At 39.8% G+C, this 144,179-nt stretch overlaps 2 protein-coding genes across 2 annotated transcripts in view; one reads left to right on the top strand and one right to left on the bottom strand.

Annotated features, from left to right (window-relative positions):
* Positions 1-27,940, bottom strand: part of tcirg1b (T cell immune regulator 1, ATPase H+ transporting V0 subunit a3b) — a 38,140-nt gene extending 10,200 nt beyond the window's left edge. The window contains exons 1-16 of the mRNA XM_079892866.1: positions 27,762-27,940; positions 19,576-19,695; positions 19,031-19,109; positions 17,366-17,502; positions 15,533-15,628; positions 15,269-15,457; positions 13,833-13,915; positions 12,021-12,114; positions 9,208-9,420; positions 3,707-3,857; positions 3,026-3,165; positions 2,429-2,586; positions 2,205-2,295; positions 1,968-2,086; positions 1,029-1,242; positions 621-734 (exon numbers count right to left, since the gene is read on the bottom strand). Coding sequence (XP_079748992.1) covers positions 621-734; positions 1,029-1,242; positions 1,968-2,086; positions 2,205-2,295; positions 2,429-2,586; positions 3,026-3,165; positions 3,707-3,857; positions 9,208-9,420; positions 12,021-12,114; positions 13,833-13,915; positions 15,269-15,457; positions 15,533-15,628; positions 17,366-17,502; positions 19,031-19,109; positions 19,576-19,692 — 1,995 coding nt within the window. The 5' untranslated portion in view covers positions 19,693-19,695; positions 27,762-27,940. The remainder of the gene's footprint in view (positions 1-620; positions 735-1,028; positions 1,243-1,967; positions 2,087-2,204; positions 2,296-2,428; positions 2,587-3,025; positions 3,166-3,706; positions 3,858-9,207; positions 9,421-12,020; positions 12,115-13,832; positions 13,916-15,268; positions 15,458-15,532; positions 15,629-17,365; positions 17,503-19,030; positions 19,110-19,575; positions 19,696-27,761) is intronic.
* Positions 27,941-30,588: 2,648 nt separating this feature from the next.
* Positions 30,589-92,638, top strand: LOC307171184 (NACHT, LRR and PYD domains-containing protein 3-like). The gene is made up of 21 exons (XM_079892665.1): positions 30,589-30,727; positions 42,176-42,312; positions 48,250-48,354; positions 49,015-49,119; positions 49,486-49,570; positions 49,864-50,059; positions 50,154-51,984; positions 54,944-55,114; positions 79,073-79,246; positions 79,336-79,509; positions 83,409-83,582; positions 84,847-85,020; positions 85,577-85,750; positions 85,840-86,013; positions 86,103-86,276; positions 88,794-88,967; positions 89,057-89,230; positions 89,969-90,142; positions 90,232-90,405; positions 90,909-91,070; positions 91,951-92,638. The coding sequence occupies exons 2-21, from the start codon at positions 42,257-42,259 to the stop codon at positions 91,964-91,966; spliced, it is 4,641 nt and encodes a 1,546-aa protein (XP_079748791.1). The 5' UTR covers positions 30,589-30,727; positions 42,176-42,256; the 3' UTR covers positions 91,967-92,638.
* Positions 92,639-144,179: the final 51,541 nt, after the last annotated feature.

Raw genomic sequence — 144,179 nt, 5'->3', positions numbered from 1 at the left:
ATTATGGTTTGAGTCGAATTATGATAATGTGTTTTGTTAATAATAGTTTGGTGTGGTTATGTTATATTTGTTTATATTTAGATTTTTTTTTGCTTTAATATTGCTTTGGTTTTGCTTTTCTACGAGTGCAACATGGAGGTGTGCGTTACTGAACCCGCCCACCAGCAATCAGGTGACTGCAGCACCTGTTTTATGGGTTCAATCTAACATGGAGCTCAGTATTGGAAAGTGTTTGTCGTGGCTAGCGAGGTGCAGCCGTATATTTTCTTTGACCGCTCATTTATCCCGTAACAAGCTTTGGATTATTTACTGAAAGCTCCATCACCCTCCCTGCTGTACGGTAGGACAATAAAACCACTGGAAATGTAGGTACAATTATTCACATGACATGCAATAAAAAACTTCAATGGAATGAAACGGACTCGAGGAGTAATGTTTGAGCGCGTCAGCGACTGGCTGCAACATTAAGAAAAATTACAACACTCACTCACTCACTCACTCACTGTACACACACTCTCACACCGTCTCTCTCACACACACACAACCAAATAAACTAAAGACAAACAAACTATATATAGGAGGGTTCCAGCCCAAACAGTGTATTCAGAATGAGCGCTCACTGAAGGCTGAGTCCTCTTCATCCGGTGTGTGATGTACTCTTGCGTCGGCTTCCCCAGGAGCAGCACAGGAACAGACAACACAGCCACCACCACCAGAACCTTCTGCACCACCATCTACACACACACACACAGACACACACACAGACACACACACAGACACACACACACCCGATCAGTTTATGAATAATATTCAAAGATGTTCAAACAGAAAACTGGCAACTAGTTTATTGAAGTTCTGCATTTTCGCCACTCGAACAAGACGTAAAGATCCTGACATATCCAGTCCTCACTTCTGTTTGAAAATACACTGTTCAGAATTACAGATGTAAACCGATTATCTAAAAACCATAAAGCGGAGCACATTTTATTCTGAGAGTCTGGTTGTGTGATTTCCCAGCAAGCACACACCTGTCCTGTGTAGAGCGGTTGGTTGTCCTTGTTCTCAGTGAACAGGAACATGTCTATGAAGTGGATGAGGATGCTAGGGGCAGAGTCAGAGTTCACCGGGCCGAACACCACCCACTTATAGACCACCATGAAGATCAGGTATCCAAACAGACACAGCAAGAAACACAACTCCGGGATCAGCACCAGAAACACGCTGCCGATGTCCCGGAAGTGTCTGGAGAAACAGAGGATTCATATCCAGATACATGACTTATGCTTCAAACAGTAACAAAAGGATATTTCCGTGCTGTTTTTCAGTAGGACATGTTAGAACCAAGTTCATTCCCAATCAGACTTTATCCAAAAAATATTGAACCTGATCATTGCAAGTGTGATAATTCTTTGAACAGAAATCAAATAAAATGCATCCTTTGCCAAGGGGAATGGCATGGATGACTTCAAAACCACATGGCAGCAGTACAAGTTTTTGGACTATTACAGTGCGTTTAAAACCTGTACCACCAGTGCTGTGATTGGGAAGTAAAATGAAATCTAAAACTATTAAAAATGGTTTTCTGTACCTGAAATAAGGCTGAAATAAAATAAATATTAGATGAAATTCTTAAAAACATAAATAAAATAAAATAAGTTAAAGTATTACAATTACTGAAACAAAACTAAAATAAAAATAAAGCTAATCAGAAATACGAATAAAAAAAAACTAAAAGAAAACTGAAAATATAAAAATAAAAGCTGATTCAAAAACCTTAATAAATACTATAATAGTATATAAATAATATTAAAATGACCTTCTGTGGAACACACAAGATTCAACATTGCAGTCCAACACAGTGGATCCATTGACGTTGGTGGTATACAAATAAATATTGTCGTATAGGTTTGGAACGACAGGAAGGCACTTATTTGGCATGTTTCACACAAACACTCAAGCATACTCACATGAAGTTGAAGAGGGACAAACACACACCGAAGGTCATATGGATGACTCCGATGATGACGGACATCTTCATCTTATAGCTGTTGAGGAATGTCAGGTGATTGTTGGCCAGACCCCAAATCTGAGGGAGAGTTACAGTTATCATGATTTCACACACTGCCACAGTGAAGAGTGTTCCTCTGTATTACAGCAGAACAGGGGACGGCAGTGTCATTCACACACTCATTCGTTTGACTTACGGGATCAATTCCAAAAGGATAAGGCCCGGTGAAAACGCCTGTGATGTTGGGATCCAGCACCAGATACTGGTTAGTTCTGAAAGTCTCCTCACTACACACAGAGATCGAGACATGCAACATGTTTACCATCTGACTGAGCACAGGTCAGTGTGTGTGTGTCTGTGTGTCTGTGTGTGTGTGTGCGCGTGTGTATGCGTGTGTGCGTGCGTGTGTGTGTGTCGTACGTCCAGTTGTAGTGCTCTGCATTGGGCCGGACGTGCCACCCCGAGGAGAAGGTGTTGAGGCCTCTGCTGAAACACTCGTTGTAAATGGCTCCGGTGTAGATGGAGAACAGACCCATCAGCAGAATGAGGTATCGGCCACCAAACATCATACGCCAGATCTGACACACACACACGAATAAAACACAACTAGAATTGGACACTTCCTAAAGAAGCTTCTGCTTGTGAGAAACATGGCCTCATTCTGGGTTTTTAAGATTCTGATTCTGAATATTTGACATGGTTTCATAGTCGTATTACAGCACCAGCTACACTCTCTCACTCTCTCTCTGCTCAGATAATGAGTAGGAACACTGCAGTGTGTATTTTAATTAAATAATGATATAGTCAGTTGTGGTGTGATCATCAAGCAGCTCGTGATACAAACTCCATTTCTATACTCACTGTTTAACGTGCGTTTGGGACACAATTATTTTCAAACTTGCATAATTTTTCCATGTGGTAGAATTACTTTTTTTTTTGTGGAGAAGTTTCAGTGTTGTGAAATTCAGAAATTCCAGTATTGTGAAAACGTGTGTGCATGATGCGTCATATTTTTACTTCATTGGTATTTTTCCTCATTTTTGGATCCTTCTCCTCCAGAACCATCCAGAGACCCGCCAGTGCCATCAGCAGCCCGTGACCCACGTCCCCGAACATCACCGCAAACAGGAAGGGGAACGTGATGATGGTGTAGATGGCTGCACACACACAACAGGCAGAGGAGTGAGACAGGGGTGTGTGTGAGTGAGTGAGTGAGTGAGTGAGTGTGTGAGTGTGAGAGTGAGTGAGTGAGTGAGTGTGTATGTGCGAGTGAGTGAGTGTGTATGTGCGAGTGAGTGAGTGAGTGAGTGAGTGAGTGAGTGAGTGTGTGTGAGTGAGTGAGTGTGTGTGAGTGAGTCAGTGAGTGAGTGAGTGAGTCAGTGAGTGAGTGAGTGAGTGAGTGAGTGAGTGAGTGAGTGAGTGAGTGAGTGTGTGTGTGAGTCAGTGAGTGAGTGAGTGAGTGAGTGAGTGAGTGAGTGTGTGTGTGTGTGTGTGTGTGTGTGTGTGTGTGTGTGTGTGTGTGTGTGTGTGTGTGTGTGTGTGTGAGTGTGAGAGTGAGTGAGTGAGTGAGTGTGTATGTGCGAGTGAGTGAGTGAGTCTGTGAGAGAGTGAGTGTGTGAGTGAGTGTGTATGTGCGAGTGAGTGAGTGAGTGAGTGTGTGTGTGTCAGTGTGTGAGTGTGTGAGAGAGTGTGTGTTACCTGGGTTCACCTCCCTGTAACTCGCCACTCCATACGCATCGACGATGTTCTGGAATCCTGCGGTGAAGGCGTTGGTGGGGAAGAGAGTCGGGGGGGAAGAGGTGGCCGGCAAGCGGTTGTAGAACGAGTCCACACTGCTGCCACTTTTCCTCTGAGAGAGAGAGAGAGATGAACGATTAAAAGCCATGCAGTACTGCACACATCAGGGTTCACACTGCTTCAGAAAATCTCCAGGACATTTCAAATCTCATGATGATGGGAATAAAAGACAAGGATCACAGATTCACAGCCTACAGTAATACATTCCTCTCTCCAGAAGTCAAAGAACATGCAATCTATGGCTATGACTTCACTATAAAATCAGAAATACACCAAATACACACACACAGGCTTCTGAAGTTAAACTCTTTACGTTATCATAATGAACATGTTATAACGACTGCCTAGGCCCTTCTCGTTAAGCTTCCCCCTTCCCTCTTCTGCAGTCTCCAAACAAATAAAGGCATTATAAAAGAATTGTCTGCAAGAAGCATCTGTCCCAAACAGACTAAACAACATATAAATGTCTGTCCAACACATCTACTGCATTAAGCTCCAATGAACTTGAACTTTTTAGTGTAGTTGCTTCAAACTCTCTTGCATATTTTCCTAACTTTGTTCTAGAGCTGCAACTCCTCACTATTCTCTGAGACACTTTTCGATATGATTTTGATAGTAAGGTGACGTCATGCTTTCCCTCTGCCCTGACTGCCACTTACCATCTCTTTTTACATCTCTCCTTGTTCTAATTTTGTGTCTGGTCATTGCACCTCATTGTCATTTCTTTTTTGGGAAAGCACACATTCTATATTTATTTTAAATTATGTTATATATTCGTATTATATTAATAAACTATTTAATAAAATTATACCAAAAATCACAAGAAATAATCTAGTGTATTAACAAAAAAACCCAACAAACAGTATATCACAATTGTATAAATAATGCAACAAGTTTAATGTTTTAAAATAAATACAATTTAAAAGAGAAAGAGAAAGGAAAGATGCTTTAAAATTTAAACTATGACCACCAGTAGGTGGCAGCAAATAACAGAGTAAGGAGTAATGAGTGAGTCAGTGAGTCTCTCTTTCAAACGATTAATTCAAAACGCTTATTCATTTAGGAAAATGGTTCTTCATGAATGGGTCTTTGACTCACTTTCTCAAGCGATTCGTTCAAAAACGCAGATTCATTCGGCAAAGAAACGCCACTGTACAGTTGAAGACTAAAATTTCATAATTTAATATCGTTTTCAGTATTATTATTACTTTTATTTTTATCCATAATCATTTGTAATCATTGTATTTTGTGAATCATACTGTTCTTGAATGCATGTGTGTCGAGAGACATTGGGACAAGCTAGACTGCATGAACAAGGGTGAGAGAGTGTGTGCGGGACGAGTTAGAGACACGAAATGTGTGTGCAGTGTATGAAGTTTCACCAAAGCATAGCGATGGGATATACATCCCATGTTAAATAGAAACCATATGTTCCTCTGGTAATGTAGTTTTTCTGGTCAGTAGCGTATAAAACCGAACCTCTTTGTCCAGAGGAGCTTAGATGATGGAATGAAGACCTTTGTCTGGTCCATTGTCACTCTCTCCTATGTCTTGATATTAGATGCAGCAGCTAGAGAAGCAGCTCTACTTTCTCTTACTCCTGTTACCTCGGCACAGGAAAACAGGAAAGATAATCCTGAGCTCCATCTTCTGTCATATCAAACGGAGACAGATGAAGAGAAAGAACAGTGTATAAAAGCGGGAGCGAACGAAGATGATCAAGGTATTTGGAGAATTCCAACAGGACAAGTGGTGATGCCTATCGGAACATGAAGAGAGCTAATGCAGCTGTATCATGGAGAAGTGCATGCTGGAGCTAAAGCACTGAAAGCTCAAATCAGCGAGACGTGGTGGTGGCCACGGAGGATGAGAGACGTTGATGATTACTGTAGGAGATGCTTGATCTGCATGAAAGCAAATGTGGGAAAACCTGTAAAGGTGCGAATGTCACATGCACCCAGACCAACAGGTCCATGGACACATCTCCAAATCAATTTCACAGGACCTTTATCACCCAGTGGAGGGTACCAATACATCCTCGTAATCATGGCATTCCCTACGAGAACTTGCACTGCTGAAGCGGCGGCACGAGCAATGGTGGAAGAAGTTCTTCCTCGCTGGGGTCTTCCATACGAACTTGATTCTGACAATGGAACTCACTTCACTGGAAAACTGATGAAGGAAGCAATGAAACTGATGGGGATTAAACAGAAATTCCACATCCCGTATCGTCCACAAAGTTCAGGAATGGTAAGGAGGATGAACCGATCGTTGAAAACAGCTCTTACGGGAAAAATTCTGCAGACTGGCCAAGGTTGGCATAAGTTATTACCTGCTATTCTGTGGAACTTGAGAGAGCGACTCCAAACAGAGTAACAGGACTAACTCCTTTTGACTGGAAGAGCATTGGCTCTCCCTCCTGACACTCCGCCACCTGCGGGAACAGGAGGAGATTCCACTTTCTTCCAAGAGAAGTTACGACGCTATCTCACAATGCTGGACAAAGCTACTAAAGACAATATAAAAGAAAGTGTGAGAAGCTCAACAGCAATGGGATGAAAAACACACCACTACTGATATCCACACATTCCCGAGTTTGTTATGGTCAAACGTATTGCTAGGAAAGGTTTAGAGCCTAGATGGGAGGGACCATATGAGATACTCTTAACAACTGATACAAGTGTTTGCCTTAAAGGGAAGGGGTAGGAACAGATAGATGGTATCATTGGTCACAAGTTAAACCTTGCTTAGTGAATGAACAAAATTATGACGGCTTATGGCCTGAGATTGAGCACTGTTCATCCGTTAACTTTAAAGATTGGGAAAAGGAGTGATGATTAATTATTTGCTTCCATTTCAGGAATCAATCCCATTGACATTGATTAGAGATGATTGTAAATTATTCTCAATACGAGACATGAAGAGTTCAGATGCAAAATCCTCTAAGTGCCATCTGAAATTTTCCTCTAGAATGATCATTTTTATCAAGCTCGTATATTTAAGTTCAACGATTTCACTTAAATGGCAATGCAAATGACCTATTAATTGTCATTTAAGTGAAATTACTGAACTTAAATATACGAGCTTGATAAAAATGATCATTCTAGAGGAAAATTTCAGATGGCACTTAGAGGCTTTTGCATCTGAACTCTTCATATATTGATAAAACCGAGAATGGGAGATACGGTGTGAAATAAGAGATTTTATACACACTATACTACTTACAAAACACAACTTCACAAACAATTAACACCTGCTTACTGATTTACAACCCCAAGGGATAGGATCCTTTAACATCAACGTTTATTTTAGTTTGTTATTTTGGCCAGGAACTGGAGGAGTTAAACATCGTGCTCCGGCACTTAAATCCAGGCACTCGAGAAGAGTTATGAGTTTTTCCTTTTCTTAAGATGAATGGGATTCATTTCAAATGCATAGACATAGACGTTAAATGACACATAGTATGCGGGGACATAACATGGGTTTGTTAGGACAATTTCTGTTTTCTTTCATTTTTCATGCGTTTTCCAGGACTGGATAATTGGTCATTAATATTCCAGGATTTCCAGGACACGTGGGTATCCTGACACATGTGCCATGAGTGTGTCTGTAGTGCGTGTGTGTGTGTGTGTGTGTGTGTGTGTGCTCACCCCTCCCTCCCTCAGGGCGCTCTGCAGGGCGGTTAGGCCATCCTTAAAAATATTCTTGTTTGCCGTAACCCGGCCGACCCAGTCAATTTAGGTCCGACCCAATTATTTATTTTTTTTCCCTTTTAGTCCGACCGACTTGCCGATTGTAAACTTGCGTTAAGACCGACCGATTTTTTTTTTACTCTTCAAACAACTAATACAAATGCAATAAAATGATATTAATTGTATTTTATTGTGAATAAATAGGCCTACATAGGCTACGCTCTTTCTTTTAAATAAAAACCCGTGGTGTCATCTATGATTATAAGGGCTGTGTAGGCTGTAGGCCTATGCGAAATGAAAGCGAAATCGCGACACTCAGATCCACGAAAAATATGTTTTAGTAGGCTAATTCTATGAATTACACTGCGCAAACCAAAAGTAGGCTATTATACCCACCGGATGAAGAGGGATCGGCTCTCCACAGAACATAATTTATAGCCTATTCATTTTATTTTATTTTTCGTGTTCGCATTTATGAGGAAGAAACAATGTTACGGACGTGACCGCTCTGAAAGCGGCAATTAAAACTTCACAGAGATCTCAAACAGGCATTTAAAACACCAAATATTAAGAATAGGCATATTAAGCAAAATAAAATTCGATGATTGATCGAAAATTGTATCTCTCCCCCCACATGCTCACCGGCAACGCTCCGACAGTAAATTTCTCTGTAGGCTACTGTCTAGGCCTGTGTTGTCATTAAAAAACGATTTAGTTTCATATTCATGTTTAAATAAAATAATATTTATTTTTTAAATTTCATGTTGATTATATGAAAAGTGAATAGCATGAATAAGATAAGATGATCCCGAAAATATCGGAAGACAAATGGAGTGGGCAGACATGATTTTAACCACTTCATTAAGTTTGTTTTTGTAGAAAGTCTGTCTTTAAAGTGAATTTCGTTTTGTATTAATTGTATCTTAATTTTGATCAATGTTTCATCAACCAATTTCCTGTATTTAATAAGAGGTAGGCTAAATAAGGCAATATAAATTCAGGACACGGAGTCGCCGGCGCGTGAACTGGAGCTGGTCTCTTAAATGAACCGAAACTCAGCGTATAAGCTACTTGCCTCACAGACCTGAGACATATATATAGGCCTATATATAAAAAAGCATGAAATGTACACTTTTAAACAAAACAATTCAAAACGAAAGAAAACAGACTGCTCTCTGCTTATGTAATGAAATGTGCATTTCTCTCTGGCGCGTTCACTAGGCTACTGCGAAGATCGCGTCAGCATCGTCAACTTCATCTTTGACACAGAAAACACTTGTTTATTAATAAACAATTGAAATGTCTCCTTGATATATTTGACATACTAATAATCATCACTTTTCCCAATTCTGACAGCTTAGGCGCGTTATTGGCAGCGCTCCCGTTACATGAATAGGCCTATAATATTACCGCTATAATATTATTCTTTGGTGTTCAGTTTATACAGGTTTTCTAATTGTTATTTAATATATATATATATACTTGGCACGAAGTTCTGGAAAACTGTCAGTGAAGTCCCGATATGCAAATTTGACCAAAATTGTACTTTTTTTTTTTACATCGAATCTCGAAAAAAAAAATATAGACCGACCAACCGACCTTTTTTTTTTTTTTTTTGCTGTTACGGCAAACCAAGATATTTTTAAGGATGGCCTTAGCTGGCTGACGGGACGTGTGTGTGTGTGTGTGTGTGTGTGTGTGTGTGCTCACCCCTCCCTCCCTCAGGGCGCTCTGCAGGGCGGTTAGCTGGCTGACGGGACACCAGGCCTCTGCGATCAGACACTTGTCGGTGACGGAGGGACTGCAGAGGTTCAGCACCGTCTGCACAGCCTTGCACTTCTGCACCTGAACCATCCACTCGGGCAGCCGGACCAGCGCTCGGGCCAGCAGCTGCTGCAGGTACTGCTCCGTCTCACCCATCACCTACACACACACACACACACACACACACACGAATCTTCAGCTGCTGCAGGTACTGCTCCGTCTCACCCATCACCTACTCGCACACACATCAGCAAACACACGCTTCATGCTTCTTTATGGTGAACGTGATTTCACCAAGTACCACATGTTCCTGGATCTACATCTTTGTTGATCCTGGAACAACTTTCCAAATCAACCAATCAGATTTAAGGGGCAAGTTTACAGTTTATGTCAAGTTTAGGCTTAGAACCAGGATGAGGTGCTTCAACATCGGTGTTATTCATCTATCATAGCCCTCTGATTTTAGAGAAAATGTATGGGTAGGGTTAGGTTTAGAGGTAGGGATAGGGGTAAGGACTAAATTTTGGGGCAGGAATGTTATTCCAGAATGAACAAAATATGTTGATCCAGGAACATATCTTACTTGGCAAAATCACAGTGACCGCTTCACTATGGATTCGGACAAATTGATCTACAGAGCGACTGTACCTCAGTGTAGAGGTTATGCATGTGACGTCACCGTCGGCCGGAGTTGTGCGGTTACACACACTGAGCGGCAGAAACACTGATTGGCAGTAATAAGCTGCATTTAGGGGTGAAATCATACCCTACAGTTGCAATCGAAATTATTCAACCCTCATTGCAAATCAGGTTTATTGGCAAAATGTACAGACTTTCAGCTGTTTGCAATGAACAAATCAAACAACAGTAATTGAAATAGCTTAACACAACAAATGTTTTAAGTGGTTTCCCCAAATTCAACTGAAAAAGCTACTTTTATGACTTCTGCAGTCTCAAAATTATTTAACCCTTTGATGGCAAGCATCTTTAGTACTGAGTAGAACAGCCTTTTGCTGCTATGACCTGCTGCAGACGAGATGTATAACCAGACACCAGCTTCTCATTCCCCATTCCTCATGAGCAACGGCCTCCAGTTCACGAATGTTCTTGGGTTTGCGTGATGCAACCGCCACCTTCAAATCCCACCAGTGTGATCAAATCGTATTGAGAATAATCTATGGGGTTCAAGTCAGGTGACTGTGATGACCACTGTAGACTCTTCCAGGAATTCTTCTGAACCCAAGCCTGGGTGGGATTTGAGGTATGCTTGGGATCATTGTCCTGTTGGAAGGTCCAATGACGCGCGAGCTTCAGCTTCCTCACTGACGACATGACGTGTTCTCCTAGGATTTCCTGATACTTCAATGAATCCATCTCTCCTTCCACACGCTGCAGGTTTCCAGTGCCGGAGGATGTAAATCAGCCGCAGAGCATCACTGATCCACCATGCTGAACTGTAGACAGAGTCTTTACAGCATATGCTCCATTCTTCTAGATCCAGCTTTACTGCTGAGCCAGAGGGCCGACAAGTTCCAGTTTTGTTTCATCGCTCCACAGAACAGAATCCCAAAAATTCTATGGCTTATTTATACGATTTAGAGCAAACTGGAGCCAGCTGTGCAGCTGAAACCTCATTGCCTGTGGCCAGCAAGTCTTGCTGCAGGTCTTCTTCCTTCTCAGAAATCTGGTTGCAGCCGTAGATAGCTGCCTCTATCTGCCCGGTCCAGGTGGTGTAACCACTGTTCCTTTAACTTTGAACTCGCAAACTATGCTTACAACGGTGTCTCTAGGAACATTTAGTGCCTTCGCTATCTTTTTGTATCCTGTTCCTTGTTTGTGAAGGGCGATGAAATCCTCTCTTAACTTTTTGGACCATACTTTTGACTTAGCCATATTTCTAACTTGCAGTCAAACGTGACACTCAACAAACCTAGCCAGTTCAGATATTTAATGTGTTCTAGCTCAAGCACACCTGGTGCAGGTAATGAAGCCCTTGATTAGTGTCATCAGCTATGCTTGAGGCAACACCCGTTCTGCAGATTTGTGCTGTTGTGAGGGAGTCCATTCAGGGGGTTGAATAATTCTGAGACTGCTGAAGTCATTAAAAGTTTTATATTCAGTTAAATTTGGTGAAACCACTTGAAACATTTGTTGTGTTGAGCTATTTCAATTACTTTTGTTTGATCTGTTCATTGCAAACAGCTGAAAGTGAATTTTGCCAATAAAGCTGATTTGCAATGGGGTTTGAATAATTTAGATATTGTATTGACAACTCATCAATTAAATATTTACCATCGTATATTCTGCATAATTGGATGTTTTTAAATAAACACTGACAAAAAACTATACAGGTTTTAGGGCTGGACGTTATGATGATATATATAACGTTGATATTAGTGACCACATGGATTTATTGTGGTCTTATTTAGTGACCTATATTGTATTTATATAAAGTGTTCACAGGCAAATTTGCTTTATGTATTTCCCCGGCGTCGAAATCGGGCACATAAATGTCAGGAAACACAATTCCTGCTGCATGTCAATATCCATCTATATTGAGTCCAACCTTCAGTTTAAACTGATAATGGTTTGTTTTACTGGTGTTTTCTCAGTTTCCCCTGTTAACTCCAGTCACTCAGCAGCTCTTCTGCCACTCAGTCCGGATGAGGGAGTGTGTTCCCACGGGAAAGTGACATCAGTGCATACACTCTATGTGTGTATAACTGCCAGAAGTGAGGAGTGTGAGGGATCATACTCACGGATCGGATGTCCTCGATTCTCCCTCGCAGCCCATTGAGGGTCTCCTCCCGCTCGGCCTGGTTCTCCGGGTAGGGGAACGTTTGTGTGTGGAAGCTGAAGTACGTGGAACACAAGACACATTCATTTCTGTACGACAAAACAGTCCAGAGCCCAGATGTTCAAAACGTTTCATCTGGATGAGAATTACATAGAACTGGAAATCCCGTGTTTTGCTATCCAGGATTAGCTAATCCATCTTACTTTTGTGCTGATTTTTCAAAGCAAAATCGGACTGGATCACCCTCATCCAGATGTTGTATTTGAGGAGAATTTAACAACAAACAAAACATCCCCTTCATTTTTAATTTCGCTTTTGTGTTCTCTTGTAAACGTTTTGCGTTTTCCTGTGAAAATTTGCATTTGCTAGCAAATACTTAAAAGTTTTGAAAGTGAATGCAAAGTTTTTTCGAGGGAACCTCAAAGCATTCAAATGAATTTTTCTTCCCATCTCATAACTCATCATATGTCCTTTAGGGTTTCCATAGCCCGTCATGTGACCCACAACAAAAACAATCAAATAAACATTCAATAAGGGATGCAGTTGTTAGATACTATGTCTGATGATTGTGTCAATGTTGTTTATATATGGTGATTTAAAAAAACGACAAAAAAAAAACACTTAAATTAAATATATTATTTTTGTTTGATATTGACAGCTGTTTATTTTATGGCACCAAAATGTCTCTTTTTTTATTTTACTGTACTGAGAGGCTTAATATGAAGCCTAAAGTCTACCTCTACTTTATACTCTAATTTTTGTTCCTGAAATCTCCCAGTCTTACAAACACAAAGTGACGATCTGATCAAGATCAAAACCAAGACTGAATTTGTGATCTAATCCGATTTCTGAATGCTTTTTTTTTTTAACAACCCATTTTCAAGATTTGATCCAACCCGATCAGAACTTCTGAACAACTGCGCCCGGTTTAATTTAACTGTGTTGACTGTGAACGTGCAGGCTTTAAACCTTTGGTGAATCTCTTTTACGGAATGAACATAAAACTTTAAATGAACATAAAAAATGTGTTAAACATTAACGTCTTAAATTAACTTCCCTAATAAATAAACTAAATAATAAAGTTGATAACACACAAAAATGCTGAAATTGAATATTATTGCAGTATTTACTTAATACATATATTACAATATTTGTAGCACTTTATTTTACAGTCCTGTTACAATGTTACAATGTAAATACTATGCCCTTATTATAGTTATTGCAATAACTGGGTACTAACCTAGCCATGAAATTACATTATATTAACCAGTACTTTCTTAGGTAAATACACTAAGTGCACATACTGTAAAATAAAGTGCAACCACAACATTTATTCAAAATTCATTAAAACTATGGGGGGATAAAAATAAAAATTGTCCATTTCTAATCTATCAAGTGGCATATTTGTAAGCTCTCAAAACTTGACTGATGTGCTAAAAAAGGCAAAATACTCATTTCCCACAAGGTTCATAACTCTTCAGTGTTTTGTCCAGTTGCTGATGACTGGATTAGGAAGATTAGGACTAAACATGCTTTTTCTGAGATCACTTCATGAGACACTCAAAGAGAACATGCAGCGCTTCAGCACTGAACCAGAAAAAACTATACCGACTATAGAAATTAGTATGATCTTTTAAGATCTTATTAATGTTTAATATGACTTTACCAAGATCCAATAAATCTGGAAATCAGACTCTTTAAATTCTATGGTATATGTCCATGTTTTCCAGGACCTTTGACCTTTGTCTAAAACCCCCGTCTCCCGATCACCTACCAATCACAGATCTTCTTCACCTTCTGCCCGATCTGGTCTCCCCAGAACGAGATTAAAAACACGGTCCACTGCACATCCTCGCCCTGGGAAAAACAATCACATTTCTCGTCAACTCTCACAAGAAAATAAAGTTGTACTGTATTAAAAATACTTAAAACAATCTCTTAACATTATTTAATGCAGTTGTAATTTTTCAGTGTAAATTATTTAATTTGACTGGTAACAGCCCTATAGTGTCTTATTATTCTTATTAAATTTAATGATCAAATTTAAAATTATATATGGATATATTTAAAACGACTAGTTAAGTGAAAAAATGAATTTTATAAAGGTTAAAATATTATAAACATTCAGATTTAAATATGTCAAAACTGACTGAACTCTGATGAGGATATTGCTTCAGAATAAATTATATTTGCAACACACATAAAAAAACTGACAAATGAATGACAGATTTACGTGTCAGAAGGACAAGCACAGGAAAAGGCTTATTGTCGAGCCCTGATGTTCATATAATGTATTAAACCTGAAAAGTGACCCTGGATCACGTCACCAGTCTCGAGTCGCACGGGTATATCTGTGGCAATAGCCATCAATACAGTGTATGGGTCAAAATTATGGATTTTTCTTTTATGCCTAAAAATCATTAGGATTTATATGTAAATTTCCTACTGTAAATATATAAAACATGTATTTCAGTGAGTGAATGCAGCACAATCGCCAACATAAATGAACAACTTTAAAGGAGATTTTCTCAATGTTTCGATTTTTTTGCACCCTCAGATTCCAGATTTTCAATAGTTGTATCTCTGCCAAATAGTGTCCTATCCTAACAAACCATACATCAATGGACAGATTATTTATTCAGTTCGGTTTTGTGGTCCAGGGTCACATATAATCTCACATATTATACACTTATACTGTGTATGGACATATACATTCTCACTTAAATAAAAATAAATATATTATCTTTGTTTGATATTGACAGCCGTTTATTTTAATGGGACCAAAATATCTATTTTTTACTTTACTGTACTGAAAGGCTAAACATGAAGCCTGAAGTCTGCCTCTATTAATAGCAAAATAAAAATATAAACGTGTCTATATATTACAAGATACTGCTGTTTTTTTATACCAGTTTTAAAGTCATCACATTTTTGTTCCTGAAATCCACCAATCTGCTGGAATCAGGAAAATCCAATCAAGATACCAATCTTACGAACACAAACTGACGATCTGATCCCGATCAAAACCAAGATTGTATTTTGTGATCTGATATCAGAATGCTTTTTTCTTTTGAACAACCCATTTTCAAGATTTGATCCAACCTGATCAGAACTTCAGAACAACTGCGCCCGGTTTACTTTAACTGTGCTGACTGTGAATGGGTCATGCAAGATGAACCTAATAATATGCATTAATGATTGAGGGCTCACAGAATCGGGATGCTCCAGTTTTTCCTCCATCTCATGGAAGTCCACGATGATGTACCCTCGACACGCGCGCCACAGCAGCCTCTCGAAGGCCGGCACTTTCCACGGGTGGACCACACCGGCCACGAAGCTGAGCCGGACGTCCTGCCTGTTCTCCGCCAGAGCCACGGGCTCGAACGACACCAGCGGGGCCTGACACACACACACACACACACTCATGAGGAACTGAGCACACGAGGGAGTGTGTGAGAGAAGAGCAGAACGCACCTGTGATGCTGTGAGCGAGTGAGTCTGCTTGAGGACGCCTCGGTACTGACACAGCTGAGTGAACTGAGAGCGCAGACTGTCCCTGTTCCTGGACACCTGCACACAACAACACGACAACTGATGCAACACTTCATCAACACACTTTAGCGGTGTGCTGGATTCAAGAGGGGAATACAGTCAAATTATTCAGACACCAGATATCATTTGTGACATTTTTTTCACTAGTGTGATCAGGACACTATAGTTCATTTCTGTAAGTGAGGAGAGCAAAATAAAGTAAACTGTGACATATTATACCCAATAACTCTTCATACAGTGACTACCAGTAAAATTGGGACCAAAAATGATTCTGACACTTTGAGCTGATGCTGTTTTGCTGAAGTGTGTTTTCTGTAATAACTAATGCTCTTTTTACACACAGACTGAACACAATGAAGCATTGCTTGGTGATTGGTTGAGCTAAACTGGTATTATCTAATTGTGTAGTTAAATTTAACAGCTGACAGATATTCAACATAATTCATGTGTGAGACAGTCTAACAGAAGGACGGACAAAACCAGTCAAATATCAACTGATCTGAGAACTCTGAGTTCTGCTCATATTTTACTACCATTCTCTACTATAGTGAATAAACTGTGATAATGTGAGAAATGTTGAAGATGTCTGAATACATTTTGGTTTGACTGTATGTAGTAGTAGTCATGACACAGTGAAAATGAAACTAAACACTGATACAGGAAGCACTGCAATAATATTTACAGTTCAAGATTAAAGATTAAATGTTAAAATTATTATTTATTATTTTTATTATTATTATTTAATTATTATTATTTAATAATTATTATAATTATTATAAGTTATTTTAATATTTATTTAATAAAAAAATATATTTTCAAGTCCTCCTGTGGTGAAAATCCAGCTTTTAATGTTGTTTATGTGTCTATGTGGTGTTTTTAATATGCTTTAAGACAAACCATGTGTAAGTTCATAAGTCGACACCATTGCTGAGTATTTCCTCCTTAAAACTGCAGTGAACCAAAGACAGTCTCAAACACACACTTTGAAATCGCTGGTGTTTCTGACGTCACAAACTACCTTGTAACCAATCAGATCAACGTGTGATCGTCAACCAGTGGATCTCTGAGCTGAGTGAGTGAGTGGAGGCGGGGCTCATTTGTATAAGGCATGAAGACATTCTTTAAGAAAAAACGTTTAAATATGTAATTTTGGTGATCAAAGATGAGTTTTAAGAGATAAAATTACTGATGACAAGGGGACTTAAAATTAATTAAAAATTAACTCTGCATGTCAGCAAAGTTTCAAAGATTCAGATAAATGAAGTTATTGTCTCCTTAAAGAAAGAAGTGCTTCTGCGATGGCCTGAAACGAGTCGTCAGTAGGGGATGCACAGACTAGTTGACTTTAATGCTCCGCCATGACGCTTTAAGCTTGACGTCGACGTTGACTTCCATCACATAAATGACTTTAAAAAGTCTGAAGTCGTCAGTAATTCCAGTCTCACTTCAGGCTAAACCCATGTAGGTTTGTCCCTCATTTGTGTAATGCCAGACTATGGTCTTCAATGGCTGAACAGCTGGAAGAGTTTGGTTTGTGATGTTCATCTTATGTTTTAACGGACACGCGTACACAGCACCATTGCATATGAAGTGTGAAGTTCATTTGGGACAGGGTCCATGAAAGTGTTTTTGATGCATGTAAGCATATTGTAGCAGACCCCAAAACAAAATTAGGAGGCTTTAAAACAGCATAATAAGAGGCATGTTTTCATGTTGCTGTTAAACACAGGCAGACATTAAACACAGAGTCCAGACCTCCCTGAGCTCTCGGGCCAAGCGCTCGCTGTCCTCCTCGATGGTGAGCAGCTCTCGGGGCTGAGGGGCCGGCGGGATCGGGATCGGGGCCTGCAGCGTCTGAGACAGGCTGCGCACAATCTCCTGCTCCAGAAACACTACAACAGAGAAACAGACCTTTAATAAGCTCTAACTCAACATGAAACTGCAGACACAACCCATTTAACTTCTGCAATAGGACATGAAACTGCACTGAACTCTGTGTAGAGCATCACTACTAGCTGAAACAGCGCTAGTTTATCAGCTCAGAGCAATACTAGACAAGCGTGAGCTCAGAACAGGTTTACTCGCGGTCCAATCTCGATCACACGACACGTTACTACAGCGATGGGAGATCCAGTGAGAAAGTGTTTGAACTCGCTGCAGTATTAATAACATTAATGCACAGTGAGATCTAGTGGGAAACATTCAAATTCAGCGCAGAATTCTGTCATAAACCATCAGATCAGAGCTGACGTGGAAACCAGGAGAAACACTGTGCCATGAAAGAACCAAAAGCTAAAGTAATGAAAGTTAAAGAAGGTTTTTCAATCCACAAATCACCAGCATTCACCATGGATTTAATGTAGTAACGCTAACTGTAACCATGGTATTGTGGCTGAAATCGTTTTTTTGTTTTTACATCTTTCATCTCAGGGTTCGTAGTTTAACCTTTTGAGAGTGATATTAAAGAACTTTTTACGTCACACTTTTTCTAGAACTTCAAAGCTCTAAATTTTATCCAATTTTAATGTTATTTTTAATGTGATGATTTGTAAAAGTTTAAAGCTGTAGGAAAACTAAACTAAAACTAACAGTGTGGCAAACAAGCACTTTTTAAAATAAAAAGACCACTTTAACCAGTAGATGGCAGAAGAGGAGCACTTATTAACCATTTACACTCCCTAAAATATAGAAAAAAGTAGGAAGTCAAAGTCTCATGAAAACTAAACACTTTTCCTCATATCGTGACTGAATTACACAGAAAACAATTTAAGAGCTTTCCTTTTGTAATCACTGAAGCTGGAGATCAGATCAGTGTGATACTAGAGGAACAATGGTACATTTAATTACATTTAATTACATGTACATTTAATTAGTACATTTGGCTAATTTCGCTGGTACTTGTTACTAAGTGACAATAAAGGCTACTACTACTACTACTACTTAAGAGTAGAAGATTTACATTTTCCATACAAAAATCAGGTTTTTGCATGTTACTGTTGTTAATAAAAGTTACTTTTATCTGCATTTCAATTCAAGCTCAGTGCATTACAATAAACAAACATGTACTATTATTAGTAACTGCACTTATTTATGCAAAACAATAATAATTTTATGATTCAGTTAACTGTTTTATTAAATTAACTTTAATTTTTACAAAACTTTTCCTCCAGCGCTACCAAATGAGGTGCTGGCGCCTCCATCTGTAGACGTAGTGGCATATTCAGTTATTGGGTACACTGGTTTACAGCCGTGTGGCCTGAGAGACACCACTGATAACAGATTGCTCATAGGCAGAAGCAGCATTAGAGGAAAGGTTTCCAGAAACAGACAGCGTTCTCTGTGCACTGATGACTCTTGACCAATAGACGCAGATCACGCTCTACGGTTGACAGAATGAAGATAGCTGAGTGACAGACTCACCAAAGGTTTTCTCCAGCTCCTCGCATCTCCTCACTTCATTCACAAACTTCCTCTGGAACGCGTTGACATTTGGATTCAGCTGAGATCAAGATTACAAACATCATCAAGCCAGTGTAATGTAAAGACAGTTTATAAGACATGACAATGAAGCACAGGCTTTCTTAAAGGGCTCATATGATGCTTTTTAATGTTTTTTCTCCTTAAATCTGTTTGTGCATGTAAACGATGTGCAAAGTTACAAAGCTATTGTATCTAACAGAGAACACTGATCCAGACCTGACTAAAACGCATCGGTCCAGGTCCAAATGTTACTTCCTAACATAATACCGCCCATGTACAAATTTAGTAGAAATCAGAGCATTTCAGACAGACTGGGAATAGAGGTGCTGCAAAAATGTACAGTATGTGAAATATAACGTGTTATTTGAGCATTAAACATGTTAACATGTTCTATCACACCCAATAAACAAGATAATGCACTTTTAAAATAGCATCATACAACCCCTTTAGGAACGACAGAGAAAAGCGAGCAGAAATGCCCTCACGTCTCTGAACTCCACTATTCCCAGCTCTCCCAGTTCACTGACGCAGTTGTAGGCGGATCCAGACTGGAGGAAGAGCTGCACCAGACAGACCTCTTCACTGCGAAACAGAGAGCCCATGACCTGCAACACAAGCACACATCTGGACACATCAGCTGAGACACACATCTGGACACATCAGCTGAGACACACATCTGGACACGTCAGCTGAGACACACATCTGGACTCGTCAGCTGAGACACAAGCACACATCTGGACACATCAGCTGAGACACACATCTGGACACGTCAGTTGGACACATCAGCTGAGACACAAGCACACATCTGGACACATCAGCTGAAGCACACATCTGGACACGTCAGCTGAGACACACATCTGGACACGTCAGCTGAAGCACACATCTGGACACGTCAGCTGAGACACACATCTGGACACGTCAGCTGAGACACACATCTGGACTCGTCAGCTGAGACACACATCTGGACTCGTCAGCTGAGACACAAGCACACATCTGGACACATCAGCTGAAACACACATCTGGACACGTCAGCTGAGACAAACACACATCTGGACACGTCAGCTGAAGCACAAGCACACATCTGGACACGTCAGCTGAAGCACAAGCACACATCTGGACACGTCAGCTGAAGCACAAGCACACATCTGGACACGTCAGCTGAGACACAAGCACACATCTGGACACGTCACAAGCACACATCTGAACACATCAGCTGAAACACACATCTGGACTTATCAACTGAGACACAAGCACACATCTGGACTTATCAGCTGAGACACAAGCACACATCTGGACACATCAGCTGAGACACAAGCACACATCTGGACACATCAGCTGAGACACAAGCACACATCTGGACACATCAGCTGAAACAAACACACATCTGGACACATCAGCTGAAACACGCACACATCTGGACACATCAGCTGAGACACGCACACATCTGGACACATCAGCTGAAACACATCTGGACACATCAGCTGAGACACAAGCACACATCTGGACACATCAGCTGAAACACGCACACATCTGGACACATCAGCTGAGACACGCACACATCTGGACACATCAACTGAAGCACAAGCACACATCTGGACACGTCAGCTGAGACACAAGCACACATCTGGACACGTCAGCTGAGACACAAGCACACATCTGGACACATCAGCTGAAACACACATCTGGACATCAGCTGAGACACAAGCACACATCTGGACACATCAGCTGAGACACGCACACATCTGGACACATCAGCTGAGACACACATCTGGACACATCAGCTGAGACACACATCTGGACACATCAGCTGAGACACGCACACATCTGGACACATCAGCTGAGACACGCACACATCTGGACACATCAACTGAAGCACAAGCACACATCTGGACACATCAGCTGAGACACACATCTGGACACATCAGCTGAGACACACATCTGGACACATCAGCTGAGACACACATCTGGACACATCAGCTGAGACACATCAGCTGAGACACACATCTGGACACATCAGCTGAGACACACATCTGGACACATCAGCTGAGACACACATCTGGACACGTCAGCTGAAACACGCACACATCTGGACACATCAGCTGAGACACGCACACATCTGGACACATCAACTGAAGCACAAGCACACATCTGGACACATCAACTGAAGCACAAGCACACATCTGGACACATCAACTGAAGCACAAGCACACATCTGGACACATCAGCTGAAACGCACACATCTGGACACATCAGCTGAAGCACAAGCACACATCTGGACATCAGCTGAAACACATCTGGACACATCAGCTGAGACACACATCTGGACACATCAGCTGAGACACACATCTGGACACATCAGCTGAGACACAAGCAGACATCTGGACACATCAGCTGAGACAAGCACACATCTGGACACATCAGCTGAGACACAAGCACACATCTGGACACATCAGCTAAGACACACATCTGGACACATCAGCTGAAGCACAAGCACACATCTGGACACATCAGCTAAGACACACATCTGGACACATCAGCTGAAGCACAAGCACACATCTGGACACATCAGCTAAGACACACATCTGGACACATCAGCTGAAGCACAAGCACACATCTGGACACATCAGCTAAGACACACATCTGGACACATCAGCTGAAGCACAAGCACACATCTGGACACATCAGCTAAGACACACATCTGGACACATCAGCTGAAGCACAAGCACATATCTGGACACATCAGCTGAGACACACATCTGGACACATCAGCTGAAGCACAAGCACACATCTGGACACATCAGCTGAAGCACAAGCACACATCTGGACACATCAGCTGAAGCACAAGCACACATCTGGACACATCAGCTGAGACACACATCTGGACACATCAGCTGAAGCACAAGCACACATCTGGACACATCAGCTGAAGCACAACCACACATCTGGACACATTAGCTGAAGCACAAGCACACATCTGGACACATCAGCTGAAGCACAAGCAAACATCTGGACACATCAGCTGAAGCACAAGCACACATCTGGACACATCAGCTGAAGCACAAGCACACATCTGGACACATCAGCTGAAGCACATCTGGACACGTCAGCTGAGACACGCACACATCTGGACACATCAGCTGAAGCACAAGCACACATCTGGACACATCAGCTGAGACACAAGCACACATCTGGACACATCAGCTGAGACAAGCACACATCTGGACACAGGGATGGAAATGAACTTTTTTGTCCGCCTGCCACTGTGGCGGGTGGATTTCAAAATCTACCAGCCACTCAACGTTTTTACCAGCCACTTTCTTGTTTTTAACCGACAATGTGTAACTGCATGTGAAGGGCTGCTTTTCCCTGTGCTATCTTTTTTACCTGGATGTGGCATTTGGATGATTCGTGGTCTTTTATGGCTTCCAATTTTAGCTTTTTAGTCCCAACAATGAAACTATTAGTTCTCTTATTAGCATCTTCTGAAGCGTGTTGACGACATACTGAACAGAACATTGTCAGACTTGTCTCGTTGTAAACTAACCAATCGTGGGACTCCCCATTATCTGCTTTTCTCCATTGTTCTTTAAAAAAAACGTTTTTTGACCTTCGCCTCTTTGTCCACTGTCTCCTGAGATGTTTTCTCTGCAGACCTCTTAACACCTACAATGTAACGCCACATTTTTTTGAAGGTGTGCCTCCTCTAAAAGTGTCCGGGTGAAACAGCATGCTACTTTTATTTACCCGCCACGGTGGCTGGTAGGTGAAGCGAGTTTACCAGCCACAACACAAAATCACCCGCATTAGGCTGGTGGCTGGTGCTAATTTCCATCCCACACATCAGCTGAGACACACATCTGGACACATCAGCTGAGACACAAGCACACATCTGGACACATCAGCTGAGACACACATCTGGACACATCAGCTGAGACACATCAGCTGAGACACACATCTGGACACATCAGCTGAGACACACATCTGGACACATCAGCTGAGACACACATCTGGACACAACAGCTGAGACACACATCTGGACACATCAGCTGAAGCACAAGCACACATCTGGACACATCAGCTGAAACACACATCTGGACACATCAGCTGAAGCACAAGCACACATCTGGACACAGACATCAGCTGAAGCACACATCTGGACACATCAGCTGAGACACAAGCACACATCTGGACACATCAGCTGAAGCACAAGCACACATCTGGACACATCAGCTGAAACACACATCTGGACACATCAGCTGAAGCACAAGCACACATCTGGACACAGACATCAGCTGAAGCACACATCTGGACACATCAGCTGAGACACAAGCACACATCTGGACACATCAGCTGAAGCACAAGCACACATCTGGACACATCAGCTGAAGCACACATCTGGACTAGGGATGGCGAAAACTAAACATTTTCTTGACCGACCACCGAGCCTCATTAGCCGGTTGAAACCGGTTAACCAATTAGTTTAAAATATAGGGCTGTGCGCATGAGCAATAGTCACATCGCCGGAACATGCGATGTGAAGGGTAGTAGTAGCACCCATGGTGTATTAAGAGAATGATATTTCGTACTAAAAAGAAAGTCAAAATCAGCTATTTGGGACTATTTCGTCTACAAAAAGGAGGATGTTGACTGGAGTGTTATAAAGTTGTGGATGGTTGTCTTTTTTAAAAAGTCTTTTGTCTTTTATTTTTCGTGTTCGCATTTATGAGGAAAAAACAATTTTACGTGACAGTTCTCCATTACGGACGCGACCGCTCAAAGCGGCACTAAAAGACTGCTTTAAAACTTTCACAGAGACCTCAAACAGAAAGCACAAAGCCTTTCTTTAAAACGAATTTCGTTTTGTATTAATTGTATCTTAATTTTAATCAGCGTTTCATTATCCAATTTTCTCGAATTAATAAAAAAAAAGTAAATATAGCAGATAGATATCACGACACGGAGGCGCCAGCGCCTGAACTGGAGCTAACATTAAGCTATCATCCATAAACCGAAACTCAACGTATAAGGTAGCTTACTCGTCTCACACACCTAAAAAAAAATAGAAATATATCTATTATCTACAGAAATCTCTACTTTTAAACAGAACCATTCAAAACAAAATAAAACGATTTAATCCGTGAAATGTGTATTTCTCTCCGGCGCGTTCACTAACTGCGAAGATCGCGAGTCAGATTTCATCTTTGCAGCCGACACATTATTAATATCATGGAATGGTAATTATTGACTTTAGCCTGGATTGATCATGACTCGCAATATATATCGTTGGGAAAAAACTATCGAAATGTAGGCTAATTTTTTCCCAATATCTAATATTTTCCCAATATCGTACAATATCGTGCCTGCAATTTCGCAACTCTGTCGCATCTCTCTGCCGCTCTGCCTCCCGCTTTGGCTACCTTTCTCACCCGAAGAGGCTTGCGGGTGTCGCGTTTTAAGGTGATCATAGTTGATGTGTTACTACTGTATTTAAGCACTGTATCACACAAGTTGCAACTTACATCTGTGTCATTCTTTTTGGTGAAATGGTCCCACACACTTCTTTACACGCTTCATCCTGTCGTCTGCCCTGGCTCTAACCTCGAGTGTTTTAGCCTGTAGCCTTTACTTTTCGCAAACCCTGTGAGCGCGCGAACCCAAACGCTGTGACCTCGCGCCAAATGTTTTTATTGGTTTATTAAATACAAACAGGTGAGTTATGAAAAATTGAGTGTGAGGGATTTGTTCACTTCACACAAAAACATCTTGGAATGAGATGGCTAACTGTAGTAGAGTAAAGTCCACTGTCTATAATAGCCTAATTTAGAGATAATTTTTTTTTTTTTTTTAACCGACTACCGACAACTTTGACCGGTCAAAGTTGATACGGTCAACCATCGGTCAAATGGTCATCGGTTAACATCCCTAATCTGGACACATCAGCTGAAGCACAAGCACACATCTGGACACATCAGCTGAAGCACACATCTGGACACATCAGCTGAGACACAAGCACACATCTGGACACGTCAGCTGAAGCACAAGCACACATCTGGACACGTCACACAAGCACACATCTGAACACATCAGCTGAGACACAAGCACACATCTGGACTTATCAGCTGAGACACAAGCACACATCTGGACACGTCACACAAGCACACATCTGAACACATCAGCTGAGACACAAGCACACATCTGGACTTATCAGCTGAGACACAAGCACACATCTGGACACATCAGCTGAAACACAAGCACACATCTGGACACGTCACACAAGCACACATCTGAACACATCAGCTGAGACACAAGCACACATCTGGACACGTCAGCTGAAGCACAAGCACACATCTGGACACGTCACACAAGCACACATCTGAACACATCAGCTAAGACACAAGCACACATCTGGACTTATCAGCTGAGACACAAGCACACATCTGGACACGTCACACAAGCACACATCTGAACACATCAGCTGAGACACAAGCACACATCTGGACTTATCAGCTGAGACACAAGCACACATCTGGACACATCAGCTGAAACACAAGCACACATCTGGACACGTCACACAAGCACACATCTGAACACATCAGCTGAGACACAAGCACACATCTGGACACATCAGCTGAGACACAAGCACACATCTGGACACATCAGCTGAGACACAAGCACACATCTGGACACATCAGCTGAGACACAAGCACACATCTGGACACATCAGCTGAAACACATCTGGACACATCAGCTGAGACACAAGCACACATCTGGACACATCAGCTGAAACACACATCTGGACACATCAGCTGAGACACACATCTGGACACGTCAGCTGAGACACAAGCACACATCTGGACACATCAGCTGAGACACAAGCACACATCTGGACACATCAGCTGAGACACAAGCACACATCTGGACACATCAGCTGAAACACATCTGGACACATCAGCTGAGACACAAGCACACATCTGGACACATCAGCTGAAACACACATCTGGACACATCAGCTGAGACACACATCTGGACACGTCAGCTGAGACGAGCACACATCTGGACACATCAGCTGAAACACATCTGGACACATCAGCTGAAGCACAAGCACACATCTGGACACATCAGCTGAAGCACACATCTGGACACATCAGCTGAAGCACAAGCACACATCTGGACACATCAGCTGAAGCACACATCTGGACACATCAGCTGAGACACAAGCACACATCTGGACACATCAGCTGAGACACAAGCACACATCTGGACACATCAGCTGAGACACAAGCACACATCTGGACACATCAGCTGAGACACATCTGGACACATCAGCTGAGACACATCTGGACACATCAGCTGAGACACATCTGGACACATCAGCTGAGACACATCTGGACACATCAGCTGAAGCACAAGCACACATCTGGACACATCAGCTGAAACACACATCTGGACACATCAGCTGAGACACACATCTGGACACATCAGCTGAAACACACATCTGGACACATCAGTGCTTCCTCTTCTGCTCTGACTCAGTGAGCGTGTGATAAGTGTGTGTTCCTCTTTCAGGGATTTTTACTGTTTCACAATGACACCTTTAGTAAAGCAGAGGGGTTACAAACCAAAGCCTTCGGAAAGATCAGAAAACTTCCAGAATACATTGGAATTTTTGTAATCTCGACTATAATCTTTATTGTAAAACAGCCAGATGATGATTTCAAGCAGCGTCATGCAGCGAGAGATGCTACACTTCCTCTAAAACTATTTTAAACATCACATTTTGGTATAATTATTGTTATATACGCTCTTAAAAATAGAGGTGGTTTTCTCATTTTCTTGGTTCCCCAAAGAAGCTTCCAGTGATCAGCTCTTAAAAGAAACCCTATTCTTATTAAGGGGATAAACAAACATTTTCCACTTTAAAGAAGCTTTACTGCAATGCAAAGATTATATGGATGATAAAGTTTCTCAATGGAACACACACACGCGCACACACACACACACACACTATGGTCACACAACAGGACTATTTAAGTGAATGCAAAATTGTGAAAAACTTTAAGGAAAGGTAACCTGTTGCAGCACGTAAAGTATCCACTTCCCCTTATACCTTCATGTACTTTTTCCATCTATAATCTTGATGTTAACTGGAAAAAGGTGGTATTCGTCAACTACTCAACTTGTACATTTGGGCCACACTTACGGCCTCCACACCGTTCATATATTCATATTTCATAAATACCTGGTTGCTGTTTGCTATTAGAGGTGACATATGGATCATGTGATCTCCTTCTGATCACGTGCATCATCACAGGTTTTGACAGAAAATACAAATCAGGGCTACAGTTCCTCTTTCTGGAGGAATTCTGCTGCATTACACGAGGAACTATTTTAACGAGGACCGGTTTTAAAACCCCTCAGTTTATACTGGTCATTTATATTGGATCGGAGTTACTTTACAGTCTATTCATTCCACAATAAAGTTTCATTTTCGTTTTCCTGAAAGTATGAAACTTCGTGAAAAGCAGTTTTCATCAGATGTGATTGATCAAGATAAAACCAAAGCTTAGATGACTTTGAAAGACTCGAAACTGTCGATTATTCACAGAATCTGTATCAAACAATGTCACGAGCACAGAAACACCAGTGTAAACAGTGTGATCTGCAGACTTACCGGAGGATAAAACACCGACACAGGAGCGACGACACCAACAAAGACTGGCTTTTATCCCTGGGCGATGAAGCTCTTGTAACGGAGCGCACAGTGTGTCTTCATGAAGGAATAAGCTAAAGTTATAACAGCTGTACTGAGAGTGAATCACACTCACCAACTTCCCGTTTCTGCAGACGGTCACGTTACTGAAGCTCATCACGTGACTTCACGAGCTCATCCAGCGGCTTTTATTAGTCAGAGGTTGTTATTCATTTATGCTATTTTCATTTATATTTTGTATGTATTAACATTTGTATTGTGTCTTACCTGTATGTAAAAATGTTGTGGTTTTTTTTTGCGAAATAAAATGAGAAGTTTGTATTCCTCTAGAGGGCGCTGTGCGGTTCATTAAGCTCAAATCTGCATTCAAACCCGTACAAATATCTCGACGTCTTTCTTTTTCTCTTTTTTTTTTTTTGTCTTTGTTTTATGTATAATCTTTGAATGTTTTATTATTATTATTTTTTAAATCTCTACATAAGTCCGTATTCACAAACGACTGTGGTTAGTGTGTCCGAGTAGCCGCCAGTATCACGTGACCAGTGACCACTCTGCGCCTCATCATCAGTCTGGACAGTTTGACACTGAAACACACTTTATCTTATAAACCCGTTTCTTCTTCTTGGTAAGTTTGTGAGTGAACATTCTCCAGTCTGTAATTTATTCCTGTGATCAAAGCATCATTACTCCAGTCTTCAGTGTCACATGATCCTTCAGAATCATTCTGAGATCATTTTTTATTATTATCACCAATGTTGAAAACTGCTTTTGCTGATTAATATATATATATATAGGCTATGTCATTTATCCCGACTGCCATCACCATTGTTAACAACACCTTGTCAAATTTAACTTATGTTCTTTGGTGGTTATGTTCATTGTTGTTGTTTCTTTGTTGTTGTTGATTGTTATGCTGTTACTGCTGGCTGCAATCTAAATTGCCCCTCTGGGATAATAAAGTTACCTTGAACCTTGATATATATATATTATTGTTTTTGTTTTTTTTGCAGTTTTGACACTGCCATTCAAAAGTTTGGGTTAAGTGAGAAATAAATATAAAAGAAAGACAAAAAAGAAAGAAATTAATATTTTAATTCAGCAAAGGCTAAATACATGCTGGAAATAAATGCATTAAATAAATTGTTGTAATATGCAAATTACACATGCGTAGCATACCATAGCCTATTGTTTAGGCTACATGATAGGCCTATATGTCAGATTCTTAGTATGGGTTTTACATATAAAAATGAAATGTAAAATGTGTTTTTTTATATAAATATTAAAATATATATAAATGTAATTTATGAAAAATATGGTGTGCACATGTATTTTGAATATACATACATATATATACGGTATGTCACTTATTGTCAGGTGAGGTATAGATGTCAGGAGGACTCAAGTATTCAGAGGTTAATGGACTATTTATTAGACTTTATTTAACACAAACAAAAACTCCCTGTTCCTCACAAACAGAAACACAGTCGGATTATAGCAACACATTACAGCAAGTCTCAGCAACTCCTTCAGGAAACATCCTCAACAAACCAGCAGAGCCACTTCTAGACATCTGGAGGCAAAATGTATGTTGGAGTTAGATGAATGCTTTGACTTGTGTTTCATTTTTGGTGACCTAGTTTTCCCCGGTTTGTCTAATTAGCCATATATGTTTGAACCAAATTATTTTTTTGTGATAGCACACAATTACACACATTACTGGAGACATTGTTTTTCCTGGCGCATCCTTTCACAGTTCTCCCTCACAGACACTCTCAGCACTGAATTTACTATATTGACAAGATATTTACTGTAATGACAAGATTAAAACTTGTAAAAATAAATCATGTCCTCATCCACATCCGTTTTCTGAGCAGTTTCCAGAGGCTTCTACAAGTCAAGTCACATTTATTTATAGCGCTTTTTACAATACAGATTGTTTCAAAGCAGCTTTACAGAGATAACTGGAAAATGCAACAAACTTCTACACATTGATTCATAAATCGAATCAAGTGTGACCAACCAACACTAGAAAATAATGCTTCCCCACCAAGTTTTCGAAATACTCCCCAAGTCACGCAAACCTTGAACCGGCATGAAAGGCTCTCCAAACTCTGTCCAGCAGGAGGCGCTAATGCACCAAAGCTGGTTTACCAAACACCAGTAAACCATAGAACAACAACACAGGTGTAATCTCGTTTATAGCCTATAATGTCCCAGAACGCTGCTTTTGATGTTAAATAATAAAAGTCTTCAGATGAAAAAAGCAGACAATGACGCAGAATCTCTTTTACTACAGACTGAACTATTATAGGCCTACTGAAGATTGAATCGTACCACGTGACACACATCAGTCATATGGATCGCACAGGTGAGTCTCAACAGCGATCTCAAACTGAAAGTGTTTAAAGACTTCTGGATTCTGTTCCTGTAGGACAAGAGCGTCTGAACTACTGCAAGTAAGCTTTAATACTTCCACCATTACTGTAATCTGGGGAATATGAGCGGATTTCATACGAAAGTTTCACATGAGTTAGTGTGATGATTATGTTAAAGTATAACATTTATATAAAATTATACCTGTTGCAAAACAAGAACAAACGACCAAAAGAAGCCAGGAATTACTAAAACAAACCATTTTATGCACATCAATTTTGTAGAAATGAACAATGCTTTTTCTAAAAATGTTTTTTTCTTTTCTTTTCTAGTTTTAGGATGTCGTTTTGTATTAATGCGCAATCGAAAATGTTTTTTGGACAATCCAGTCTTTCCAGTTAGTGGGTGTCTGAGATCTTTGGTGACACTGGGTGGAGCTTACATGAATATTCATGATTTTCCTGTTTCATGTTAAAGCTCCACTGAAAATATTAGCGCGCGCTCCTCGGCTTACACAAACAGTTTCCAGTCACGTTATTTCAGCGTCGAACTAAGTTAAGCATTTTTATTTATTTTATACTGTTCATGTATTCTCAATAGTTTGTACATCTGAGTGAATATGATTTATGATTGATTACAGCCACTGATTTGCCAGGGGTTTATCGTTAGGATAGGCTTGGAGTAAATGAGCCAACATCAGCCATGTTTGTCTGTTTTAATTATATAGGCTACTATATAATAATAATAAAGTTAGTAGCATAATAAAGTTTCAGTTGTAATTATTTTGTCATGAATGCATGTAAACATTTTTACGCAAAACACACTGTGCTGAGCTCCATATGGTTAGAAACATGTTGAGATGGTGAAATTACCATACACAAAAGAAATATATTTGAAATATATTTTCAGAATATATTTTGAAATATATTTTACATTACATGTTATAAATGTAAATATATTTCACACTTAACATCATATATTTTTGTTATATTTCAGAATATATTTCAAAATGATAAATATAAGTGAACAACAATGCACATATATTTCAATGTATTTGGAATATATGCCACATATATTTTTGACACTTTAAAATATATTTCAATTTATTTATTATTTTTTTTCTGCATGGGTAGCACACTGCAGTACTTTCACAACGTTTCAGTCCTACTCTACAAGCTTACCACAACAATTATAATGTTAAAGGAATTACAAGTGGCTAAAATGATCAACACATTATTGCACATTTAGCCTTCTGTCATTATAGGGTCATTCTATGGAAATGTCCATTGTTCTGTCCCTGTAGCCTTTACAGAAATATTACACTTAAAAACACTTTAGGGTTACAATTTCTTTACATTTTAAAATAAAACAATATGTTATTTGAACAATTTGAACATCAATGTGGCAATATTTGATTTTTATTAATTATGTAGAATTCCAAGCACCACAGAAGTGCTCGTCCCCACAGCCATGTACAGAGGGAAAATGCTTTATTTTGAGGACAATAACAGGTTTTTACACCATTTAAAATACAATAATTTATACATAACTATCAAATATATTATGTAAATGATATATATAAAAAAGCAGAATAAATATTATAAAATGTATAATGAAAGCAGTGGTCCCCTGGAGTTGTGTCAGTTAGCAGAAATCTTCTCATTTATCTCATGATTTCATATGAAGCTTTTAGTTGAACTCACTGGTATGACTTACTTTATTGTTATGTAATTGTAAAAAAAAAACTAGAATACAAATGGATTAAACTAATTAATTTAGACCATGATTGACAACATGTGGTTTGATACCTTGCAGCAGCCATTTTGTCAAATGAAAATTGTCACTGGTTTACTGTCGCTGGTGTCACCTTTCTTATGGGTAACACCAGTAACACCAGTGACTCCCATTTATAGATAAAGTTCAAAGCTATTCATTTATATTATATGCCAAATGTAAAAATTTAGTCTCATCTACTCAGGGCCGTAGCTAGAGGATTCGGGGGCCCCTGAAAAAATATTCATGTGGGCCCCTACCACCAATATCATATACTGTAAATAGATGAGCATGGAGGCCCAAATATCAGAAGATGGTGATGTTGTTTTGATTGTGATGTTGATGTTGATTTTAAAAGTTAAATGTTTATATAAAAATTACAACTAATAAAAACTGAGAAAAAGCAAGAAATTGTTGAATAATAATAAAACCAATTTAAAAAAAGTAAAATAAATGCAAAATAATGTTTTTTTCCCCATCAGTCTGTTATAATTCATAAATCAAAAAGTAAACATTTAGAAATGGACAAGAATGCAGTCAAATTTAAAAAATAAAATCATTTATTGTCTTATTTTTTAATAAAGATAATATGGAACTGGAAATATTATTAAATAAATCTATGTATTCATCCAAGTGCAATGTGTTGTATTCATGTTTTCTTGATGTAATACTTCATCAGCCGGCAGGTCAGCTGCATAATGCAATGCGTCCTGACTCGTGTACATTTTTTAACTCTTATGTTAAAGGACAAGTTCGGTATTTTACACTTAAAGCCCTGTTTACAGATCGTTTCTGATGAAATAGAACAGTTAAAGGAGAACTCCGGTCAATTTTAACATTGAGCTAATTTTTTTGTACATTTGGAGTGCTGTCAATACAGAGAACAACGACAAAAATCGGTGTTGCCTACACCGAGTTATTCTATTTTTAAAATTTGCACCCTGTTGACTTCAATGGGGCAAGTACTAAACCTGCTTTTAGCCTCTTAACATCCTTGATGTGTCATTACAAGTGCACAGAAAATGTGAGTGATTCCTTCTGAGTGAACACGAGTGAGTCTGACTGCAGTAGATGTGAAAGAAATGTATAAAAATGATGTTATTTAAGCCAGCGCAAATACCTTTATTTTCTTCCTGTTTTCGGGTGAAGTCCAAAGTAGTCGATTACCGAGTTCACGCGCATAGGTTTAGTACCTATAATCACGCACGTGAACTCGGCAATCGACTACTTTGGACTTCACCCGAAAACAGGAAGAAAATACAGGTATTTGCGCTGGCTTAAATAACATCATTTTTATACATATCTTTCACATCTACTGCAGTCAGATCCACTCGTGTTCACTCAGAAGGAATCACTCACATTTTCTGTGCACTTGTAATGACACATCAAGGATGTTAAGAGGCTAAAAGCAGGTTTAGTACTTGCCCCATTGAAGTCAACAGGGTGCAAATTTTAAAAATAGAATAACTCGGTGTAGGCAACACCGATTTTTGTCGTTGTTCTCTGTATTGACAGCACTCCAAATGTACAAAAAAATTAGCTCAATGTTAAAATTGACCGGAGTTCTCCTTTAAGATTAAAATTTGGACCCGAGAATTTTAGGTTTCTTTCGCTTCTCCCCCCCACCTACACAATGGTTGCATATGTGCACTGGAACAATCCTTCATAAAACGCATTAAACTTTCGTTTACAAAGACGTGAAACTCACCGAGTGGTCAGGGGTGTCCACTGATATGCTCACACAAAAATCGCTGCAAAAGATGCTTTCCAACAGGTTTTATCGTAGTTTTTGTCTCCTCCATTGACTTGTATTGGATGTGCTGTGAGGTACGGTATTACTCCGCGCGGAAACTGAAATGGGGTTGTTTTCTTCTTCTTCTTCTTCTTCTTCTTCTTCTTGTTTTTTTTTTTACGGCGGATCGCAAACAATGAAATGCCAGTGGTTTGCTTGCAAAGGTGCATTATCGCCACCAACTGGGCTGGAGTGTCTATTATTCAAGCTCTCAACGGAAGAATGTTCGGGTGTAAGGCGTTTGGAAAAATATGTCCACAGTTTTACAACGAATGGTAAAACACCTGTTGGAAAGCATCTTTTGCAGCGATTTTTGTGTGAGCATATCAGTGAACACCCCTGACCACTCGGTGAGTTTCACGTCTTTGTAAACGAAAGGTTAATGCGTTTTAGAAAGGATTGTTCCAGTGCACCTATACACCCATTCTGTAGGTGGGGGGGAAAGCGAAAGAAACCTAAGCAGGGCTTTAAGTGTAAAATACCGAACTTGTCCTTTAAAAAGAGAAATTTTGACCACATAATCATTCGGTCGGTTGTGGTGCGCAGCGATAATGAGGAGTGACAGTACCGGGCCGGCAGGCGCCGCTTTAGTCGACGGTAGTTTTCTTATTCCCAGCGAAATAACAATGCAACCTGTCTTTAAGAACGTCTTTATCGACTGGGATACAACAACTCTCCTGGCCTCCCTCTCCTTCTGTTCATGGCGTTTCTGGTACCCTGATTTATGTTTTCTTTTCCACGAAATTTTCAGTCAGTCAGTCTCCTGCTCTTCCACCAAGTTCATCGTTAACTTCAGGCACTGCCGCCTCAACTGTGATTGGTTCAGTTCACGAGCTGGGGTGGGACTTACAATTTCATTGGGTCCATCTGATGTTTGTCACAAGCGGGTAATCCATCGACCGGAAGTTGAAGCCGGCCGCGTGCCGCCATCTTGTAGCAGAACTTCACTTGCGTTAGCATTCCAGTGACTCCCATTCATTTTGGCGTCACTTTGACAGCGAATAACTTTACATCTGAGGCGTTTAAAGACTCCATTTGTCCATTATTTATTTCTAAAGAAACACGACAATGTATAAAGGGCTCCATTACCTTCTATGTTACATTATGACCCCGTAGAAGCAGTTTTTGTAAAAATAGGCTAACGATTGCGTCATAACCACGCGACTCTCTGTCGCACAGTAGAGAGATTACCGTACAGACAGGAGGAGAAGCTCGCGGGCAATCGGGGGGACGTCAAGGGCGTTACATTTTAAAATAAATACTATACAAAATAATTCATCAGAATCCTGCTCACTCACTCCAAAGAACTCTTTGCTCAAGCTCGCCGTCTCTGCAAGATTAACGTTGGTAGTTTGCATGCACAGCTACTAGAAGATTTACATCTGTCAGACAGGTTGCTCACGTCATCAAGCTTAGTTTGATTCGGTTTGAGTCTGCGCGTCAGGAGCGGAAGTGCTAAAAAAACGCTAAAAATGGCCTTCACTTGTCTCAATTGAGTTCCAATGAGATGGCTCTGTCCACTTCTTATATTGTCTATGGTTTGTCACTGACTGAATAACTTTAGATCGGACTAAACCATTTTTAGGGAGGTAAGAGAAGCAGATATTTGGAAAAAATATTTAACCAAATTGCATGTTTTTGTGGTTTTCATTTAAATCTCAGGCATGCAACTAATATAAATATTATAATTATTCATACAACAGGGGCCTATATAGTATAACTGCTGGTTTTTGTGGGGCCCCCTGGGCACTGGGCAGTGGGGGCCCCTATAATTGTCACCACCTTTCACCCCACTAGCGACGGCCCTGCATCTACTTAATTATAGTTGAAGAATAATGATATTTGGTCTTATACATGTCATTGGTGATTCATTGTGTCACTGGTGTTACTGTTTTATTTTCTGTCACATTAAATACAATGTCACATGTGACCGTAATAATTTTACATCCATTTAATTCTGCTACACTCACAGTTAAGATTAAAGGATTGCATCATTACTTGATTTTAACTGGTTTTCAAATATCTTCATTGTTATAGCAAATAGATGGCTGCGCAAACGAACTAACCTCATTCAAGCACACTTTTAAAAAACCTGATTAAAATAAATAAAACATAATCTCCTTATTTGTTGCATTATTATTATTTTCTGTAACTCTGACATGTGCTGAAAAAAAGACATAATATTTCATAAAAACCTTTAATATTGCCAAAGAAGTAACGTAACACCAGTGACAAAAAATGGTACATGCGGTCTTTAAATAAATGCACAAAAAATATAAAAAATCATTAAGCTGTCATTAATGCACATTCATAAAGTCAAGGGGAATTTAAAAATGTGGTGTAAGTTAAAATTTTAGAAAAATAAATAAATTTGAAAACATCTTGCCATACCAAAAGTGGACGTACGTACAGCACTGCCTAATGATGCGGAAATGAACAAAAACAAATTAAAGGGTTAGTTCACCCAAAAATGAAAGTTCTGTCAGTAATCACTCTCTCTCATGTTGTTTAACCCCGTAAGACTTTCGTTCATCTTTGGCGCATGCGTCGTGGCTCTCGAGAACTTTGAGAGTCTCGAGAGTTTTGGGTGAACTAACCCTTTAAAGCGAACAATTAATTCCTTGCACCTAACATGCCTGACATCGTACTTGCGAGTTCACACATCTCTTTAACATTAAATTTGGTGATCTCCGACTGGCAGAGTCGAACATCATTAGTGCCGACATGAATAATGATCTTAGAGAATTTACGATTAGCATTAGCCAGCACTTTTAAATTTGCTTTGATGTAGGCGCTCTGGCTCCCGGCAAACATGTGACTATGGTGGTTGGTGTCTCTATTTTCACGTGTGATCGCCAATAACTAGGGCACAATCAACAGAACTCTCAGTGGGTGTTTCACTGAGCGGGTAGAATCTATTTAATGTTGTAATCGGAACAGAAGAGCGGTGTTTTGTCCCGCGACTACAGCGTCTCACCGTCACCCATTTGCCCTTCTACGCGGCTTTTGCCTAATCTACAACTGTTTACTTTTTCATAGCAGTTTATAATGTTTTTAATAGTAGCCTATATTTTGTGTGCAGTCGTCATCGAATGACAGGCATACACTTCAGTTAAAGGCACAATATGTAAGATTTTTGGATTAAAATTTCCCAAAACCACCAAACAGTGTTGTATATTTTGTTGATTACATTGTCCCAATTGTTTCCAGCAATGTTTAAATCCACAGAAGTCAGATATTTTAACCAGTGTAATGGCCCGTGTCATTGAGTCGTCTGTCAATGACGTCATATCCTCGTTACCCTCGTTTTCCGCTTTTACTTCCATAGAAACACCAAAGCCACTTTAATATATGATGTGCTTTATTAGAGAGGTGAACAGCTGTTTGGATACCTTTATTGATAGAGAAAAACGAATCATTGTTATACTGTATATTATATAACATTATAACATAACACCCTCACGCTTCATTGGCGAGGCGTATGCGGCAGAGAGCCAGGCTGGTGGTGCTTTACACTCAATAGCTGTGTTGCAAGCTTACCAGGCTGACCTGCTAGGAGACTTGGATCAGGGGAAAGGATTGTCTTCTGAAGTGGTTGCTGAGTTATTCCGCACCACAGACCCTGCGCTCGCGCTATCAAACAAACAGCCGCTGCTGTTGGCCGTTCAAGAGCAGCGATGGTGCTTACGGAGAGGCATCTGTGGATGAACCTGGCTGACATCAGGGAGAAAGAGAAAAACCTTCTCCTTGATGCTCCGGTCTTGCTCCAGAACTTTACAGCACATCCGACAGTGGTCGGGAAGTTTAGAGAAGGGAGCATTCAGAAAATTTTAACAAAAGTGGCATTTCTGGAGGTTATAACCTTGAATAATCTAGGCTCCCAGAATTATGCTTAAGTTCCCCTAAGGGAGATTAGGTTAATTGAAACTAGGTCGGTCAGTTTGCAGATATCCCTCCGTTTCACGTTCCTGTATATTGGGTCGTGAGCAGGGTTTGCTCCCCTTCGGTAGGGTATAACTTTTCATAATCAGAATATGAGCTGGCTCTCCCCTGATATCCTTGGGATGGCAGTATGGCGAATGAGTGTTAGGCAGTATCGAACATATCACATATCTCAAAACGAAGCTGTGTTAGGTCCATCAGTTAACCCTCCGCTTGGTTTGTCCCCCTCCTCAGCTAAAGTTGGGTTTTTAAGTAGGGAGGTCACTCCCCTTAATAGACGCTCCTTAGACTGAATGCAAAATACAAAGATGATGACAGGGAACCAGACGGATAGGGAACCAGGGTTACATCCATAACTTGAGACTATTCTGGCTGGGTTCAACTGAACATACAGTATATTTAAAGTTCCTTTTAAATTGCTTTTGGTGCAATAAACAATCATAAGTAGTTTATTTTTCTTACAAGACACATTACAGAAACAAAGTATTTTTAAAAATCCTTTAAATGCATGTTGTTTAAATCTGATCAAATGTCATTACAAATCGAAGTGAATAATTCTGAAGTAGCAAAAAAAAACAATAAAAAAAAAAAAACCTATGAATCATGAATCGAATTGAAGTCTGACCAACACTGCATATTAATGCTGGCCCACCAAGTTTACAAAATGACAGCTCAGGCACGTGTAACCCCTCTCACCCGGGTCCTTCACACCCCGCTCCGTGCGGGTCTCGAACCCGGGTCTCCGGCATGAGAGTCAGGCGCTCTAACAAGGAGGCTAAAGACTGCAGCCTCTAGCATCTGTCGCTAGAGCGCCTATTGAGATCAGAGGAGTGAGGTTTACTTGCACAGCAACTACTAGCTGGCCTCCGTTACACTCACCCCCCTAAACCTCACTCCCATCCGGGTCACGGCACCAATGTAACCCCTCTCACCCGGGTCCTTCACACCCCGCTCCGTGCGGGTCTCGAACCCGGGTCTCCGGCATGAGAGTCAGGCGTTCTAACAAGGAGGCTAAAGACTGCAGCCTCTAGCATCTGTCGCTAGAGCGCCTATTGAGATCAGAGGAGTGAGGTTTACTTGCACAGCAACTACTAGCTGGCCTCCATTACACACGCAATCCTAGACACAGACCTGTTGTGGATATTCCAAATGTTTTTGTATTTTGGTTTGTCAAAAAAAAAAAAAAAAGGTACAAAAATGAGGAATGAAATTAGAATTTTTCAGTTCACTCTGCATACTGAGTACATCACATTTACTGAAAGAACATTATTGTGGGATCAATTTAAATTATTAAAATAGATTGTGAACATAAAGTAATGATCAAATTAAAAATAACTATAAGAAGGTCATATATTAAAATAAATTAGTGTATAAAATTACACTTCTTCTCAGTGTTTTAATCCCTGTATATAAATATCAAATCAAATGACTTTGTCACGACACCATAAACACAAGTGTACAGGTGGGAAATTCTTTTGTGCAAACTCTGCAGCATGACAGGTGACAGGTACAGAATATATACACAACACATGTACAGTATTAACAATATACACAAATTACAATATACACTGTATACATAAGAGACAAGTACAGGTAGTGAACAATATATAATTTGGATAGTTTTCTTTTAGAAAGACAAAAGGTTCATGGTGGAGAAAAAACTTTTTCTTTACCTTGACATGTTTCGACTGCAACCTGCAGTCTTCCTCAGAAGCGTCATCTGACAGCTGTGACGTGTCGTTTATCAGCTGTTATTTCCTGGGCGTGGCCACGCCCTGCCCCCCCTCCGCTCGATGTTCTCTGGAGGATGGTGTTCCATGTGTGTGAGAGCATGTAGGCTCCCTCGTCCCGGTTGATGGTGTCTTTGGCCCGCTTCCTGATTTCAATCGCCTCCTTTATCCATCTTCTGTATCTGTTTGGTTCTGATCTGATGATGTGTCCGTTGTCCCAGTCCATAATGTGGTTATTTCGTTTGCAATGATCTGATATGGCTGATTTTAGTTGTTCCTGTTGCGCTTTTTCCTTTTGAGTTCTTGTGAGTCGTCCTGTTGTTTCTTTTTCACATTCTTTCTGATGTTCTTTCTTTCTTGTGTTGAATGACCTGCCTGTTTCTCCTACGTATGTTTTATTGCATGATTTGCATGGTATCTCGTATATGACGTTACATTTTTTGTCTTGCTCTATTTTGTCCTTGGGGTGTACCAGTAACTGCCTTAACTTTGTGTATGGTTTTACTACTGTGTTTATGTTGTATTTTCTCATTGCCCGCTGTAATGGTTCTGTTATGCCTCTGATATATGGTAGGGTTACTATGTCCTTGTTTCCGGTTTCTGATTTCGGTTTGGGTTTTGTTTTTGGTCTGGTTTGCTTGTTTGTGACTTGTTCTTTTCCTTTATTTATGGCCCATGTCGGATATTGGCAGCGTGCAAGTGCGTGTCTGATGTGTTTTTCCTCTTTCTGTCTGTCTCTTTCCTCCGCGATGAAACTGGTCCGTTCATAAAGTGTTCTCACTACTGATAATTTATGCGCCGTGGGATGTTCAGATGTCCAGAGTAAATATTGGTCAGTGTGTGTTGGTTTCCTGTAGACTGTTATTTTGATGCTGTCATCGTCTCTGTGGTGGATCTTTAAATCTAAAAAAGCTATGGTTCTGTTGCATTCTTCCTCATGCGTGAATTTTATGTTTCCAGTGGGGTCAATACTGTTTAGGTGGTCCGTGAGTTCCTGTGTATGTCCGTTTTTTATTTTTTCCAGTATATCGTCTACATAACGTTTCCAGAGGGTGGGTCTGCAATGAGACGGTGCTGTGACTATGGCTTTGAGGGGTTTTATGATTTCAACTAATGCTTTTGATAGGTTGTAAGTAACCGAGCCGATACTGTCTACTATTGGGCGTAGTGGGATGTCCTTTTTGTGTATTTTTGGTGTTCCATAGATTTGGAAACCAAAGCCATAGTCACAGCACCGTCTCATTGCAGACCCACCCTCTGGAAACGTTATGTAGACGATATACTGGAAAAAATAAAAAACGGACATACACAGGAACTCACGGACCACATAAACAGTATTGACCCCACTGGAAACATAAAATTCACGCATGAGGAAGAATGCAACAGAACCATAGCTTTTTTAGATTTAAAGATCCACCACAGAGACGATGACAGCATCAAAATAACAGTCTACAGGAAACCAACACACACTGACCAATATTTACTCTGGACATCTGAACATCCTACGGCGCATAAATTATCAGTAGTGAGAACACTTTATGAACGGACCAGTTTCATCACGGAGGAAAGAGACAGACAGAAAGAGGAAAAACACATCAGACACGCACTTGCACGCTGCCAATATCCGACATGGGCCATAAATAAAGGAAAAGAACAAGTCACAAACAAGCAAACCAGACCAAAAACAAAACCCAAACCGAAATCAGAAACCGGAAACAAGGACATAGTAACCCTACCATATATCAGAGGCATAACAGAACCATTACAGCGGGCAATGAGAAAATACAACATAAACACAGTAGTAAAACCATACACAAAGTTAAGGCAGTTACTGGTACACCCCAAGGACAAAATAGAGCAAGACAAAAAATGTAACGTCATATACGAGATACCATGCAAATCATGCAATAAAACATACGTAGGAGAAACAGGCAGGTCATTCAACACAAGAAAGAAAGAACATCAGAAAGAATGTGAAAAAGAAACAACAGGACGACTCACAAGAACTCAAAAGGAAAAAGCGCAACAGGAACAACTAAAATCAGCCATATCAGATCATTGCAAACGAAATAACCACATTATGGACTGGGACAACGGACACATCATCAGATCAGAACCAAACAGATACAGAAGATGGATAAAGGAGGCGATTGAAATCAGGAAGCGGGCCAAAGACACCATCAACCGGGACGAGGGAGCCTACATGCTCTCACACACATGGAACACCATCCTCCAGAGAACATCGAGCGGAGGGGGGGCAGGGCGTGGCCACGCCCAGGAAATAACAGCTGATAAACGACACGTCACAGCTGTCAGATGACGCTTCTGAGGAAGACTGCAGGTTGCAGTCGAAACATGTCAAGGTAAAGAAAAAGTTTTTTCTCCACCATGAACCTTTTGTCTTTCTAAAAGAAAACTATCCAAATTATATCATTAAGAAGACAATATGAAAATTTTTGAACTATGAACGATATATAGTACATTATTATACTATACACAGAGCACGATATGAAAAACACAATAATAAACAGTTCACAGGAGTGTTATGTTGCGGTGAGCAGTGCAGTATGGGATGCATTAGAGTAAATGTCAGGGTGAAGAATAATGTTGACTCAGAGTCCAGTGTAACTGATAAAGTGCAGTGCATGAGGACTGTGTATCGTTTGTTGGCTTAACATTTTCTTTAGTTCTAAATTTTCATCATTATGTGTTTATCCTTCTGAACTATCATGATGTTAATCTCAGTGCCTCATTGTCATGTCCAGGTCATGCTGAGCCTCTGAGTGTCTTCACCAACACACAGACACCAGTGCTGAGCTGTTTCCAGTGGCAGTTTATCTGCAGTAATGTCAGAGGAGCGAGGAAAGCACTTTCTCTCTAAGAGTCTCTCAGAGAAACAGAGGTAAGACTGCGACTGTTTTCACAGGATCATTTTAAACACTACTGGAGTTTCAGGTTTGTCCTGTAAAGAACAAAGTCTGATCAACAAGGAGTGTTTGCTCTCACCATTGCCATGTCAAATACTGTGCAAAACAATTAAGAACTTCCTATAAATGTTTTTAGATTGTCTCAGGTTAAAAATGACTTGAAACTGGTTTCATATTTAATTTACAGGAACATTTAGCACAGTTAAGTAAGGGTTAATGCCCGACGAGGTGTCCATTATCAGGTTTTAATGGACGACGGCGAGGCGTGAACCGTCCGACGCGCAGCGGAGGTCCATTAATACCTGATAATGGACACCTCGAAGGGCATTAACCCGCTTATACCATGGTCACTTACGAAAGAAAGAAATATTTAATCAATTAATAATACTTTAATGTGTTTTAGAGTAAAAATCGTGAGGGTTTTTATTTATTAAGTCGAGCGCACTATTTAATATCTCCCGTATACAGGCGTTGCCAAGCAACGTGGCCACAGCGACCCGACCGCAGCAGTTGATCAGTGAGTTTGAGCCAGCGCAATCATTTAGAACTGTCATCAGGCAAATTGACGGGAAGCCTTTCCTAGGTGTACATTATCACTTTTTAACGGACACCCTGCAGCCAATCAGAATCGAGTATTCACCCAGACCATGGTATAAATATGTTTAATGTACCATATATGTAAAGTCCTGTACAAACCCAGATTAAAGTGCACTGCATTACGGTTTAAAGGTTAGGGCTGAATGATTTTGGAAAATAATCTAATTGTGTTTGTTTGTTTTTAACAATATTGCGATTGTGATTTAATATGCAATTATTTTTTAAGCTCTTTATCTTCTGCATTATTCAACAAAGAAAATAAATCATTGCATAGTAGGGGTGGGAATCTTTAAGCACCTCACGATCAGACTCCAAAATGATTCTTGATCTGCTTTTTTATTATTAATTTATTTTATTAATAAAACTTATAATTCCATATGTAACTAATTCTAAAAAGATTAAGTACTTATTACGTAATTTTTTTAATTAAACAATTGCATGTTAAGAATTTTAATTAAATAAACTAATATAGCTTCAAAACATAAAGGCTAGAAAATAACAAAGAGGAACAAAAAACATATTACAAGCAATAAACAAAGAGTGCTTTTGGTATTTGAGAGTAGGCTATCTGCATGTTTTTCATTCAAGAACTGTGAGTGAGTTTTCTCTCTCAGCTTTACTGTTGTTGGATTATTACTGATGACATCATAGACAGCAGGAGTACGGTGTACATTTTAGGACATCCTCAGACCTCAACCATATGAAGACAAGGCATCATGCATCAGACTAAAAGGCTTCAGTCATTGGACAAAATGGCATCGCACCTCAGACTGAAAAGCTTCAGGTCTCAGGAGAAATGATGTCAGGTCTCAGGTCTCGTACAATTAGGCATCAGACGAAACAGCCTCAGACTAAAAGGCTTCAGCCATAAAGGCATCGGGCGAAATGGACTCGGTGGAGTTTGGAGGTTCGCATTGCCCCGCCCCATGTGACGTCACATGTACGCGGTTCATAGCTCGAAAGAACGCTTTAACTTCAGGATAGATTGCCAACATACAAGCTAGCTAGTTGAAATATGTAATCTAACTTTTTAAACGTGCAAATAAAACTTGCGAAATGCATTTTCTCTTCTGTATACAACGTATAACATTTAATTAAAGCATACATATAGGTCCATAAGCCCTCTAGATCTTTAAGATCTGCAGAGAAAGGGATTATGCTGTCTGTACCACGCACAAAATACAAGCAACGGGGTGATAGGGCCTTTGCTGTAGTTGCCCCTAAGCTATGTAATATGCTACCGCTTTATACCACTTTGCCCTCTGGTAAAGCCCCGGGTCCTGATGGCATTCCAAGTGAGGTGCTGAAGGAAGGCGGACTATCTCTTCTTGCCGCACTCAATGCATTATTCTGTAAAATATGGAGCGAGGAAGCTGTGCCTCAAGATTTTAAAGACGCATTGATTGTTCACATCTACAAGCGCAAGGGAGACAGAGCCTGCTGTGACAATCATCGTGGCATCTCGTTGCTCTCCATTGCAGGCAAAGTTTTGGCACGAATTCTGCTGAACCGCCTCCAACAACATGTTCATGACAGTGACATCATCCCGGAAAGTCAGTGTGGATTTTGTACAGGCCGCGGTACTATGGACATGGTGTTTACTGCTAGGCAGATCCAGGAGAAGTGCAGAGAACAACACCTTGACCTTTATATGATCTTTATTGACCTCATGAAAGCCTTCGACTCAGTTTCCCGCACCGGGCTCTGGCTCATTCTTCATAAGATTGGATGTCCAGAGAAATGTATTAACATCATCCGTTTATTTCATGATGGCATGCTCGGTCAGGTTCTGGATGATGGCAAACTGTCTGACCCATTTGGCATCTCCACTGGCACCAAACAGGGATGTGTGCTTGCCCCACTGTTATTCAGCATCTTTTTTTCCATGATGCTGTCTGTGGCTTTTAAGGACTGCGACTTGGGCATTCCAATCCAGTTCTGCACAGATGGCTGTGTCTTCAATCTACGCAGGCTTCAGGCTCGTACAAAGACACATTCAGCAATTCTGCGTGACCTCCTATATGCAGATGATTGTGCACTGATGGCGCACACCCTTACTGAAGCTCAGTCACTATTCGATTGTTTTAGAACTGCAGCTTCTAGGTTTGGGCTCACTGTCAGTCTTAAGAAGACAGAAGTCATGCTTCAAGCGGTGAACAAGTCAAACTCCAATCCACCGGTAATCACTGCAGGCGAGACAGTGCTGGCGGCCGTTGACAAATTCTGCTACCTTGGTAGCATTCTTACAGCTGATACGACAGCGGACTCCGACATCAGTGCCCGCATCGCAAAAGCTAGTTTTGCCTTCGGTCGACTGTCCAAGAGAGTATGGGATGAGCACGGTATTCGATTGGAAACAAAGGTGGCAGTATATAAGGCAGTCATCCTCACAGTGCTGCTGTATGGATCTGAGTCCTGGACCATTTATCGCCGGCAGATTACCAAACTTGATCAGTTCCATATGCGCTGTCTCTGTCGTATTGCACATGTCAAATGGCAGGACAAGACCCCAAATACTGAGGTACTTCAGACCTGTGGCATCACTGGTATTGAGGCCTTCCTGCTTGCTGCGCAGTTTCGCTGGTCTGGACATGTTGTACGTATGGCAGATTCACGCCTACCGAAGCAGGTTTTTATGGACAACTCCAGAGTGGCATGCGCGCTCAAGGAGGGCAACTAAAACGCTACAAGGACGGCCTCAAAGCCAATTTGAAACTATGCAACATGGACCCAAATGACCTTGAAGAGATGGTTGCAGACAGGACATCATGGCGAGCACAGTGCCATAATGCCATACACTCCTTTGAGCTCAGCCGCATCACTTCTGCAGTAGACAAACGAAGACGCAGAAAGCACAATGCCTTAACATCTAGAACAACATCTAGCCATTTTGTGTGCGACGCCTGTGGCCGGCCATGTGCGTCAAGGATCGGCCTCTATTCACATCGTAGGACGCACCAACAACAACAACTGTGACGAGATCTGTCGTGTCGACAGCTCAGACCATATGGAATATGCTACCACTTTATATTAGGTCTGCTCCAACTTTAGGCTCTTTTAAAAGCCTTTTTGAAAATTCACTTATTTCATATGTCCTCTTTAGGTGTAGAGGGATGAGCTCTTGTGCATCTATGTTTTACTATGTGGATTTTATTGTGGTGTTGTTTTATTGTGTTTTATTTTTTATTTTAGAATTGCTTGTACAGCACTTTGGTACAACTTATTGTTGTTGGAATAGTGCTTTATAAATAAATAAATAAAGAAAGAAAGATATAGGCTAGGTAGCATATGGACAGATTCCGATGACTTGTCATTATAAATCTTAGGGAAACTTTTAACCCTTAAACTCATAATTGTAAATTACAGCTTAGCGCCAAACAGTCTGAATCAAATTGCCCTTCTGACACTTTTGCTGCCGAATGAAGTTGGGCAGAACCATCGCCAAGTCCCCCCCCTGCAAGCAGGAATCTAGGTGGCCCAGAAGAACTCCAGAATTGTTGCATTCCACACACACACACACACATATACACGAACTTTGAACATTAAACTTAGAACATAAGCATGTCAAATGTATACAATATACTCTTGTGTGTTTCCCAGTTCATAGCTTAGTTTATGATTTTCTAGTTGAAGGAGTGAACTATAAGTGCTCATATTCATGCTTATGAATATAACTTTGTATTTCCACCTTCTTTACCTGCCGTTCTTGGTATCTTGTTAACCGTCTCGGACTCTCGGTCTGACTGAGCTTTCTTCACTTCGGTTTTCTTTTTAGCTTTAGTTTTAGTCTTTTGTCTTTGTTTTTCATATTCTCCTTTGTTCATTTCCACCTACGAGTGAAATGAACTTCCACCTACGCCTGAATTATTTCTTTGGTAACTTCACTTTCAACGGACCTTTAAATTCCCCGCGACTCTGCTCTCCCCAGAAGAGACGAGAGAGCACGCCCAGCTCCGAAAGACCGACGCACACGCCTTCTTTCCTCAGCAACATTCATTTATTAAAACCCATTATATTCTTGATTGTCTCTCTCTGCTGCTCACATTACAAAGTCCCTTAAATGTTCGATCTAAGCTACAAGCTTTACATTTGTTGATACTTTAATTATTCTTTTTATAGAACAGAAAAGTTATTTTTCATGGCCAGAAAAATAGCCTTTTCGTGAGAGTCTATAAAAGGATAACTTTTCTTGAGAGTTGATAAAAGATTGTGCGATCCGTTCGCTGGACTAGATTATTCAGATTATAGATTAAGGGTTATCCTGAGAATTGATCTATTCTAGACTATTGTTATATTAATGGTTAATTATAATTCGTTGTGATTGATTATTGACATACAATTGATCTATTTTTGCCTACCTGTATTAATAATTGATTATAATCCGTTGTATTTAATTATCCCTCTATATAGATACATTGGCAAAAGTATACCCTTTTCGGGTGATTTAACCTGTATGCGATATGATTAATCATATCCCTGATTAATTATTAATATTCCCTTTATTTGAGCTAGGGTCTTTACAGCTATATATATATATATATATTAAAGGATATAAAAGTCTCCTTGCATTATGGATGTATTACACCAGAATTTTCAGTCTTCATGGATGCCATGTTAGTGTTTCCGGTCGTCATAAACGTTGCATCTGAAGTGTGATGATTTCAGTGTGAGGAAGGAAGAAGACGGGGTTAACTGACTGAGACTTGTGCGTTTTATTAAAGTATTTCAAAGAAATCACAAACAAAAGTTTGCGCTCTGCGCTTTCTCCATAAATAAACTCTTTCACTGCAGCACTTGGGTTTCCATTTTCTCAGTTCTCAGACACGCACAAAGGCCCAGTCCAGTCTCTCTCTCAGTCTGTATCCATTTCCTGGTGGCTTTTATCCGGTCTCTCCATGCCAATTACAAGACACAGGTGTTTGTTATTTGCACCTACTTACGCAATGCTCATCTCCTGCCTCTCTCTCCCGTTGCAGACCTTTCTCACATGTGCTTCATGTAATCATGAATTTTTATGTTGAAGTGGTTCCTGAGTTATTTTTGTAGTCAGTTTGTAGTCTTTCTTGTTGATTAGTTTTCCACAGGTGTTTCCTATTAGATATATATCAGTGGCGGGCCGTGCATTTCACACCTAGGCCTTCAGTGATGTCCAATATCTACATGATATTGGTCATGGACTTGATCTTTAGTCATAGATGGACAAAAGTACGGCTATACTTTATTTAATTACTATTTGCAACATTAAACCCTTTCAAATGAGACTGAAGTATTTCCTGTAGTAAAGTGTTTTATCTTCCTGCTCTTTGTGTCATTAGTGAAAGATCAGGCTCACATGTGTCCAGTGCTGTGTCTGTGAAGAGTGACCAGTCAAAAGATGAAGGACCAAAGTTCAGTGAGAGAAAACCATCATCTAACAAAAGGTATTACATGTGTTACTTAATGTTGGTCACACATAGACTGTTAGAACATATTTCAGCAATCAGCAATTTTTTTTAACTTATTAGATTTGAATTCTGCTTTTTGTAATACCCATTAGGGCTTGGTGACATATGTCTGTATTTTTTGGTTGAATTGCGAAAATGGTATATATTTGTAATTTTTCTATTTGGTTACAATTATGTATTTATTTTTTAAAAAAGTTTTTATTTTACATCCTGCCCAGTGTTGTCTTACAAACAATGTTCATATTGAAGGCTATGAAAACAAATACTGTGAATGTAACTATGTAGGCTGTGCTATATTATGTGCAAAAAAGGGTTAAAACCACATTACACTACACTAATTGTTACAACATTACAATCCAAAAACATAAATAATGCTTTTTAAAGCAGACGTTATATTCACTAAACTTAAAAATAAATAAAAACAAAAGCACAGACTAAATGTTCACAAGTAAGAGGAGCACAACAACCAAAACAACCAAAAGATGAATTTGTCCTTCCATCCATCTTTAGTCATAGATGGACAAAAGTACAGCTATACTTTATTTAATTACTATTTGCAACATTAAACCCTTTCAAATGAGACTGCAGTGTCCCCTGTAGTAAAGTGTTTTATCTTCCTGCTCTTTGTGTCATTAGTGAAAGATCAGGCTCACATGTGTCCAGCTCTGTGTCTGTGAAGAGTGACTGCTCAAAAGATGAAGGACCAAAGTTCAGTGAGAGAAAACCATCAACTAACAAAAGGTATTTCATGTGTTTCTTATTGTTAGTCACACATAGACTGTTAGAACATATTTCAGCATTTTTTTTTCATAAAACTTTGTTCATTCCAATTTACAAACAGCAGTGCTATAAAAACCAAAAGGGAGCATCAGCAAAAAAAAATATATAAAATTTTATATTTAAAATTATAATAAAAAAATGTCTAATACCCATTTATTTCAGTGTGCTGACATAACTGCTGTACAACATATTAAAATACCTATTGTTGATGCAGAATTCACTATTTATTTATACTTAAATAGATCCTATACTTTAACAGCAAAAACTAAAGTTAAAAAAAATATATATTTTGGCTGAAAATGCCGTATTTATTTCAATGGCTAACAGGCTTCAATGTGAGACGTTGGACGCAGACGATCAGACTCACAGGAACCTCAAGAGTTTCAAAGACAATCTTCTTGGGATCTTCCAGGTAGGAAAACACATTTTCATAAATGTTTGTATTTATAACAAACAAATAGTTTACTGAACTTTTTTTTGCAAAAAATAATGAAATAGAATTTTTAAGAATCCATAAAATAATAATCAAAATGTAAAAAACATACTTTTTGTGTTAAATGGCAGCTAATTGAGATGTTTGGTTTTAACTGTTTTTATTTTTTAGAAATATTTTTCATTCCTGAATAAATAGTTTTGACCAAATATGGATGTGGATCTGGTTAAATTGTGTTGTTTTGTCCCTTATTTTTCTTGCTTTGTTTGTAGGATCTTGAGAGCAAAATAATCATATTTCTGAAGCATGAACTGGAAAAGTTTAAGAAAATATTACAAAATGAGAACACACAACACTTTGTGAAGGACTTTAATGAGAATAGATGCAGTATTAAAGCAGCAGCTCTTGATCTCACACTACATTACCTAAGAGAGATGAAGAAAGGTGAAGCTGCTGATGCTCTAGAAGGTAAGAGACTCATGATCATCTGTCAGATTGTCACTTATAAATGTGGGAGAGAAAATTAAGACTAAAACTATCTAGTTTCTGTTCCTGTGTTTAGATGAGCTGTTCTTCATTCATCAGCTGAAATGTGGCCTAGAGAAGAAGTATCAATGTGTGTTTGAAGGAATTGCGAAGCAAGGTGACTCCACACTTCTGAATAACATCTACACAGATCTCTATATCACTCAGGGTAGCAGTGAACAGGTCAATACTGAGCATGAGGTGAGACAGATTGAAGTTGCTTCCAGGCGTCATGAAGCACAAGAGATACAGGTTGAATGCACACATCTATTTGAAGCACCTGAACAAGACGAGGAGATCCGAACTGTACTGACAAAAGGAGTCGCTGGCATCGGGAAATCAGTCTCTGTGCAAAAGTTTGTTCTGGACTGGGCTGAAGGAAAAGAAAATCAAGATATCAGCTTCATATTTCCTCTTCCATTCAGAGAGATGAACTTAAAGGAGAAAGAAAAACTGAGTTTGATGGAACTTATAACTCAGTTTTTCCCAGAGACAAAAGGACTGAACCTTACAAGAAGGAATCAATTCAAAGTGCTGTTCATCCTTGATGGACTGGATGAATGTCGCCTTCCTCTGAAGTTTGATTGTAATGAGACGTGGCGTGATGTATCGTCACCAGCCTCTCTGGATGTTCTCCTAACGAACCTCATGAAGGGAAATCTGCTTCCTTCTGCTCTCATCTGGATCACCACCAGACCAGCAGCTGCCAGTAAGATTCCTCCTGACTGTATCGACCGGCTGACAGAAATACGAGGATTCAGTGACGCACAAAAGCAAGAGTACTTCAAAAAAAGATTCACCGATGAGAATCAGGCCAACACAATCCTAGATCACATTAAACAATCAAAGAGTCTCTTTATCATGTGCCACATCCCAGTCTTCTGCTGGATTTCAGCCACGGTTCTCCAGAACATTCTGGAGGAGAAAATAAATAATGATGTGAAAAACACTCAGGCTGATGAGATCTCTAAAACACAGCAGGAATCAAACACTAAAGACACTCCCAAGACTCTGACACAAATGTACACACACTTTCTCCGCTTTCAGATCCAGCAAAGCCGCCGAAAGTATGATGGAGAATACACACCAGATGTTTCCTGGGATAAAGATGCCATCCTTTCACTGGGGAAACTGGCATTTCATCAGCTGGAAAGAAACAACCTGATCTTCTATGACACAGACCTGGAAGCCTGTGGTATTGACGTCTATAAGGCATCAGTGTACTCAGGCATGTGTACCCAGATCTTTAAGGAGGAAACAGGGATCATTCTTGGTACCATGTACTGCTTTGTTCACTTGAGCATTCAAGAGTTTATTGCAGCCCTTTATGCACATCTGTTTCTAGACATCGACAAGATAAGTGTGTTTGATCATGAGTCTACAGAACAGGAAAACAGAAATGAAACCATGATTGATTTTCTCAAGACTGCAGTGGACAAGGCGCTCGAGAGTGACAATGGACACCTGGACCTTTTCCTTCGCTTCCTCCTCGGTCTGTCGCTCCAGTCCAATCGACGACTCTTACGAGGTCTGTTAACACAGCAAGACAGCAATGACCAGAGCAACAAGGAAATAGTTCAGTACATCAAGCAGAAATTAGAAGATAATCTTCCAGCAGAGAGATCCATCAATCTGTTCTACTGTCTGAGTGAACTGAACGACCAAACTCTGGTGGATGAGATTCAGACCCAGCTTAGCAAAGGCAGTCTCTCATCTGGTGACCTTTCACCTGCCCAGTGGTCTGCTTTGGTCTTTGTGTTGTTGACATCAGAGGAAGAGCTGGAGGAGTTTGAGCTTCAGAAATTCAAGAAATCAGACGAGTGTCTCATCAGATTATTGGCAGTCATCAAAGCCTCCAGAAGAGCTCTGTAAGTCACTTAATACGTTATATCATGTTTTGGTCTAATCCAGGGTATAACAGATTACTTAAAATACAATATATTATCAGTTGTTACTTTATATCTCCCAATAAAATTATATTTTAAATGCTAAATTTCCTAATAGTTTTAGTTCTATAATTGTAATTGTGGTGGGCAAAACGTATTGCAATGCAATACATGATTGAGAGACACAAATAAACATTTATCAAAACCCTGTTGAATCATATTAGATTACAATTATTAGATTAAAGCAACTTTTTTGTTTTAGAAAAACCATGTTAACCCCCTGAGGTCGGCTATCGCGCCGACGCGATAGGCTCGTTTTTTTCCCTATCAGTGAAAAAAAAATATATAAAAAAAAGATATTACTTTTTATCTTATATGCTTGTGTTATACATCAATCGATCCTGTTAAGTGTGTATTATTTTTGTGTATACTCACAATAAAAACAAAGTGTTGTGCTTTTCGCCAAATAAAGAAAAATAAACACGAGGCGAGTTCTGCCTTCTCTCTCTCCATGTAGTCAATTCTGAAACGCGTCCAAAAATGAACCATAACTCAGCGAATACTTCTCACACAGACACGTGAGATATGTCTTTATGAAGCTTGAAATCTCTTCTTGTAAATGAAGTAATTTATATAAAAAACAAATGTTTTCAACTCATGTAATCTGTCTGAAAGCAAGGAGAGGTACCGTTTTTCCTTCTGCCTCATTATCTTAATAATCAGCTGCTGCCGCCCCGCCCCCGGCGCGATTCACATGTTAAATAGTTAGGTGATCTAGTATGCATCGCATACGCCCCCCCGATCAATGCCATAAAAACACAGTTTCTTCATGAGACTTACTGATAGTTCATCACGTTTTGAGTATGGCTCGTTTCTCCGGTGAAGACGCCCTTCAGATGATTCTGGACAGCGAGGAAGAATGCACGATACCGGGTTGTTTCCTCAGAGGAAGATTATAACAGACGACGAACGGCAGCATTTTGAAGAGCGAATTCCGCCGAGGACACAATTCCGGAGTAAGTTTTACTTAAAAGTCTTTTGTCTTTTATTTTTCGTGTTCGCATTTATGAGGAAAAAAACAATATTACGTGACAGTTCTCCATTATGGACGCGAGCGCTCTAAGCACTAAAAGACTTTCAAACATTCACAGAGACCTCAAAACAGAAAGTACAAATCCTTTCTGTAAAACGAATTTCGTTTTGTATCAATTGTATCTTAATTTTAATAATTTCTTCATTAACAAATTTCCTGGATTTAAAGTAAATATAGGCAATCACAACATAAGGTCTGAACTGGAGATCATCATGAACCCGTAGCCTACTCGCCTCACATGTCTAAAAAAAATCGAAATATATTTACAGAAAGCTGGTTCTAAACAAAACCATCCAAAACAAAAAAACTATGTAGCCTAATAAATGTGCATTTTCTCCGGTGCGTTCACTGCGAAGATCGCGAGTCAAAAGCCTATCATCAACTTCATCTTTGCCAGAAGTTAAATTTATATCGAGTTTGTGAATGAATGATGTTGTTTTAGCAAACTGTATTGCTAGACTGAGATGAGTAAAAATCGACTGAAATATGTTGAAATAAAATGTAGGCTATTTGTATAAGCAACGTATTAAATGGCAAATTAACAATATGCACTAATATTTCATGAAAACAACGTTACAGTCAGGCGGAATATGAAAGACAACATTTTGTTTAGTAGATTTGGGTACAGTTTTTACTGTAGAATATACTGCCTCGTCAAATAAGCTTTTGTTTAGCAATTTCTATATATAAAATAGCCTACTATTTTTGTCAAAAATAAAGTCATCAACTAAGATGTTAGCCGTTCCAATGTTGGCTATATTCAAAGTAATGAATACATAGATAAAATGTAGGCCTATAATCTTTTTTTTTTTTTTACAAAGAAAGAGTACACTTGAAATATTGTTTAAATTGTAATAATTGTTGTAATTGTAACCTTTTTAATAAAATAGCAAAACATATTTACAAGATAGATGTAAGCAAAATCTTAAATGGTCAATATAAGTCTTCTTCTAAATATATATTTTGTCCTTGCATTGTGGCTCAGTCAGTGTCACACCTGAATGAATGGCTCATTATGCAGAGTGGGTGGGACAATGTAATCTAAGGTGAAAACCACTCCTCGTTCACGCCCCCCTCGCATATTGGCTTTCCAAGCAAAACCTGTTTTACATCAATTTAAATCAATGTATGGTTTTATGTGAACGATAAAGCAAGACTATTTTCACATAATTTTGAAGAAAAAACTATAGGCGACCACATCCATTAGTCAAAAGTCTTATTGCCACATATTTAGTATGTGTTTTATGGCCTTATTTCTGCAACTTTCATTTTAATTTTTTCCAATAAGCACGCATAAACATTATTGTCTTAAAAATTCAAACATATACATGCATGTTGATCAGATATTTTGGTAGCCCTGTTTGTGCTATATAGAGTGAATTTACACCTTTGCCATTAATATGTTTATAAATAACTGAAAAAAGCACAAATGTCAGAGCATGTCAGAACACCTCCAGGGCCCAGAAAACAGCTCAGACTCCAGAGGGTTAAACTGTATATATCAAATATACTGTTTAACATGGTTTTTCTAAAACAAAAAAGTTGCTTTAATCTAATAATTGTAATCTTGAAATATTAGCAACTATAAAGAAATTCTTAGTTTGAAGTAATCTTAGTGTAACGTTGCAGAGAAAGGCAGGCAAAGACGAGGATCTAAACGCAGGGTTATTTAATAAAGTAACAAGAAACAGGAAACAGGGAACAGGGAACACAGAACTCAAAGATCAAAGATATATATACACTGTACACACTAGTTAAGTAAAAAATATAAAATAATGGAAAATATATTAATATTTGTATAATAAAATGTTCCATCTAATTTCGAGATGTAATTTATTTGTCTTGCAGGCTAAATGATTGTGGCTTAACAGACAAAAGCTGTTCAGCTCTGGCTACTGTTCTTGGATCAGATACCAATCTGAAAGAGCTGAACATGAACAATAATAGTCTGCAGGATTCAGGAGTGAAGCTGCTCTGCACTGGACTGAAGAATATAATGTGTACATTGGAGATACTGAGGTGAGTTGTGTACCAGTAGAAGATATTTTGAGATATTCTTTACTTTTAAATATATTTCAATCATGACAACTCAGAAGGAGTTTTACTAAGAAAGGGGTCATGAACCGCTTTGTTTTGTTTTATAATGTTTCCTGTAATGCATATATAATGTTAGTATAATTTTTACATCAAAAATTGTCATAATTTACTCTGATTTTTGCCCTCTGATTTGAACTCTGGTTTGAAGGGGCGCTGTGAGACTTCAGTGTAAACGCCCACTGCTGTGATTGGCTAACATCTTTGCATATGAAATAAGTATTACAAGTGGAACTCTCTTGAATACTTTTAGCACGCTTTTACAATTACAGCTCTTAAGATTAACTAATCGTGTAAAGTGTTGATTAAAGCATTGTATTTAGATCTATGGCATTATATTTATATAGTGGCGTGAAAGGTTGCAGTAATGAGCATGTTGCCGATCACAAACATGTTGAGCATTTCAGTGTGATCTCGTCATTGCAAAGAATCCACAGTGAAATGTACTGCATACGAATAAATAATACTCAACTGAGACATTCACATTGTCGAAAATAAATAACCACATTCGTAGTATTAGCAGGGCTCGACATTAAAGGGTTAGTTTACCCAAAAATGAAAATTCTGTCAGTAATTACTCACCCTCATGTTGTTCCAACCCCATAAGACTTTCGTTCATCTTCAGAACACAAATGAAGATATTTTTGATTAAATCTGAGAGCTGGATCACTCCTCCATAGGCTTCTAAGACATTATAACTTGCTGACCCAGAAAATGTATTAAAGACATCGTTAATATAGTCCAAGTGACTACAGTGGCTCAATCTTAAGTTTATAAAGCCTCGAGTCTTTTCACATAGTATAACTGCGCAGCGCTTCTGTGTTGTACGTCACACGCATCACACACATGACCAGCTTCGGACAATAGTCAGCCTATGTGTGAAGTACAACACAGAAGCGCTGCGTAGTTACACTACGTGAAAAGACTCAAGGCCCAGAGAGAAGTATTTTCGTCGTTAAAATCTTAAACTGTGTTCCGAAGATGAACGGAGGTCTTACGGGCTTGGAACGACATGAGGGTGAGTCATTAATGACAGAATTTTCATTTTTGGGTGAACTAACCGTTTAAGCCTTTTCATGTGCTTGTCCTTTGGACATGTAAATCTGTCATTCACTTGTCCGAGAAAAAAAGTTGCTTGTCCGTAATTATTTTGGGGTGTGTGTGTGTGTGCTGTAAATATAATTTATTTTGAAGAAATATTCTCATCTGTGTTCAATCAGCTGTGATATATTTAAATCTGCATATTGTCATATCTGCACCTTTAAAGGGCATTTCCCCCCTAATCTTATTAAACGTATTCTTCATCTTTAGTTTTACATTTTTAAATTTGATCAATAAATTAAATTAGAATAGCCTAATAAGATACTATAGGACTGTTGTTACCCTAGGTAGGGCTGATCAAATTAAATCATTTACACTGTAAATTTACAACTGCATTAAATAATGTTATGAGATTGTTTTAAATATTTTTGAATATACAAATAAGAAACGTTGGAAAGAATGATACTTTTAAACATGAAAGTAAACCGCCAGTAGGAGGCGGCAGGTGACCGTCTTAATAAGCAAGGCATTGAGTCATTCATTCAAACGATTCGTTCAAACAACTGATTAATTCAAGAATGAGACAGATGTTTATGAATGGGTCATTGAATCTTTGACTCGGCCAATTCGTTCAAAACGCTGAATCATTCAGTAATGAAAACAGGGTTAAGTGTTGCTGTGAGATGCCTTACGGTTCTGCTGTGATCTTTGTTTGGAACTATTTTCGCTGCTGAAACAGAACAAAAACAGCCAATATTGTGTCTAAAATGTAAGTGGTTCAATTTGAACTGTTGTATCAAAAGCAATGTCACATTTTCAGTTGTGGTGGTATTCAGTAGTCAGGAAAACAGCACTCGTCGTGTGAGGTTGCTAAACTGTATCATATGTTAAAAATATTAAAACTCCACATTTTGAATTTTTATAGGCAGTATGTTGTTAACTGAGTTTCTTTTGCGTGAGCTGCGCTCATTTGTTTAGATTTCTCCTCGAGAGGCTGCACGAGCCTCAACAGCGCAACCTTGTTACCGTCAGTAATACATTTATTATCCACTATCAATCACAACTTACAATAAATATAATACAATCAGAATCATTCTCTCATTTTAGTGATTCCCTAGTTATTTTTTTTGTTATTGACGATTAATCAGGCTATTTGTCCGGTCGGGCAAGTAAAATTTTCTTTTACTTGTCCCTTAAAAAAATCCACTTGTCCCGGACAAGCAGACAAGCGTTAATGTCGAGCCCTGTATTAGGATCTTTTGTAAGGTAATGTTATTTGTGGTCCATCCTGTATAGCTCTCCTCTCGTCATCTCAACACACCAGTGGGCGAGGCCAAAGTTGTAATGGTGAAGTAGGCATTGATTTTCTTCTGCAGAGGCGGTCTTTAACCACTCTACTACATCATCAAAAAGCACATTCCCGGACGAGTCGTTCGCTGGTCTTGGTAACAATAAAAGTTGTTTTTGGAATAACAAGGAAGTTTTCAGTTCTGAAACTTACAGGATATTCTCATAGTATAATGACCTCTTATATGTAAAAAGCTCAAGGAAATTTTTATTTCTCAGTTTATGACCCCTTTAATGTATTTGGCTTGGAGGACTAGATCTGCTACGCTGATGATGCTGTTGATTATTGCTGCTGCTGCAGAGCAAGTATGGACTTGCTACTGCTAATAAATGTGCAGACATGCTGCTGCGATTATGTAAGATATGCTGCTGCTGCATAAAGAGACATTCATAAATCCTGTAGCAGATCTAGGCAGGTGGAGCTGAGGGATGTCGAGGATTTCAGAGGAACCATGATAGAGCACTGCAGAACTGGCTCACAGCAAACAATGAACCATACTATTTAAATGTTGAACAAGCAATCTCATTGGCTGCAGGATCAGCAGAGGCCAATCAGCTTGTGCCATGATGTGATTGCATGTAAAGGACAATCGTCTTAAAGCTATGAATATAATTAAAGTGTTGGCCAAAACTAAATGGGGAGCTGAATACACTATCCTTTTGTGACTTTTTCGAGTATTGATTGATCTTGTTTGGACTATGGTAGCATAATTTATGATTATGCCAGGTGTAGATTTAGAAAGTATGCTTTTCCCCTGTTGTTGTTTAATTCACAGGACCTGACACCATTCATTTTGCCAAGAGATCTCTTATTTATTTTATCATAATATCAAGACAGGAGAAAGTGACAATGGACCAAACAAAGGTCTTCATTCCAGCTTCTCTGTTCCTCTGGACACAGAGGTTCGGTTTTATACGCTACTGACCAGAAAAACTACATTACCAGAGGAACATATGGTTTCAATTAACATGGCATGTATCCCATCACTATGCTTTGGTGGAAACTTCATACACTGCATACACATTTCATGTCTCCAACTCTTCCATTACACTCTCACCCCTGTTCATGCAGTCTAGCTTGTCCCAATGTCTCTCTCACCCACATCTACTCAACATCACTATGATTCACAAAATACAATGATTACAAATGATTATGGATACAAATAAAAAGTAATAATACTGAAACACAAAATAATACTGAAAATAATATTAAATAATGAAATTTTAGTCTTCACAGCAAATCATATAAACAGATGTTTGACACGATGCATCATCAGGGATTATGGCTTGCCTTGGGAGCTTTCAGAACTTCACCAGTTCAGAGTTTGTACATTGAAGCCAATGTACCATTACTTCAAAATAGCCAGCTGAAGCGATCATTCCAATATGCTATACTATTAACTTAACGCTGTTAATACCTATCTAAGTATATTTCCCAGTGTGTTGTCACAAACAATAAAGACCAGAATGAAATGTTTATATCTTTATATAATTTTTTTGTTTTTGGTAGATCAGAAATCATAAACAGAACAAAGCATGAATATGAAAATGAAAATAAATTGAAATAAACCAGTACAGTAAGTCAAAATAATATAGCAAATCTGCAAAGTAAATCTTTAAACAAAAAGTAATGAAATTACAATAGAATTGAAGAAGCTTATATGATCAGTTCAGGGTTGTAGATTCCTTGAGTAAGTATGGATTCACTACAATGAAAGTTTATGTCAATGATGTTTAGGATAATGTCCAAGTTCCACAATGGCTAGAAAAATAGAACTTCAAGTGCCCAGATAGTCCACAAAAATAAGATCCACAGAGTCAAATCCTTGTACTCAGGACATTTGTTAATCCATAGGGATTAATGGAGGAAAACATTCTCTTGATTAGCAAACCTCGATATCCAAAAGGTGTAGCTTTAGCAAACCATAGAGATTCCTCAAACCATAATTTAAGGTCACCTTTAAAGAGTCAGTCTACAAAAAGGAACAGAAGTCTAGCATTAGCTAGAGAGTCTACACATAAATAATATAGTAATTGAAAACAAATGCACAAAATAAAGGAGAAACAAAACTTACAAGATTGACCTGGAAACAAAGTTTCTCAATCTGGACTCCAAATACATATTTTGTTTGGCAAGCATATTGTTGAGCAAGTAGAGACACTGACTGAAAACACTGTCGATCAGCGAAAGCTGGTCGATATGGCAGCGTCTCAAAGTGTGGATAACTTTATGTGGAGGCATGGCATTAAAATCATCCCTGCGGAGCGTTGTTCTATTGAGGATTGCACAATTGCAGTCTCTGAAGTAGTTGGGTAGTAGTTGGACTATTTTTTTTAAAAATCACTACAGCAATTATAGCTGCAGACAATATGCTAATGGAGTTGTAGTGAAAGGGATTGTCGTTAACGATGTGATTATTTAGAAGACAGACGCACATGATTCTAAAAAATGAAAATGAGGAGCTAAATAAAGCCATGAAATTTAAGGTGGACAACTATGATTATGTGGTCTATGTAACTTCAGAAAGTATGAAGTGCTTTGGCTGTGGACAGGAAGGACATAGGATTCATCCTTGTCCTGAGAAGGAAGATCCAGTAGTGCCTCTGAATGAGAATAGAAATAAGGAGCAGACAAATGTAGGTAGAAATGAGGAACAGAGACCGTCAGAAACTGGTGAAGGATCATGTGTTGACACAGGAAAAAGAGATGGAAATAATAATGAAGAAATTATCAAGGAAGACTTGGAAAGATGTTGTGAATGAAGTTAGAAAAACAAATACTATGGAAGAGTGTGAGGTAACTGATTCTAACTTGGTCGCAATAGAAGGTGAGGAAGACATGGAAATGATAGAGGATAAAAGTGTTTTTTAAATGCCTGCAATAAAACGGAAATTGAAGGAAAAAAGGCCATGGGAAGAGAGCTAGGGAAGAGAGCTAGGAAAGTGACTAAAGATGAAATGTCAGGAAAAGGTGTTGAAAAGCCTGAGATTCAGATGGAGTCATATATAAGCAATATTGATGAGTCTGACCCAGAACGTGGAAGTGAATCTTCAGGGTCTGTAAATTCAGTCTCACAAAAAAAGATCTGTTAGAAGTGCTTATACACTTGAGAAAATCAGAAAATTCCTACAAACAACTAAGGGAATGAGAGGAGTGAGAGTGGAAGATTATTTCCCAGATCGATAATTGTTTATTAATTCAGCTAGAATGTCAATGAAAGAGAAATATGCAAATAACTTTTGTGATCAAGGAATTTACAAATTGAAAAAACTGTGCAAAAGATGCTAATTAAAAAAAAAAATTAATGGTAAAAAATGAATGATGAATTTGAAACAGAATGATTTCTTTATTTTTCTTGTGTTGTATTTATAGTTGTTTTCCCCATTTTTGGGCGTTATTCATTCACTTATGAGTACGCTAAGATTGGGCACTCAATATAAATGGTGCACAAAAAAGCGGGAAAAGAACAATGCTTTTGGTACTGATAAGACAAAAGAAATATTATGTGATGTTGGTTCAAGAAATCCATAGCATATTTGCTATTTAAACAATGTGGTGCAGGACGTGAAAATGATAACTGCGTCGGGCTGAAACTAGCAAAAAACACTTGCGTCGCGCTTGGTGCTACATTACGCCGGGTGTAAGATAGGACCCATTGTCTGAAAAGCAGACTATGCTTCTCTGTTCTGTAGCTTTCGGCAGTCTGTTCTGTAGCTTTCGGCAGTCTGTAAAAATATACCTCAGATTTCTTGTCAAATCTAGTTGTACAGTCAATCTCAAAGCTTTTCCCCCGTTTAGATGTGTTTTTCGCGGCATTCATGCTGAAAACAAATGTTGCCGCTCAGTGTTTTTGCCACTTAGGCCCTGTTTACATGAGAACGCTCGCGGGTGAAAACGTGAAAATATTTTATCAGATGTGCCTTTCGTTAATCACTCCGCCCAAGTAGCAGTGCTTCGCCTTCTGAAAAAATAGTTCCCAGTATTTAAACGTTTAAAAAATGTCTGTGTCTCATATGACCTTGTTATTTGTACACACTGTGACTATACAAATCACAACATGTAAATAGGAAAATGTTGGCGTTATTTTGTCACTTACTGGGATTAGTATGCTAGCTGTAGCCATTTACATCCAGTCTTTGTGCTAAGCTAGGCTAGCGGTGGGTACGTCAAACAGACTTAAAGCACGCACGGAGATGAAAAAGGTATGTATGGACTTATCTAACTCTGGGGGATACGGTGAATAAGCTAAAGTCTCAAAAAGTCGAAGTGTTCCTTTAAATTCTTAAATATGATCAATACATTAAATTAGAATAAGACAAGTCAAATTAAATCACTTACACTAAATAATATACATTAAATAATGTTATGAGATTTTTTAAAATCTATATTTTTTTATACAAATAAGAAAAGTTGAAAAGAATGACACTTTTAAACATGAACCTAAACCACCAGTAGATGGCGGTAGGTGATAAGCGACGTTATTAAGCGAGTCATTGAGTCATTTATTCAAACGATTCGTTCAAACGGCTGATTCATCAAGAATAAAGTAGTCGTTCCCATTCAGTCGGTCAACTCGGTACAACACATAAGACTATGGGATATCGCGCTCTAGCGCCATCTGCTGAAGACACCTTTATTCACGCCTGAAAGGCAAATGACGCATGACGACGTGGGCGGGGCCACCTGCCCACAGCATATAAATGCAGTCGTATGCGTCATATCCTTTGTTCTTCAGCTCTTCACCGTGCTGCTAGAACGGCATCACGCCACAATCTTCATAGGAAAAAGCCCACGGTGGTGATTCCTATTGAAAGGCACAACAGAGAAAAGTTAAAAGCACAAGTTTAACATTGCTAACTAAAAGCTAACAAGTCTTTTGCTCGGGGAGAAATGGCTAACAACAAGAATTCTCGCACATGTCCAATGTCATGTGGGTACTTGTTGTCTGAAAAAGATACACACGAGCACTGCCCGGTATGTTTGGGGATTGTCCACGCTAAGTTGGCTCTCTCCAACACGGGAACATGTATACACTGTCGACAGCTTCGTCGTTCGACACTCGAGCGACGTGTAGCGTTTGTTGAACGAGTGCTCGAGAGTACAGCGGATAGACACGGTCCGCTTTTGGCCTCAGGTACTGTTCCAGATACGGCACTAGCCGATTTTGGGGAAGCCACAGATACTTGGGGCGACAGTATGGAAGCCAGGGAGGTTATGGATGATTTTAATAATGTTCCCCTGATGGCTTCCTTGGAGTGTCGGGAGGAGGACTCTGTCTCGCTGGAAGCGGGCGAGGAGTTCTTTGACGATCATTTTCAGCCGGAGCAGGTCACGGCTTCACCCTCTCCGAGGCGATGGGGGGAAGCAAGTTTATGGAGGAGCCCTTCCTTGAACTATATCGAAGGGCGGCAACAAAGCTGTCGGTGGAGTGGCCTGCCCCTCCTCCGGTTCAAAAGAGCTCGCGGTTCGGCGGGTTCTATTTATCTCAGGTTCAAACTGTGGTAAGGACACATCTGCCGATTTACCCAGATTGTTTAGCAGAGCTTACAGCTTCATGGTTGAAACCCATGTCTTCTCTTTCCCCGGTGCCGGGAATGAGTAAGTTCACCGACCTCGAAGGAGCACAGGAAGCAGGGTTAATATCAGCTCCGCCAATGGAGCATTCGCTTGCAACTTACTTGGCTCCAATGCAAAATAGCGGTATCGCGGGCATCCCCACACTCCCGTCGGGACCGTGTAGGTTCTCGTACAGACAGCTTAGCAGGATTTATAGTGATCAGGTCTGCACAGCTAGAGCCTTGAGCACAATGTCCCTGCTACAAACGTATCAGGCTATTTGCTTGGGGGAGGTAAGTGAGGCCGTGTCAGAGGGAAGACTGTGTGATGAGCTCATGGGGAGGTAAGATCCACAGCGGATTATATACTGCGTACAACACGTTGCGCGTTGGTATCGTTAGGTCATGCGATGGCCAGTACAGTGGTGGCTCAGCGCCATCTATGGTTGACTCTGGCGAACCTGCCGGAACGAGATCGGAATGCGTTCCTTGGCGCACCAATCTCTACGACGGGTCTGTTTGGAGAGGGTCTTGACGCGTTTCAAGCGCGGTTTGAAAATTCAAAGAAACAAGCAGAATCTCTCAGGGGTTCAATGCCTAGAAGGTTTAACAGACCAACACAGTCGGCTGCTCAGCCAGGGTTTAGGATGTCGTCTCGACCACAGCCAGCTAAGAGACCGGCGGCGGTAGCAGCGCCGAGATACAATGCTTGGGAGGCTAGACCTAGGCGAACGTATCCACAACCTAAACAGCAGGCGGGGTCGGGGAAGAAAGACCCGCCCCCAGCGAAAGGGAAATTTTTCTCCGCAGAAAGGAGGGGTCGGCCGAATTCCTAGCTCGCAGACGAGGGAGGATCATCGGCCCAGAGGCAGCCGCATTCTTCTCTCACTGAAAAAGAGACCTTGCAAAAGAGTGGGTTCAGTTTTAAGTTCAATTTCAATAAAGAAACTTTGTGTTCAGCATTCAATGCCTCATGTTATGATTTGTCAAAACAATCATGCAGTGCCTCATGTATTGATTTGTCAGGACAATCAAAGTGTGTTAAAACCACCAAACTCACAAATAAACCATGTGTTGTCAAAGGGGGAAAAGGCAGGATAAGAGATAAGAGAAACCCTCAATAAGAGAGGTGGGGGTTTCCCCGGTGATGCCGGGAATCCTTGCTGTCAGCCTGGAACGGTGGCGCACATGCGCACCAACTCCATGGGTTCTTCGCACGATTCAGTGCGGTTATCGGCTGCAGTTCCTCTCACGGCCCCCCCCGTTTCGGCGGGGTAATTACGACATCAGTGTCGGGGGAGGTTTCCCCAGTATTAAGGGAAGAAATTCGGGTTCTTCTCAGCAAAGCTGCAATTCGGGTGGTTCCACAGGGAAAAACGGAGGAAGGATTTTACAGTCGTTACTTCCTCCTCCCAAAGAAAAGTGGGGGTTTACGCCCGATTTTGGATTTACGGCAGTTGAACAAACACCTCAGACGTTACAAATTCAAAATGCTCACAGTACGTCATCTGCTATCCTCTCTGCGTCCCCGGGAGTGGTACACATCGGTGGATTTGACTGATGCATACTTCCATGTCACAATTCACCCGGATCACAGAAAATTTCTGAGGTTCTCCTTCGAGGGGACTGTATACGAATTTCAAGTCCTGCCGTTTGGGTTGTCCCTGGCACCGCGCACGTTCACGAAGTGCGCAGAAGCGGCACTGACTCCGCTGCATCATCAAGGCATGAGAGTATTCGCGTATTTGGACGATCTACTCTAGAGTCCTGCACGGGTTCGGGTACGGGTGACCCGCAATTTTTTCTCAAACGGGTGAAAAATATCCAACTGTGTCGGATACGGGTGCGGGTCGGGTCGGACACGGGGGAAACACGGGTCTAAACACGGGTTTAAAACAATCACATGCAAACGTAAAAAATGCATGCATATTTTTAGGAACACATCTACAAAAAATATGCCTGTATTTCAAGTTGATAAAATAATTTTAAATCCACATTTATTTGTGCCCACGCGCCACGCCCTCCCAGGAATCTATTACGTTACCTAGGCTACTTTCAGTTTCAAATTCATCATAACCGCGCGCGCGCGATCTGCTTGCAGTTGTCCAGATGAATGCTGAGGAGTTGAAGAAAAGAATAGCTAGTGGAGATTGTAAAGTTGTCGACAATACGTCATCAGAAATCTGGAGTTATCTGAAGAAAATATTGTGAATGGCTTATTTGCTGCATGCATTTTCGTGTTGGATAGCCGCAAATGTGGAACTTCTTCGCTGAGGAAGCACGCAGATAACTGTGGTAAACCAAGCAGTTCTATCGAACAGTATTTCTTCAAATTTAACACTGTTAAGTAGGCCTATGTGTGGTGTGCAGGGCGTGTTTGAACCCAAAATTGTCTGATGTAGGCTAGACGAAATTGCGTGGCAGATAGTGTTGTAGCCGCGTCTGTTCGATTGGTAAAATGTTACAAGGTTACTCAGTTTTGTGGTAACGTTAGCCATGTTCTTCATGTACCGGCCTTTTGACAGCTTCGGCTGAAGATGTCCTTGTATTAATTGTTATAACTTCTGTATGAACTGGCAATAAACATTTTTGTAATTGTGTCTATAATGTGATTGGCTAAATTGATTTTATTTCGGGTGCGGGTCGGGTGTCGGTTCTATTTTAAGCGGGTCGGGTGCGGATTTGAATTAGTGCTGCTGTCGGACAACGGGTCGGATGCGGTTTTAAGCACTGCGGGTACGGGCGGGTGCGGATTTAGAAAATCGGACCCGTGCAGGACTCTGATCTACTCCTGGCCGCAGATACCAGGGAACAAGCAGTATTGCAAACACAGACCCTTGTCTCCCACCTACGAGATCTGGGATTTTTAATAAATCTCAAGAAGAGCTCCCTAGTTCCGTGTCAACGGATTTCATATCTCGGTTTAGAGATAGATTTGGTGAAGAACACAGCTATGCTGTCACTTCAAAGAGCCGAGAATTTTCGCAACTGCCTGAGTCTCTTCCAGCTAGGAAGGCGAATACGTTTTCGCACAGTGTTGAGGCTGCTGGGGTTGATGGCCTCAATAATAACAGTCGTTTGACTCGGTCTCCTCTTTATGCGGGCGTTCCAGAGATGGGCGCTGAGCACTGGTCTGAATGTCACACGGCATTTAAACAGACAAGTAACGATAACGCCAGCGTGCGTTCGAGCTCTGGTCCCCTGGGGATCCCCGAGTCTATTGACAGAGGGAATCCCTCTAGGCAGAGTTACATCACGTGTGGTAGTGACGACAGATGTATCCCTACATGGATGGGGAGCCCTATGCAGGGGGAATTCTGTGAGAGGAGAATGGTCGTCAACACTGAAGGAGCGCCATATCAATTATTTGGAATTGCGGGCAGTTCTTTTGGCGCTGAAATACTTTGTGCAGCATCTGCACGGCGAACATGTGTTAGTCAGAACGGACAACACGACGGTAATGTCATATATAAACAGACAAGGGGGCACACGCTCTCTTCCACTGCTGCAACTGACACGGACACTCCTAATATGGGCCAGCGAACACTTAGCGTCACTCAGGGCAGTGCATGTCCCGGGCCACCTGAATGGCGGAGCAGACCTGCTATCCCGGGGAGGGGCACAGGTCAGGGAATGGCGTTTGCACCCGAGAATAGTGGCGCAGATTTGGGATCGGTTCGGCAGGGCCGAGGTCGATCTTTTTGCGTCCAGGGAAAACACGCACTGCCCGCTGTTTTTCTCAATAATAAACAGCAGCGCCCCGCTGGGGGTGGACGCGCTGTCTCATGTATTGCCCAAAACTCTACTGTATGCATTTCCACCGGTAGACCTGATACAGCCCACTCTGGACAGAGTACGTCAGGAGGGTCTGTCACTAATTTTAGTGGCCCCACGCTGGCCAACGAAAACATGGTACGCATGTATCATGACATTGCTGTCCGGAACACCGTGGTGTCTTCCCCAATGCAGGGACCTGCTGTCCCAGGCAGAAGGACAGATTCTACACCCCCGGCCAGAACTGTGGCATCTTTGGGCCTGCCCGCTGAGAGGGTGAATCTACTGGCAGCAGGGCTCCCAATTAATGTTGTGGCCACGATACAAAGTGCTAGAGCACCATCAACAAGGGGGCTTTACGCATCGAAATGGCGCATATTTGAACAGTGGTGTGGACGAAAGTCATTATCACCATTTCAATGCCCGATTGCAGGAATATTAACTTTTCACCAAGGACCCTCGCTCTCTTGAAAAGGGGTCATGTGGCGGTGCTGGCCCCTTACGTTTAGTTCAGCGACTGGGCAGGGCGTGAATATATGTCCCATAGTCTTATGTGTTGTACCGAGTTGACCGACTGAATGGGAATGTCGAGTTATGCATATAACTACTGTTCCCAGAAGGAGGGAAACGAGGTACAACACCTCTGGGCCCCGCGCAGTCGGAGGCTCGGTGAAGAGCTGGACTGAACAAAGGATATGACGCATACGACTGCATTTATATGCTGTGGGCAGGTGGCCCCGCCCACGTCGTCATGCGTCATTTGCCTTTCAGGCGTGAATAAAGGTGTCTTCAGCAGATGGCGCTAGAGCGCGATATCCCATAGTCTTATGTGTTGTACCTCGTTTCCCTCCTTCTGGGAACAATAGTTATATGCATAACTCGACGTTCATGAATGGGTCATTGAATCTTTGACTCAACCGATTCGTTCAAAACGGTGAATCATTCAGTAATGAAAACACGGTTGACTGTGAGATGCGTTCTGTTTCTGCTAAGATCTTTGTTTGGATTGGAATTATTGTCACATCTAAAATGTAAGTGACTTAATATTAATTACTTGTTTATTGAACTATCGAAATTAGTGTTACATTTGCAATCGTGATGGTATTCAGCACTTGGTCGTGTGGTGTTGCTTAATTGTGTCATGTTATAAATATAAAAACTCCACATTTTGAATTTGTACTGCAGTAACTGAGTTTCTCTGTGAGATGCAGTTTCATCGAGAGGCTGCGCGAGCCTAAACAGCACAACCTTATTAGCGTCAGTAACGTTACATTACGTAGGCTACTATGGATCATTATCATTGTATCATACATATTCATAATCGATCATTATCGTTTAGTGTTATTATGCAATTAGTTTGATCTTATTTGAGCCCCCCTGAAAATTGTTTAGGCCTAATGCCCATCCGTGAATTTGTGTCTTTATTCATATGAAAACAACCCAAATCACACACAAACCACATATACTCAAAATTGTGCATTTATTAGCTTCTTGTTTCAGATGAAGAGATGTGTTTAGTTTTGTTTGTCACGTATGTCAGAATGAGGAAGTGTAGACAGGACGCGTCATGCAGAAGGGCAGGATTATGGTCACGTTGGATCATGTGAGATGATTGACTACGTTTACATGCAGCAAATAACCCGTTCAAAACCGGGATATTAGCAATAACCCGGTCGCGCACGGCCATGTAAACACTGGCAAAAACCCGAATATGCTCATATCCCGGTTTTTAAAATCCCGGATATGATACCTGGGGTACCCCTTTTCTAACCCGAATATTTGGTCATGTAAACGCGTATCGGCATATCCCCATCAAAAGGAACATTGACTACGTTTACATGCAGCCAATAACCCGTTCAAAACCGGGATATTAGCAATAACCCGGTCGCGCACGGCCATGTAAACACCGGCAAAAACCCGGATATGCTCATATCCCGGTTTTTAAAAACCCGGATATTATACCTGGGGTACCCCTTTTCTAACCCGAATATTTGGTCATGTAAACGCGTATCGGCATATCCCCATCAAAAGGAACATTGATTTGTGTTCTGCGCATGTTCTATTCGCAAGGAATCTTGGTCTTTTGTGGAGAGACGGCGCATACAAAAACCCGCGTGCAGTATACCAGAAGTAAACAAGAAGTAGAGGTAAACATGGCGAGACGCAGCACAGCACCACACTTGTGGAGCGAGGAGGAAAGCGCAAACAAAGGCGATCGCTATCTGCCCCGAACTATTCATTATCCGCGTGCTGCAGCTGTTGTTGTTGTCTTTGGATACATGAAGAAGAATCGGAAATGACGCATATTGCGTCTTAAGGTTGTCCGTACGTCCAGACGCTAACCGTGCGTCGCCGTTTACATCGGGATATTACCAATTGATTACAAATTCCATGTATACAGGAGTAACTCTCTCTGCTCACGCATGTAAACGGGTTATTCCGAATGTTTCAGAAACTCGAATAGTGACCTTAACCCGACCATAACCCGGTTATTGGCTGCATGTAAACGTAGTCAGTGATTTGTGTTCTGCGCATGTTCTATTCGCAAGGAATCTTGGTCTTTTGAGTAGAGACGGCGCATACAGAAACCCGCGTGCAGTATACCGGAAGTAAACAAGAAGTAGAGGTAAACATGGCGAGACGCAGCACAGCACCACACTTTTGGAGCGAGGAGGAAAGCGCAAACAAAGGCGATCGCTATCTGCCCCGAACTATTCATTATCCGCGTGCTGCTGCTGTTGTTGTTGTCTTTGGATACAGGAAGAAGAATCGGAAATGACGCATATTGCGTCTTAAGGTTGTCCGTACGTCCAGACACTAACCGTGTGTCGCCGTTTACATCGGGACATTGCCATTGATTACAAATTACATTTATACAGGAGTAACTCTCTCTACTCACGCATGTAAACGGGTTATTCCGAATGTTTCAGAAACCCAAATAGTGACCTAAACCCGACCATAACCCGAATATTGACAGTTTGTAAACGTAGTCAGTGACAGCAGCGAATGAGAGAGAGCTGAGATCATAACTGATGCAAATCAGGAAGAGACACAGAGCTCGCTGTGTTCGCTGTTTGAGCTCTTCAGATCGCATAATTCAGTGGAAAATGAATAGAAATGTTATTCTGTATGACAAAATATTTTGCAATCATGTGATGATAAATCATTATTTCTCCAAATATGCGCACCATTGGACTAATAGCCCTGGCGGATGCTGTATATTGCATGTATGTGTGAACACACTGGAGAAGATGTGAATTATGCTTTATGAGTGATGATTTCTATTCAAAATAATGAAGGTTACAGATTAATTATTTTGCACTCCTGGCATAAATTAAGAAATTAATGTCACTGCAAAACAGTTTAATCATAAACAGTGCTCAAACATCGAAGCTGGAGTCTTAAACCTTTCTAATGATGCTCAGTTTCTCCAGATCAAGTAAGAGTGTGATGTTTTATTATTATTATTATTACCTTTATTTAACCAGAAAAAACTCATTGAGATTAAAAATCTCTTTTCCAAGAGCGTCCTGGCCAAGACAGGCAGCAGCACAATTGACAAGGTTACAGACATAAAAACATATAACATATAACATCAACATATAACAATTTATGCCAGTAATAAATAGTTATAAAGTCCTAAAAAATCAAAGTTTCATATATATTATCACAAGCGATAAACAACAGCAAGGATCGTCCGAATAGTCAGTCATAACATCTACAGCCAGTTTGTATAGCCTCCATGTCATATACAGTTTTTCTCGATTGCTTAAACACATTTCTTGAAATTATGCCTCGTCTTCTCAAAACTACAAACACAAATCCATAACGTCTCACCCAATTCCCCAAACATCCTATTTTCAGGTCAAAATTAAGCTCTACACTCAAAACCGTTCACTCTTGCTGAAAAACCAAACTTTGCCCTCAGACAGGACACACAAGCCCTCAAAATCACACACACTACAGTGTCTTAGACTAGTCCAACATAGTCTAAGACACTGGTGCAATAAATTCAAAACAACATTTCCAAAACTGGTAAGTTATGTTACTTGTGGTTCCCCCATCACAAACCTTTTCTCATGATGAACACAAAAGACACAACCAGTGGATACATTGGCACATTTTTATTCATACACAGAAAACACACACACACAAAAAAAATTTTTTTTCCTGTTTTACTCTTTTTTTTTTAAATTTCCAATATCCAATTGTATTGGAATGGTAAAGAGTGTTGGGTTGTGACAGGAGGGCCTCCACTCAAGGAGACAATATGATGAACACGTCTAAGAATGTTCCACATATGGTTGAAATACCTAGAAAGATAACATTCTGCGAGTCAAGACTATAAAGGAGAAAGGATGCCCTCCCTTCACTGTCACACTCTGCAGCCACTCTGTGTGACTGTACGACTGCTGGCCTTTTCTTGCAAGAAAATACACCTCATCAAAGACTATTGGAAATGTTTGTCTCTTATTCAGTGATAGAATTTTGTTTGCCACCACTCTTCCCTGAAGGCTCTCGAGGCGACGGTAAAGCGACTCAAATTTGGCCTTACTCGTAGCCCAGCCTCCCTCATAGTCATACCATTGATAAAGACATGGACAACTAGAGTGGCTTGAATTTCATCTGAGACTGCTTGTCTTCTTGCCCTTGCCCTTCCTCCTCCTCATTCTTATCCCTCCTCCATCTCTTCCTTCATGTCTTTCTGGATCCATTGTTCCAAACCTCAAACTGATTTGGGCCCTTTTATCTCTCTATTGAAGGTTCTGATTGATGTGTTAAATTTTGACTCCTAGTGTTTCCACCTGGGTAATTGTGTGCTAACTGAGCTGAAGCTGTGCTGACTTGAGTGAACAATATTGAGTGCTAGTGCTTTCTAAATGACAACATGGTCTAGGCAATGAGAAATTAAGGGATTTGTATGTAGAGTTTTGCAGTGACAGTTCAACAAATCTGACTCATGTGTCAAAACAGGGAATAGTGTTTATAGTTTAGTTAAATGGGTGTGCTTTTTGATAAATGGCGTTACGTTTTTGAAATTGTAGTTCAAAAGCCTGGTTATAGTGTTTAAGCAATCGAGAAAAACTGTAAAAGTAATTTAAAATCAACCAATGAAACCGGCTCCTTAAGATTCAGGACATTTTGCAGCTGATTCCAAGCACAGGGGGCCGCATACTTAAACGCCCCTTTTCCCAGTTCGGTCCGGACTTGAGGGACAGATAATAATAAGTCCTCAGAACAAAGACAATATCTTACTGTACTTTTCTTTTTGATGTAAGATTGAAGGTATGGGGGAAGCAGACCAAGAATAGCCTTGTAGATAAAAATGTACCAATGATTAAGTCTACGGGTGGACAATGCAGACCAACCAACCCAATCATGCAAAGAACAGTGATGAGTAAGTGCTTTAAAGTTTGTGATAAACCTAAGAGCTCCGTGATAAACAGTATCCAACAATTTCAAGCTTGTAATGGACGCATGCATGTATATAACATCGCCATAGTCCAGCACTGACAAGAAAGTGGCAGCAACAATCCTCTTTTTGGCCTCAAAGGAAAAACATGACTTGTTTCTAAAATTAAAACCCAATTTCAGCCTCAGTTTTTTTTTACCAACTGCTGAATGTGAGGTTTAAAAGAGAGTGAATCATCAATTAGGATACCAAGATACTTGTATTGAGATACAGACTCAATCTCGGAGCCCTGAGAAGTAGTGATAGGTAGAAGGTTCTGTGACTGATTTTGCACTGGAAAACAACATAAGTTTTGTTTTATCGTCATTCAAAACAAGTTTTAAATCAAACAAGGTACGTTGTACAGTATCAAATCAAGTTGTAGCTGACAAAGAGCTTGGTTTGGAGTTGATGCAGAGCAGTATATCACAGTATCATCGGCATAAAAGTGAAAATTTGCGTTGGAGGCATTTTGATCCAGATCGTTGATGTATAATATAAATAGGAGTGGTCCCAACACTGACCCCTGGGGCACACCCTTGGATATACTACGAGGGCTGGAAGTGAGACCATCTGCCTGTACGCACTGAGATCTACCTGATAGATAGTTTTCAAACCAGTAGACTGTTTGTTCTGACAACCCGACACTGAGAAGTCTTTGTTTTAATATTGTGTGATCCACAGTATCAAAAGCCTTCGATAGGTCAATGAAAAGAGCTGCACAATGTTGTTTTTGGTCTAAAGAGTCAATGAAATCATTTACTACTTTTAGGGCTGCTGTAGTTGTGCTGTGTTTTTTACGGAAACCTGATTGAAAATGACAAAATATTGTTGGAAGTTAGAAAATCTTTCAATTGTTCATTCACCAGAGTTTCCATAACCTTGGCCAGGACGGACAGTTTGGAGATGGGTCTGTAATTATTTAAATCTGTCGGGTCTCCCCTTTTTAACAGAGGAAGAACAAATGCAGATTTCCATATAAGTGGAATTTCATTTGTGTCCAGAGAAAGATTAAAAAGAAAAGTCAAAGGCGGTGCAATAAAATCAGATGCTAACTGTAGAAAATAAGGCTCCAAGTTATCAGGACCAGCCGATTTTCTAATGTCTAAAAGTGTGAGGGCTTTATGCACTTCTGAGACTGAAAATGCCTTAAAACTAAAAGAATTACTGACTCCAATATGACCCTGAATATTACCTTTAGGATAATTCTGATGTGAAATGTTGAGGGAATCGAATAAAGAACCAGAGGCAATAAAATGCTCATTAAAACAGCCCAGCATTTCAGCCTTATCGGATCATTTACGTGAGTCCTTAAGAATACATGGTGGCAGCTCGATGCCAGTTTTATTTCCAGCCAAGGATTTAATCGTCTTCCAAAATTTTAAGGGGTTATTTAAATTTTTAGAAGTTTCTATAAAAAAGTGGTCTGCTTTGGCCTTTCTAATAGCCACAGTGCACAAATTGCGCAGTCTTCTGAAGAGCAGCCAATCAGAATCCAGGCTTGTTTTCCTGGCTTTTGCCCAGGCCTTATCACGCTCATGAAGAGAGTTGGCTAAATCTACAGTGAACCATGCGGTGTTTCGGCCTTTTACTCTATACTTTCTGAGGGGAGCATGCTTGTCAACAATTTCTTTAAACCATCATAAAAAAAATTCCAAGCATTTTCGACATCAGCAATAAGATACATTTTATCCCAGGCAAAATAAAACAGGTCATATAAAAACCCTTGTTCCGAAAAATGTTTTGTGTCACGCTTAATAATGATGCGTCGCTTGGTTTTGGGAATTTTTGTGTTTCTGACCGTGGCAACAACACAGTGGTCACTAATGTCGTTTGCGAAACAGAAGCTGCTGAGTATTTATAAGGAACGTTGGTTAGGATAAGATCAATTAAAGATGATTTATCTGGACATTTCAGATTAGGTCTAGTGGGACTATCAACGAGCTGGAAGAGATTTAGCGAGTCACAGTAAGCTTTAAATTCATCAGATACTGGATGTAACCAGTTCCAATTTAGATCTCCAATGACTACAATTTCGTTCAGATTCAGTCCTGATAAAAGCTGCATTAAAGAAGGCAGAGCATCCCTGACAGCTGAGGGTGTCCTATAGCAACCAACTACCCTAATGTGGAGAAGCCTAGAGACCTCGAGATCAAGAGCTAAAAATTCGAATTGCTTACTCACTGATTTAGAGAGAAGCATATTTACACGAAACTAGTGTTGTCACGATACCAAAATTATGACTTCGATACGATACCAGACCAAAATACCTCGATACCGATACTGAATCGATACCACAGCGAAAAAAACTAAAACAGTAAAAGTAATTGAAAAATATGACAGAACTTACAATCAAATCATTGTTTTATAAATTAATTTTAAAAAGCTAAAAACTCACATGACCAGCATGTTCCTGTCCTGCTTTATGACCATTCCCTCCCCTTTATTAAAAATAATAATAATAGTTATTACATGTCAGTGTGAACGTCCTTACCGAGATGTTTGCAACAATCACATTATTATCAATCATGCTAACATTTACAAACCTTTCACAACTCTGCAGGTTGGGATGACCAAAATCTTATTTCATGATACGAGTCATTTAATATTTTTTAAATGTAATTTTATAATTATAATATAGATATTTAATAAAAATAAGCAAAGAAGTAAATTACAAACAATATGAAAAATACTATAAGAGACAAATAAAATAAACAGTGCTTCATTTATTTTTTGAAAGCTAAATAGACCTTCTGTAGCTGAAAAAATAAGGTCTTCACCCTATAAATTAACTATACGTGGAGATTCTTAATAAATAGATTAAATGTATTCAGTCAAGCTTTGGGTGACTGTCTTTTTTCTTTTGTTGTTGGATTAACAGTAATCACACAGAATATTACGCTGCCGGTGTTGTGCCGAATTTTGACCCCCTGCCAAATTATTACCCCCCTCGTTGAAGTCAGTACCGATTGCCTAATCCTAACCCCACCCCCACAACTAATCCTAAACCTACCAATACTAGGGGGGTAATAATTTGGCAGGAGTCAAAATTCGGCACCGACACCTGTCCGGCCCTTTAAGACCTGCACGTATCCAATTCATTGGAACATATGCGATTTCTTTTTACAAACGTTTACGTTCACTAAAGACATACCCGACTGTGTTTACGTGAATACTCGCCAGGACGTGCATTTTTACATATCATTTTGATTATTCAAACCTAATAATCCGCGAAAGAGAACTGAAGTCGTGATCGTATGCTGTCTGAACGGCTTGTGCGCGCGCTTCAGGTCTGACCCCGGCAGCGCGAGTACGTCCCGCGCTTTATTTTCTCATGCATGCAAGTTTCTTTGTCAAGTGCTGCGCGTATATATTTTACTGTTCTGCTTCCGTTGTTTAGTGAATGTACACGTCCTGACTCCTGCTGTCACACAGCTACGCAAATTAAGAAATAGGCTACTGTTCTTATTATTTAGAGTACTGTCACTCTTAAAGTACCGGTACTAATGAAAGTTAATATCGTATCGTTTTTAATAGCAGGGTATCGCGATACCTTTTTAGTACTGGTATATCGTGCAACACTACACGAAACTTATTTTTGATATATATACCGCGACACCCCCACCCCTTCTGGGACGATCAGTCCTATATACATTGTAACCAGGCGCGTCGTTAGACATGGGCCTGAGATGTTTTTTTTATAGCCCCGGATCTCAAAAAATTTAATTTATTGATAATTATTATTATTTTTTAATAATTTTGTATTTATTTAAAAAAATTGACCGGGTCTTTTAATATATCCTTCGGAATCAATCATGTATTAAAGACGATTAAAATGTGTTCAAGCAGATCAAAGTTACTATGGTTACTCTCACACAGAGACGCACAACGTGAGCGATTTAGCTATCCAAGTTCATCTCCAGGATTTGCGCGCAACAGCAAACAATCTCACAGCAATTAAAAAAAAATATATATATATAACGCAGTCAGCACCGCCGCACAGTCTTCTGTCAGACCAGATGTTGTCAGGCTATATGTCAGTAAAACTCAGAAAAACTAACTTACTGTTGTGTTAGCCGTTTGCTCGCGGCGCGCACTCTTCAATCAGGCGCAAATGCGGCGCGCCCTGTATCACGCAAAATAAACTACTAGCATGTAACGTCGTGTTCAGTCGTCAATTAAGTATTGAAATAACCAAAAGGGAGATTAAAGATTAAATTGTCTGGGCTTTTGTATTCCTTTGTAGGCTACATAAGTTACACATTTTGGCGTAGCCCTACTCATTTTTCATTATTAATATTCTAATATTTTATTAATATTGCAAAGTCATCAAAACTGACTCAATATTTTGTGACCAAAAATGTGAAAAATAGGCCTACATCTAGCCTAAATGATCGTTCATGACATTCTTTTAACTATAAGCAACCCAATTTGTCTAGATCTGTATTATTTCCTTTGTATAATGAGCTTAAATATTGCTGCACAGTCATGTGATTTAGGCTGCTTGATTAACATTATTACAATGTATTCCTATTTAACTCTGATATGTAGCCTATATATAAGGTCCTCGAATGTGTTTGAATATTTCACCAGCATCAGCCTTTTCACAGTTTGTATCACTCCGCTTGTCTGTGTTTGCGCAACTTGCATCATTAAGCCAGTAGGTGGTGACAAGTGACTGCCTTTATGAGTGAACAATTGAAATTTAATTTAACTGATTTAATAGTGCCAAAAAAATTGATTAACTCAAGAAAGAAACAAGTTGCTGAAACCAAACTTTAATGCTAAAAAGTTTACATCTATGCAAAATAATCCTTGAAAGATTTCTCATTTAAGGCCATTCCTGTTTGGAATATGTGATTGTGTATTGTCAACTATAAGCAGATGTAATGGAGGCCAGCTAGTAGTTGCTGTGTGAGTAAACCTCACTCCTCTGATCTCAATAGGCGCTCTAGCGACAGATTCTAGAGGCTGCAGTCTTTAGCCTCCTTGTTAGAGCGCCTGACTCTCATGCCGGAGATCCGGGTTCGAGACCCGCACGGAGCGGGGTGTGAAGGACCCGGGTGAGAGGGGTTACACAGAAACATTTTGCATTTCCATTTTCTAGTGTGGATCATTCATTTCAACATTTATCCTCATTCTCATGTTTAAGAATCTGTTATCTGCTTGACAAATAATTTATGTATACTGCCCACTGACATGCTTTTAAAGCTATAATTGTTATCAAAAAATGTTGGCCTTCAAACACCTTAAAATGCACATATGTAGGTCTGAGAAATCCAAATTTTCTCGGGGGAGCATGCCCCCGAACCCCCCTAACTACCTCACATTTTAATGTGTGTGTCTGTGTGGTAATATGGGCTGGTGTGGCAACAGTGCCAGGACTGAATTTATCATGTTATCTTATTACCCACACCAGCCCCTGATGTTTTTAAAACCTAGAAACGCCCCTGATTGTAACCATCAATACTGATATCCTAATTCAGAACAGATTTGCTCAGCCAAGTTTCTAATAAAACAATTACATCAGCATCAGTTGAGTGTGCCCAAATACGAATCATATCTATCTTTGCAATCAAACTACGAACATTCAAGCGAATAAAACCAAGACCAGCCCTAGATTTAAAATCAGCAGGGGTATTGAAACTTATAGCAGAGTCTGGGCCTGGAACAGCAACAGAACAATTAAACACCTCAGCTTAAGTGATTTAAATGATTGAGAAGAGGATTCATTCTTAGAACTTATTTTTAGTACAAAGCTACGAAGGCAGCTTTCAGAAATAGTAAAATTGTCTTGTAAAGCCATAACACTGATCATACGGGCCAAGTCCGCAGCATCAGAGGAGAAGAACAGAGGCAGGGGCATTGATTTAATGTCCGACGCACAAACAGATGCGCACGTCCCCCAGCGTATTGTGACTGTAATTAAAAGACCTGCACGGGAGTAGTTGGTCCTGTGCGGGCTTCCATACATTCCGCTCAAGGTTAGTAAACACATTACAGAAAAGGGCAGCGCCATTGCACGTTCCGTTCCTAGCCAATGCCTTAGTTATCCAGTCCAGTTTCCTAAAGGTTATTATCCTAAAGGTAATATTCAGGGTCATATTGGAGTCAGTAATTCTTTTAGTTTTAAGCCATTTTCAGTCTCAGAAGTGCATAAAGCCCTCACACTTTTAGACATTAGAAAATCAGCTGGTCCTGATAACTTGGAGCCTTATTTTCTACAGTTAGCATCTGATTTTATTGCACCGCCTTTTTTTTAACGAGTAGGCCTAATGAATGTTGAACAACAATAATCTGGGTCCGCCTGTGATCTTTGCCGAGAAAGGGGTTAAAAAAGTTTAAATGAGGATTGTAAAATTGTATTTAATAATTTGCTAAATTTAGTATGTGAATTTTATTAATGTCTTTGTGTGGGTATATATGTGTATGTATGTACATTTGAGAATATAGATATGTCTATGACATTTTTAATTTATTCATTATTATCTCTTCAAATTAATTAAATGTTTTTTGTCTAAATAATGAAACTGTACTACGGTTTGTGTTTTTCTTTTTTGTAAATACAAAGGATGTGTTACGGTTAAATATATTGTTTGAGGAATGTCTATACAGTGTAATTATAAATTAAGGTGTGTTAAAGGTCTCTCTCTCTCTCTCTCTCTCTCTCTCTCTCTCTCTCTCTCTCTCTCTCTCTCTCTCTGCTGATGTAGGTTAAGCTGGTGTCGTATGACAGATGAAGGTTGTTCTGCTCTGACTTCAGCTCTGAAATCAAACCCATCACACCTGAGAGAGCTGGACCTGAGCGGGAATACACTAGGAAACACAGGAGTGAAGCACTTATGTGACGTACTGAAGGATTCACACTGTAAACTGGAGAGATTGAGGTCAGTCACATTCACATACAAGAAAGAAAAAGTATTTTGATATTTGAAAGAGAATAAAGAGTTTGTTTTTCTCATTTCTGCTAATGTAGGTTAATCTGCTGTTATTTGACAGATGAAAGTTGTTCTGCTCTGACTTCAGCTCTGAAATCAAACCCGTCACACCTGAGAGAGCTGAACCTGAGCGGGAATACACTAGGAGTCTCTGGAGTGAAAAACCTCAGTGATCTACTGATGATCCCACAATTCAAGCTGGAGAAACTACAGTTAGTATCATTATACTGTACAGCAGTTACAGTGAGATTAAAGTTTACGGTTTAGTTTATTTTAACCCTCTGGGCGCCACGGTCGAGTTTACTCGACAAGATGCGGCACTGAATAAAACGGCCGATTTTGTCAAATAGGGTGTCAAATTTCGTTCGACCTCCCCTCCACTAGTTGGCAGACATGTCATACTTCATCCCAGACTAAAAAAAAAGTCATGCTTCTATACAAAATCTTCGAGCTAGAGCGCATTGAATCAGTGCGAACAAAAGCGGAGCTAGTGTGCGAGTGAGCCATTTTATCAGAGCAATATTGTCAACGTCAGCGAGTATTTGCATTAGATTATTATTATTATTATTATTATCTAATGGCATCAATAAAGCTTACCCGCAATGAAGTGTTGGGTCTTCTATTCGCGGACCCTGATTCTGAAGGGGAATAACGTTATCTGCCTTCAGAAAATGACGGTGATTCTGAAAGTGAAAGTATAGCCCTACACCAAGCACAAACGGTGAATCCTTTGCCCAATATAACGTTAGATGGTCCTTTGCCCAATGTCAGTGGTGGGAACAATGTTTCCCGGGGTCGGAGTGTTCATCGCGAAGTTAGCAGGCGTGTTAGTGTTGTGGGGAACGAGGCGGCCGCGGGAGATTTTTTACCGCGCTAGCCATGGTGACCGCGTGCGTCTCCGCAATCGTGGCGACAGTATTGTGGTGGAGACTTTGTCTAATGCCACTGGGTATGTTAGACGAGGTCGAAGTATTCATAGGGCAGTTAGGGGGCAACGTGGAGGCAGGGTGGGGAGTCGCAATGACAATGACAGTAGTCCGAGCTGTGCACACTAGGCGCGCGCGCGAGGCAGATCTGGCCGCGCCCGCGCTGCTGCTCGTAGCAGGAGAAGAGGCGATGTGACACGGGGCAGAGGGGCTATTATGTTTAGTCTATCGCAAGACCACACCATGAAACACTACAAGAAATGTCACCTGGATGGACAGGGAGTCATTATCTCTACAGCAAAAGCCCTGCAACAATTTTTTTTGTCTGCCATTTATTACACTGTTGATTTACTATCTATTTCCCTGACCATTTAGTAGTGTACAATATGTGTTCTTTTTTGTGTGTTCATGTCCTTGTGATGTGTGCGTCTTTGTCAGCTAAAAAATAAAAAATAAATAAATAAACATCAACAAAACAACCACAAAAAAAACCCCCCAAAAAAACCTAACATTGTCTCTCGTCTTGCCTCGTCATCTCACTCATGATCTGTGCCTTGCCGTGGAGAGTGAGCTTTTGAACTAAACAGGTCTTGTCTACTTGTGTTTGTGTGTCATATGAATAATATATATGTGCCCCATACATGGAATCAGAGTGCCAACTGTATGTAGTAAATGGAAAATCTCTACAGCAAAAGGCCAACCGCTACATGCATTCGGTTTGTTTCTACCATTTATTAGTAATGATTTACACAGTTTGTTTACTACTTACTATTTACCTGAGCATTCAGTATTGTGCAATATAGCATACAGAAGGTGAGGGACATTTTGGGGGGAAAGAAGTGCTGCATTTTATCATTTAAACATGTGACTTTTCATAAAAATTCTATAATCCAAGATGGCCGCCACCATATGACGTCATAATATGCAAATTAGATGGGAAAATGTAATCCCTACATAAACTTTGGGTCATCCTTAATATTTCTCTAATTTACAGAAAGTCTCTATCTTTTATCACTTTTAAGATATAGCCTTTTGAAATTAAGATGTCAAAATCGAACGTTTTAGGAAAAAACCTCTGGCGCCTAAAGGGTTAAGGCAACTGGACTCAAGTCTCATCATTTATAGCACTGCACTTTCTGGTGTTTCTCCATCTGAAGAAAGATTCAGAAATACTATTAGTTAATGTTTGTTATGTGTATCAGTAGAAAGAGCATTAAACTTTGAAGCATTTGAAACTTCCTATAAACATTTTTATATACTCAAATCTGACAAATCTTTGCTGTGAAACAATACAGAAGTGAGAACAGACTAAAAACAGCATAACAAATGACAGTAGATTATTCTGACAGAGTTACAGTAAGCAAATTGCAGAATGTGTATGTAAGCAATAAGGTCCTCGAGGCTGTGCTGTACGGTGAATAAGTCACGGCTGAAGGGCGTTGTTAGGCTCGATGCGAAGCGGAGTCAGCCGTGACTTATTCACAATACAGCACAGCCTCGAGGACCTTGTTTCTTTAATCAAACGTTTACCACACAATACAAATTTTAAAGCCAACAAATATGTATCAATACAACTTGCATGAAGTAAAATAACTAAAAGCCTTCCTTCCGCTGGAAAAAATAGTCCCTGACCATGAACAGCAACAGAAGTTACATTATTTCTCCATTAGATGGCGGAAAACACTGTCTTTATGAGTGAGTCAGTCAGTAGAGAAGACTTTTACATTGAAAGGACTGAAACTTGTTGTGAACACGGAGAAGCAAGACTCAACTGATAAATGACTAGCGTGTCACGGGAAAACCCTTAGCCTAGCTGTTAAAAGGACGAGATATTGCAGCGGACATTCAAACTGAGTTTTTATTATGAATATAAGACAGACCTGAAGGAAAATGCTATATTTACTGTAAGTGCAGGAACACTCGCTTACTCGATCTCTCACCATACTCTACTCTATAAGCTTCAATAAACAACAATATCAGTGAGATCAAACATATGTTTGCGTTGCTAAGAGTGGTTGCTAGGGGTGTTGTGTAGTGATGCATAGAACCGTTGGGTGAAGCGGCCGTAGCCGTGTTTTATCCAAGGGGGTAATCCATCACCCGGAAAGCGTACCTTCCCCGGCGGCCGCCATTGATTAGCAGACCATCACCTGCTGTTAGCATTCCAGTGACTCCCATTCATTTTGGCGTCACTTTGACAGCAAATAACTTTACATCTGCGGTGTTTAAAGACTCCATTTGTCCATTATTTATTTCTAAACAAACACGACAATGTATAAAAGGCTCCATTACCTTGTATCTTACGTTATGGCCCCGTAGAAGCAGTTTTTGTAAAAATAGGCTAACGATTGCGTCATAACCACGCGACTCTCTGTCGCACAGTAGAGAGATTACCGTATGGACAGGAGGAGAAGCTCGTGGGCAATCGGGGGGACGTGGAGTCATAAAGTCTGATAAAGTCAAGAGAGAAGCCCATAGAGAGTCATAAAGTTGCTCCTTCTCCTGGTCATGAACAGCTCCTACTCACACTCTCCGTCTCTACTAGTTTCGGAAGGGAATGATTCAGATTTCTCTCGGCACAGCTACTAGAAGACAGACGGGTTGCTCACGTCACATCTACGTCGTCAAGCTCAGTGTGAGTCTGCGCAGTCGCTCAGCCATCAGGAAGAAGTGCTTCTAATTGACTTCACTTTTCTCCGTTGACGTCTATGGGGTCGCTGTGTCCATTTCTTTTTCACTTTTTGTATTTCTTTGTCTATGGTTTTATCGTGAATAACACACAAATATTGACCAATCAGAATCAAGGATTGGAACAAACCGTTTTATAATGATATGTAAACTCCACTTTAAAATTACTTTAAATTGTGATTCATGTACAAGATTTTCTGATGATGAAAATGTGAAATCAGTCCATTTAAATGTTTGATTTAAAACTTTTCTATTGTTTCTATATTGATCCTATATATTAATCTACAGTGATAAATTCACTTATTTGTGGAGTGAGGACAGATCCAGACTGGGATTGTAACTAGTTTCCTCAAATCCTCCTGTCTTGGTTTGTTCATATTATTAAGTTTCCATGATTTTGCTGGTGTATTAGTGACTGTATGGCATTTATTAATGATGCTTTTAACTCACACATGAACTGAGCATGGATTTGAGTCATTTTCTCTTTCTGTCTTCAGTCTGAGTGTATGCAGTATTACAGCGAAACCGTGTCTCATCCTGACTTCAGCTCTGAAATCAAACCCATCACACCTGAGAGAGCTGGACCTGAGCTGGAATAAACTAGGAGACTCTGGAGTGAAAAACCTCAGTGATCTACTGATGATCCCACAATTCAAGCTGGAGAGACTACAGTTAGTATCATTATACTGTACAGCAGTTACAGTGAGATTAAATTTTGCTGTTTAGTTTAGGTTACACCGATTATATTGTAGGATTGCATCTTCTGGGCTCTCATTTATAAAACTGTGCGTAGGATCCTTACTAAAAGTGTATGTGCGCCCGGAAGCCAAAAAGGGGGTTGAATTTAAAATATTTGAAACAATGCACTGATTGTGTACATGTTGTTCTGCAGAAATATCATGAGATTTGCATCTGCTGTTGCAATAAACAAGAGATATATTATAAGAAATAATAAAAAAAATGAAAGAATAAACAACAGTTTCCAGCAAACAGAAGTAGTGTGACACGATTACAAGCAGAATACGGGTACTATAGACTAAATGACAGAGTATATCCCTGCTGTAGCTCTGTAACCCCTATAACCCCCATGAAAAAAATCATAACCGCATTACTAAGCAACCACTGAATATAATAACTCAAAATATGCATCACTTCAAAGCTTAGAAACTCTGCTTTTTAATGCATCTAACCATTTCAATTAACTCTTGACGAGTTCTGAGTCGTCCCTCTAAACCGGAGTGAACCGCTGGCGACGCCACCTAGCTATGAACACATTAATAATCATATTGTTCAAACTACTGCCTCGATCAACACAAAATAAGTGTCATTTCAAAGCTTAGAGTCTGAACTTTACAGTGAATGTAGCCAATCTGATGAACTCCTGAGTAGTGCTGAGTTTTTCATAATTTATGAAATATGTTTGGTACTATGTACTGTAATATGTCAAAAACATCATACAGCTCAAGTAGTCATGTGTCATTTGAAAGAGAAGAATACAACAAACATAATTGTTTTGGGCTTTGACCAAACTTGAGTGAATTTCTGTACATGAAGCCCCACAAGACCCATATGTAAATAATAAATATCATCACTTACAGTGGATGCTCCCGATTTAAATACCTCATACCTTATTTCCTTCCTGAGTTATTGCATGTCAGATAAGAAAGATATGTAAAATTTCCCCTGAACACACTTTTTTTTAAATCTTTTGTCAGCAGTGTCTCAACATGAGATTGTCCAAATGTAATAAAAAAAATACTAAAAATATAAAAAGTTTTCTATTAAATGATATCTAACTTTTAACTTTCCTTGCTTTAGTTTTGATTCTTTACTTTTGTGTGTCATTTAGAAAAAACTCTAAAAATGCCTTCATGACTTAAAGGGTTAATAAGATGTTCATCATTGATCTCAGTCATTTTCTCTTTCTGTCTTCAGTCTGAGTGAATGCAGTATTACAGAGGAACAGAGTCTCATCCTGACTTCAGCTCTGAAATCAAACCCATCACACCTGAGAGAGCTGGACCTGAGCTGGAATACACTAGGAAACACAGGAGTGAAAAACCTCAGTGATCTACTGATGAACCCACAATTCAAGCTGGAGAAACTACAGTTAGTATCATTATACTGTACAGCAGTTACAGTGAGATTAAAGTTTGCTGTTTATTTTATTTTAAGGCAACTGGACTCAAGTCTCCTCATTTATAGACTAAAAACAGCGTAACAAATGACAGTAGATTATTCTGACAGAGTTACAGTTATACTGGACTAATGGTGCTTTACACTAAATCTTAATTTATTAAGCAGAATGTGTATTTAGAGGTTATAAACTACAAATATGACTTTGAATTAATTGTTATTCATGTACAAGATTTTCTGATGATGAAAACATGAAATCGGTCCATTGAAATGTCAGCTTTTCTATTGTTTCTATATTGATCCTATATATTAATCTACAGTGATAAATTCACTTATTTGTGGAGTGAGGACGGATCCAGACTGGGATTGTAACTAGTTTCCTCAAATGCTCCTGTCTTGGTTTGTTCATATCATTAAGTTTCCATGATTTTGCTGGTGTATTAGTGACTGTATGGCATTTATTAATGATGCTTTTAACTCACACATGAACTGAACATTGATCTCCGTCATTTTCTCTCTCTGTCTTCAGTCTGAGTGGATGCAGTATTACAGAGGAACAGAGTCTCATCCTGACTTCAGCTCTGAAATCAAACCCATCACACCTGAGAGAGCTGGACCTGAGCAAGAATATAATAGGAGACTCAGGAGTGAAGCACTTATGTGACGTACTGAAGGATTCACACTGTAAACTGGAGAGACTGAGGTCAGTCACATTCACATACAAGAAAGAAAAACTGTTTTGATATTTGAAAGAGAATAAAGAGTTTGTTTTTCTCATTTCTGCTAATGTAGGTTAAGCTGCTGTCGTATGACAGATGAAGGTTGTTCTGCTCTGACTTCAGCTCTGAAATCAAACCCATCACACCTGAGAGAGCTGGACCTGAGCGGGAATACACTAGGAAACACAGGAGTGAAGCACTTATGTGACGTACTGAAGGATTCACACTGTAAACTGGAGAGATTGAGGTCAGTCACATTCACATACAAGAAAGAAAAACTGTTTTCATATTTGAAAGTGAATAAAGAGTTTGTTTTTCTCATTTCTGCTGATGTAGGTTAAGCGGGTGTCGTATGTCAGATGAAGGTTGTTCTGCTCTGACTTCAGCTCTGACATCAAACCCATCACACCTGAGAGAGCTGAACCTGAGCTGGAATAAACTAGGAGACTCTGGAGTGAAAAACCTCAGTGATCTACTGATGATCCCACAATTCAAGCTGGAGAGACTACAGTTAGTATCATTATACTGTACAGCAGTTACAGTGAGATTAAAGTTTGCTGTTTAGTTTAGGTTACACCGATTATATTTTAGGATTGCATCTTCTGGGCTCTCATTTATAAAACTGTGCGTAGGATCCTTACTAAAAGTGTATGTGCGCCCGGAAGCCAAAAAGGGGGTTGCATTTAAAGTATTTGAAACAATGCACTGATTGTGTACATGTTGTTCTGCAGAAATATCATGAGATTTGCATCTGCTGTTGCAATAAACAAGAGATATATTATAAGAAATAATAAAAAAAATGAAAGGATAAACAACAGTTTCCAGCAAACAGAAGTAGTGTGACACGATTACAAGCAGAATACGGGTACTATAGACTAAATGACAGAGTATATCCCTGCTGTAGCTCTGTAACCCCTATAACCCCCATGAAAAAAATCATAAACGCATTACTAAGCAACCACTGAATGTAATAACTCAAAATATGAATCACTTCAAAGCTTAGAAACTCTGCTTTTTAATGCATCTAACCATTTCAATCAACTCTTGACGAGTTCTGAGTCGTCCCTCTAAACCGGAGTGAACCGCTGGAGACGCCACCTAGCTACGAAAACATTAATAATCATATTGTTCAAACTATTGCCTTGATCAACACAAAATAAGTGTCATTTCAAAGCTTAGAGTCTGAACTTTACAGTGAATGTAGCCAATTTGATGAACTCCTGAGTAGTGCTGAGTTTTCCATAATTTATGAATTTATGAAATATTTTTGGTACTATGTACTGTAATATGTCAAAAACATCATACAGCTCAAGTAGTCATGTGTCATTTGAAAGAGTAGAATATATCAAACATAATTGTTTTGGGCTTTGACCAAACTTGAGTGAATTTCTATACATGAAGCCCCACAAGACCCATATGTAAAAAACTAGATGTACCGCATGGCGGTACAAAATATGAGCGCCGCTCAGGCCTGCACTGGCTTTCCACAAAAATTAATGACGTGGAGCAATTTGGCTGTATTGCGTGTTTATGTATATAAGTTGTATATTTTAAAAGACTGTCTGGAGTATTCCTGTGGATCATGGATAATTTAGAGTTTTGTAATTATTTGCCATTACTATTTAAGTTTTATATCAAAAGTCATTAGTTTAGACACTTAACATCCATAATGTGAAAACGTCACATCCATAACAGTGGTTTTCCCTACATAATGTATTACAAAAATGAGTTTCAAAAACACACTTATTGTGTTCAAGCAAGTCTTTTTCATGCTACATCGGCAGTTTGTTTAATAATTCACAGAGTTTGTAGGACACTTGTAAAGTGTGTGTATTTCATGTTATGTCCATAACGCTGATAAAATGTATTCATAGTGTGTGTCTGTGTGTGTGTGTGTGTGTGTCTGTGCGTGTATGTATGCGTGCGTACATGTGTGTGCGCGTGTGTGTTTGTGTGTGTGTCTGTGCATGTGGATTTGTATGTGTGTGTATTGGTGTGTGTCTGTGCGTGTGGATGTCAGTGTGTGTGCATGCTTGCGTTTGTTTGTATTTCTGCATGTGTGTGTGTGACAGTAAACCAGCAACCCTTCGCTCAACACCACCATCTACAGGCCGATGAGTGTACAGTCACTAAATGTGCACATAAATTAATTTATTTTATACCCCCCCCCATGGATGAAATTCTACGAAACTTAGCATACCCCCAGAGGATGTCAAGTTAATCATACACTTGAAATATGGTGCAGTTCTGAACATCTCAACTGAAGATAGGGGCGATTAAAGCAGAATAATATTGCATTTTCATTTTTTATGGGAAGGGGCGCAAATCACAAATGAGTGATTATGGGCTACGTTGATGTGGGCCCTTAAGAGCACCATACCATAAAAATTTCTTCATCCTCGGTGCCACGGTTCAGGTAGTTATTTAGGAAAAACTGCATTTTTTGGGTTTGGGGGGGCCCAGTGCGGGGGGGGAGTGGCCCCCGGGGACCAAACGAAATTTTTCCGTAAAAGTCTAGTGGGGCTACATGCCCACCAAATTTCATGTTCCCCGGTGTTTCGGTGTCCCTGGTATCGTTGACGAAAAATTCAGTAGATGACGAAAAAAAAAAAAAAAAACCTTTGACAATCCCTATATGACCGCTTTCGCTAGCTATGCTAGCGGCGGTCATAATAAATATCATCACTTACAGTGGATGCTCCCGATTTAAATACCTCATACCTTATTTCCTTCCTGAGTTATTGCATGTCAGATAAGAAAGATATGTAAAATTTTCCTTGAACACACTTTTTTTAATCTTTTGTCAGCAGTGTCTCAACATGAGATTGTCCAAATGTAATAAAAAAAATACTAAAAATATAAAAAGTTTTCTATTAAATGATATCTAACTTTTAACTTTCCTTGCTTTAGTTTTGATTCTTTACTTTTGTGTGTCATTTAGAAAAAACTCTAAAAATGCCTTCAGGACTTAAAGGGTTAATAAGATGTTCATCATTGATCTCCGTCATTTTCTCTTTCTGTCTTCAGTCTGAGAGATTGCAGTATTACAGAGAAACAGAGTCTCATCCTGACTTCAGCTCTGAACTCAAACCCATCACACCTGAGAGAGTTGGACCTGAGCGGGAATACACTAGGAAACACAGGAGTGAAGCACTTATCTGATGTACTGAAGGATTCACACTGTAAACTGGAGAGATTGAGGTCAGTCACATTCACATACAAGAAAGAAAATGTGTTTTGATATTTGAAAGAGAATAAAGAGTTTGTTTTTCTCATTTCTGCTAATGTAGGTTAAGGTGCTGTTATATGACAGATGAAGGTTGTTCTGCTCTGACTTCAGCTCTGAAATCAAACCCATCACACCTGAGAGAGCTGAACCTGAGCAGGAATACACTAGGAGACTCTGGAGTGAAAAACCTCAGTGATCTACTGATGATCCCACAATTCAAGCTGGAGAAACTACAGTTAGTATCATTATACTGTACAGCAGTTACAGTGAGATTAAAGTTTACTGTTTATTTTATTTTAAGGCAACTGGACTCAAGTCTCATCATTTATAGCACTGCACTTTCTGGTGTTTCTGCATCTGAAGAAAGATTCAGAAACACTATTAGTTAATGTTTGTTATGTGTATCTGTAGAAAGAGCATTAAACTGTGAAGCATTTGAAACTTCCTAGAAACATTTTTATATACTGAAATCTGACAAATCTTTGCTGTGAAACAATACAGAAGTGAGAACAGACTAAAAACAGCGTAACAAATGGCAGTAGATTATTCTGACAGAGTTACAGTTATACTGGACTAATGGTGCTTTACACTAAATCTTAATTTATTAAGCAGAATGTGTATTTAGAGGTTATAAACTACAAATATGACTTTAAATTAATTGTTATTCATGTACAAGATTTTCTGATGATGAAAACATGAAATCAGTCCATTGAAATGTCAAGTTTTCTATTGTTTCTATATTGATCCTATATATTAATCTACAGTGATAAATTCACTTATTTGTGGAGTGAGGACGGATCCAGACTTGGATTGTAACTAGTTTCCTCAAATGCTCCTGTCTTGGTTTGTTCATATCATTAAGTTTCCATGATTTTGCTGGTGTATTAGTGACTGTATGGCATTTATTAATGATGCTTTTAACTCACACATGAACTGAACATTGATCTCCGTCATTTTCTCTTTCTGTCTTCAGTCTGAGTGTATGCAGTATTACAGAGAAACAGAGTCTCATCCTGACTTCAGCTCTGAAATCAAACCCATCACACCTGAGAGAGCTGGACCTGAGCTGGAGTACACTAGGAAACACAGGAGTGAAGCGCTTATGTGACATACTGAAGGATTCACACTGTAAACTGGAGAGATTGAGGTCAGTCACATTCACATACAAGAAAGAAAAAGTGTTTTGATATTTGAAAGAGAATAAAGAGTTTGTTTTTCTCATTTCTCCTAATGTAGGTTAATCTGGTGTCGTATGACAGATGAAGGTTGTTCTGCTCTGACTTCAGCTCTGAAATCAAACCCATCACACCTGAGAGAGCTGGACCTGAGCGGGAATAAACTAGGAGACTCTGGAGTGAAAAACCTCAGTGATCTACTGATGAACCCACAATTCAAGCTGGAGAAACTAGAGTTAGTATCATTATACTGTTCAGCAGTTACAGTGAGATTAAAGTTTACTGTTTAGTTTATTTTAAGGCAACTGGACTCAAGTCTCCTCATTTATAGACTAAAAACAGCGTAACAAATGACAGTAGATTATTCTGACAGAGTTACAGTTATACTGGACTAATGGTGCTTTTCACTAAATCTTAATTTATTAAGCAAAATGTGTATTTAGAGGTTATAAACTACAAAAATGACCTTGAATTAATTGTAATTCATGTACAAGATTTTCTGATGATGAAAATGTGAAATCAGTGTGTGACGTACTGAAGGATTCACACTGTAAACTGAAGTCACATTCACATACTAGAAAGAAAAAGCTTAAAATCATTTTAACAGTTTAAACAAATAGACTTTATATACTCAATATCTCATGAAGAGACTGAGTTCACATTATATTTGTGTAAAATTCTTCACCTTAATGATTTGTTTGTAAGATAATCTCTCTTCCTCTGTTTGTGTCTTTCTAGTCTACATGACTGTGGCATTACAGATGTTTCTTCTCTAACTCAGTCTTTGACTAACTCAAAAGCACTGCAGTTTTTAAAAGAGCTTGATCTGAGACACAACAAGATAGGAGACTCAAAGCAGCGGCTCAGAGACGAGCTACGAGACTCAAACTGTGTCCTGAGGTGAGGAAACATCACTTTATGATATTAAAGAGATCTTCATTTACCTCTGATATGAGAACAAACCTTTCAAACATTCATTAAAGGACATTATCATTAAGCTGTATTACAACACAGGGTTTGTGTGAGAACAACATGTGAAGTTGATTAAAATGTTTAACACAAAGGAGGAAAGAGAACAAAAGCTCACTGTCACAGCTTTATACATCAACACCTGCTTTATTAACTGTGTCAGTAATTGTGAATCATTTCAGTGTGAAAGCAGACTTGGTCAGATTATAGTAAACGCTGCACTCCTGCTAAAATCAGTGCAGTTCCAGCTTCAGCTCACAGCGTCCAGCTCACATGAGACATGTCTCTGTCTCTAGTGTGTTTTTACTGTGACAAGCAACACGTCACACTACTTTACACTTACTTTACTCTCAGTTATTTACTAAGAGCCTACACACACATGTTTAAACTAGAGGACAAACAGCTTTAACTCGTAGAAGATTTAACTGAAAGGTTTTAACTGAAAGTAACATCAGTATTTGCTCGCTGTGGTTTATTCCACACGCCGTACACTCATCAGTGTGTGTTTCTCCTTTACAGAGACTCAATAGGAGTCGCAGGTCCTTCTGCAGTCACACCAACACACACACACACACACACACACACACACACACATATGAATCTCATTCATGTTTTAAATCTATCATACTAAAAACTCAAATATTGTTTGAGAAATATCTCAGTAATTAATCTGATTACAGTAATTTAATGTAACTTCTTTTTAAAAAAAAACAAAAAAAAAACAACAGTAATTAAAATATAAAGTAATAAAGTAATTTGCACTTTGTTCCACTGAACACTGATTGTTTTCTCTTTTGGTTTCACCTTACAGAGTACATGAAGATTGATCACCAAAAGTTATTACCATTATTGAAGAATATGTTTAAATCTGTGAAACGGAGATGAGAGGATCAGTGACCATCAGGAGATCCACAGAAGAGCCTCATTACTGTCTATGAGGAGAAATACATGATTAATGTGTGAATGTGTGTCATACAGGTGGAAGAGACTCAGACTTTACAATTATATAAAGCAGCATGTGTGTTAGCATGCGTATTAGAAACATGTGATATTGAATGATTAATGTTGGTTTAGTATTCAGCCAAATGATGGTTTAGTTTTATTTAAAGGTGGAACAGAGGATGAAGCCGCTCAGATGAGTCTGTCCGCAGAAATCTGCAGGCTCTTCAGTTTAAGGCCTATATATATTTGTTTGTTTTTTTACATGATCTCACCTACTTATTGTCTCACCTGCATTTTATGCACAGAATATATTTGTTTGTTTGTTATTCTGTTTTATATTAAGTTAGCTGTGTGTGTGTCTGTTGATAATGCACAGATATTCAGTATATTGTCTTTGTTCTGTGGATGGAGTCTCTTCTCTACACACCAACTAAACATTTTTACTATTTTGTACCTTTCACTTGCTCTGGTCTAGATAGTCTAATGCATTTTATTAAGAAATTATTATCTCTTTCACCACATTTACATTCACATGTAAATAAAATTATAAATATACATTAAGAGCAACAATTTTTGTTTGAAAAGTTCACTTGCTTGTTATGAGTATACAAGTCTACATAAGCAGATCCAGAGATTCTTATGCTTAAAAAAGGTTAAGTTTAGATGTTAAACATAAAAGCCTTTGAGTGATCTTCAGATTTGTTTGAGAAGAAACCATGCTGGTCTAATATATAAAGAGAATTTTCCCCAGTATATAGATATATTTAAAGGGTTAGTTCATCCAAAATAAAATGTAAATTGTCGTCATTTGTTCACCCTCATATCATACAAGTGTGACTTTCTTCTGTGGAAACACTAGAGAAGATATTTTGAGGAATATCTCAGTGTCTCTGATTGGTTTCCAACATTCTTCAAAATATCTTTTATGTTCCACAGACGAAATAAATGAATAAATACAGGTTTAAAACTACATGAGGGTGAATCAATGATGACAGAATCTAAATTTTTGGGTGAACTATTCCTTTAAGGCTTTTAACACTTTTATCTTAGCAACTTCTACATGTTTTGAAAACAACATTAAATTATTCCATCTAAATTATATTAGAAATTATAAAAGCATCAGAGTTTGCCTCATGAAATCTCTTAAACATCTCTTTACCAAAGTAAGAGTAAATCATTGTATTTGGACAGAATTGTCTGATTACTGAGTGATTTGGACAGTCAGTGAGGTTTGTGAATCACTGAGGGTTTAATAAGTAATGTGACATACAGCATGAGATGGGCACATTAATGATTGTGTTGTCACCTATGGTTGTCACTGTTACTGGCTGATTATAGTTACTCTGCAGTTCTCTTCCTGGTCACCAGGGTGCGCCGGCCTCAGATGAACAGCCATATAAGCCAGAGCTAGTGAAATAAGCAGTGGCCCTTTAACCCTCTGGGCCCTGATGGTATTTTGGGTCCTGAAGAAGTTTTAACATGCCCTGACATTTGTGCCTTTTACAGTTGCTTAAAAACATATTAATGGATAAAGTCTGATTACACTGTATTCAGCACAAACAGGGCTACAGTAATATGTGAGCAACATGTACATAAAGGTTTTTGAGAAAATAACGTTTATGTGTGATTTTTAAAATAATAATAAATCACTGAAATAAGGCCATATAACGCATAGTAAACATTTGTTCACAAGACTTTTTTGTAGAACTGTATCTTGTAGCCTAGAGTTTTTTCTTCAAAACCATGTAAAAATCCTCATGAGCACTCCTTCATACAAAACAATATAGTCATTTAACTTCTGTAAGACACTTATTGGGCCGTGACTCATTATGAATAATGCAGTGATTCACACCTGAAGAGACAAAGACCCTCCCCTGGGAATATCATGAGGAATGTGACACAGGGAACTATAGAGAATGACTGTTGCGATCTCAAAACTCCGGCCATTTAATAATTCCTAGAATATCTAAATCGACTGCTGGCGGTAGATCCTTCTCCTATTTAGCACCAAAACTCTGGAACAGTCTTCCTACTATTGTCCGGGAAGCAGACACACTCTGTCAGTTCAAAGCCAGATTAAAGACACATCTCTTTGACCTAGCTTTCACATAATACATTATAGACTTCTATAATTCAGTGTTAGGCTGCATAGATTAGGTCAGCTGGAACCGGGAACACTTCCCATAAATCCTGATGTTCTCGTTACATCATAAGAAGAATGGCATCTACGCTAATTTTAGTGTCTGTATTTATCCCGAGGTTTTCCCGCAGCCAGCCGGATCCAGGCCGTTTCCAGATCTGACGAAGGACCTTCGCCTGGACCGATGACAACGCAGTGCTAAAGTGCCAACTAGTCTCTCCCTATGGAGGATCCCTTTCCCACTCTACAGATAAAGCGTCGTCGGGAAAATTCATTTTGCGAATTTACCAATTTCCCAATACCAATACCAAATTTAATTTTACTAAATAAAATAAAATTCTGTATCAAAACTATAAGGAAAGACCAGTAATTTGTTTAGGCTTGGTTTGTAGGGAATTCCAAACCTGCGCACATATATTCAACCGCACATAACTATAGAACCAGTTCTTAATGCGCATGTGACCGCCATCAGTGTTTCTCACAGGTTCGCGTTTAAAGTTTGTGTAGAGAGAATGGTGTCGTCTTAGCGGCCCCTAATTTAATAACAAATGATCGTTGCGACGAAGCGAATCAATCAAAACTAACTTTAGCTGAAAAATAACTTTATTAAAAAACTGCTATAAAGCCAAACAATCTCTGTTACCTTAAATTATACGTTTATCTCTGTAAAGCTGCTTTGAAACAATCTACATTTTTAAAAGCGCTATATAAATGAGGATGACTTGACTTGACTGTGAGGAGACTTAATGACTGAATGTTTTGTTTGTAGCTTATTCACAAAATCAAGTTTAAGTTAAAAGAAGTAATTTACGATACATTAGGCCTGGGATGTATTGCGATTTTTTTAAGAATTGCGATTCTACAAGTATTGCAATTTTTTTTTTCATTATTTTTTTTACACTGACGTTAGACCATGGAGAAAAGTTAAATCATACACTTATACAGACTGTACATGATGTATAAGATGAGGCACATTTACAAAAACATTTTCTGACTTATTTCAGAAGCATCATACAGTCCTACATTCTCTTTAATAAATGATTCAATAACAAATACATTTTTAACAGTCACTTGTCGCCACCTAGTGGCGAAACAATGTAATGATAAATGCGTTATTTTAAGCGCCATGTTTCTATCAAAAGCTGATTTACTATATTTTGATCGCTATCGTAGACATCAGTGTTTCTATTTTAACTTTAAACTTTTATCCCAGTACTTCTAAGATAATTTTAACCTTTTTGCAGTTTTTCTCCTCCTTTTGTATTTAATTATGAGGTTCAAATACTTCATTTTGGTGACCTTTTATGCACTAATTTGTGCTGGATTAGCTTGTCTGCTGGTATCTTAATGAGCACGCTTTTTGATGCACCTAAAATATTTACTGCATTGTTGTCAAATTGCTTCCTCATGTAACACCTTTGTCAGTCCATACACAGTTCATAAGTTTAAAGACCACACTAACAACAGAATAGATTTAATGAACTTTACTGAAATATTAATAATAATTCTTCTCATCATCATTTCTTGACTCTCTGTCAATGCCTCTTTGCTTGTTGCTGTATTTGTCTTGACACTTATGGATTTACACTGGTCAGTTCCAATCATTTTGCAAAATTTTTTCGATTTTTTTCTCCCAGCCCAACTATACATTTTCTTTACACAAAGAGTTTACTTAAAAACTTTAGACCTACACTACCGTTCAAAAGTTTTAGGTCCGTATTTTTTATTTTTTATTTTAAGAAGTCTCTTCTGCTCACCAAGTCTGTATTTATTTGATCCAAAATACAGCAAAAACAGTGATATTGTTAAATATTTTTTACAATTTAAAACAAATGTTTTCTATTTTAATATATTTTAAAATGCAATTTATACCTGTGAAGAAAGGCTAAATTTTCAGCATCATTTCTCCAGTGCAGTGTCACATGATCCTTCAGAAATCTCTCTAATATGATTTTCTGCTCAATAAAAATGTCTGATTATCAATGTTGAGCATGGAAGCTCAACTCGGTGGATCGCTAACACTTTTTAAAAAAGAGGGGTTTGAGTTAAAGATATGGGTAGGCAATTTTGGACAGGCTAGCAAAAGCAAACTAGCTTTGAAAGCATAAGATCCCTTCAGAGCGTCTCCAAAGCCGTGTCTCCTTCAAACACAGCAGAGTCTGCAAAGCATCACGAGATGAAAGACAGCGTTAAATGACCTCATGTCTCAAAGCACCATAACATTAAAATAATCATAATGTCAAAGCCTATGATTCATAAATCAAATCAAGTGTGACCAACCAACACTACAAAATAATGCTTCCCCACCAAATCTTCCCCAGTCTTTTTGTCTGCCAGCTTCATCGTGTGCCGCATAACATCATAAATGTGTAGTTTTATGCTCGGGGCGCCGAGAAAGGGCGCCCTCGCTATCTAACCAATGGAGCTCTGATATGCTATTAAAACGTCACTAAATATGATCAATTCAACCAATCAGTGTGACGCGCAGTAATAATTCTCCGATGGGCGCTTTGCCTCTGCGCTCATCGGAGAATAACATGGAGTTAACTTGGTGTGGTCAGAGCCCGTCTACGGAGAGCCTGCTCACTCCCTATTAAGTCCTATTGTACCGAATGTTGGTTGTAGTTCCACCAGAGCTCCACTGGGGGCGATCGCCAGGAGTGCAGAATGAATGGGAGTCTATGGGGCTAGACGGCTAAATGTGTCTCTTTCACCCGATTGCAGTCGAGAAATCTCAGATTTGATTGTAGGTTTTGCAAGTTCAACATGGGTTATAGGTCGAAAGTTGAATGAACGAGTACTTATGTCCTTTTGATTTCTTACAGGTTGAGTTGTTGTTGCCCATAACACACTAGCATTCTGCTAATGAACGCTGATTGGTCAGTGAAGGACTGATTACGACCAGAGATACCGCTTGATGGCATCTTGGCATCTGAAGCAGGACCAGAAACAAACAAAACAAAAGCTCTTCTAGCACGTGTGTTTCCCTGTGTCAGCTGTGTTGTGTGTTCCCTGTGTCCGCTGTGTTGTGTGTTTCCCTGTGTCAGCTGTGTTGTGTGTTTCCCTGTGTCAGCTGTGTTGTGTGTTTCCCTGTGTCAGCTGTGTCGTGTGTTTCCCTGTGTCAGCTGTGTCGTGTGTTTACCTGTGTCAGCTGTGTTTACCTGTGTCAGCTGTGTTGTGTGTTTGCCTGTGTCGGCTGTGTCGTGTGTTTCCCTGTGTCAGCTGTGTTGTGTGTTTCCCTGTGTCAGCTGTGTTGTGTGTTTACCTGTGTCGGCTGTGTTGTGTGTTTCCCTGTGTCAGCTGTGTTGTGTGTTTCCCTGTGTCAGCTGTGTGTTTGCCTGTGTCAGCTGTGTTGTGTGTTTCCCTGTGTCAGCTGTGTTGTGTGTTTACCTGTGTCAGCTGTGTTGTGTGTTTCCCTGTGTCAGCTGTGTTGTGTGTTTACCTGTGTCGGCTGTGTTGTGTGTTTACCTGTGTCGGCTGTGTTGTGTGTTTCCCTGTGTCAGCTGTGTTGTGTGTTTCCCTGTGTCAGCTGTGTGTTTGCCTGTGTCAGCTGTGTTGTGTGTTTCCCTGTGTCAGCTGTGTTGTGTGTTTACCTGTGTCAGCTGTGTTGTGTGTTTCCCTGTGTCAGCTGTGTTGTGTGTTTACCTGTGTCGGCTGTGTTGTGTGTTTCCCTGTGTCAGCTGTGTTGTGTGTTTCCCTGTGTCAGCTGTGTGTTTGCCTGTGTCAGCTGTGTTGTGTGTTTCCCTGTGTCAGCTGTGTTGTGTGTTTACCTGTGTCAGCTGTGTTGTGTGTTTCCCTGTGTCAGCTGTGTTGTGTGTTTACCTGTGTCGGCTGTGTTGTGTGTTTACCTGTGTCGGCTGTGTTGTGTGTTTCCCTGTGTCAGCTGTGTTGTGTGTTTCCCTGTGTCAGCTGTGTGTTTGCCTGTGTCAGCTGTGTTGTGTGTTTCCCTGTGTCAGCTGTGTTGTGTGTTTCCCTGTGTCAGCTGTGTTGTGTGTTTACCTGTGTCGGCTGTGTTGTGTGTTTACCTGTGTCAGCTGTGTCGTGTGTTTGCCTGTGTCAGCTGTGTCGTGTGTTTCCCTGTGTCAGCTGTGTCGTGTGTTTACCTGTGTCAGCTGTGTCGTGTGTTTACCTGTGTCAGCTGTGTTGTGTGTTTCCCTGTGTCAGCTGTGTTGTGTGTTTACCTGTGTCAGCTGTGTTGTGTGTTTGCCTGTGTCAGCTGTTTCGTGTGTTTGCCTGTGTCAGCTGTGTCGTGTGTTTACCTGTGTCAGCTGTGTTGTGTGTTTGCCTGTGTCAGCTGTGTTGTGTGTTTACCTGTGTCAGCTGTGTCGTGTGTTTACCTGTGTCAGCTGTGTTGTGTGTTTCCCTGTGTCAGCTGTGTTGTGTGTTTGCCTGTGTCAGCTGTGTTGTGTGTTTGCCTGTGTCAGCTGTGTCGTGTGTTTACCTGTGTCAGCTGTGTCGTGTGTTTCCCTGTGTCAACTGTGTCGTGTGTTTACCTGTGTCAGCTGTGTTGTGTGTTTACCTGTGTCAGCTGTGTTGTGTGTTTGCCTGTGTCAGCTGTGTCGTGTGTTTACCTGTGTCAGCTGTGTCGTGTGTTTCCCTGTGTCAACTGTGTCGTGTGTTTACCTGTGTCAGCTGTGTTGTGTGTTTACCTGTGTCAGCTGTGTTGTGTGTTTGCCTGTGTCAGCTGTGTCGTGTGTTTACCTGTGTCGGCTGTGTCGTGTGTTTGCCTGTGTCAGCTGTGTTGTGTGTTTGCCTGTGTCAGCTGTGTTGTGTGTTTGCCTGTGTCAGCTGTGTCGTGTGTTTACCTGTGTCGGCTGTGTCGTGTGTTTCCCTGTGTCAGCTGTGTTGTGTGTTTGCCTGTGTCAGCTGTGTCGTGTGTTTACCTGTGTCAGCTGTGTCGTGTGTTTGCCTGTGTCAGCTGTGTCGTGTGTTTCCCTGTGTCAGCTGTGTTGTGTGTTTACCTGTGTCAGCTGTGTTGTGTGTTTGCCTGTGTCAGCTGTGTCGTGTGTTTACCTGTGTCAGCTGTGTTGTGTGTTTCCCTGTGTCAGCTGTGTTGTGTGTTTCCCTGTGTCAGCTGTGTTGTGTGTTTCCCTGTGTCAGCTGTGTTGTGTGTTTACCTGTGTCGGCTGTGTTGTGTGTTTCCCTGTGTCAGCTGTGTTGTGTGTTTCCCTGTGTCAGCTCTGTGTTTGCCTGTGTCAGCTGTGTTGTGTGTTTACCTGTGTCAGCTGTGTTGTGTGTTTCCCTGTGTCAGCTGTGTTGTGTGTTTCCCTGTGTCAGCTGTGTTGTGTGTTTACCTGTGTCGGCTGTGTTGTGTGTTTCCCTGTGTCAGCTGTGTGTTTGCCTGTGTCAGCTGTGTCGTGTGTTTACCTGTGTCAGCTGTGTTGTGTGTTTCCCTGTGTCAGCTGTGTTGTGTGTTTCCCTGTGTCAGCTGTGTTGTGTGTTTACCTGTGTCGGCTGTGTTGTGTGTTTCCCTGTGTCAGCTGTGTTGTGTGTTTCCCTGTGTCAGCTGTGTGTTTGCCTGTGTCAGCTGTGTTGTGTGTTTCCCTGTGTCAGCTGTGTTGTGTGTTTACCTGTGTCAGCTGTGTTGTGTGTTTCCCTGTGTCAGCTGTGTTGTGTGTTTACCTGTGTCGGCTGTGTTGTGTGTTTACCTGTGTCAGCTGTGTCGTGTGTTTGCCTGTGTCAGCTGTGTCGTGTGTTTCCCTGTGTCAGCTGTGTCGTGTGTTTACCTGTGTCAGCTGTGTCGTGTGTTTACCTGTGTCAGCTGTGTTGTGTGTTTCCCTGTGTCAGCTGTGTTGTGTGTTTACCTGTGTCAGCTGTGTTGTGTGTTTGCCTGTGTCAGCTGTGTCGTGTGTTTGCCTGTGTCAGCTGTGTCGTGTGTTTACCTGTGTCAGCTGTGTCGTGTGTTTGCCTGTGTCAGCTGTGTTGTGTGTTTACCTGTGTCAGCTGTGTCGTGTGTTTACCTGTGTCAGCTGTGTTGTGTGTTTCCCTGTGTCAGCTGTGTTGTGTGTTTGCCTGTGTCAGCTGTGTTGTGTGTTTGCCTGTGTCAGCTGTGTTGTGTGTTTCCCTGTGTCAGCTGTGTCGTGTGTTTACCTGTGTCAGCTGTGTCGTGTGTTTCCCTGTGTCAGCTGTGTTGTGTGTTTGCCTGTGTCAGCTGTGTCGTGTGTTTACCTGTGTCAGCTGTGTCGTGTGTTTGCCTGTGTCAGCTGTGTCGTGTGTTTCCCTGTGTCAGCTGTGTTGTGTGTTTACCTGTGTCAGCTGTGTTGTGTGTTTGCCTGTGTCAGCTGTGTCGTGTGTTTGCCTGTGTCAGCTGTGTTGTGTGTTTACCTGTGTCAGCTGTGTCGTGTGTTTGCCTGTGTCAGCTGTGTCGTGTGTTTGCCTGTGTCAGCTGTGTTGTGTGTTTACCTGTGTCAGCTGTGTCGTGTGTTTGCCTGTGTCAGCTGTGTTGTGTGTTTACCTGTGTCAGCTGTGTCGTGTGTTTACCTGTGTCAGCTGTGTTGTGTGTTTCCCTGTGTCAGCTGTGTTGTGTGTTTGCCTGTGTCAGCTGTGTTGTGTGTTTGCCTGTGTCAGCTGTGTTGTGTGTTTCCCTGTGTCAGCTGTGTCGTGTGTTTACCTGTGTCGGCTGTGTCGTGTGTTTCCCTGTGTCAGCTGTGTTGTGTGTTTGCCTGTGTCGGCTGTGTCGTGTGTTTCCCTGTGTCGGCTGTGTTGTGTGTTTGCCTGTGTCGGCTGTGTTGTGTGTTTGCCTGTGTCAGCTGTGTCGTGTGTTTGCCTGTGTCAGCTGTGTTGTGTGTTTGCCTGTGTCAGCTGTGTTGTGTGTTTGCCTGTGTCAGCTGTGTTGTGTGTTTGCCTGTGTCAGCTGTGTCGTGTGTTTGCCTGTGTCAGCTGTGTTGTGTGTTTGCCTGTGTCAGCTGTGTCGTGTGTTTACCTGTGTCGGCTGTGTTGTGTGTTTACCTGTGTCGGCTGTGTCGTGTGTTTCCCTGTGTCAGCTGTGTCGTGTGTTTACCTGTGTCAGCTGTGTCGTGTGTTTGCCTGTGTCAGCTGTGTTGTGTGTTTGCCTGTGTCAGCTGTGTTGTGTGTTTGCCTGTGTCAGCTGTGTTGTGTGTTTGCCTGTGTCAGCTGTGTTGTGTGTTTACCTGTGTCAGCTGTGTTGTGTGTTTCCCTGTGTCAGCTGTGTTGTGTGTTTCCCTGTGTCAGCTGTGTTGTGTGTTTACCTGTGTCAGCTGTGTTGTGTGTTTACCTGTGTCAGCTGTGTTGTCGATGCCTCGAGAGAAAAGAAAGTGCAGAGCTGAAAGCACCAAAGTGACTGAAGGATTGCCGTAAAGCAGTATCTCTGGTCGTACGATGTGTGTGACGTCATTGACACTTTAAAAGACTTTTTAAAGCAAATAAGTGACTCTAAAAAATCTAACACCCAGCGATGTGTAATTTCTGTGCATCTCCTTTCAAATACAACATTCAAATTACTAGACAAAAAATTATATCCTGAGAAAAGTGGATTTTGAGGGGAATAGCACCATAGACCTCCATTCATCCTGCACTCGTCATGTGAGCGCCCTCATATGGAGCCAGAGTGGAACTGCACTCGTTCTGTGAGCGCCCTCATGTGGAGCCAGAGTGGAACTGCACTCGTCCTGTGAGCGCCCTCATGTGGAGCCAGAGTGGCACTGCAACCAGTTCAGAAGCCGGAAGTTCACTGAGAGTGAAACTTCTCCCCTTATTAGACATTCTCTGGTGTGGTCACGTGGCAGTGAGATTCGGCGGGCGGAGCCAGTCTTTCTTGACAAGTTGACAATGGCACTGAGATGACACGGGGGGCGGCAAGATGGCGGCCAAGGTGGATAATCTTTATTAGCTGCGAACGTCTTAGGGGTGTTTTTTCCAAATATTATTCGTGAAGGGAGAAAATCATTGTCATATTTCATGGACTAGGATAGATAACTAGATGATATAGATTTTGAAATCGTTTCCCCTCGGTTATCGATTTCCTCTCACAAAATGAAGGCGAGTACGTCAACGGCTCTGGTGGTGCCTTTAAACGAAAAGAGAAAGCTGCTTCTAAAGCATCGATATCTGTGGACACACAAAAAAGTCAAGAAAAGGGGATACGCAATGACATTGAGATGGCAGATCACTTATACCATCGAGAAAGATATTCAGCGTATGCCAGATATGGAGTTTGACACGCCAGAAAAACCTTGTTCCAAACAAAAGAAAGACGAGCCGTCGCTTCTTGAGATGCAAGAGAATATTGTAACTCTCTTATCCAAGAAAATTAATGAGAGTTCGGGGCACCTGGAGAATCTGATTCGGGAAAATACGCTCAGCATTGGAACTCTGAAAAAGTCAATTGACTTCTCGCTGAATGAAGTTAAGGATTTAAAAGACGAAATGAAAGCGGTGAAAGAAATCACTAAATCGCACGAGCAGAAAGTTGCTGAGCTTGAACGAAAAGTCAATGAAGCATCGGCGATATCGGCGGAGATGGAACTTGAGGCTGCACGGTGTTCCCGAGAAAACGGATGAAGATCTCCAGCATCTGGTGATTGGAATCTGCGGTTCGGTTGCTCCAGAGCTAAAGGAGAGATGCCAGGTTGATGTGGACATTGTTCATAGACTGGGTCAGATAGAACAGGGCAGAAGTCCAAGAGCAACGATAATTCAGTTCATGATTATACTCGGGATCTACTTTGGAAAAGAGCGAAGAACTGTGAATTCCTTCAGGCACAGCGTTTACGGTTTACAGAGGACTTGACTGCGCTGGACGTGGAGAGACGAAAACTCCTGTGGCCCATGGTGAAAGATGCCAGAGAGAAAGGTCGTAAAGCTTATTTTGTGGGGAGTAGAGCCTTTGATGATGGCGTTGAAATTTTCCCCAAATAAAAGCTTGGTTCTGATGGTCTCTGACCAAATAATTCTAAGTGAGGATTTTTGGGTTGAAAGAGAATGATCAAGGGGGAATGAAAAAAAATACAAATACAAATTAATCTCCCAGGTTAAATTGTAAACTAATAATAAGGAATATGCACCCTTTGAGTTACATACCTTAGCTCTTAAGAGTTTTTCTTTATTTCTTCTGTAATTGTGATTGTTAAAAGTTCATGTCATTATCGTTTTGTTCCTTTAATGTTAGGGGTATTTGAGATTTAACTAAACGAAAGGCTGTTTTTTTTTTTGTATTGCAAGAGATTTAATGTAGATTTTTATTTTTTACAAGAGACTCATGCTTGTTCTTCAGATGTGAATTTTTGGAAGTCTCAATGGGGCAGCGAAATTTGGCATTCTTTTGGAAGAAATCACTCAGCAAGATTGGCAATTTTAAAGGGTTAATTTAAAGGTAAAATTGTTAATAGCAAAGTTCACAATGGGGGTAGGTGGATAATTCTAACAATATCCATTGATGGGAAAATGTTTTTACTAGGTACTGTATATGCTTCAAATATTAAAAAATATAATGTTGATTTGTTCTCTGATATTGAAAATGAGATTAACAAAGTAAGAAAAAGATTTCATGATATTGAAATAATTCTAGGTGGGGACTTTAATATTGTCCCCGATGTTAAGATGGATATAATTCCTATTCCAATTAGACCATCTACAGGTGATTCAGAGCTATCTGTATTTTGTGAAAATTTAGGGGTAATTGATAGTACACATGGGGTAATAGGGATAAATCTAAACAGTCAAGAATCGATCTTTGGTTAATTTCTAATTCATTAGAACAAATTACAAACAGGGTATCAATTGAACCATCGATATTGTCTTACCACAAAATTATTTATCTTTTCATCAAAGGGAATAATGAAACTTCATATAAAGGCTCTAAGACTTATTGGAAACTTAATAATAGATTATTGGAAATAGATAGTTTTCAACATGAAATTAAGAAGATAATACAAACATATTGGAATCAAGCTAAGCGAACAAATTTATACTGTAAAAATTGAGAGCTTGTGAAGTTTCAAGCTAGACTTCGTGCAATTGATAAAGGCAAAGAAGTTGCAAAGTCTAATAAGTCAAAGGAAGAGGAAATATTAGAGCTATTTGTAACATCACTAATAATAATACTGATGGGAATTCTAATTTGTTAATGAATCTGCAGGCTGAGTTAGATAAATTATATATAATCAAGGCAAAACGAACATTTGTTAGATCACGAAGACGTTGGTTAGAGGAAGGGGAAACTAATTCCAGATACTTTTATAATTTGGAGAAAAGGAATGGAGAGTATACATCTATTAGAAAGCTTAATGAAACACAAGACCCTATTATTATTTCAAAATACGTCTCAAATTTTTATGGTAAATTATATTCCAGCAATGCATGTTCTGTAAACAAAATAGATGAATTTTTAAAGCCCCTAACACATAATATAGATCGTATCGATGGAGAATTTAAAGATCATTGTGATAAGGAAATATCAATTTTAGAGAGAAAAACCGCTATAAAAAACTTAAATTTAAATTAATTTAATTAAAAAACTTAAATTAAACAAGTCCCCCGGTAATGATGGCTTAACTGCTGAATTTTTTCAAGACGATCTAGCTGAATTTCTGTTAATGGTCTTTAATCTATTGAGCAGGGGGTTTTGCCACCCTCCATGACACCAGGTCTAATATCATTAATTCCAAAGCCTGATAAAGACCTATTATCGCTAGATAATTGGCGACCTATTACCTTAATTAATAATGACAATAAAAATATTGCTTCCATATTCACCAAAAGATTAAAGTCAGGATTAGAATTTATTATTGATGAGACAGTCAGGTTTTATAAAAGGAAGACATATTTGTAATAATATTAGACTTGATCTTATAGATTATAATGAAATTTTCAATGAAGAGTTTTATTCTGTCCTTCGATACAATTGAACATGACTTTATATTTAAAACTCTTAAATTTTTCGGTTTTGGGGACAAATTTCAAAAAGTAATCAGAAGTAATCAGAACCCTATATAATAAGATTAATAGCTCTGTAAATTTGGCTAATGGAACTTCTCATAGATTCAAAATTAAAAGGGGTATTCCGAATAATTCACAAGTGCTGTAGGTAACAGTGGGAAGTCTGGGAACATGGCTCTGTTCCCACAATGATTGGTTCGGCACAGCGCTACTAAATTCTGATTGGCTATTCTTATGTCTATTTTAAAAAAATTGGACAAATGAGTTCTATGCAATAGTCTCATATTTCTATCGAGAAAATGTTATTTCGCGATAGATATCGTTATCGTTTTATCGCCTAGCCCTAAGATAGATATATGAATAGATGAACTGATATGATGATAGTATAGTTAGTATAGATTTCTATGCATTTTAGGGGTTTGGGGGGATTTGACACCCCAAAAATGACTTGCCCGCCCTGATATTCTACCTGCACCCCCTAGTGGGGCTGGCTGAATCCGGCCCTGGGTATTCGACAGGACTGCCCATATTAGTTCATTACTTTTTTTATTGGTTACACAAATTATGGCCATTCATATTAAGAAAGACATTTTTTGTGGTATTAAAATAGAAGATACAGAAATGAAATGCACACAATTAGCCGATGACACTACTCTTTTCTTAAGAGACTATACTGAAGTTGAAAAAGCAATAAAGTGTTTGCAGTTATTTTCAGTTGTATCTAGTCTTTCCTTAAATATTAATAAGTGTGAGCTTATGGCTCTAGGTTCCTGCGACTTTTCCACAGTATATGCAATATTCCCGCGAAAGAAGTCATCAAATATTTGGGTATTAAGATTTAAAAAAATAAGGAAGTTAGGAATGAGTTAAACTTCTCTCCCATTATTCAATCATTTGAAATGAAACTGAATTCTTGGCTGATGAGAGATATCTCTTTAACTGGTCGTGTGTTATTGGTTAAAGCTGAGGGTTTATCCAGGTTGGTTTAGGGTAAGAAACAAATCAATATTTTTTGAGAATTGGTTTGAAAAGGGAATTATTTGGGTTAAACAGCTGATCAAAAAAGAGGGTGTTTTATACAATTATAATGAGTTTGTTCATATATATAATTTTTCAGTTGATCCTGTCCAATATTCTTTGCTTTTACATGCAATTCCCAAGGAAATCTTGAGATTATTAGATGGTATTAATTATTCTCTACAAACAACAGTAGAAGAATTTACTTCTTGTATTAAGTTGCAGGGCAAGGATTTCACAAGTCTGTAATGTAATAATATTTTTCTGCGTTCCCTTCTTCAATCTAAATGTATACTTGTTGTTACTACTCACTGGAATTATTTATTTAAGAAACGTATTGATTGGAGCAAAGTTTGGATGACACCTCATAAGTACTGCATCACAAACAAAGTGAAAGAGGTTTCATATAAAATTTTCCATCGAGTTTACCCAGTTAAGTCACTTGTGGTACAGCGTTTTAAAGTGAACATTGAAGATTTTGTGCTTTTTGTCAAATTTCCCCAGAGACCATAAACCATCTATTTTGGGATTGTCCCAAGACCCACATTTTTTGGAAAGAACTCAGTAATTACTTGCAAAGTAAAGTTATGACTCGTGTTAACTTTGAAGAAATTGATGTTATGTTAAAGTGTTTTTCATTTGAGGGTGATAAAAATGTTTTGTTTATTTTAGATTTAATTGTTATAATTGCCCGTTACTATATTCATAAAGTCAGATGGAATGGAAAAATATCACATTTTGAACATTTTAAAATTGATGTTAAAATATATTTAGAAACAATATCCAAAAGTAAAAACCTAAAAGCTAGGAAAACTACACAGCTGTTTGACAGGTACAGGTGTTTTCTGTAAAATGCCTTTCTTTTTTTTTTCTTTTTTTTTTTGTACCCCTGAAAATGTATGGTTATATGTACTGTTGCATGTAAATTATGTTTTGTTCTTGTTAAAATGCAATAAAAATAGGCTATATAAAATATATTAAAAAAATAAAAATAAAAAGTTGACAATGGCGGTGCGGGCGGCACACGAGAAAGAGACTGTTCAATCTCTTCTTCAAACTCCGTCAGAGGAGATGCTGTTGTGTCTCTGGAGGAGCAGAGGTGTGTGTGTGTGTGTGTGTGTGTGTGTGTGTGTGTCTGCCTTAGAGGTGGTTTGCTGTAGGATAAGATTCATGATAGACTCATGTGAACACTGGAGACAATGTATAGCATTTTTTATTGACTTGCTCACCATTCCAATTAATGTACAGTCTTCTCCATCTAGTGGTTACTCCATGTAATAACAGTGACTATTTAATTCTTTGTGTTTATTGAATATTGACTCTGTGCACTCATGTAATTCATGCAACATTACAGCAATTAGAAGTTCACCTTGTATGACTTGGTTTCCAATGAATCTCAAATTGGCACATCTTTCTGTCTTTGAAAGAACTATATTTTAAATCTACAAGGACATTCTAAATTCATACTTTAATAATTACATTAGATGCATTTTGTTTTTGAGCCGTTACTTTGGTGTTAATGTAATAAATAAACAGCAGCAATTGTTTAATTGTTAAAATAAAAATTTTAAAACCACATTGTACCTCTGCCTCAGGTTTATATAATGTCCCAGAACGCTGCTTTTGATGTTAAATAATAAAAGTCTTCAGATGAAAAAAGCAGACAATGACGCAGAATCTCTTTTACTACAGACTGAAATATTATAGGCCTACTATAATATATAAGAAGCCAGGAATTACTAAAACAAACCATTGTATGGACATTAATTTTGTATAGAAATGAATAATGCTTTTTCTAAAAAGCTTTATTTCTAGTTTTAGGATGTCGTTTTGTATTAATGCAAAATCGAAAATGTTCTCTTTTTTTTTACCGTTATTATTTTTATTTTAGTACAGGTTTTTTTTAAATTATTATTACAGGTAGCATTCATATCAATGAATTTAAAGAACATTGATTCACATATTAATGAAAAAGAAGGAAAAAAAAAGATAATATAACATAACAGAGAGGGGTTATACGTGTATAATTAAAATGAAGAGGAATTTAATTCTTTGAAGATGTCCATAGTTCTGGTTGCTTTGCGGTTTGAAAGTCCTTTTTAGTGTTTCAAAGTAACTCTTCATGTCAGCCTTAAAATGGAAGATGTTGGGTATCCTTTTAGACCACTTACATTTATGTATGTAAAACTTGCCAAGTAATAAGATGAGATTTAACATAAAATCATGACTCTTGTCCATATCTTTTTTGTCATAATAAAAAAAAACATCCCTTTTCTTTATGCAGATTTTAATTCCACTCAACATATTAAATAAAGAGAGAGATAGAATGATAGAATGATAGAATGATAGAGATGTAAGACAGTTTCAGTATCCTTTTTACAGAATGTACAAGATTCAGAAAGGTCATTTTTATATCTTTTTAGGAACTCATTTGTTGGGTAAATCTTATGTATAATTTTAAAGTATGTTTCATAAACTTTATTATTAATACAGTATTTATTAGTATAGGTCTAAATCAATCTCCAATTAATATTTCCAAAGTGTTCATTCCAAAAGTATTTATTTCGAGGTGTAGCAGGGCAGTGAATCAAGCATCTGAAGAATTTATTATTACATTTACTATCTTTTATATCAATACCGTTTAACAAGACCTGTTTCTTATCCATTGATTGCTTATGAGATTCACTACTACCTCTCAAGAGTCTCAAAAAACCTACTGGAATTGCATCAAAAACAATACTATATTCTCGTGGAGTTATTGGAATCCCAAATATGTTTAAAAACTCTGTATATGTAAGTAAGTAGCCCTCGTTATTAATCAGTTGTGAGACCATTAGAATATCATTTTTGATCCAATTGTCGTAGAAGATCGATTTATTCTTATATTTAATCATTTTATTATTCCATATTAATTGCTTGTGGGGGGAGAAGTTATGTTTGTATATAAGAAGCCAACATAAAAGAGCCTGTCTATGAAAATTGGATAGCTGAATGGGGAGCTTGTTAACCTCAAAGTCACATTTTAAAAGGAACTCTATACCACCAACTTTTTCAAAAATAAGATTTGGAATAATATACCATAATAATAATAATAATAATTCATTACATTTATATAGCGCTTTTCTCGACACTCAAAGCGCTTTACATAGAAGGGGGGAATCTCCTCAACCACCACCAATGTGCAGCATCCACCTGGGCCGGGTTTCCCGATAACGATGTATCTTAGCTCTTAAGAGCGCTTTCTACGTGCAAAGTTACGAACGTTCGCAGCAATTCCACGAGCGTTTCCCAAAAATGTACTTAACATGAACGCGCGAGAACGCGCTCTACGTGCTACTTAAGAGTCGCTGTCCATCCGTGAAGTGCTGAAACATAACCTTATATGGAATCGTATTCTGAACGTTTAACCTAATAATTGTCATCTGTTGTGGATTAGCAATCAAGACAAGTCTATATAAAGCACAGGCGGAGGCACTGACTAAATGGCTGAAAAAAAAAAAAAACCCCGAAAAGATACCTTTCAAAAAGATGAAATTAATGTCCTTTTAGAGGAGATAGAGCGAAACAAAGATGTAATTTTTAACAGATTTAAAGGATTTATTTTATTTATTTTTTTGTTCATTCATTTAATTTTGATTCAAATTATTAGATTAAATTATTTCTATTTTTTTTTCTGACCTTTTTAATTATTTAATTTATACATTAATTTAACCAACAACAAAAAAGAGTAATAAAGTGTACAATAAAGTACAATCAAAACCTTATATTATAATCACATTGCATTTGAATAAAGCTAAAGGTGTAATCTGCCGGTTGTCCTGCAGGTGTCCTCATAAATCTGTCTTCTTACGATGCACTTGGGGATGTACGATTACTCCAGAGCACTCGTAGATCTACGAAGATTTTCAAGTGCTACTTAAGCTACGATGCTTTTGGGAAACAGACCGTAATATTAAGATCAGTCGTACGATCGTTTTTACGATCAACTTAGGCTTACGATGCTTTTGGGAAACGCAGCCCTGGATGATGCGACGGCAGCCATATTGCGCCAGAACGCCCACCACACACCAGCTTACTGGTGGAGAGGAGACAGTGATGAAGCCAATCAGTATATATATGGGGAGGATTAGGAGGCCATGATGGACAGAGGCCACTGGGCAAATTTGGCCAGGATGCCGGGGTTACACCCTACTCTTTCGAAAGACATCCTGGGATTTTTAATGACCACAGAGAGTCAGGACCTCGGTTTAACGTCTCATCCGAAGGACGGTTATAGTTTATAACCATAGTTTATCAGTATGCTTAATATAATGTTTAATCCAGTTCAACTTGAAAATTGTATTAGAAGTACCAAAATCAAGCACATTTAAACCTCCTTGATTATAAGAATTACATAATATATTTTTATTTAAATAGTGTGATTTGTTTTTCCAAATAAAGTTGAATAAGGTTGAATCAATTTTTTTAATAAAAGATTTTGGCACATCTAATACTTTTGCAGGATAGACTAAACGAGACAGCCCCTCAGTTTTGGACGGAAGAACTCTTTGAGTGATAAATCCCTCATGAGCCACATATCAAATCTCTTTTTCGTTTTCACCATAAGGGGTTGGAAATTAGATTGCACTCTGTCTGATTGATTTTTACAGATACTGATACCAAGGTACGTAACTTCCTCCCTAACTGGAATACCTTCAAATTCAGTTAAGGGAATATCATTGTTTTTAAGTGGAAAAAGAGTACATTTTTTAACATTTAAAGATAAACCTGAAACTTTAGAAAATATATTGAGACACTCTATAACTTTTTTAACCTGTGATATGTCTTTTAAAAAAATAGCTGTATCATCAGCAAGCTGACAACACTTAATTTCTTTTTTCCATAATTTTGATGCCTCGAAATGAATCGTTATGTATACATAGAGCCATGGTTTGCATGACCAGAAGAAATAAGAACGGAGCTGCTGGATCTCCTTGTTTTATGCCCCGGGAGATGCTAAATCTACGAGTAGTTCCCCATGGAAGTTTAACTGAACTATTGCAGTCACTATATAAAGTTTGTATTGCCCTTTTAAAGTATTGACCAAAACCAAAAAAATCTAATACGTCAAATAAAAATTCATGTGTCACAGTATCAAATGCTTTGTATATATCTATAAATAGAATGTAACTATTATCAGTTATGTAATCCTTATAATCAATTAAATCTAAAATTAATCTAATATTGTTACTAATATGCCGTCCTTGCATAAAATCAGACTGACTGTCATCTATTATTGTATCTAAGCACAACTTTATTCTTTGCGCAAAAATATGAGCCAACAATTTTGCATCATTATTAATTAAAGTTATAGGCCTCCAGTTGTCAAGAAGCAAGCAGTCCTTATTGGGTTTAGGTAATAATGTAATTAAACCTTGACACATAGTCGGGGGAAGCCTACAGGTTTCTATAGCCTCCTTAAAAACTAATAATAAGAATTCAGAAATGTAATCTTGAAATGCTTTATAAAATTCACCTGTTAGGCCATCATTACCTGGGGATTTATTATCTTTTAACTTACTAATGTTCTTTTTAAGTTCTTCTAGGGATATGTCTTGGTCACAAATGTCCTTCTGAGTTTCATCAATACCTTGAGCCACACTTTTTATACAAAAGAGGAAATATGAGCTCTGACAACTGTTATGTTCGGAATATAGTTTTTTATAAAAATCTTCCACAAATTTTGAAATTTTTGAGGTGTCTTCAGAGATCTGATCATTAATTTTAAGTTTATAAATACTATTGACACTAACATTTCTTTTTTCTAAATTATGAAAATACTTCGTATTCCTTTCACCATGCTCTATCCATTTTCGCCTAGAACGAATAAAGGCTCCCCGTGCCAAATTTTGATAGATATTGTCCAATTCAGCTTGTAATTCAAATAAAGTATTGATGTCAGCTTGTGACTGCTCATTTTTTTCATAGATATAAATTATTCCCTTGAGTATTCTATCTTGTCTCATTCTTTTTTCCTTAGATAATTCTTTTGCCCTTTCAATGGCCATATTACGGATCTGAAATTTTGTATATTCCCAATGTTTGCCATATATTTTGTCTTTTTTTGCTTCTATCAAATTTTCATTTATGATTTGTTTGGCTTTTTCTTTGAAGATTTTATCACTCAAAAGTGTATTATTTAATTTCCAATAATTTGGTTTATATTTTATTGATTGACCCCTTATACATAATACTAAAGTAATCATATTATGATCAGAAAATACTGAGGGCTCTATTTTGGTTTCTTCCACACTGTCTAGCAACTCATTTGAAATAAGCCAGAAGTCAATCCTGGATCTCTTAGATAAATCTTTGTTATTCCAAGTGAACTGGATTTGCTTTGGATTTTTTAGTCTCCATATGTCACAACAGTTTAAATGCATACATAGATTATTAAACTCTCCATAATTGCCTCTTAAGGATCTTTGAGGTTGACAGTCTTTGAGGGGGTCACTTATGCAGTTCCAGTCACCCCCCAAAATTAATTTAGCGTTGATGAAGGAATTTAATAAGGCATTTATTTGTTCATCAAATTCTACAAAAAGGTCTGTGTTTCTATGACTATTATTATGTCCATATATATTACCCAAAATGAAAATATTCTCCATAAATTCAATAACTAAAATAACCCATCTTTCCTAAATCATGAACAACATTTTTAAGGATTTTTCCCTGAAAGGAACCCTTTAATATGGCAACACCAGCAGATTTACTGTTTCCATAAGCCATCCAGATATTGTCTCCCCACTGATTTTTCCAGAAATTAAAATCTGAATCTAAGGCATGCGTTTCTTGTAGAAAATAAAAATCTGCCTTGAAAGTTTTACAAAATAAAAATACAGCTTTCCTCTTAATCTGTTCTCGTATACCCCTCACATTAAGTGAATAAAATGACAAAGACAAAGTGAAAAGTAGAACAAGTTAAATCAAAAAGAATAAGAACTGAGTTTTAAATGTAACAAAGAAGAAAAATGATTTTCTTCACCTTTTGAATACAGATTAGAGTAAGCAAACTTGGGTTTATAAATCTGACCTTTTAACTGTCAAACATTAGGTAGACTATAACAGCACCTCAAATGTATTTTAGAATACAACAGAGCTTCTCAACTAAAGTCCATAAGTGACTTCACTTTTAGAACACGACAGAGCTATCATCACATTCTTATTTCTTCACCCTCAATGATGGCTTTGGCTCAGACGAAGGCGGCTTTCCTCCCTTGCTTCCGAGCCTCTTCAATCTGTGGCCACAGTTTAGTGCGTGTCTCTTTGTCTTTTGTGGTCAAGTCTTCGCCGAATTTTAACTTCTTTGTTTTGAGGAATTCCGAATTCTTCGCACATTTCCATACCTTTTCTTTGGTCGATCTTGATGTAAATCTTGTAATCACTGGTCGAGTTTTACCATTCTCTCTCCTCACGATCCTATGGCTTACATAAACTTGAGAACGAATATCTTCTTCGGGGTTTTGAATGACTGCCTTACAGATGTCAATCACATGCTGTTTAACGTCTTCTCCTTCCTGCTCTGGCAGGCCATACAGCCTCAAGTTCCATCTTCTGTGATAGCGTTCCATTTCATTCAATCTGTCTTCCAGGCCTGTAATTCTCTTCTGGTGGTCATCGCTTGCATTTTTAACCGTTGTTATTTCTGCTTTCATCTCTTGAACTTCGTTGGAGAGAAACTCTGATGATTCCTTTAAAGCTTCGATGGTGTCCGCATTTTTCTTTATCAGGCCTGCATGCAAGATTGTCCGCGTTCTCTTTTCTTTTTTCAGCCACAAGCCTCACGATGTTATCTTGCAATTCGGAGAGTGTAGGTTCAATTTTCCCTTTCTTTGCGACTGGAGTGCACGGAGCTGACTCGGGAAGAGGGACAACTCCTCCGTCGGAATTTGTGTAGGAATGCACATCACCTGCTTTAACAACTTCCATAACATCCTCAGTCACATCTCTGTTCTCAGTGGAGAATAAAAGCGTCTTGTTTGTCTTTTTATCTCGATCTCTTGGTCTTTTGTCTGTCATCTTTGGTTTTTTTGTTTTTTTTTTTACAACTGTGCTAGTCTGTATAAATCAAACTCACGCCGATAAGTGACCAAATCGTCCAAAATTGTCCTCTGATTAAGACAACAGTATAAAAATATATTTCCAGTTGTTTGCACTGATAGAATTTAACGTTTAAGGTGAGAAAATCATTTGTCTTTCCTTAGCCCTGAATATCGCCAACCCTCTCGGCCGCCATCTCGTAGGCCTCCCAATCGAAAATGTTCTTTGGACAATCTCAGCTAACACAAATACGTGACTGTTACGTAACTGCAACGTAATCTGGTGACCAAACTTTGGACGTGGCACAACCGGAAAAGTGAAATTCCTGAATCCGCTGCGGAACGTCGTGGATCAACAGTCGTGTGTTGGTAACCAGTTGGTCATTCTAGTTTTTAATTAATATAATATGGGCGGACATGCAGTGGTCTAATTTAACTTGTCCTCATTTGCCCAAAACTATTTTAGAGACTTTTATAAACTACACATGAAAGATACAGAATTTGGTTAATTCAGTGCATTTACTATAGAACAAAGCACAAACAGTATGCAAACAGGTTTATTAACATTTAAATGAACAAGGTTTCCCCCAGAAGCTTGGACATCAAACTACTCCTCCACGTCTTCATTTTGGTGGCCCTAATAACAAAGCAAGAATAAAAAAAAAAGAAAGAAAAGAAAAGAACAGGTGAGTTAGAGGTGGGCGATATGGCAAAAATATCATATCACGATTTTTTTCAGGAAAATCACGATTTTATCACGATTCTTTTTTATGTTGGTTTTACTATTTTGTGACTTAGCATTACAGCCAAACTAATGTCCATATTTTAAAAACAAAGCCTTAGGTGACAAAATATAAAATAAAAAAGAATGGCAGACATTTTTTGTAAATTTTGTCATTATTTTCTTTGTTATTAAATATTAAGATCAAAGATACACATTACACAACTTAATATACAAATGAAATAAATAGTGCTTTATGTTTTCAGCTACAGTAGGTGTATTTTTTTTTTTAAACTTATTTTTTATTGAACTTTTTTGCAAAGCAGTAGGTAAAGCATTAGGGCCAGTGCCCAAAATACAAATAGTCTATGCAGTCAAGGAGATATAAGTAGGAAGTACTCATACTCCAAGCAGAATCACAGAGTACATAATATAAACCGATTTGACAGCAGATTATGGCCCTATATCTTTAGACCAGGCCAGACCTAGGAGGCCAGATCTCAACCTGCGGGATGCAGAGATTCCCAGATAGTCCAAGAATGGGTCCCATGTCCGGTAAAATAAAAAGGGTTTGTCCTTCATTGCTGTGGAAACGGCTTCAAATGGGATAATGCTCAATACAGTTTGCTGCCATTGAGTGAGAGTAGGAGCTTTATCAGAAATCCACAAGACCAGGATACATTTCCGGGCACAATGTAACAGAATGTCCAAAAGGTCTCTATTACGAAAGCCTGCAGGCAGTTCCTCATTTAGTCCCAATAGGCAGGTCCTTGCTCCCAGGTGTAGATGGCACTTGAAAATAATACTGAACTGTTGAATAATTGTTGACCAAAACTGCTGGATATGAGGACAGCTCCACAAACAGTGGATAAATGATCCAGTAGCAGATTTACATTTCACAACATAATTCAGACAAAGTAGGATTCATTCTGTGTCTGGCCTCAGGAGAGATAAAGAGCCTATACAGAATCTTAAACTGTCTCTCCCAATAGGAGTTGGACAGCAGGACCCTAGAGGGCTGGCCACACAGGGCATTCCAATCATCAGGATCAATCGTGCCCAGATCAGATTCCCATTTACCCTTAATTTTGTCAGAATTATCTGCCTTTAGATTACATAGGGTCTTGTAAAGCTTTTTGGAGAAGAATTTAAGTCCCTTATCATTTCGAAACAAAGATTCTATGGGGGAGAAAGCCAGCCCTCCGGGGAATTTTTTCAAGTTGCTCAAAATAAAATTTTTAACCTGGAGATATTTTAAAAAATCGTTGTTGGTGAGATCGTATTTGTTTTTCATTTGAGGGAAAGTGAGAATTGAGCTTCCCTGTATCATGTCCCCAATGACTGTAATACCTTTATTTTTCCAGGTAACTAGACCTGCCTGAAGACCAGGTACAAAGTCAGGGTTTTCATGAATAGGTGTTAATAGAGAAAAGTTATTACTGTACCCCTCCAACCTCCTCACCTTACGCCATATGTTAATCATGTTCCTTAAGATTATATTGTCTCTCACCAAAGCTGTGATATTGTCAGAAGAAGTGTATAACAAGTTCTGCAAAGGGATGCTGCCTAAGGAAGCCGATTCACACCTAAGCCAGGTAGAATTAGGGTCGTCTATGAACCATTCCAAAAGAAACTTAAACTGTGCTGCCCAAAAGTAAAATAAAAGAGGGTGCGGCCAGCCCACCATTTGTCATAGGGAGGCAGATAAGACTGTATCTTAGCCTGGGTCTCTTCTTACGCCAGATAAATGATATGATAGAACTATTTAATTTTGTGATAGCTTTCTTTGATATCATGACCGGTAGCATCTAAAACAGATACAGGAGCCGGGGAAGTATGTTCATTTTGATCAGATGAATACGACCCAGAAGAGACAGGGGCAAACCACACCACCTATCAAGATCTCGCTGTATATTCTGTAGGAGGGGGACAAAATTTAACTTATATAGGTCTTTCAAACAAGGTGACACTTTTACGCCCAGATATGTGAATCCCGCAGGGGACCAACGAAAAGGCTGTGAGATGTTTGGGTCTGGTGTTTGTGTGGAACATAGGTGCATTGCCTCACTTTTAGAAAAATTTATTTCGTAGCCAGAAAAGGATCCATAGTAATTAATTAATTCTATCAATTTGGGAATAGATTGTGTCGGTGAGCTTAAAAAAATTAAAACGTCATCCGCGTACAAAGAAATTTTATGTTGACGATTATTTAAGAGGATTCCACTAATATTGGTATCCTGTCTAATGGCAGCCGCTAAGGGCTCCATAGCCAACGCGAATAACAGTGGGCTCAAAGGGCAGCCCTGTCTGGTCCCTCGTTCAATGCTGAAGTTGCTGGACCGGAGCCCATTTGTAATTACAGCTGAAAGGGGTGAAGTATACAGAATCTGGACCCATTTAATAAATACTTCCCCAATGCCAAATTTTTGGAGTGTAAAGAAAAGATAAGGCCATTCCAGCCTGTCGAAGGCCTTCTCAGCATCAAGCGAGATGACCAGCGCATCAGTGCTGTACAGGGAAGAGTGCTGAATAATGTTAAGCAGGCGTCTCACATTGTGAGAGGAGTATCTACCGCGTATGAAACCAGTCTGGTCGTTGAGAATGACAGTGGGGAGAAAAATCTCTAAGCGTGAGGCCAGAATCTTTGCAAGAAGCTTAAAATCCAAATTTAAAACAGATATAGGCCTATATGAGGAACATTCTTCAGGTGGTTTACCCTTTTTAAGAACCAAGGAGATATTGGCCTCCATCAGGGATGGTGGGAGGGCTCCGGCTGTAAAAGAGGATTGTAGCATATCTAGAAGAGGTTTATTTAAACTGGTGTTGAATTTTTTTATAGAATTCTGCATTGAAACCATCAGGGCCTGGGGCCTTATTGTTCGGGAGGAGTTGGATACAATTCTTAATTTCACTCAGAGTAACTGGTCTGCACAGATCATGTCTCTGCTCCTCTGTAATTTTTGGTAGTTTCACCTTTGAGAAAAAATCTATCATATTTTGCTTTAAGGGCGGTATGAACTGAGAGGTATACAACTGTTTATAAAATGTTCTAAAGGAATCATTAATTATTTTGTTATCATAAATATGTACACCAGAAGAGTCCCTGAAGTGTGAAATATTCTGAGCCGAAGTCCTGTTGCGAAGGAGATTGGCCATATAACGATTTGGTTTATTTGCCAATTCGTACATCCTTTGCCTCATGAAAAACAAAGATTTTTCTGCCTTTTTTGTCAGTAAGCCTTCTAAAGCTGTCTTAACCACTTGTATATCCTTTCTGAGTTCTTCTGACGGAGATACATTGTATTTAGTCTGAAGCTGGTGCAGATCCAACTCAAGTTTTCTTTGCTCTTTCATATTGTTCTTTTTAAGCCTTGCAGTGTATGATATAATTAGACCGCGGATATAGGCTTTCATGGTGTCCCATATCAAACCAGGGGAGACATCAGGAGTCTTATTTACTTTAAAAAAATCTTCCAAATGTGTTTTTAGATATTCCTCAAAATTTGGGTCGTGATTTAAGAAGGAGCTGTATCTCCAAGGTCGCCTTTGACCCACTGGGTTTAGGTTGGCTAGAGTTATATAGATTGGTGCATGATCAGAGATGATGATGTCCCCAATATTGCAGTTCTTGACATTATTTAATGTAACTGTGGGGGTGAGAATAAAGTCAATTCTGCTGCATGTTTTGTGAACACCAGAATAGAATGTAAATTCTTTATCTTTAGGGTGTAAGACACGCCAGGTGTCCACTAAATCGAGTTCTCTGCAGGTGTCCAATACAGCTCCAGCTCTTCTAGACATTATATTCTGTACTGAAGGTGATTTATCCATTACAGAGGAGAAGTAACAGTTAAAGTCCCCAGCTATAACTGAGTTAACGCAGATCCAGTCAGAAAATAAAGACATAACCTGAGAAATGAAGTCATTAGAATGTACAGGGGGGAAGTAAATATTAAGGAAAGACACCGATTGGCCATCGAGATGGCCCTTTAACATTACATATTTGCCGGATTTATCAGAGATAGTTTGGACGTCAGATAGAGGTAGGTGCTTGTTTATTAAAATGGCAACGCCCCTGCTCTTACTGGTAAAAGATGAGCTAAACACCTGACCAACCCAGTCCCGCTTCAGCTTTAAATGCTCATCAGCAGATAGGTGTGTTTCTTGTAGGAGAGCTATATGAACCTGTTCCTTCTTTAAAAAACTTTTTAATTTTTTTTCCTCTTAATAGGATTGTGTATACCCCCTACATTCCAGCTACATATTTTAAGTGTGGGTTTGGTACTGTCACTTGTCATCCTGCTTTGAGAAAGACATACCGACTGAATAGAAAGATAGAAAATAATCAGAGCTCCCTGAGGCCAGACTATAACAACGGATACAGAAAGAAGATAGATATACTGCTTTGCTAACATTTAAACCATAACTATAAACAATGAACAACAAAAACATTGACATTGGGGTCAGACTTTGGTCTGTTACACCCAACAGGGGTGTGAGCTACCTTCCCAAATGAGGTAGATATAGGAAGATGCTGGACCAGCTGTTGCACTCAACCACACTTGAACCTGCAACACATCTCAACCGCTGGCCCGCAGCTCTTATCAAGAGGAAGAACAAATAAACTGCAAACACAAGTGAGCACTAAACAGACTAATATGAGAGGGAAAGAACAAGTCTGCACATCAGTAAACCCAGCCCTAACTTAACAGGCTGTAGAAAATGGGCGAGCTTAACTGTATAGCACATCCGGTAAGTCAACCAACAGTGAGAAAAACACTAACAAGTAATAGTTCTGATGTGAAGTTCAAGTTTATGCCTAAACAAAAAGATGTGGCAATAAGAGAGAGGACCAGAGTATACTTATGCCAGCCAGTGAAGTGATGGAGATCAGTCAGCAGGGCTCACGGAGGGAGAACCTTCGCGCTGCGACATCTTCTCCAGAAAGGCAGCCACGTCTTTGGGATGTTTGAAGAATTTCTTCTGCCCGCCGTGATTGATCCTCAGCACAGCTGGATACAACAAGGCAAAGCCGATCCCTTTCTCCTTGAGCTGTTGCTTCACCGGGTAGAATTCCTGTCGCCTCCGTACCACAGCGATGGAGAAGTCCTCAAATATCATGATCCGGGTATCATTGTAGACCAGGGACTGCGCCTTCCTCGCCGCTTGCATAATCCGTGCTTTGTCCTGGAAGTTGTGGAGTTTTGCGATGACAGCCCGGGGCCGCTGTCCAGGGGGAGGACGACGACCGAGGACGCGATGACAGCGATCCAGTTTAACGGAACCGCCATGGAAGCTCACCTTCAGAAGCTCCGGCAGCCAGGTGCTGAAGAACTCCACCGGGTTAGTACCCTCGCTGCCTTCTGGGAGCCCGACTATGCGTATGTTGCACCGCCGGCTCCTATTCTCTAGATCGTCAATCTTCTCAAGGGCAGCCTCCATCTTGCTCTCCATCTCAGCTATCCTAGCACCGTGGGAGGCCGCGGCGTCTTCGGAGTCGGAAATGCGATTCTCGGTCTCAGTAATCCGCGTCTCCAAAGTGACGAATCTAGACGAGCACTCGTCGAGCTTCTTCAGAATCGGGTCGATCTTTTTGTCTAATGACGCCTCCACGCCCCTGAGTACCTCAGCAGATATTCTTTCCACCAAGCTATCGGCATCAACTTGACCCAGGCCTGGTTGTGTGGAGGCGGCCATGTTAGCTTGGCCGTGCCGCGGCGACTGGTCCTCTCCCGATTTAGCCGGTTTTGCGTTAAGGTTAAGTTTTCTCTGAGTTCCAGGCATTATGGTGTTTCTAGCAGAAGATGTCCACTCACTGCGACCAAATAAATTGAGAGAAAAAAGGCTAAACGAATGCCGAGCTGCGGGAGCAAAGGAAATGCGCCGCTACTCCGCCATATGCGTCACGTGACCCCCCCACAGTAGGTGTATTTAACAGTAGCATTGAAGAAAGTAATTAAATGAACAAATATGAAAATAAAACAAAACAGACATAATTTATACAGTGATACGTATTAAAGCTACTATTAAAGTTATCAGTCAAGAGCAGTGAGTGATTTTCTCTTTGCATTTTGTTGTTTTATTAACATTAAAGGGATAGTTCTCCTAAAAATTTACTCTCTCAAGTTGTTTTAAACTCGAATAAGTTTCTTTGTTCTGTTGAAAATAAAAGTTATTTGGAAGAATGTGGGTAACCAAACAGTTGATGTGCCCCAGTGACTTCCATAGTATATATTTCTCCTATGGGAGTCAATGGGGACCAGCTACTGTTTGGATAGCCACATTCTTCAAAATATTAATATTAGAAAATATTAGAAGGAAATTAATACAGGTTTGGAACAACATCACAGCCAGTGTCACAAGATGTTCCGATGTTCTGAAATATTCAGTGTCTGAGATCTTTGGTGACACTGGGTGGAGCTTACATGAATATTCATGATTTTCCTGTTTCATGTTAAAGCTCCACTGAAAATATTAGTGCGCGCTCCTCGGCTTACACAAACAGTTTCCAGTCACGTAATTTCAGCGTCGAACTAAGTTAAGCATTTTTTATTTATTTTATACTGTTCATGTATTCTCAATAGTTTGTACATGTGAGTGAATATGATTTATGATTGATTACAGCCACTGATTTGCCAGGGGTTTATCGTTAGGATAGGCTTGGAGTAAATGAGCCAACATCAGCCATGTTTGTCTGTTTTAATTATATAGGCTTCTGTTTTGCTCTGATGGTCTTTAAAATAGTTTCGTTTGATAACTTGTATTTGTGGTGGCATAATAAATGAGATGGTGAAAATAGCAACACTGCAGTACTTTCACAACGTTTCAGTCCTATTCTACAAGCTTACCACAACAATTATAATGTTAAAGGAATTACAAGTGGCTAAAATGATCAACACAGTATTGCACATCTAGCCTGCTGTCATTATGGTGGTGAATGGTGGATAGGCAGGTAAAGCTAATCTACAGGGAAGTAAAGGTTGGAGAGGAGAAAAAAAAACCCTGCTTTAAACCCTGCATACACTTCTTTAATCCAGAAGATGAAGATGGAAGGCAGAGAACACACAAAGTGTTGCACTACACAAACGTTACGATGAAACCCAACAGAGAATAAGGTTTCAGATAACACCTGAAAAATCTTGCATCACTATAAGTATTGTGATTGTCAAAACATTTTAGTAACTAAACAGAAACATGTTACATGGTACAATTTCTGGTAAGCTATGTTTTTTTAAATGATAGCTTTACACAAATTTCACGTGTTTCAATTCAATTCTTGTGATTTGATTCAATATTGACTCATTTGAATAAATATTAGGTACACAAGATAGGCGTTAATTTTCTCAAGAAAAAAAAAACCCCACATAATGCTGTAAACATACTTACAACCCTATCAGCTGGTAGTATTATTTAAGGTTAAAAATAACTCAAATTAAACATAATGCGTTTTTATTATAATAAAAACTTTATTTAATGATATAAGTAAAAATATACTAAATCTGTAATAGTACACATATTTAACAAAATACTCTCTATAGCACTTTTTTTCTAGCCAACAAACATGATATAGCCTATATTATGGTCATTAATTAGCTTTCCTGAGGTAAATGTTATGTGACAATTGTTCTCCAGCTTATTGACCCCATTCCGCGGTTGAAAAACACTGATTGGTCGATGTGCCTCCGCGGCGGATGCGTTTCGTAGTCAGTTTGCTGTCTGGGCAACCGTGTGTGTCCTCAATCATTCAAGCGTTTGTAGACAGATCAGGTGTGTAATCAGACAGTGTTCACTCTACTGTACTGTACTGTTCACCATAAACTGTAGACTTACTGTAATGCTATATTACAGAAGTCTACTTGTATTTTACATTATACAGTAAATATACTTGATAGAGACACGTACATACAGTATTTGTGTATTGATAGTCTTGTTTTTTATATCACAATGACACTGTACTGTAATTTTTTGTCAGACCAACAGTAAAAGTGTATATGTGAACCCTGTCCAGTCTCATCTAGAGTAATGCGTATGTGTGCTGTTTAAATTTATGTGTCATTCAGATACAGTGCAGAATTTTGTATTTTCAATCATTGTCATCAAAATCGTAGCCATAGTTTACATCTGAAAATACTGATAGAGTACAGTTATATTGATAACATGACTAAGCATTTTGACATTCTTGTTTGTGAACAATGACACCAGGACTTGTCATTCTGATGGCACTGATATGTTCTTTGATATTGTACTAAGGATTTTGAGCAAGTTACAGGAGTTTGATGGTAGGCTAATCTATTGTGTTCTGTTGTTTGTACGAAATGCACTTACTGGTGTGCAAATCTTAAGGATGATTCAATAATTGTACTAAAGCGACTGATAATAACTGTTAATAGAGGAGAGCAGTTACAGCAAACATTCTCAGCAAACTATATGTAACTGCTCTCTCTCTCTCTCTCTCTCTCTCTATATATATATATATATATGGATAGATAGATAGATAGATAGATAGATAGATAGAGAGACAGCAGTTACATATAGTCATCATACAAAAGAAAAAAGTGTTTAAAAGAATCATGAATCAAGCTGACACGTTTAAATGTTTGTTTACAGATGTATTTTGTTCTTAATTTGATTTTAAAAGCCATTGGATCTACACTAACACTAACCCTAGCTCTGCCTCTGACTGTCAGTCTGACTGAGATCTGCTCATACCAAAGAGTATAGACCCTTTGCAAACACGTGACCACGACCTCGTGACGACGCCATGCTGGACGGCAAAATCACTGGACGCGCAGGCTGAGCAGTAGTAGACGAGCGGGAAATTTGATTAGTTTTAAACAGATTCAAATAGATAACGTTACCACTAAACTTCATGGCTTCTTCTATTGAAGAAGTTGTAGTGCCGTTATCGGTCGAGGTAGGGCATCTGGTAGGTGCTCACAAAGAGCGATATTTGGAGAAGTTGGAGATAGCAGGTTTGGATACCGACCCTTACCTTCTTCCTCCCTCAGTTTTCACGGACCTTATTAAATCGCCGAGTCTGCCTGACTTCGGCCCACACGATTTGTACCACTATGTGGTAAACGGGGTATCCCCATACACTGGTGCTGATCTCAAGGCTTTTAAAAGTCTGGATTCTTACCAGTTCTTTGTAGCTGGGTTACAGGAACGCGATGCTACGCTAACGGCGGGGGGAGGTACCTCATAATGGCAAAGGTAAGACATTGATCTATGGTTTATTTTGTATTATTACATGGCTTGGTTGAATTCTAATGTAGAATGCGGTCTGTTATTTCTTGATAAATATTTATATAACACATAGCCTATGATTTTAGAGGACATGGTTGGCCGTGGCTTTTTAATGGATGCCTGGACGCATCCCAGCTCTGGGAAGTGCTTTCATTAATTATCGATCACACGTTAATCCATGCAGACAGTAAATCACGGTGTGTCTGTGATCCGTAGTAACCACATATAATTGTAACACCTAGACATCTTCTTATCTGTGATTATATTCGCAGTAGCCTATGTTAAGATTCTACCAGTTAATCACAGCAAAGTATTCACAATGTGCATTTATTGTGTCACTGCAGCATTAAACAATAACATCACAATAACATTCATGTAAAAATACGCCACTTTCTGTATTTGTAGGTGCATCATAGCCAGTGAACCACGGAGTGTCTGTGATCAGTAGCCACACAATTGTTACATCTAGCCATCATCTTATCTGTGATTATATTCGCTGTAGCCAATGCTAAGATTTGACTATCACAGTGATTAAGATGTATTTACAAGGGGCATTTAGGTCAGGTCAACTTTATTATCCCCGAGGGGCAATTTGTTTTTAATGGTGTCACTGCAGCAGTAAATAATAGCATTACAATAACTTTCATGTAAGAATAATGTATTTATGCCACTTTCTGTAATTGTAGGTGTATCACAGTCAGTCACTGTCTGAAACCCAACTACAACCATGGGTATCTTTGAAGAAGGATGGGACAGTCTTGTGCGGCCACTGTACATGTAAAGCGGGCCTGGGAGAGGTGTGCTCCCACGTGACAGCTCTGCTGTACGCAATAGACTCTGCTGTTAAACATCTGGAAGACAAAAGCTGCCACTGATGGGTCCCGACAGTGGGGACTTCCTCCTTTGAAAGCGGGCAAGGCTTTGTACGAAGAGGGATCAGGAATTGATTTCTCAAATCCTGCCAAAAAGCGTTGTGGTGTAAACAACCAAAGCCATTCAGGGTGTCCATCTGTGAAAAAAGTGTGTGTGTCTGCAGCAGCTATAGAACAATTCTACACGGCTCTGGATAATGCAACTCCAAACCCTTCAGAGAAGAGTGGTATCCTACGCATATTGCCACACTACTGTAAACAGTTTCAACCTAAGGTGGTGTCTCTGGGTCTACCACAGCCTCTGACTGAGTTATACAGTGCTCAGAACCGGAAGCTGTCTGCCTCGGACCTTGAGAAAAAATGTGATGCGGTATTCAATGATATGGAAGTCACACCAGAGCAGGTATAGTCATCCCTCTCAATCTCATATAACTAAAATGTGCTTGAAGGTGTCATGTCATTAATTTCATCTTCTATAATTTACAATGTTGTAGGCAGTAAAAGTTGAGGAAGAGACACGACAACAGGGAAAGTCAAGGCTATGGTTTGACATGAGGGCTGGTAGGGTGACAGCATCTAGGCTCAAGTCAGCTGCAAGGACAGACCCTACAAATCCTTCCAAATCCCTAATTAGGCAGATCTGTTACCCTGACCTATGCAGATTTTCAACAGTTGCAACCAGGCATGTGTGACATAATGACACAAACATACAGTTACTGTTTTTAATTTCACCATAGTGTAAGTGAGTAAAGAAATTAGATGTTTTTTGAACTTATGTTTCAACTATGGAAATGTATGCAATACATGTTGTGTTCTAATGTAGAGGGCCCCTGCTTAAAAAAAAAAAAAAAACATCAAAGAAACAAACACAAGACAAAGAAATGCATTTATTTTATCATTGGAATATTTATTACAGTCAGTATTACAAATTATCAACATTAAATTACAAACATGATGACAGATTACATCCCTCAATCTCTTTGAGTGCCCTTATCTATTTTTAATCCCAGGTGTATGGTGTAGGTCCTTTGCCTATTTATTCCTAATGTTCCTTTTAAATGGTTCCTGTTATATTTCATTTACACCTTTTTAAACTACTCTGTGATATCTGTGATAGAATATGATACAAGAGAATATTATGTGCTATTCAGATTAGGCCAATTTTGGGTACTGACATCTATAGTACTTATAGTTCGTAGGGAAATGAGAGAACAAATCCAATGAAAAGGGCACTCAAAGAGCTACGATGACTTAATAACATTATTTTTCTCATTTTCAGATGGGGATGTGAACATGAACAAAAAGCCAGAGAGACATATGAGGCTTACGCTGCACAACAGCATCAGGACCTAAGTGTTCGTGATGCCGGTCTCCACATTGGTACCTCCCGTCCCTACCTTGGAGCATCTCCAGATGCCTTGCTGTCCTGCTCCTGCTGTGGCGATGGTATTTTGGAAATCAAGTGCCCACACTGTGCCAAAGACACCGGAGTCCTCAGTGCCACTGAAAAGAAACATTTCTGCATTGAGAACACAGATGGTACACATGCACTTAACAGAGATCATCAATACCACTATCAGATGTGCAAGCCCAGTTGTTTGTGACGAAGCAGAAGTTTTGTGACTTCATGGTGTGGTCAACATCCAATTTTTTTATTCAGAGAATTTTGCCTGATGCTGAGTTTTTTACAGAAGCAGTGCAGAATGTTGAGGCCTTCTATAGGTCAGCCATTTTATCTGAGTTATTGGCCAAGACATATACATGCCCAGATAGACTGCTGTCAGACAAAACACAGTCCACAGACTCATGAAGTGAATTACTAGAATTGTTGGGTCTTTGTAAATTATAGTGTGGTCTAGACCTACTCCATTTGTAATGTTTTTCTTTTAATTTCTTATGATTTGATACTATAAATAAAATGTAATTGAATTATTAGTAAAGATTTGCCAGTGTGTAATTCTACATACATTTAATATCCTTTTATAAAGGACAACAGCATAGTCAAAAGTTTGAGGGCTGGTTTATTTTACAAAAACATCTTTCGACATGTTTATAAAAGCCAACCTAAATTACATAATGTACACTCATATACAACTTATTTTATAACATTTGTCCTGCATGTTTCAATTTAATACAAAGTGTGAATGTGTTAAGGGAACTGACACATGACAATTTTAAGAGGTTTATAAAACAGCAGAGTGATACAGTAGCCACTGAACACACCATCTTACATTACGCAGCCACTAGCTTGACATAACTTCAATAATAGTATATAATAGATGGTCTTAAAAGAGCTCTCATCCACAAATATGAACAATCGGTTAAAGGGGACAAATCAAAATACTCATTCACTCATACCTTGCACGCATCGCAAGGCGAGGCACACGAGGCGGGGAGACAGAAAGACTCCTTCTGATGCTTTTTCATGGATGAATTATCAATGGATGAATTATCAACGCACTCAAACTTTTCTTATTAAGGAAAGTTATGCTTCTTACCTTAACCATTTTTTGTTGTTGTTGTGAAAGCGATAAGAAACAGTGTCGAGCGCTGATACAGTTTTCTCTCCCGCTTTCAGCTCAGCTGACGCGTGAGCATTTTCCACCTCGCACTCAACGCAAAGTTAAGGCTACTCGTCTGTGGTTTAGCTTCGCACTCAAACTTGCTTGAAAAGGAAAGTTGTTTGGCAAATTCCTACCATCACTGTTTGCATAATGACATTGTAAAATCCACAACGACCACGTTGGTTTGTTTGTTTACTCCGCTTTTTGGTTTTCCGCAGTACAAACTCAATCAGCTGTTTCCTGTTTCCGTGGATTACTCTGGGCACATCGCTAAAGAGCAACAATGCATTCCATGTACCTCCTGCTTCGCATTGTTCTCCTATTAATGACTTTTAATATTACCACATTTTATACTGTTCCAATTGACAAAGTTCCTGACGACATAAATGGCTTCCATCCTGAACTCTCCTATATTGCACTTATGCATTTTTCGTGCACTGCATTCTATCAGCCAGTCAATAAATATAATTTATTTCCTGTTAATATATATTTCTGTGTTTCTAGTAAAACTGTCATGGAAATATTTGATGTTTTAATATCAACTGGCCAATCACATAATCATGATTTTCACAGTTCCAAAGCTGTTAGATTAAAATGTTGTCTTTTAATAATTTTACTTCTTTTAATGTCAGGTAACATTAAGCCAAATCCTGGGCCTACACCCCCATGTATTAATTTACCTACCCCATCCGATTTTAAAGAACGAAATGGTCTTGGCTTCCTCCACATTAATGTTAAAAGTCTTGTGCCAAAAATTGACCTAGTCAGGGTTTGGGTGTCTTCCTCAGACCCTGATGTTTTGGTTTTATCTGAGACTTGGTTGAAGAAATCGGTTTCTGATTCTTCTATTCATATTACTGGTTATAATTTATTTCGTAGTGATCGTCAAAGTAAGGGTGGTGGTGTTGCCATTTACATTAAAAACAGGTTTAATTGCAGAGTAACTAAATCTATCTCCCGTCCTAAAATATTTGAGTTTTTGTCTATTGATATTTATTTTTCTTCCACATCACTCCTTACTGTCATTGCCTGCTATAAGCCTCCATCTGCTGTTAAGGAGGCCTTAAATTCTCTAGCTGATGTATTAGTCGAATTACGGGATCGGGAAATTGTGCTTATGGGAGATCTGAACTTCGACTGGCTCTCTGCTAATTCTGACTGCCTGAAAAATATCTGTAATGAGCTAAATCTTACTCAGCTTGTTTCCTTCCCTACACGTCCTAATATAAAATTTCCAGATAAGTCAACCCTAATAGATCTAATACTCACCAACACTCCTCAGAAATATAAAGGAATAGGGGTATTCTCTAACGACATTAGTGATCATTGCACCATAGCATGTGTTAGGGACACCAAGCTCCCTAAATCCAAGCCTCGCATCCTTATTAAAAGAAATTTTAAAAGATTTGTAGAACAAGCCTTTTTACATGAATTAAATATCTGTGATTTCTCTAGAATTAGCCTTATACCGGATATCAATGTGGCATGGAACTACTTTCAATCACTTTTTCTCTCGATTACTGATAAACATGCCCCTCTAAGATGCTATAGAATTAAAGGGCGTGATAACCCATGGTTCTCCAATGAACTGTCTTCTCTGATCCATGAGAGAAATGCAGCCTGGGCCTTAGCAAAGACCACAAACCTCCAATCTGACTGGACTAACTTTAGATATCTTAGGAACAAGTGCACTTACCTTGTAAGAAAGTGCAAATCCGACTACTACCTCAAATCAATGTCCTCAAACCTAAATAACCCATCAAAATTTTGGAAGACGATAAAATCTCTGGAATTACCTACCAGTGACTCTGCTCTCCCCAAGCATATAGTTAAAGACACCCAACAGATCTCAAACAAGAATGATATTGTTAATGCTTTCAATGACCATTTCATTAAGGCAGGTGACATATTTGAACAATCATATCCTGAAGAGGTCTCACACAGCCATGTCTCCTCACCCCTCCAACACAATTCACCTGCTTCTCTGGTCAGTGAGGGATTCGATTTTGAATTCATTCCCTCATCTGCAGTTCTTAAGGCTCTTAAGGAAATTGATACTAGGAAATCAGCCGGTCCTGATGGCCTAGATCCTGCTTTACTTAAACTATCTGCGCATATCATAGTGGAACCTATTACATACATTTTTAACTTGTCTCTGTCTTCAAATGACTTACCAGATGTTTGGAAATCAGCCCATGTGCTGCCCCTGCTGAAAGGGGGGGACCCCTCCATTCTCGATAATTATCGCCCAATCTCCAATTTGTCTGTACTTGCAAAGGTCCTAGAGTCTTTAGTAAATACCCAACTTAAGGGCTTCCTGCAAAATTATCAGATACTTTCTCCGGAACAGTCAGGCTTTAGGGCCAAGCATAGCACCATTACTGCAGCTACCAAGGTGCTTAATGACATTATCTGTGACCTTGACCATAATATGAGCTGTGCTGCCCTGTTCATCGACTTGTCTAAGGCCTTTGACACAGTTGATCACTGTATCCTGCTTAAGAGGCTCCGGGACATTGGCTTGGGCACTAAGGCAGTTGATTGGTTCAGAAACTATCTTGCCAACAGAACACAGACTGTAGTTGTCGATGGGCATAGTTCTGCCCCACTGGGGGTCCGGCGAGGTGTCCCTCAAGGGTCTATCCTTGGTCCGGTCCTATTTACCATTTACATTAACACCATTGCCTCTGTAGCAGATAATGGCAAAATACATCTCTATGCTGACGATACAGTACTATATTGTTCTGCTCCCACTCTAGCTCAAGCTTATCAATCACTACAGAAGTCTTTTAATTTATTACAAGCCACCTTCATTGAACTTAGACTGGTATTAAATGCTGGTAAAACTAAAGTGATGCAGTTCACAAAGTCTCGCACTGTACCCGCATCAACCGTCCTAGCCATTTCCACACTAGATGGGAAGTGTGTTGAAAATGTTTCATCTTATAAATATCTTGGGCTGTGGATTGATGAAAAGCTAACCTTCAAAGTTCATATTGAAAAATTAGTGAGAAAACTGAGAGTAAAGCTCGGCTTTTATTTTAGAAATAAATCCTGTTTTACTATCAAAGCTAGGAGGAAATTGATTAGTGCCACTTTCTTACCAGTCTTGGACTATGGGGATGTTATTTATATGCATGCTGCCTCAACCACGCTACACACACTTGACACAGTCTACCATGGTGCATTACGGTTCATTACAAATGCCAAGTCACGTACTCATCACTGTCGTCTTTATGAGGCAACAGGTTTTAGCTCTTTAGGTCTCTGTAGATGGTTCCACTGGCACATTTTTATTTTTAAAACTATTAATGGTAATTTACCCAGCTATCTTACTAGTTTGTTGACCAGGAATCATTACCTTTACAATCTCCGCTCCGTTAACATTCTGTCTCTAAATATCCCACGTGTAACAACTGAATTTGGTAAGACTGCTTTTAGTTATGCTGCTCCTTGGTGTTGGAATTTACTCCAAAAGGTTTTGAAGCTTTCTGTTCTTATCCCACTTGAACATTTTAAACAATTACTTAAACAATCCAAATTTGAACAATGCACATGTTTTCAATGAGCCTTTTATGTTATTTTAAATTGTTTTACATGTACTGTAAATTGTATTTTTTTTTTGTTTTTTTTTTTTTGTTTGTTTGTTTGTTTGTCTGTTTTTTTGTCTGTTTTGTGATTCTGTGTAACCTGTGTAATTGTTGCCCCAGGGCTACCTTGTAAAAGAGATTTGACTATCTCAATGGGACATCACCTGGTAAAATAAAGGATAAATAAAAAAAATAAAAAATATGGGTTCTATGCAACTACTAACTAATAATTCTGTTACATTTCAGCTGATTTTAATGGATAAGTAAACAATTAATTGTTAAAGGGATACTCCACTTTATAATGAAAATTCTGTCATCATATACTCGCCCTCATGTTGTTTCAATCCTTTATGAATTTCTTTCTTCTGCTGAACAGAAAGGAAGATATTTAGAAGAATGTCAGTAACCAGATAGTTTCTGGTCCCATTGACTTCCATAGTATATTTTTTTTCCTACTATGGAAGTCAATGGGACCCAAAAACTGTCTGGTTACTGATAAAATACCTAAACCTAAGAAAGACATTCTTTTGACTGACGACTGGCATCCAATTCGTCTGTTAAACTGTGATTATAAGATATTTGTTACTGGCTAAAAGACTAGTGATGTTACGTCTGACACCGACGCTCCGAAGCTTGCTTCAAACTCGAACGGTCCTTGCAATGAACCACTGCTTCGGAGCTTGTATCATTACGTCACTAGTCACGTGAAAATGACGTCTGAAGCAAACACACTGCTTCACTCCTGTAGTGAACCACATGGCTGCTTTGACAGCCCAATCCAGTGTTGGCAGGTTTGAAACCTGGCGGCTGTATTTCTTATAAAAGTGAAGGTAAAAAAAAAAAAAACTATAGAAACCATTACAGAAATTCTATTGGATTTAATGTTTTTCATGGGAATTTATTGGTTGTAATGGGAATTGTAGTGGTCTCTGTGGGTCTCTATGTGTTGGGTTGTATTGGTGGGGGCATTAATTCCTAATGGAATATGTCCCGAACACACTACAAAAAAGAATTATGTAGTGGTTTAAATGGTAAAAAGCCAATGGTTACTATTTTAATATAAACCATTAGAATTTCTGTGATGGTTTCAAACTTTTTGATCTTCTGTCCTTGTCTAAAGAAATAATTACACAGACACATCCTGCTTAATCTTTTATTATCAAGGTGAACACATGAAATTCATTAGTATCTGTAAAATTCACCTACATAAATGAGTTTCACAGCAAACACTGTTTCAGCTTTGATCACCTCGGTAAACACGTAATAAACGGGGCGTTATGGTTGTCAGCTTTGTTGCATTACATTTACTTCACCAGGAGATGGTGCTGCAATTTCTATCTGAATGAAGCTTCGAGTAATGAACCATTTTCGACACAATTGTATCAGAAAGCAATAATGCTTCGAAACGCTTCATTTGGCCATCACTATAAAAGACTTAAAGGTGTTCTGGGCACAATAATAGACAAACCTTTGTCAGGTTTTATCCCAAAGAGGCATGTCACATTTGCTAGACTATACTGAGCTGATTAAGGAGGAAAGCTTTATTCTTTTTTAGATTTTTACAAACCTTTTATTCCCTCAAACAGCAATTTATTTTACAATCCCTGTACAAATTTGGTGTTGGCAATTTATTTTGCAAACTGTCCGAATCTTATATAAAAATGGCCTTAATAGATGCTCAACTCTTCACATTTTTTTGTTGAATATTAATTTACAAGGGATTAATATAGTTAATAAGCATAGGCTATTCTCATAAGTCAATTAGCTGATGACACCACACTTTTTAAAAGATGATTTACAGATCCCTATCTCTCGATCATATCAAAGTTTTCTCTAAATCTCCTGGTCTAAAACAAGAAGAAGAGAGCACTCTAGGCATTTTTAAATTTAAATTTAATTTATTGTAAATTACACATTACCCCCTGTTTTTTTCGTTATATTTTGGTTGTTGTTGTTATCATCTGTTGTGAATTGTTTACATGTGTATTTCATTTTTTGTTTAACAAAACAAATCCTCTTCCGTGGCCTCATAGTAAAGTGTAAAGTGTCCATACATACTTCAGAACGCTGTTAAACATTAAAACTCTTGAGATAAAAAAAGGCTGGACTGATTTGACCAAAGATCAAATTGTACCATGTGACAAACACTCATAAAGGATCACTCAGGTGAGTCTTTACAGCGATCTCAAATCTAAAGTGTTTCACAGACTTCTGGATTCTGTTCCTGTAGGACAAGAGCGTCTCTACTACTGCAAGTAAGCTTTAATACTTCCACCATTACTGTAATCTGGGGGAATATGAACAGATTTCAAATAAACATGATTCAAATGTTAAGTTATGACTTATATAGGCTACCTGTTGCAGAAGTATAACAAACAATCAAGAAGCAGCCAGAGATTACTTAAACAAACCATTTCATGAACATTAAGTTTGTAGAAATTAATAATGCTTTTTCTAAAAAGGTTTATTTAATATTTTTTTTATGTTTTTGTGATAATGTGAAATCCAAAGCATTCTGTGGACAATTCAGTCCTTCATTTTAGAACAGCGGTAAGGCCAGCCGCAATAAAAAAGGTGCGTGCACATATTGATTACAGTAATCTCAGGAACAGCAGAGAGAGAACGCGCTTTCAGGGTGCTTTTCTTTGAGTTGCTCATAAATGTGCGATAATATAAATATATGTCATGTTTCAAGAATATTTTGTAGTTCTACTTTGCTATGCTTATTACTTATACGTGCAGTGTGTTTGACAGTAGTGTATTACTTTGAATAATGTTTTTTTGAAAGGTTACAATGTTTCAAGTCATTGTTTTATTTAGATGTGTTTACAGCATAATTATTTGCAAAAATCACAAAAATAGTGTATACTCTTTCTAAATACCTCTTTTTGCAATTTCATTTGTTTTGTTTTACTGGAATCACAGTTATTCTTAAATGCATTTGTTACTCATACTGTATGCATTACTGACTCAGTTATTCTTGCATGCAATATCCTAAACTATATACCAGGGGTCGGCAAGTAAGTTTGGCATCGGGCCAAAAACTATTTCGCCACTAGATGGCGAGCCAGAACATTGTCAAAAGATAATTAAAAAAAAATGCAACTAGAATAGATTGTTACAGTGTCTTTTGTAACTGGTAGTGAGCTGTTACTCTGTGTTAATCCTGTAGTAGGACAGTTATTAACAAAAAGCCACATTTGTGTGGCGGTGTCCGGGTTTTACACTGGATAAATTAATAAAGTAGTAATGACACGTAACCTGGCAAGTATCTTCATTCACCAACTTGAAACAAACCACCTTGCTAAAACACACATATGTGGGAGATGCAGAATGGATAAAAATAACTAAAAAAATAAAAGAGGACTTGAATAAGCCCATTAATGGCATGTTTGAATCATGCTCTTAACAAACTATGTTTTATTTCCTCTTTCATTTTAATTTGCTTGTTACACAACGGAGCCTAACTTATTGTAATAATTATTTGACGTTGCCTACTTTTACACTCAGAATTATTCCTTGGCATCCTCACATACTAAACTGCATTTTGTTTTAATTGTTTGCGTGCTGCAGGTACGCTATTTCGTCGTGTGCAGAGTGATGTTAACATTTAAGCTAGCAAGACTCTTTTGAATGTATTTCAGAACTTTTCAAATTAAAAGCTCCCAATTTATCTCAAAATAAAACATTGCTGCAAAAACATTCTCGTACTTTTATTTTGAAGGAAAAATCACTAAAGACGAAGTGATTGTGAGTAACTATTGCTGTCATGACAGATCTATTTCAGAACCAGACGCTATCAAAATAATCTGGCTGCGGGCGCGGGCCAGATATTATTGCTGGGGGGCAAGTTTGGCCTGTTGCCGACCACTGCTGTATTCTATATAGCATGCCTAATCTGAAACCATTTCACTGCAGCGTTTTGGAGATATGTCACATTATTTAACTTCAGAGGCCTATAAAGACCTCATTTGTAATAAGTAGAAAATAACAATGGCCAGCAGTGTTTTACCTACTTGATATTTGCAATTCTTCAACTCTGATGAGAGGAAGGGAGAAGGACAGAAAGCCTGAAGCACAATAGGTCCCACCTCATTGGTTGGGACCTTAGGAACATAACCCGGTTTAGGGTTGAGAAATGCTATGACCATGCATTGAGCAAAGTCTAGGCTTGAATAGGCTCGATGGGAGCCGCAGATAGCCCTTTGAGCACTATACTCTTGTGTGAACTACAGGCCTCGGCCTCAATGTACCATGGAGGAAACGAGTCACACACGGGTTTCTCTCTAAAGACACACCACCCAAAGGAGTGTGGTTAGCAGATATAGCCGCCACATACACCTTCAAGGTGGAGGGGAATAACCCTGCAGATAACCGCTCCTGCAAAAACTCCAGCACTGTACCAACAGGGCAATTAACTTGGTCTAGCTGATGATCTCGAAACCATGAAGTGAATAATATCCAGGTCTGGGGTGTACAGCTTCCTTGTGGGGGAGTTCTGGAGTGAAGAATAGTCTCAACAACCTCTTTTGAGAGACAGAGTCTATGAGCTGGGCCCCCTCAGAGCCCAAGCCCACAGCTTCTGTGAAATAACAAATTTATTAAATGTTTAATTTAGATTCCAATATAAACTGAGAAAGTTTAGCAGCGGTTATGATGATTATATCAAGAGATTCCTGCCAGTCCTGTTCTCTAAATGAGTCAATGGCTGAGACTCTCACCCTTTGTCTTTATGCATTTCCTGACCATTAAGCTCAATGTACAGCTGTGCTTTTGTCTCTGTGATCATATGAAGGTATGGGTGATACTGTCAGGCTGATTAGATCATTTGAATTATAGTGTTATGCTGATTAAGGCCTGTTTCTCTTGAGCAAGCCAGATAACCTGCCAAACTGGTTTTCACTTGATTGAATCAAATCATCCTCTGCATTGTTTTGAGTTGTCTCCACCTCCAAAAGTCCCTCCTCCTTGTAAATGTATAAAAACTATACTGTATAGAACTAAGTTAGATTGTTGGACTGCAGCCACGCTCAATAAAGAAGAACTTCTGTTTGAACGCGATCCCAACATCTCCTGGTCTTCGATTCTGAGTTTCCAACACTTCCACAACTCTGGGCGGGGATGGAAGATCGACCCCACCGCTTGAGATAGAAGGTCCCTCCTGATCGGAATCTCCCAGGGAGAGCCATTGAGGAGGGATGTGAGGTCCAAGAACCCCATTTTGGTTGGCCAGAACAAGGTTGGCCAGAACAATTAGCAGAAGATGGACCCGTCCTGGCGAACTCACTCCAGAACTCCCAGGAGCAACGCAATCGAGGGAAAAGCGTACAGACATAGCCTTGGCCACATCTGAACCATGGCATCCAGTCCAAAAGGAGCTGGATCTGTGAGGGAGAACTACAGAGGACAATGAGTCGTCTCTAGAGATGCAAACAGATCTACTTCTGTTTGACCAAACTTATCCCACAGGAGCTCCAGCACCTCAGGGTGAAGTCTCCACTCCCGGGGCCTCAGCCCCTGCCTTGACAGGAACTCCTTTTGTGTCCCACAGCAAAAAAAAAAAAAAAATTTCAATATTTTAAAGTGTAGTCTTGTTTAAAATTATGTAATCCTTTGAAATGAGTTTGCAGCAGAAGTCACGAACAGAGTGAAATATTATAATTTCAAATTAAGTAGATTAAACTGCATTCAATAAAAACATACTCGGTTACTAACGTAACCTCGGTTCTCTCTAGAAGAGGGAACGAGTACTGCGTAAGGTATCTTACGCTAGGGGAAAATCCTTTTTCCGCGAGATATTGAAGCCAAAAATTATCCTTAATTTTGAAATAATGCAAAACGCGTTGCAGCAGCATGCAGACATAGGCGAGGCAGCTCGCGCGCCTATTGGCTGGTCTGCGGCAACTGCAGCAGCCTATCGAGCGAGGCCTGGCGTGCCGCCGAAACAGGCGTGGTCTAGGCCTATAAATACCGCTCGCAGGCAGCTATTATCTGGTTTTTCATCATCGAAGCAACCAGAGCGTGTGCATGCACGGCAAGATACGCAGTACTCGTTCCCTCTTCTAGAGAGAACCGAGGTTACATTAGTAACCGAGTACGTTCTCTTACGAGAGGTCTCTCGTACTGCGTAAGGTGTCTTACGCTAGGGGACCCAATGCAAAACGCCGTGCGTGCAGGGATCTGACACCGTAGACCCAAGGGCGAACGCCCGGGATTAATAAAGTGCACAATCACCCATGGAACTCACAGGGAGTCCGGAAAGAGAGAGGGGTGAAATCGTACTCTTCCACACATAGCAGCGTCGCTTAGACGCTAATTACATCACACAGACAGGGCGGGGTACGGCCTGAACTGATGGAAAAAGTGGGTCTTACACATTCTGCCCCCACACATTTAGTGCTAGCATTTTATGCTGTCGATCATTGAGCTGCGCTCAGTAGACACAGCATTCTGGGCTGATAGTATCAGGACAGACAATACTGGTAACTAGACCGACAGCAGCCTGGCCTGCAGGGCGGGAACCTCTAGGTTGTAGAACCTTATAAATGTAGACGGGGAGGCCCAGCCCGCCGCCATACAAATATCTTGCAAGGCAATCCCACTCGACCAGGCCCACGAGGAGGCCATGCCTCTCGTGGAGTGCGCTCTGACACCCAAAGGGCACTGCTCGCCCTTGGAAGCGTATGCTAGCGCAATAGCATCAACTATCCATCTGGATAGGCTCTGTTTCGACGCGGCTAGTCCCTTAGAACGCCCACTGAACGAAACAAAGAGCTGCTCTGTCTGTCTGAAAGCAGACGAGCGAGACACATAAGCTCGCAGCGCCCTGACTGGGCAAAGGAGGTTCGCGTCTCTTTCCTCATCAGGGACTGGTAGGGCTGACAGGGAAATGACCTGCGCCCTAAACGGTGTGTTGAGAGATTTTGGAACATAACCGTGCTTAGGTTTGAGTATAACCCTCGAGTCATTCGGCCCAAACTCCATGCACGTCGCGCTCACTGAGAGCGCGTGTAAGTCCCCTATGCGCTTCACCGAAGCGAGAGCCAGCAGAAACACGGTCTTGAAAGACAGATGTTTCAGATCAATCGTCTGCAATGGCTCGAATGGGCCACCTTTCATGGCTTCCAGAACTGTAGAAAGGTCCCATACAGGGACTGAGGGAGGTCTGGGAGGATTCAGTCTCTTAGCTCCTCTGAGGAAGCGGATTACTAAATCGTTCCTTCCTATTGGCTGACCAAGCGTCACCGTCACTCCACAAGCTGTGGGTGACACACCACGGGCTGTGCACCAGCCCGCAAACACTGACCATTTCGAGGAGTAGAGGCGTCTCGTAGACGGAGCTCTAGCCTGTGTGATCGTGTTCATCACTCCTTAGGGAGCTCAGCATGTACCCGTTGATGGCCCAGACATGAAGGGACCACAGTTCCGGGTGAGGATGCCATATCGAGCCGCAAGCCTGGGAGAGGAGGTCTCTCCTCACTGGCACTGGCCACGGGACAGTGCTCGCTAGCTGCATCACAGCTGGGAACCAAGGTTGGTTCTTCCAGAGCGGCGCTACGAGCAGTACTGGACATCCTTCTTCCCTTATCCGCTCTATCACCTGAGGCAGGAGAGAGACGGGGGGAAACGCATAGAGTGGGCGGCGGGGCCATACATGTGCCAGTGCGTCCCTGCTCTTTGAGAAAAACTCCGGGCAGTGAGCGTTTTCTTGAGACGCGAACAGGTCTACTTTCGCTCTGCCAAATTTCCTCCACAGCAGCTGGACTGTCTGTGGGTGTAGAGACCATTCGCCTGCCGGAACATTGGTCCTGGACAGTCTGTCTGGTCCTATGTTCAGGAGCCCCGGCACGTGCGCTGCTCTCAGCGAGCGCAGATTGCACTGAGCCCACACCAGGAGGCGTTTCGCTAGCCTGTACAGGTTCCTGGACCTGAGGCCGCCCTGGCGATTTATGTAGGACACCACGTTCTGGTCCGCTCGGACAACATGTCAGTGGTGTCCTACATAAATCTTTTATTTGGGGACAAAAACGCGTCAGCGCGTTGTCCACTGCCAGCATTTCGAGGCAGTTTATGTGCAGGAGCTTCTCGCGTTCTGACCACTGGCCAAAGAACGGTCTGCCCTCGAGCAGCGCTCCCCATCCCGAGGTGGATGCGTCCGTAGACACCACCCTCACCCTCGAGGAAGTCCCCAGGTTTACACCTGATCGGTACTAGCCGTCCACTTTCCAAGGTTTCAGAGCCGCAACGCACCTCTGATTGACCTTGAGATGAAGCTAACCGGACTTCCACGCTCGGCGTGGGACTCGCGCTTTCAGCCAGAACTGCAGTGGGCGCATGCGGAGCAGGCCCAACTGGAGCACTGAGGATGCTAAGGCCATGAGACCCAGCATCTTCTGAAATTTCTTCAGCGGGACAGAAGCGCCGCAGCGGAAAGAGTTCGCTGCACGCTGAACGTCCACCGCGCGCTGTGGTGATAGACGCGCTATCATAGACAGCGAGTTCAGCTCTGTGCCCAGGAAAGATATCTTCTGACTGGGAGACAGAGAGCTCTTCGCCCAATTGACTCTGAGACCTAATTTCTCGAGGTGATCGAGTAAAATGGTCGTGTGCTCTACGAGCACTGAGCGAGATTGCGCTAGAATCAGCCAATCGTCCAAATAGTTCAGTACTCGCAAGCCCTTCATTCTGAGGGGTGCGATCGCCACGTCCATGCACTTCGTAAATGTACGGGGTGCCAGGGACAAACCGAACGGCAGGACTGTGTACTGATATGCCTGGCCCTCGAAGGCGAATCTCAAAAATCGCCTGTGACGTGACGCTATTTGTATCTGAAAATACGCGTCCTTCAGATCTATTGACACGAACCAGTCTCCTCGGCGAATCTGCGCAAGGATTTTCCTGGTCGTGAGCATCCTGAACTGTCGCTTCACAAGCACTTTGTTCAGTTGCCTTAGATCTAGTATGGGTCTGAGACCCCCGTCTTTTTTCGGTACCAGGAAGTATCTGCTGTATAGCCCTCCTTCGCTCTGAACTTTAGAAAGAGGCTCTATGGCCCCTTTGCTCAATAGTTTCGTCACTTCGGCTCGAAGTAAATGTGCTACTTCTGTTTTTACCGTGGTCTCGACGCGCGCCGTATAACGGCGAGGGCGCCGGCGAAACTGCAGCGCATAGCCTCTTTCTATAATGTCTAGCACCCACTTCGAAACCCCGGGCAGCTTTGCCCATGCATCTGCATGAATAGCTAGGGGCTGAAGACGAAGCTCGCTCCGTTCGCTCCGTGATAGAGATGCTTCGGTGCACTGCAACACAATCGTCGCGCTCGTGACATTTGAGGCAGGGGGCGCGCTGATAACAGCGGGCAGATTGCCCGTGCTCGACTCCTCCACGGTGGTCAACCGAGAGGGGGAGGGCTGGGCAAGTCCCGTAGGAGCTGTCATGTCTGTGTGTAGATGTGGGCGCGGAATAGCGGGCACATTCATTACACTGAAAGCATTTTTCGCTTGAGTGAAGCGAATGCCTGTTGGTTTCGTTTTTACAGAAACCGTGAGACATGCACAACGTAGTGTATGTGGGCACAGGGTAGTGGGCACATTTACCACGTTTGAAGCGCAATCGATCGGAGTCGATTTTATGTGCGCGGGCCCTGTGTGACAGGCTGTGCTTGTGTGTAGTGATGGGCACTGGACAGTGGGCATTTTTTCTACACATAAAACACCATCGGCCGTGGTCGGGACACCAGAAAATACGCTCTCTTGGGGATTTATCTGGGTAGCCGTAAAAACAGCTTTTGTGTGCAGGCAAGCAGGTGACAGAACCACTCCTTGTTAAGCATTTTAATGACCAGTGCCAGTCTGTTCTGGACATAGTGGCACCTGTAAAGCAAAAAACAACTTCTTCTAAAAATCTTTGTCCCTGGTTAAATGAGGAGATTGTTTCCTTTAGGAGAACATGTCGCAAGGTAGAGCGCTTATGGAAATCCACTAATCTGGAAGTGCACAGACTACATTTAAGGGAGCTGATTGCATCACTAAATGAAATGATGAAGCAGGCCAGATCTATGTATTTCTCTGATCTTGTAAATCAGAATAAGAGAAACCCCAAAGTTGTCTTTGATACCATTCAGAACCTTGTTTTACCATCATCTCCACTGGTACCCATTTATACCATTGATGATAGCAATAGATTTTTAAAATACTTTGTAAATAAGGTTAATGAGATCAGAGCAAGTGTAAAACCATCTGATGAGAGCACCACGGCTGTAGCTTCTCCAAATTCCTCCTGGGCTAGCTTTTTTTACTGTCTCATTAGATGATGTCTTGGTCTTACTTAAAAAAATGAAGCCATCCTCAAGCCCGTTGGATATATTACCAACCTCTTTGTTTTTCAAAGTGATTGATCTTGTTATTCCTTTTGTCGTCAAATCAATTAACTTGTCACTTTCCACTGGGACTGTCCCAAACTTTTATAAACAGGCAGCGATAAGCCCCATTTTAAAAAAGCCCAATTTGGACCCAGCGGAGCCTAGTAATTATAGGCCAATATCAAAACTGCCCTTTCTCTCAAAAATCTTGGAGAAAGTAGTAGCTGAGCAGCTAACAGGTTTTTTAAGTAAAAATGACCTTTTGGATAAGTATCAGTCTGGTTTTAGAAAGATGCATTCTACTGAGACTGCCCTCCTCAAAGTGTCTAATGAAGTACAGATGGCTGCTGACTCTGGAAGGTACACTGTATTGGTTTTATTGGATTTATCATCAGCCTTTGATACAGTGGACCACAAAATACTGTTGAACAGATTGAAACAAGAGTTTGGTATTGTTGGGTCTGTTTTAAAGTGGTTTCCTCTTACTTGAGTGACAGAACATTTTCTGTTTATGTAAATGGTATACTGTCTGATGCCACTCCACTCTTGTATGGTGTACCCCAGGGCTCTGTCTTAGGTCCACTTTTGTTTTTAATGTACATTAGCCCTCTGGGAAAAATTTTGAGCCATTTTAAGAATGTGTCATATCATTTTTATGCTGATGACTTACAGTTGTATTGCTCGTTTAATGACACTGAGTTCCACAAACTAACAGATTTGTTGGATAGTATTTCTTGTGTAAAATCGTGGCTTGCTAGTAACTGTCTCCAATTAAATTCAGATAAGACTGAAACCCTAATTGTTGCCCCTGATAACAAAATCCCATCAATCCTCCAACACCTTGGTTCTCTGAGCTCAACTGTCCAGTCGAGCCTCAGAAATCTTGGCGTTTGGTTTGACCAGTCAATGTCTTTGGACTACCATTCTAGACTTCTGGTCAGAAATTGTTTTTATCATCTAAGAAATATTGCTAAATTGAGGTCAATTTTATCGAACTCTGATCTTGAGATGGTTATCCATGCTTTTATCTCGTCACGTTTAGATTATTGTAACTCTCTTTTCACTTATTTCAACAAATCTGCTTTAAAACGTCTTCAAATGCTTCAAAATGCCGTGGCAAGGCTTTTAACAGGATCTAGCAGAAGGACACACATCACACCCATTTTATCCTCCCTACACTGGCTACCCATCAAATTTCGAATTGATTTTAAAATATTAGTCTTAACTTTTAGAGCTTTGAATGGCCAGTCCCCACAATACATTGCTGATTTGTTGCTCCCCTACTCCCCAGGCCGTGCCCTTCGATCCTCTGGCCAGAGTCTTTTATTGGTTCCAAAGACTCGCTATAAAACCCGGGGTGACCGGTCCTTTCAGGTTGTAGCCCCCAGACTGTGGAATGCCCTGCCACTGTCCATCCGTGTGGCCGACTCTGTCGATTCTTTTAAAAAGCAACTAAAGACACTATTATTTCAACAAGCTTTTAGTTGACTGGGTTTTATTGCCTTTTAATTTAAATTGTATAATTGTAGTTTTATTTTGTATGATTGCACTTTGTAAAGCACTTTGTGATTGTATCTGTGAAAAGCGCTCTATAAATAAACTTTACTTACTTACTTACTTACTTGTTGGCTGCATAAAACACTGGACCAGTCACATTTGCTGGAACTGGACGAGCGAATAGTTTTGGTGGAAGTCCGGCCGCAGCGGGACTCGAACACCGTCGTTTTCCTAGGCGTGCTAGGACGACTTCAGGGCCTCGGGCTTTACCACAATCCTAGGCCGTGCATGGTGGGGCGGCGGCCGGATGAGCGGGAGCGCGGTCTCGCGCCTCGGGCCTGGCGGCGCTGCGGAGCAGCGGCAGTGGGCGGCGGCTGGGGCTGAGAGCTCTTTGCAGACGGTTTCGCACGGCCTGCAGCAGAACTGGAGCGCTTCGGTAGGAAGTGCTTCATAGCCTGAGATGCTTTCTGTACCTCGGCGAATCTCTCTGCGAAGTCCTTCACGGAGGATCCGAAGAGGCCGGCGGGAGAAAGCGGGGCGTCGAGGAACGCGGTGCGCTCTGAATCGGCCATGTCCGAGAGCGTCAACCAGAGGTGCCTCTCAGTAACAGTGAGAGAGGCCATCGTACGCCCAATAGCCTGAGCCGCGGACTTAGCGGCACGGAGAGCGAGGTCCGTGGCGCTCCTTAAGTCCGGCACACAGATCGCTTCAGGTCCCTTCTCGTCCAGCCTTCGGAGGAGGTCGGCCTGGAAAATCTGAAGTGTGGCCATGGTGTGCAGCGCTGACGCAGCCTGCCCGGCGGCGGAGAAAGTGTGGCGGAGCAGACTTGACGTCGTGCGGCAAGCTTTAGAGGGTAGGGCCAGGTTAGCGTGCCGTCCAGCGGAGGGCGGGCATAAGTGGGCCGCAATCGCCTCTTCGACCGGCGGCAGCAAATGATATCCTCTGTTTTTGGCATCGTCAACTGCAGAGAATGCCAGCGAAACAGAAGAATGCACTCTAGCTGAATAGGGGGCGTTCCAGGATTTAGCGACTTCTTCATGTAACTCAGGAAGAAAAGGCGCTGGTTTGGAAGCAGGCGAAGCGCGATCCTCAGGCAGGAAAAAGCCATCCAGCCGGT

Source organism: Squalius cephalus, assembly GCF_949319135.1.
Source record: "Squalius cephalus genome assembly, chromosome: 14".
Classification (NCBI taxonomy): Eukaryota; Metazoa; Chordata; class Actinopteri; order Cypriniformes; family Leuciscidae; genus Squalius; species Squalius cephalus.
The sequence above is the reverse complement of the archived record's forward strand: the minus strand, read 5'-3'. Positions and strand labels throughout refer to the sequence as shown.

What these genes read in the sequence shown, in the direction of transcription:
- LOC307171184 (XM_079892665.1), top strand. Translation starts at nt 42,257, where the DNA reads ATGTCAGAGGAGCGAGGAAAGCACTTTCTCTCTAAGAGTCTCTCAGAG. An exon ending in ATCTTCTTGGGATCTTCCAG is followed by an intron (nt 49,571 to 49,863) that starts GTAGGAAAACAC and finishes CTTTGTTTGTAG; the next exon opens with GATCTTGAGAGCAAAATAAT. An exon ending in TGTAAACTGGAGAGATTGAG is followed by an intron (nt 79,247 to 79,335) that starts GTCAGTCACATT and finishes CTGCTAATGTAG; the next exon opens with GTTAATCTGCTGTTATTTGA.